The sequence below is a fragment of the Centropristis striata genome, chromosome 16 (genome assembly GCF_030273125.1).
Source record: "Centropristis striata isolate RG_2023a ecotype Rhode Island chromosome 16, C.striata_1.0, whole genome shotgun sequence".
NCBI classification, from domain to species: domain Eukaryota; kingdom Metazoa; phylum Chordata; class Actinopteri; order Perciformes; family Serranidae; genus Centropristis; species Centropristis striata.
In genome coordinates, this window is record NC_081532.1 from 27,515,779 (window position 1) to 27,659,957 (window position 144,179).

General features: G+C 39.6%; 3 protein-coding genes across 6 annotated transcripts; 2 read left to right on the plus strand and 1 right to left on the minus strand.

The window, feature by feature from the left end:
* Nucleotides 1–29,793: 29,793 nt before the first annotated feature.
* cmpk2 (cytidine monophosphate (UMP-CMP) kinase 2, mitochondrial) lies at nt 29,794–36,640 on the minus strand. Its single transcript, XM_059352555.1, has 5 exons — nt 36,029–36,640; nt 35,108–35,222; nt 33,519–33,720; nt 33,082–33,315; nt 29,794–30,519 (listed from the first exon to the last, which is right to left on the minus strand). Exons 1-5 carry the CDS (start codon nt 36,617–36,619, stop codon nt 30,399–30,401), a joined length of 1,263 nt encoding a protein of 420 aa, XP_059208538.1. The 5' UTR covers nt 36,620–36,640; the 3' UTR covers nt 29,794–30,398.
* A 1,805-nt stretch (nt 36,641–38,445) lies between these two features.
* On the plus strand, nt 38,446–44,857 carry rsad2 (radical S-adenosyl methionine domain containing 2). The gene is made up of 6 exons (XM_059353459.1): nt 38,446–38,776; nt 38,865–39,026; nt 40,265–40,494; nt 40,871–41,020; nt 43,196–43,228; nt 43,938–44,857. The coding sequence occupies exons 1-6, from the start codon at nt 38,452–38,454 to the stop codon at nt 44,100–44,102; spliced, it is 1,065 nt and encodes a 354-aa protein (XP_059209442.1). The 5' UTR covers nt 38,446–38,451; the 3' UTR covers nt 44,103–44,857.
* Nucleotides 44,858–47,276: 2,419 nt separating this feature from the next.
* On the plus strand, nt 47,277–92,527 carry rnf144aa (ring finger protein 144aa). Of its 4 annotated transcripts, none has more exons than XM_059352797.1 (9): nt 47,277–47,366; nt 47,631–47,887; nt 73,197–73,347; nt 75,969–76,073; nt 76,996–77,056; nt 79,111–79,327; nt 81,774–81,921; nt 84,058–84,147; nt 87,722–92,527. In XM_059352797.1, exons 3-9 carry the CDS (start codon nt 73,213–73,215, stop codon nt 87,851–87,853), a joined length of 888 nt encoding a protein of 295 aa, XP_059208780.1. In that variant the 5' UTR covers nt 47,277–47,366; nt 47,631–47,887; nt 73,197–73,212; the 3' UTR covers nt 87,854–92,527. The 4 variants fall into 4 exon arrangements, with proteins under 4 accessions (XP_059208780.1, XP_059208779.1, XP_059208781.1 ...); XM_059352796.1 differs by adding an exon at nt 63,309–63,441 and having other exon boundaries at nt 47,307–47,887; XM_059352798.1 differs by lacking the exons at nt 47,277–47,366; nt 47,631–47,887 and adding an exon at nt 66,585–66,680.
* Nucleotides 92,528–144,179: the final 51,652 nt, after the last annotated feature.

Sequence of the window (144,179 nt, forward strand, 5' to 3'; positions counted from 1 at the left end):
AGGGAATAAAAGGAGTAAGATAAAAGATAAAGAACAAATGATATTCCATGTTTAAACATTTGAATATGTGCACTCTATAAGTGAGTTTTTGCACCTGGTCATGCAAAATGGCCTGATATTCATTGGCATTTATCACATATATATTTTTTGGCCTCATCAACTGAAATAATGAGGCTTTCTTTACCAGTTGGCATGAAACACTGTAGATTATAGCTTGTGCACCTGCAGTTTTGGACCCAAACTGGAAAGTCTGGAACATAGCTAGTTGTTTATGCTGCTTTGGAGTTTAATAAAAGTGGTTTATACAGTATCAGAGCTCTTTGAAGACAGAGTTAAACTGTGCACTGGTGAAAACTAATGCATTTTTCTCATATTGCTATGCTTGTATCTGTATTATAGTTGAAAATATGTGAAACTACTTAAGTAAACTTGATAATGATGTCCCAGAATATGTCAAGGAACTAAATTCAGTCCACTATTACACATTGCATATATAATTTGGGTTATCTAATAATGAACATAATAGCTTACAGCTCTGTCTTCCACATTTTTCTCTCTTTTTTATGGCTACAGACAATCTGACCATTAGGTTTAAGTTTTGAATGTTAACATTTGGCAGTTTTGTGGTGTAACTTTGTCTCACACACTGAAATCTCATTCCAGAGAGTTTGATTTGTTTTCCAGATGATTTGTAAAAGCTGCAGCACATTCATTTCAAGCCACTTAAACATTAAAGGCTATAAAATGCCGCACACATTTGGAACATCATTTGAAGAATTTGGAGCGGCAGAGAATTTTGTAATTGGCAAGATTAATAATATTTACAGCGTTGAGATGCAAATCTCCCTTCGCCGGGGCCCCATGAATAATTGAGTGCGAACAATCACTCTGAATAATTCATTTCTAAATATTCTTCAGTGTGTTTTTTATGACCAGAGGGCAAGCTGAGTTTTGTGACAGCAGCAATGTGCGGCGGTAATTACGCTGAGCGTCTGCGGCCCCTCTTAATTGCTGGGAGAAGTTCCTTCGCGCCAGCAGGCTTCTTCACAGAGGAGGAGAGATAGAGGGAAAAAAGACGGTAACACAGAGACAGAGAATAGGGAGAGAGTAAACAATCCTTCTCTCCTTCTTTCTATCTATCTTCCCACTCATATCCCCTTTACTGTGCTTTCCATCACTGAGATTTCCTGTAGCAGCTCTTCGTGCCTGTGTTTGCTGCTCATGAGTAGAATATTGATGCTAATGGAATTAATTACTTGCGGTGTGTTGTATTTTTTTCCAATATGTACATCCTAACAGCTAGGTCTGTTGGGGTAAGGGAGGAGGGGGGAGAGGACGGAGGTGAGCGCTGGGAGAGCGGAGCAGACTTTGAAGGAGGTGGGAAATTAGAAAGGGAGCTTTAAGGAAGAGATAAGTTGATGTGTGCAGTGAGGCCTCCAGACCTCCAGGACCTACTAGGAATACCGAGCTCCTGATTAAAATCACAGCTATCATTAAAGCAGCGCCCAACTCGCCGTTTTTAATTGAGGGGTTTTAAAGAGACACTGTGACTTGACTACAAAATGCAGGAAGCAGAGGCTGAACCCAAAGGCGTTCTCTCTGTGCTTCCAGCTGCTCAGGCCACTGGTGTTAACGATGGATCCTCCTGCTGTTAAGGCCACTGGTGTTAATCATAAATACACCAATTAATTTTTCAAAAAGAAAATGCATGACAAACACCCTGTGAGTTTTATGCACAAACATCTCATCAAAGTTCTTTTATTTACTCCGTGATGCTTTTTTTTCTGCAGGTGTTGCTCCCAGAGTGCAAATGTTCTGATTTATCATTGTTGCATTGTTGTTTTTGCCTCTTATTTTACATCATATGAATGCAATCACTGCACAACCCAAATCCCCCGTAATAACTCAAGCCTGTTTTTCCTCACTCGGATCCCCTGAGATGTTGCCAGAGAGACATACGAGATGGTCTCTTTCATTGGCCGTGGCGTAAACTGAAACAGAATGTCAGGAGTATTGCAGACAAGAAAGCACTTTGTAAAATTTTATTACGCCTTGATAGATGATTTGCACCTGTTCTGATTACAACCATAAAACACAGTTCCAAGCTTCATCATCCATCTCTTGAAGCGGAATATGCTTGGCGCTTAACTCAAATCCCCTATTGTGAGATAATAACACAACAAAAGATTTTGTGCTTTGGAGCTTTAGCAGGATTTAAAGTTTTTTTTGTTGGCGAGGTATTACCTGTTTTCTGCTGTCTTCTCTTGTTAATTACCTCTAACTACAGCACGCTTGTACTCTGTCAGACACCCAAAGCCATACTAACACCCTGTGGCCTCTCTCTCATCATGCTGTCTCGTCCCTCCTCTCCTTTACTCTCCTCTCTTATACTTTTGCAGTGTAGCCAGAAACTTAACCAGAGGCCTCGCTGCCCAGCTATCGATCTGCGTGTCGTAATGATGGCTGAGAGATTGCCTGCACCGGGGAGTGATCTGGGAGCTAGTGCAGGATTAAGGAAGGCATGGATTGCTATCGATTTCTATCTGATACAATCATTTCATTTGGGCTCAAATCTCCTTCCTGGTGCATTGTGAGCCAATCCACGGCAGAGATCTTTTAATTCAGCCCCCCCCTCCTGCTCCCTTCAGAGGATCCTAATGCTATAACATGCCACTCTACTAACAGGGTTAACACCTCCTGTTGTTCTCGCCATTACTACAAAACTTATTAATTAAGGCCAACCCAAGAACTAAGACCTCAGGGCCCCACCCCCCCATGAGAGACCTGAGATGGAATGAGGTTTCAGGGAAGATCTGGTCTTGACCAGCCGATCTGGCCGGTGGTTAATACAGCAATGCTCTGCTGTGACAGATTTGTGAAAAGCAGGGTCATTTACTTTGATTGATTGTTTTGTGTTGAGAATGCCCCATTTTCCCCCTGAAAATAAGGCCAATTTATTGAACAGCAGTGTCTCATGGGTGAGTGTTTTTAATTTGTTGTCTGTGCTGATGAGATGTATCACTGTCACTGGATTTATGTCTGCAGCTCAGCATGCAAGAAGCCCTTTTAACACGCACACGCTTTGTACGGTATGAAAACATAGATCATTGATGCTGCGATGTGATAGATAAATGAAGGGGAGCACTTGATACATGGTGCCATGAAACATATCCTCAGAAAATAAAATGTGAGCTAAACCAAGTGGTATTGATGCTGCAGCGGGCCCACGCTTATCATCTAAATGAGTGTGGACAGATGTTATCAGCTGAAACGCGAGCTAATATTGTGTTTATCCCTTCTACTTTTCTTTCCAGGCTTATGGAGGCTTATTTTCTCAGCCTCTGCCCTTCTGGGTTGATGAATTTCACATACAAGTATCATGCCGACACAGACATGCTTTGTAAGGGCCTTGTTTCCTTGCATGCTCTTTAATTAGTCCAATTTATGAAGCAAGGCCCGGATTCACCTTCAAAGCAGGGGAGCAAACAGCCAGGCGTCTATTGATTTGGCCCTGCTTTTCCTCTCGGCCATTGATTAAATCTCCGGCATTATTTGCTGTACAGGCCAGGGGGATGGCGTTATTGCTCTGCTCTGCCGTTACCTGTCAGTTTCCAGCCCTGCCAGACGGAGAAATAAGGCCACCAGAGGTAAAAGAGAGATGGAAAACAAGAGCATCCCCCTCTTTTCTCTTCTCTTCTTTTTTTTTTAACTACAGGAACAGATTTGTCCCCTAATGAAGGTCTCACCGCGGAAATAAGAGTGGTCGAGGGGGTCACAGGGGTTCCTGGAAACGCCCTCTTATCCCAGGCCGGATTACCCCCACAGCCACTGGAGATGACAGTGCCCCAGTCCAAGTGTTTGACCCCTCAGATTGATTCATCGTAATCAACTGTGGACCAGGAAGAATCCGGAGGATGCCTGTGTAGTGGGGAAAGGCACCTTGGGACCATACAGACAATCACTAGACCCTCCATCAATTTAAACATGACAGCAAGCAAAGACAGAGAGACAGAGAGCTGCCGCTGGTGAGGGTGAGAGAGGAGGGGGGGGGGGGGCAAGGTGGGGATGGATAGATGAATGTGTATATATGTGTGTGGGTGTGTGTGGATAGGTGATAGTGGGATATAGGACGGAAGAGTGTCCCTAAGGCCAAGACAGTTAATTAGCTTTGTGAGAAAACAATCACACTAACAAGCCAAACAAACTTATTAGACTACTCCCATTATCCTTCCTTCTCTCTCAGGGCCACCACCAAAGTGGCAGTTTGAGAGACAGCTTTTCTTCAGCCGCTTTTGTAGATTTGCACCTTTGCATGCTGATTCTGGTCGTGCACAAAGTCTTACTTGCGTGGCGTGATCCTCATTCATTCTCGTTCTTTCACAAAACATTTTTAATCACCTCTGAAATGTAGCCTCTGTATTTGTTTTGGCAGGAAATGAGAGCGGTTCAATTATGTGTGAGATACAAAGGGAAATGATTCCACAAGCACCCCTTCTCACTTTCTTCAGGCATGACTGCACCACTGGCTTTATGTCACTGGTGTATAGTACAAGCCGGTGATAAAAATGAGCCTGGCGCATAAAGCAGCATCTGCCCACGCAATCTGCACCGCACTGAGTGGCTGGTCTTCAGCAGCCACTGGAAGCACAAACACACTCCCCTCTCCTACGAGCGCTTCAACAGATTAAATAATGCTCGACATAAATTCTAAAAGGAAGGGAGGGGATCACCAAATTTGGACTGAACTCTCAGCAGACGGGGTGATTTGAGCATTTATATGTTGACCCATAAATTGCAAAAAGGTGGCCTCTGCACATCGCCCATGTCCATCTATCACAAAAAGCATCATAAAACCCTGATGCACACAATCAGAGATGTATTTATCTAAGTTAATCACCAAAGTGGAGCGCCGTTGTCTTGTGTTAAAGCACATGTAGTCTGGTACCACTGGCATATGGGTGCATGGGACGATATGTCATGCTGAACATAAAGGGGCCACGGTGCAGAGTGAGAGCAGATGCAGTCCTCCAGGGGTGTGGCTGGCACCGGGCTGCTTTCCTTGGCCACTGTCCATGCTCTCCCACTGGTGCAGGACTGTAGGAGATGCCTTTAATATGGCTTTAAGTCCCATTGAACAGTGGGGAACCCAGGGATCCAATTTAATACCGGCCAGCTGCCCAACTCGCCAGCTCACAGTCTGCCATATGTAGTGCGAGTGAGTGTGAGCAAGTTGTGTGACTGTGTGCTTGTTTTAATGATGCGTGTGTATGTGTGTGTGTGTGTGTGTGTGTGTGTGTGTGTGTGTGTGTGTGTGTGTGTGTAATCAATGTTAATGTGCACACAAGTGTCTGGATTTGTTCTTAGCCCGGAGGTTTACAATGTGAAACTTTCACAAATGAGCAAAACATTGTGTAATGGTGAGAAATGTGATTATGTAATGTTTGAATATCATGCAAACACATCTGGCAGCTTGATGAGACTTTTCAAAACTAAAAATCAGGTCATTTCAAAACACAATCTGGACTAAGAACTAAAAAAGTAATACATGCTGTGAACTTTTTTTAATTAAAGATTGAGATTTGGGAAAATGAAGTCATTTATTGCTCAGTTAAGCACTTAATATGATTAATTATTGAGGAGGAAAAAAAGTGTTTTGCCCAAACAACTTTTTTAGAAGATTATAGATTGAATATTTCACTGAATATTTTCTGATTCCCAGCGGCAGGTAGGCTAGGGTTGGATGGGGAGAGCTTGTTTGAAGTCATGTAGTTTAGGTTGTCTTTTAGCCACATGCTAAACAAGCACATTTTCAGAAACTACAAGATACGGCCTTTCAACTAACAGAACACCTTTTACGCATTTTGGCATTACAGGTCTTCTGTTAGTTTTGACTACAAAAAGGCTTACCCCAACCCTTACTGGGCAGTTGGTTTCTAAGAGGTTAATGAATAATAGTTTTTGTTATTTTTTGGTTACGTGTGTGTGTGTATATAAATTTGAGTTGGTACTCTTACATCGGAACTTGCGATGGTCAATGATATAATAAGCCGTGCCTAGAGTAAATGTTAAAGTGCATATTTTTCTCTGCTGAACGGTGATAAGAGAGTGTAATATGTTTACGTTTTTCTATTGGACACCGCTGTGAGAAAATAACTGGATTGGAGGCAACAAGAATTCCACCCAAGAAATGCCAGATTGGGCTGTTTTTAGGGTGGATTATGTCAGTAAACATTTGCTTGGTTGTGTTGACATAATTTTTCTTATCTTTCTTAATTTTTAAAAATATTAATATTCTCTTCAGAGCTGCACGGTGGAGTAGTGGTTAGCACTCTCATCTCACAGCAAGAGCATCACATTATCAAATCTGGATTGCAGCTCTTTTGTGTGGAGTTTGCATGTTCTCCCCGTATCAGTGTGAGTTCTCTTCAGGTACTCACAGTCCAAAACCATGCACTTAGGTTTAATTGGTGACTCTAAAGCAGGCGGCAACCTCCGGGTCTGAGCAAGGAGGCAAACCAGGAAGTGCCTTAAGCCATTCTACCGAAATTACCAGCAGAGGGCACTAAGTTAAAAATCTGTCGATTCATTTCAATGCAAAATTTGAAAACTTCTCACTTGATTTATTACCTCAGAAATTTTTTTTAGGACAACACTATGGTCTCAATCGCTAATAAAAAATCTCCTTAAAGACAATTTAATGTTAATAGTTCTAATAATGGCCCCATTTAGAAGAAAATAGAAGATAAAGAATCATATGATTTGGGGCGTGGCTACCTTTGATTGACAGGTCACTAACAAGGCGAGCCGTCATCAGGAGGGAAGCAGAGCAATGCGTATCCACGGCAACTTGTCAATAATGTTATATATAACGTTATATAGATATAAAAAATTACGTTTACCGATTTGGTCTCATAACTTTGACCCTTTCACTGTATTTTCACTTAATGACAGTTTATTTGAACGTTTTGTTCATTAAAAATGTCTTGTTCAGCGTTTGGTTGGACTAACAGACACTCCAAGGAGTCGCTGCTCCGTTTTCTTTGGTAAGTAATATACATTTAGTTTTTGGTTTTTTTGCTAGCCAAAACTAACATCCCAGTTTCGCTCCAGTTAATGCTAACATGAATTAGCAGCGGCTTCTCTCAGTCAGGTTGAGGTGTAGAGAGGCTGTAGTCAGTGATCAGATCCCTCTCCTCCTCCACAGTCCAGATATGGTCTGCTCCCCGTATCGGAAACAAGATGGCGACAAGTGTAATGCTGAACTCGATGCTTCCAACAGGCAGTCCACAAACCAACGGGTGGCGTCACGCTGACTACGTCCATTATTTATACACAGTCTATGCTCTAAAGGAGCCCATAGGAGTGAATGAAAGCGTGAATGTTTGTCTCGTCCAATATCAGCTGGAATCAGCTCTAGCCGCCGCGACCTGAGACCAGATAAGCAGTTAACGATAAAGAATGAATAAATATTCTTTTCTGGCTCATGTTTTTTTTAACCAACCTGGCAACACTACAGTAGCTTGAAGGCTACTTGACCAGGCTCGCCAGCTTCTATTTGATCTGACCATCTAGTAGCAGCTGCAGATGTTAAGATTGTGAGAATGTGTTTAATATCTATCTTTTCATGAATTCTGGTGAGGGCATGATAACAACATCCAAAACACAAGATTAACTCTCAATTTCTGTGACATGAGAAACAGTTTAAAAAGTTAAAAAATACAGTGGCCAAAATACACAGAGAACCCTATAGGACCGTAGCCCCACCTAGTGGAAAAGTCCTGCCATGCCACTGGGAAAAACTAGAATGCAATAATCCTAAAATAACTATGACTTTCCTGATTTGCACTTTTTGCACTGTAAAAGATAACAAGGAGGCCAGCAATGGGTACCAGCCATGGGAAAAAAAGGATGAACTCACACTCAAACTATGCTCATTTAATCTAACGCAGTTCTGTTTCTCTCTGTTCTGCTGAGTGCGGTGTGCAGAGCGGCTAAAAAAAACGTGGCATTCCAAGAACGGAAGGGCCCCTCAGTGCTCTCTCTCCTTGGGCGATAAGCCAAATCCCACCACCCAGCTCCTCCTCTGAGAGCAGCGCGAGGGTGTGAGAGCTGAGGTTTGACACTGGGCCACTGGAGACCAGCTACCCCAACCTCAACCCTGACCCTCAAACCACTGCAGGACTCCTGAGGCCGCCCCTGCCCGGAACACGTGGACGACATTTATTGTGCAGCAGAATTCACTGCTCTCTCAGTGATCGCATACGTTGCCTGGACAAACGGTTGTGTGTGTGTAGTTTCAGGTCACCGTTTTTTACAGAGGGGAGCCAGCTTTTGCTACACGCTTCATTACTGAAAGAGAAGTCTGCCTTACAAAGGCCCTTTTGAACCGAGCTGTGCCATCGTTAAAGTTTGCTGACTTTCACTAGTTCCACTGTCTGTGCGGCTGATTCTCCCTGATTAATAAATAAATAAATAGTGTGTGGTGAGGTGATGAAAGGAAATGAACAATTGCAGATGAAGGGTTTTGGGTTGTTTGTGCATGTGTGTGTGTATGTGTGTGTGTGTGTGCAGAGTAATGATGCGCTGTACCTGACCGGAGAGTCACATTCTAATGATGGATGGTCGATTATAGAGAGATCTTGGTGCTCGTCCCCGGCCCAATGTGCTCTGTTATTAGCATGCAGATAAATGGATCATACCCAGCAGCCTCTTCACTCTCACTCACTAACATCATTAGAAATGCAGCCCTGTCTCTCCATCAATAAGGCAGAGTCATACTGGGAATTAATGTGTGTGTGTGTATGTGACAGACAATTCACTTCAAGCCTTTAGGTCCTTATACTAACATCTTTCTGCCCAGATCAGATAGGGGTGGGCGATATGGCCCTAAAAGAATATCACAACATTTCAGGGTATTTATAGAATAACGAGTCTTAAAATACATAGAAAATATGATTTTTTAAAGTTATTTCGGAGTCTGTATGAATAAAAATCTTACAATAAAATAAAAATCAACCATAAGTTTAAATTGTAGAGTAAAGTGCAAATCTAAAAAGTTGCCAAATACAATAAATTTACCCTTGATAAAATAAAAATACTGCAAATGTCAGTGGTAGAATGTAACTAAGTACATTTACTTAAGTACTGTACTTAAGTCCAAGTTTTGAGGCACATCTACTTAACTTGCGTATTTCCATCTATATAACTTTTTACTTCTACTCTAGTACATTTTAAAGGCAAATATTGGATTTTTACTCCACTACATTTAGCAACCAGTTTTATTTACTTTTCACATCAAGATTCAACATCAAAAATGCGATTAAACATTTTATAAATTAAACCACCAAAGCATATTTAGTAGTTAAAATGAGCGGTTACCATGACGACAGTAAAATGCTGCTTACATAAGTACGTCAATAATAATTACCCAGCAATATATATAACAATCTAAGTGGGGTCATTCTGCATAACGAGTACTTTTACTTTACGATGGGTAGCCAAAACTTTGACACCTTTTTTTGTCAAGTACTGGAAATAGGACGTACCGATTTGGAAATGAAGTAGGGACATTCCCACTTTAGCCACTTCAGCCAATCATGCAGCAGCAACTCAATGCATTAAGGCATATAGACATGTTCAGACATGTTGGTTAAGGTTAGGAAAAGAACATGGTTGAGCTTAAAATAAAAGTTTGTTCGGTAAGTTAAGTTGTCAACATAAACAAGTCGTAAATACCTCAACATTGACACATGGGACATGAACAGCAGTCTCCTGGCTGTAGTAGTTTGTTAGATCTATCAGGTGTTTGTTAGACCTATCCGAACACCCCGTTCTCCTCCATTTGCGGTCTTTGTCGCCTGTTATACTAAGTCACCTGACTTTGCAAGCAGTTGCTAAGAGATATTACAGTGGGTGGGTTGGCAGTACAGGTTGTTGCTAATACTTTTGTACTTTTATTTTTCGAATAAAATGATTTGACGTCACTGCGTAGGAAGCAGGAATGTTGCCATTATCCTGATTTTTTTAAACGGTACTGTTGTGAACGATACAATATGGCACACCCCCGACTATCAGAAACCACAAGGGCTGCGTTCCCTGCGTGTGTGAGAGAGAGTGTGAGGAATGAGTGTTTTTCCAGACTGAGATTATAAACCTTTTTTGTGACATAATAGCTCTTTAAAAAGAGTGAAACCTTGTGTTGTTAAAAGACTGATTTCTGGTTTCTTTAACATTTGTTTGTATGTGTTTTAGTGTGTGTGCATATTGGCAATAGTGCAGCTCAATTTTGTGACTAAACATAGTGGTAAGCATGCAATACAGCGTGTGTGTGAGTGTGTGTATGGGTAGAGGGTACACTCTTTGCCAAAAGGCATTTCCTAATTTACTACCTGGCAATCCTCAGTGTGGAGGAAGCACGCCATCCAGGGATACATAAATCTTTGCAACATACAGGTTATTGCTCTTTTTATGTTGAAATTCTGCTTGCCATCGAATGTTACAAACAGTGTTTGCTTTAACAACACAATCTGTTCTACACAACCGCCATTTGTTTTATGGACTATATAAGTTTCCGAGTTACACTCACGAGCAACAGACAGACAGCAGGAGATATAGCGGAGCATAATGAACTGCCTCCCTCCCCAATAATCTACAAAGTGACATCAGCACCATATTTAAGGGGGAAAAAGTGAATTATGTAAAATGTCTGGCAGTATTTCCCACCTCATATTGCCGTGGTAAATCATTAGAGAGCATCATTGAGATTGCTGCTACAAACAAGAATGTTTCATAAATCTGTGTTTCTGTAATTGTGTGTGTGTGTTATGCCAGTGTGTGTGTGTGTGTGTGTGTGCTCGTATCATTAAACTAAACTCAAGTCTCAGGAACCTTCCTTAATTATGCTGACGTTTCTCCCTTTTGGGGTCACTGTTTGCCAATTTGGGACGAGTAACACACAATTCTACTAACAAAAGTGTTTATGAAATCATTAGCTCGTGCCTGTGACCTTTTGTGTGTCGCACAAGAGCAGCCAGCCATTTCTTTCTGTTAGCTTCGATTGAGGCATTTCACAATAACTTTTTCTTCCTACTGTGTGAAAGCGTTACCCAGAATGCTCTGTAGAAATAATTGGAGAAAAAATAAAACAAGGCAGTGGATGAAGCACAAAGGAATAACTGAACTGAAGCGCTTGACAACATTTGAACTTTCCTTTTACCTTGGTGTCTTTCATTACTATATATATATATATATATATATATATATATATATATATATATATACTGACACTTCTTAACTGTGAGTGAACCACCCACAACAGGTTGCCAAAACTTTGACAAGACTTTGACTTTGACTTCTGTCAAATATGGGGAAATAAGACAAACCGTTTTGGAAATTTAGTTGGGACATCTGCTAAATGACATTGTAGAGTAGGGACATACCCTCACTGGCCACTTTACACCTGCTAAACTGCTTGTTAATGCAAATCAGCCAATCATGTGGCAGCAACTCAATGCATTTAGGCATATAGACATGTTCAAGAAGAGCTGCTGAAGTTCAAAGTGAGCATGAGAATAGGGAAGAAAGGTGATTTAAGTGACTTTGAATGTGGCTGATTACATCTACTGGGATTTTCACTCACAACCATCCGAAAAAGAGGTCAGAAAAAAAGAAAATATTAAGGGAGCGGTGTTTCTGAAGCCTCAAATGCATTGTTGATAGCAGAGGTCAGAGAAAGGCCAGACTGGATTGAACTGATATACAGGTAACAGTAACTCAAACAACCTCTTGTTACAACCAAGGTGTGCAGAAGAGCATCTCAAGATGCACAACATGTCGAACCTTGAAGCAGATGGGCTACAGCTGACTCATTCTCACTCCCAACTCATCACATAGCGATCCTTGGTCAGGACCCCTGGGCATCACTATTAAATGCACTGGGTAGCCGTACCTTTCAAACTATGACGCTCCACTACAGTCACAGCTGAAATTGTGGATTAAAACACAACTATTATGTTATGTTTAGGAAACAAAACTACATGGTTGAGGTTAGGAAAAGAACATGGTTGAGCTTAAGATAAAAGCTTTTGTTCGGTAAGTTAAGTTGTCCACATAAATAAGTCGTAAACACCTCAAGTAGACACATGAGACAAGAACAGCGTGTTTGTTAGACCTATCCGAACACCCCGCCCCCCTTCTTTTGCGGTCTTTGTCGCTTGTTATACTAAGTCACCTGACTTTGCAAGCTGAGCAGAGATGTTACAGTGGGTGGGTTGACATGTGCTTCTCACACCGTTGTGTGTCGGTGTCAGACTTTGTGGCCCCACGAGGGCCGTAACAAAGCGTCTCATAAAGTGGCCAGTGAGGGAAAAGTAAGCTTTAGTCCTCTTTGGTTTACAGCCACCAACAGCAGCAGGGAAGGCCCTCAGATTGCCATGCATGTCAAGTTAAATATGTGCTCTGCCTCCTGACACAACCCAACAGTTTGTGAGTGTGTGTGTGTGTGTGTGTGTGTGTGTGTGTGTTCATGTGGCACGGCAACTGCTGTTAGGGCAGATTTCTCACTGCATGTGTGTATGTTGGGGTGGTAGGACAGAGAGAGAGGACGTTGGAGAAGAGAAGGGTAAGGGGTGAATAGGAAGGTAAAGGGAGGGTGAAGGGCAGTAATGGGGTCAGCCTCAAAGGTGATGGCTATAATCCATCAGTAACCTTTCCTCCCACATGCGCAGCACACAGCCATGTGCAGAGTATGCATCTGTACACATAAGTGCACATAAACACACTCACTTTGACGTACACATTCTCATGTAACCCCGGCATCAAACCCCCTAGCCCAGCGTCTGTTGTTTGATGAAAACCAGAATGCCCCACCAGATCACACAAATCCCCCTTTACCTTTCCAACAACTTTAGTATTATAGGCCGAACTGTGTCTGTGTTGACAATATTTAATACCCGGGGATTATCCTCAGAGTTCAACAAAGAATTTAGACGGCTGCCGTCTCACTGTGGGTTTACACAATCTTTTGATGGATACCTCTGAATCTATTAACCAGCTGTGTACTGTAGGTGTAGCTGTACCCTCTGGAGTGCTGCATCACTCTTTAGTGCTCTGCAGTTTCGTGTTAATTGTTCCAGATTCCCTCTAGGAGCCAGCTGGAAAGGATGGAATATCCCGAGCTGTCATCAGCAGCTTGTTCTTAAGCCCCCAAAACCCAGAATGTTCATATTCAGTCTGCACTTAATTATTGAGCTGAAAATGCTAAAAATGTTTGCTTCTCTTTACTTCAGTCACCAAATGAGATGTTCAACAAGTACGCCCGACTGAGATCTTTAAAGTAGCGCTGCCAGAAACAGTGGAAAACCTCAAAAACCACAAGCTTTTACGGTTTAAATTTAATTTTTAACACAGAAACTGAAATGATCCTCTCTTTTCCTTTTAACAGCAAACTAAAGAGAATAACCCAAGATTGTACGATGCTGTTGGAATTATTCATTTTTTGTGGTTGCCACATTGCTTAGAGGGTGCATACACACTGAAACTTGGCTGGCCTTACAAGTGAGAGGAATGAGAGCTTTAAACCTCCGGCCAGGTTCTGCCTGGAACAAGGCAATCTCCTTCGCTCACAGAGCCTGCATTTTTAATGAGAACATCTGCTCCGGTGGCCCTCTGGTGGAACCAAGGCTTGCTTAATCACACAGTCGAGCCCCTCAAGTCCCTCGCAGTGGGATCTGCTCAGCCCAGTGATCAGACAGAGCTGGCCACTTCGCACTACAGCAGAGTACTGGCTGTGGGGAGAGAGGGCAGAGTGGATGTATTATATTTGATGCAAAAAAAATCATCCGTATCTCGTGGAAGTTAAAACGAGACAGTGAAAGAATCTGCCTGAAAAGAGACAAAAAGAGTAGTGGAGGCACAGACAGGGGTCTATTAGTGCAATATGTGCTCTAGCTGCAGCTTATTTCTCTCATTTGAGCCTCTATCCACACTTTCTGGCCCTTAAAACTGCTTTACAAAAGCACACATGAAAGTGGTTCCATTTGAAAAAGTTGGGGTATTGTTATTGCACCGACTGGGGAAATGAAGCTTCTCTAAAATACAGTCATTTAACTATTAGCTTACACAAAGTGTTCATTGCCTTTTTTTGGCATAACGGCAACAGTTAGGAACCTGTTTTTATTGCATCCAGCTCTCCTCTCATAACTTTCTCTCTGTGTTGTTATATGATTGCATAAGCACAACTGAGCAATTAAGGAATGGCTGGGTTTTTTGTTTTTGTTTTGTTTTTTCACGTTGTCATCTTGGGTTTTGGCTGTCACCATCTTGTTTTTGCTTCTTTTTTTAGCCAGAAGTGACGGGTAAGTCAGTGGTGGGAAGTAACAAGTGCTCTACTTAAGAACAGTTTTGAGGTACTTGTACTTAACTTGAGTATTTCTATTTAATATAACTTTATACTTCTACTTCACTACATTTTGAGGTAAATATTATACTGTTTACTCCATTAGATTTAGCTGACAGCTTTAGTGACTTTTCAGGTCGAGATTTAACATAAAAAACATGATAGTAAAGTGATAAAATTACATTTGTTTAAATTAAACCTCATTCATTTAAATTTTCACCAATATGTTAAGAATATAATGCTTTTATATTTACATAATGCATCAATAATAATAATACAATAATATAGAATGTATAAAACAATCTGAGTGGGTGCCATCTGCATAACAAGTACTTTTACTTTTGATACTTTAAGTATATTTTGATGCTGATACTTTTGTACTTTTACTTCAGTAAGTTTTGAACGCAGGACTTTCACTTGTAGTGGAGTAATTTCCCAGCGTGGTATTAGTACTTTTACTTGAATAATGCTAGCTATACACCAGAAGACTTTGAAAAGATTTGGAAAGACTCCTGGAAGACTATCAGCTCACACCTGCTCACATCTAAAGATGATCTAAGAGAGTTTTTTGTCCCAGCCTAGTCTCACACTGAGATATTTGACAGACTGTGAATCTTTCAGGTCACTATTTACAAGACTACAACTAGATTCTTTTAGCATTTTTTACCTACCATGCAATTTTTTTCCTCATCATGCTCTAAGTAAAAACTTAGAAAAACGGGAGCGCACTGTGATTCCAGTAAAACTCCTAGATTTACTAAAGACTTTTTAGCCTGGGACTGAAAATCATTTGGTATAAGCCCAGCATTAGGGATCTAAATACTTCTTCCACCACTGGTTACCACCTAACACTAGTGGTATTTACCTTATTTACCAAGGTGCATCCGTAAGTCACGTAATTGTGACGTTAAAAAAGGACACTAATTATGATTTGCAAAGACCACAAAATGTACCAGAGACTAAATTTATTCACACAATGTCAAGTTAGTAAGTCAATTCAAATACCTAAGTAGTAGCAATAGTAGTTATTTCAGCCACGGTTGAGAAATAGGGTCATCTTCTCATACTTGAAGTCGTACCAGTGCAGTTGCCCCCTGCTGGCCATTGGAAAGAATGCAGGTTTGAGGCACTTCCACACTAGCTACACATCTCAGACCTGGAGGTTGGTGCTTATTCACAACAAGGACTGTCATGTGCAGTCGTGGAAGAAGAGGAGACTTAGGAGTGAAACAGTTTGTTCACTCTTCAAGTTAAATGTGTTTTAAATGTATCTCCATTGTGTTAGAAAGGCCAGAAGATCCAAACTACCCGTGACTAGAGCTGTAACAACACAAGGTCTGTTAAGCAAAGAAGGGCAACATCAGGTCATAATAACCCTGTGACCTCAGTCAGTGCTTTTATGAATGCAATATAATAAACTTGAAATTATTGTAATGAACAGTTATAAAACTGTGCTGTTTTTCTCGTTGGGTGATAATGGAATATTGTGTTCCTCTCTATTTTTAGCTGCATAATATAATTGAAAAAGTCTAAGACAGAGAAAGCATTGTGTGCTGAAATTATACATCATTGAGCTCACTTATTCAAAATCAAGTCTCTGCTCTACCTTGTTGTTCTGCTTTTGCTCCAAACCTGCATACTGAGATGTTTTTTTCAACTATTGAGAGCAGTTTATTATCCTTTACATTTCTAGCTAAAAACTAAGTGCAGTAGAGAATTTCAACAGACAAGCTCAATTAGGTAAGTAAAGGGGTTAACGTATCAATTACAACAGACTGAAATGCAAAACATATTCAATATTCCATAATTTGAAAATCCTATTGTCTCAATTAGCTGTGTTAGTCCTGTCATGTTTTGCTGAGGATGGGACTTTTAAACTCTAAGAACACAAATTTAATTCTGTTAACTAAGAAAGAAACACAATTAAAAACAGATTGACTCACTCATCTTCTTAATGAAGAAAAGCACTTTACATTAAATCACTGAAGGGCTTACAGAGGAAGGAATTTGGAAGTGTGTGTGTGTGTGTGTGTGTGTGTGTGTGTGTGTGTGTGTGTGTGTGTGTGTGTGTGTGTGTGTGTGTGTGTGTGTGTGTGTGTGTGTGTAAGAAGTATTCCGATACTACGTTAAAACAAAAGTACTTACTCCACACTATGAAAATACTCTAAATAAAACCTGCATTCGTCGGAAAAAGGATGTAAAAATTGTAAACTAAATGATTTTGTGTATCAAAAGTAATAAGAGGCCCAACTTTTATACAGTAGGTCAGTGTTTGACTATCATACATGTTATTTTTGGAATAATATTACTACTGCTTTGACATTTTACGGCTGAGGTTGTTTAAGGTGTGCTAAACTCTTTTATATACAGTCATGGAAAAATTGTTAGACCAACCTTTTTTTTCATTTTCTTGTTCATTTTAATGCCTGGTTCAACTAAAGGTACATTTGTTTGGACAAATATAATGATAACAACAAAAATAGCTCACAAGAGTTTAATTTAAGAGCTTAGATTTTGTTGTTGTTTTCTTGGGTTTAATGAACAACAATGCATCATATTCTATGAGACCACTGTATGTTAGTGTATGTTATTAGTGTTGCTGTCCTGTGAGAACCATATATCTCTAAAAAGTGAACTTTTCTGGAGCTGTTGCAAAAATGCCTTTTTGTCTCAGGTTTTTTTAATTCTGATAATTGTTTATTTATAGCTTAAGAATGTTCTTAACCCTGAAGGAAACACTTAAGTTTAAGTAGATGGTTTTCTCTGGACAAAAAAGTTGTGAATAATTGTAATTTGAAAAGCTACTAAAGCTGTTGTACAAATTAAATGGAGAACACAGCACAAAATTCCCATCTGTGATGTAGAGTATAAAGTATTACATTTAACTACAATAGCTCCAGATTTGTACTTAAGTAGTACTTGAGTAAATTCACTAGTATACATTGGCAGCGTTCAGATGTGTGATTTGGCACATTTTTACTACCTCTATAGGAGTGTGAATTTTTTCACGATTGTGTGAAATTGTAGTCTCCCTGTATATCCATTATACTGTTAACTCTTACTTGTAAATATACATGTGTGCAGGTATATTCACTCAAATGCATGTAGGTGTGCACAAATTTGTGTGTGTGTGTGTGTGTGTGTGTGTGTGTGTGTGTGTGTGTGTGTGTGTGTGTAAATAATAGCGACAGACGGACTGACCCTCTTAGCACACTGAGCGCAGTGAAATACGAGCTGCTGGGATGCTAGCCTCTGGTTGAACCTCCAATGAGGCCCACCTCTGCCTCCACCACCACCAATTAGATCGCACCCATAATGCAACCTGAAAGATGCACTGAGCCTGGTAGCTTTATAAACATCCTCCCTGTCTGCGACTAGCGCTCGCAGCCTCGTCTTCTCCAGCTCAACTTTGTGTGTGGGTGTGTGTTTAAGTGTGTGCATCAGGGCGTGACTGTGTATGTGAGTTGGAGTGTTGAGAGTGATAGATTGTCCCTCCCAGGGATGCACTACCATCCTGACAATGAGTGTTATAGTCATTGCTCTCTCTCTTTCTTTCTCTCTCTCTCTCTCTCCTGACTACATTATCTTATCTGATTACTCTCTCAGCCGGGATGCTCAGACATACTGGAGACTGCAGTGTAATATAACATGCCTATATGACTTGTGGTTGCTACATGAGATATGCCACCACACACATCATACCACCGGTAACATCAGACCTGTCTGCTTGCCTCTGAGACCTGACAGCTTCATTGTTATTAACCATACACAAGAACCGAGGCACAGACAGCCGGGCATATCAATGCTGCAGCAAAACTCTGTAATTACGCCGTAAATCAAAGCAATCTCCGGCCAAGCTCCGACCAATTTATCTGCAGACGTAGATTTAATGTGCACAGGGAGGTTGTCTTGCCCCGTGACTTGTGTACACCTCAGAACAGAATAAGGAACTGGCTCCGGCGTGCAAAGCACACTGTACTGCAATGAATGATGCCTCCTCTTCATGCTTTCCCCATCTTTTCAGCTGAAAGATAGCTTTCCCAGCTTTGGATCATAAAGTGGCAGTGAAACTGTAGCCTGCCATCAGTATACAGCACTATTAAATAATCCACAGTGTTTTCAGTGGCCTGTGGGGACGACGCAGAGGATGGTATAAACATTAGAGTCGGGAACAGCCCTCCAGTAAGCCTTTTTATGCTATGTGAACAGGTGTGAACTCTGCCTCTCTGCTTTCAAACAATTGTTAGAAGTAATAAGAGACATCAAGCTTTGGATTCTGCTACAGGCTGCAACAACACATTCTCCTTGAAGTATATCCAAATGATGGTCTTCTTAATGCTGTATAATAACAGCTTGTGAATATCGTCCTATAAATTCTGTCTGAATTTTAAATAAACTTCAACAGCTTTGAGTCATGTTGTATGCATGTATGTAGCTGACACACTTGCACACTGCAAGGCGTAGCGCTTTATTGCATCAGACATGCTGCAAAGTAGGAGACTTAACTTTAAATGGGCCACCGTGTTGCACCGATCCATCATTCTCTGGGAAGTCTGACTAGTTTGAGGTCAGGGGAAAGGATCAGGCGTTTAGGGGGGCAGAAAATCGAGGTCAGAGGGAAAGAGGAGAGGGAGTGTGGGAGGATAGGAGTGAAAGTGATAGAAAGACACGTACCGAACACTCACATATACACACACAGCTTCGGTGGTCTTCATTGTAGATGCCGGGTACACCTTCTCCTGACTCTGTAGATCAGTGCAGGTGCCTGTCATTGACTGTTTTAAACCTCAGTGCTTTGGTGATAGTGAGATGAAGTAGTTTCAGGGTTTTGATACATCAGAGTTAACTGAAGATGAGTTTAAAGTGGGGTTTCTGACATCAGATTTTAATGAAGACTACTTTGCATTGGAATCAAGCACAAAATGTGCACACAAGATTTTGTGATATTAGTTTCCTAAGCCAACAGTTTTGGTCTGAGGTAGTACCTCCACCTGCCTGTCAGGTGGACTCACTGATCCCATCATCACTTCCCAATGTATCTTAAATGTATGCACCATTTATCGTATAAATATGGATTTTGCTATGTTTTTAATATAGTTAAACTGTCAAAATTTATGTTTGTTCAGTCAGGTATTGCACTTTTACTTTTACTTCACTATTTGAACTGTTTATCGGGGGATGTTACATTTAGCTTCCTATTTCGACCATTTACTTTTAGCTAACTAATAACCTAGTTTACCCATTTATCCCTTCTTTTGTCATTTAGGTATTACTTTTAGCTCACTATTTCAGCTATTTTACAATTTAAATTGTTCATCCATTACTTTTAGCTCAGTATTTTAACCATTAATCAAGTAAAATTACTTTTAGCTACCTGTTTAATTTTTTTATTTTTAGCTAACTAACTAGTCACCTATAGTTTAAACATTTATTCATTACTTTTAGCTATTTTTATTATTTATCTTTTACTTTTAGCTACCCTGTTTAACCATTTATCCATGCTTTTATCATTTAGCTATTCATTTTTAGCTAACTTTTTCAACTATTTTCCCATATCAGTTGTTCATCCATTACTTTAAGCTAAGTATTTTATCCATTTATCATGTAGTTACTATTAGCTACCTGTTTAACTGTTTACTTTGAACTAACGAACTAGTCACCTAGTTTAACCATTTATTCATTACTTTCAGCTATTTTTGTTATTTATCTTTTTCTTTTAGCTAACTTGTTCAACCATTTATCCACTACTTTAAGCTTTTTCAACTGTTCATCCATTACCTTAAGCTAATTTTTTCCAACCGGTTATCCACTACGTTAAGCTAAGCTAACTACTTTAACCCTTTCTCCATTTCTTTAATCTAATCATTTGAACTGTTTAGTCCATATTAGCTCGCCATTTCATTCACTTTAATTTCAAGCCAAGTATTTAAACTGTTTATCCATTACTTTTATAAAACTATTTTAACCCTTTCTCCATGATGTTAGGCAAATTATTTGAATGGTATTGTCAGTGTTTTTAGTAAACTACTAGAATATTAACATAGTTTTAACTAATTCAGCTGTGTTTAGTCATACCTTTAACTATTGATTTCTATCATTTATTTATTACTTTTCCCTGCTAAACTTCTGTGCTCGCTGTGTTGCTAACGAGTTTTCACACAATCTTACATAACTGCAACATAGTGTTCAGGTGTTATGTTTGACTTAATGTTAATATGTGAATTTAATCTTTAAATCAAATCATAATACATACAATTCATAATTCATGAAATCATGATGCAATTTTAATTTTTAATTTTTAATTGAGCTACTCTACAGTTTTTCCACATACCCCTGGTGGAAGCAGGGGAACCCAGGATACAACATTAGCTAGTGACGTTACTGAAATACGTCTAAAGCCTGAAACAGAACATTTTCTTTTGTAGAACATAGATAATTTCCAATCTTTTTAACCATCTGATCTCACCTCTCTCAATCTCTACTTCTCTCTGCCTCTATCTCCCAAAGCATGCAGTAAATCTATTATCTACATTTGGCTGCTTCTCCCTGCTGATACTTTCATGAGCTGTAAATAAGGAAAGATGAGACAGCGTGCAGACAGAGAGAGGTTTTTAGAAACAACTAGAGATTAAAGAAAAGCATGTGAAGAGACAGAGGGACAGACAAGAGAGTGTTTTTTGGCAAAATAGCACGGTGTCAGATTCTCTTGGAGAGCAGTGTGGGTGTCTCTGAGCTGACATGGCTGTAACAGAGAAATCCAATGGACCAGTGACTTTTCAAATTAAAATGTTTCACTGTGCATATTAATCACACCAAGATAGAGGACGATTACACCCTGAGGGTGTTTCGGTTACTTGCTATTGGCGAGTCTCTATAAACTACCTCAGTGTGGGAGTGTTGATCTAGAATTGGTTTTGCTTACATATTAAAATCAGTTTGATGGTCAGTGGTCTTACACTGTTTATTACTCCTTTATGTTATTCTGTTTTCCATCTCCATTACTTCAGAATGGGATTGTTGTCAGAGGCATTTCCTCCCCCGTTATGAATGAATGTGTGTGTGTGTGTGTGTGTGTGTGTGTGTGTGTGTGCATCTGTAAGATAGGCCTAACCTTGTAATAGTACACTTCTCTCAGGGTAACCCAGAGGTCAGTCTCTGTCATGTGTTTTTGAGATTTACCAGTTACATTTGCTTTAAACCTATTTGTGAAAGATGACTCAATTGCTTTTGAACCAATACCTTTCTTTATAATGCTGGGCCACTGTGATAAAATACAACACATAGTTTAATTTTCTCTCCAAGTAAACTTTAAAGCTGTTTTTAAAACTATCAGAACTGTTGCCACGCTGTAGGTGTTGAATACAAACAAAATTCTAGACCAAACAGAAGTTACTTCCTTGCTAAACAGCAAAACTAAGAATGTAGTAATTACAGTACAAATGCCTCTGAGATACTGGAATTTGGAAAAGAAAACCCAGCTCTCTTACCTAAATATTTCACTCCCGTAAGTGCTTCCTATATGTGCAAATGGGGTACGATACGCTGAAAAAATGCATAGTACATGCAAATATATAAGATTCATGTCCTCGGGCAAGATCTACACTATTTTAAATTAGCTGACTCCTCCACAGATCCCCTGAAAACATTTCAGAAAATGATTTTTTAAAGACAACAACAAGTCATTAAAATGAAAGATCATTTTAAATTCACTGTTTATTCTTCTCCATTGCTTTGCTTTGAGAGCACTTTAAATTAGGTGGAGAAGTGAATACCTTCAGGGGCACTACTGTGTGTGTGTGTGTGTGTGTGTGTGTGTGTGTGTGTGTGTGTGTGTGTGTGTGTCTGTGTGTGATTGTGTGTGTGTGTGATTGTGTGTGTGTGTGTGTGTGTGTGTGTGTGTGTGTTACGACTGTCTGTCCCTCTCTCAAATTAGCGTTAATGATGCATCAGTCAAAACTCCTACACAACTTGACAGCATCGTGAATTTTTAATAAGTGTATACTGTTGTCACCATATATATTCCATTAATACTAATGACTGTACAGCATATAAGCAATATAGGATTAATATGAAATTAAGTGCATGCACAAACTTAAAGGAATACTGTGCTTCACCTGCTGAATGCCCATTTGTATATCAGTTACTTATCCTGTGATAGCTTGAATTCCTGGAAACTTCTTTGATTTTGTCTGTTTTCAGATTCTTTGTTCGATGTGGAAGCATGCAAAGTTTTCTACATGAATTCAAGGTAACATGAGGTGAGTATTTGACATACAAATGTTCATTTTAAGGGTCAAGTTTTCCTTTAAAATTGAAAAATCTTTCAGGAGAAAAGGCTTTTATAGTTTCTGTAGTATAATGTGTTTTTGTGGGATTTTGTGTGCTTTTTTAGGTTTTTTAGGTTCCTTGTTCATTTTAATGCCCGATACAACTAAATGTCTAGATATCAGCTCGTACATTAAACTCTTATGAGCTATTTTTGTTGTTATCATTATATTTGTCCAAACAAATGTACCTTTAATTGTACCAGGCATTAAAATGAACAAGAAATTGGAGAAAACAAGTATGGTCTAATATTTTTTTCCATGACTGTATGTGCTTAAGCTCGAATGTTCCTTTTTGGCAGTAAGCGACAGTTGTTTCCACCATACAGTATTTCTAACGAGACAACTTTTTGCAGTAACAAAACCTACCTCAGTGTGATAAAAACAGTCTACCCTAACTCAAACATGATAGTGCATCCAATAGGCAGGATTAATCATCTCCCTGCTTCAGTACAGAGCTATAGCGAGCTGCTCCATCTTGGCCCGGAGGAGACATCAAACGTACTCTCCCTGCCCGCCTGCCTACTGTTTCCCCTGGAGAGACAGAGATGGGTTAGAGAGTGGAGACTGGCCTCTGGTAGTGCAACTCTCTGTGGAGTCCATATTGATTACACCTGCCACTGGCGGCTAGCTGGAGCTGTGTACTCTGACAGCTGGCAGCACAGGGCGAGATGGATAACTGCTCCAGCCAGGCTGTAGCCAGCTACATCATCACTTGGCTTTGTAGAGGGTGTTTGGAAGGCAAGGTGTTTTTTTCTTTTCTTTTTTTTGTCACTAGTGCAGTTTCAGTTTACCTTTTTATAAAGAGGTTTACCAGTGTGGAAGTGTTCTCAAGTCTTTTTCTCAAAGTGAGACTTCTGTCGCAACAGTTATCTTGTATGTTTCAATGGCTGCAAATCTAGATGTCCCAAACACTGAAAGGGCAGATAGTGGCACATTAAAATAATACTAAGTGCCAAAGTGAAACCAAGTGGAAATGCCTTAAACCTGCCGTCTTGCTAATGGCCAGCAGGGGGCGACTCCACTGGTTGCAAAACGAAGTCAATGAGGAAATGTCCCTAATTCTGACTTGATTTATTACCTCAGTTGGTTTCAATAATGAGTTTAAGTCTTCGTCAGTACAGCCTGAAGTTTTTTGTATTTTTGTTCCCATTTAGAACAAAATAAACATTAAAAAGCTTTAATGTGACTAACAGGTTACTACCATAACACTCTGTGTACATGTAAAGGTACAAGGTAAAAGTACTAATTCTACACTGTGAAATTACTCCACTACAAGTAAAAGTCCTGCATTCAAAACTAACTTACGTAAAAATACAAAAGTAACAGCATCAAAATGTACTTAAAGTATCAAAAGTAAAAGTACTCATTATGCATAATATAATATAAACACGCTAAATATAATATTTCATATTTGTATTGATGCTTTTATGTACGCAATGTTTTAATTTTGTAAAGTTATACGATTTAATTCACTTTAAATTGATCATATATTTTATGTTAAATCTCGACCTGTAAAGTAACTACAGCTGGCAGCTAAATGTAGTGGAGTAAAAAGTATAATCTTTGCCTAAAAATGTAGTGAAGTAGAAGTATAAAGTTACATAAAATGGGGGAAAAAAACTCAAGTTAAGTACAAGTACCTCAAAATTGTACTTAAGTACAGTACTTGAGTAAACCACTGGTTTTCAGATCATGAAAGTTCATTATAACAGCCTAAAAATGCCACTATAAGGAGTTGGCTGTTCATTTTGAATGACATTGTCAGGCTACCGTTAGCTGATGATTTAGCATCCTTCTCCCAAGTTCAACTATTTCACCCAAATATTGTTACTTCTGATTCTGGGGAAAAAAAAGCAGACAGCCAAAATGTCAAAGTTGAGACTCCAAAATCATATTCCACAAACAAATGGGTGATGTCACTGGCAATACCCACTTCTCTTATACCGGTTGTGAATAATATCCTTTCTCCATATCGTATTCTACACATGGCCGGCCACAGGCTTGAAGTTTTCTTATCAGAAATGGACAGCATCGGTAGTGCTTCAAAGTATGAGACTTGTGGAAACATTTCTCCTCTTATATCAGCCCCCGAGGACTGCTTCGCTAAACTCTGTTTAGAAAGCAAGAGGAGTGACTTGTGGGAAGAGTTGGTTTGGTAAAGCCAGTGTGAATCCTTCTCCCCTGTCAGATCACGGTCCCTCCTGTAGGCTGTCGGGTATATGGTGTTGATTATGGAGATGAGCGGCTATAAACTCAATATTTTCCGAGGTGCAGTGAGAAGACTGTAAAGTAGGCAAATGCCTCGTCTCTCTCACAGGAGAGCCATAGAGTGAGCAAGCTAAATGGGTGTAGAGGGATTCAGATGGCTTAGTCAGGATAAGGAATTGGGATCTAGCGGTATGTTTCTCTCATTTGTGTCTCTCTGCCTCTCTTCTCTCTCCCTCTCTATCACTATCTGTTTTCACACCCCAAAGGCCTTATTTACAATCCTTTACTTCTCACACAGCACTCCTTGACAACGACAGTGGGTAACAGAAACTGAAATGTAAGCCTCACCAAATCCCTGGTCATCTGGTTTTAGAGAATGCACGCATGAATTTGCAATACGCACTCAACTTAAGCAAGCATTTGGTACACTGAGTTTACAGCAATGTAATTAAAAAGTAATTTGATATATGACAGTATGTGGTGCACTTTTTACAGAGTTGTCCCACTGAAGTTGAGCAAACATTTGCTCTGCTTAATGATTCATATTCCTCAGTTTTACTCTCACTTTCTTTGTCAGTCTGTGCATTGTAATTTCTTCTTTCCCTGCAAGCGCAGCTTCCCCCAACTGCTCTGCATCTGTCTTTAGTAGTGTTCATCAAAGACCAGTGGCTCCCCTGACACCGTTACAAGAATCCAGGATCAAGTTGCTCTACTTTTATTTATGTGTAGTGCTGTGTGTTTAAATATCTTCTCGCGATCTGAGAGCTTAGTCTGTTTTGACCCAGCCATTATTTCTGTGGTAGGGACCACAAAAAAACAGACCTCTGCGTCTCATGAGAGATTAAATCAAACAGTCCAGAGATGGAGAGAGAGAGTCAGTCAGTTAAGGTATTTTGAGAGTCAGTCAGCCACTTGCCTGTCAAACAAGCAGCTTCTCAGCTGTCTACTGATGCCAGATGAAGTAGGAGACATGCCTAAGCATTAATGGAACTGAAACAAAAATAAACCATTTTCAAGTATAAAAAGAGATGCACATAGCCTACACAGCTGCATAGAACTTGGCAGTGTTGCCTTTGATTTATTCCTCTGGGGGGAGAAGGACGGTATTTGTGTGTTTGGAGGAGGAGAAAAAAAAAACATGGCACACAAGGAACATTCCAAGTTCGCCACAGGAAATCAATTTATTTGAGAGGGCAGCCAGGCTAAAAATAGGGAAGCCCCAAACAATAGAGTTGGAATTAATTGCCCAGATTTTGTGAGAAGGCAAGAAGACTCCAGAGAGCCAAAGTTTGTTCTCAGTCTTGTTTTCATATGTGTGTTATGGAAATATTAGTCTGGTCTAGCTGTCATGTTGTTTTGTTTTTGGCATATTTCTGTGTGTTTGCAGCTGTCAAAACAGAACTGAATTCTCAATCATTTTCTTCCCTGATATGACGACTTACCACTTGTCAACACAACTGCCAGCTGCCTTATTTGACAGGATATGATGATTTATCACAAGTTCTCCACAGTAAATAGACAATAACTGTTTTGTCACACTCCACCGAGTTCTAACTGGGTTTTCGGGGAGTGTGTGAGGGAGTGCTGTAGGGGCCTTATGGGGGCTGATGTGCCGTTTTTAATGAGATCTCACAGCAGTGTTTAAATATTTAACCGTTCCTGGTGAAGCCTCCCCAACAGCCGCCAGGCAAAACTGGTGAGGTTTCATGCAATCATCACAAACTATACAGCACCTATCCCCTGAAAACATCAGAAAATAAGCACAACCTGAATATATAATGGCATCCTGAATACACAGCCTGCTGCGCCTAATACCAGCACCTATCGACAGGGATGCTGTCTTTGCCCCCGTAAATAAGTATTCACACACCATGACAAAGGGTGAGCATGATGATGAAAAGCTGTTGAATTATACATCTGCTTTTTGATGGGATATTTTCAAAACTTTTCTTTTTTTTGTACTCCAAACAAAGTAATTCCCGCATCTCCTCTGCCTCGCTTTTGCCTTTTCCACCTCATTTTGAGATCTTTTTTTTATTTTTTTTTACAAACATTTCAGCTCCTATCAGTTCAACTCCTACAATCCTCCGTGTTTTTACATCCCACCACCCGTCATTCTCACAGAGTGGGGCTGGGGTGTCTGCTACCACCTGCTGTGTTCAGAGGGAGGCGGTGGTGCTGTGTATGCATGTGATGTGTTTATGTGTGTGTGTGTGTGTGTGAGGAGGATGGATAGAAAGTGTGGGTCAAGAAAAGGCTGAAAATTTGTTATTGTGATATACTTTCAACATACTCTACTCAATTGCTCAATCTCAATGATATAACATGATTATTTTCTCAATCTTTATAATATGAGGTTCCTTTAATTTTTAATCTTGGGTTTTAAATGCCCTCCTTAACATATTTTGTTATTGTAATCAGATTTTTCTAATCCAATTTGGTGTAATGCCTTTACACACCAACCTTGTCACTTGTTTAGGATGTTAAGGAGATTGGTGAATATTTAGGAAAGACCTTGGATGGTTTGTGAAGCTGCTCTGGGAATGCTACACACTGTATTCGTGTGTGAGGATAGTGTTTGGGAAATACGCCGTACCTGCCAGCTGGAGGAATCTGGAGGGACTTGAGCCCACAGATGACAGCATCCGCAGCATCTCCCTCCACTCTCCCCCCGCCCCCCCCTCCATCCACCATTCTCTCCTCCTTCCCCAGTCATCCCCTCGGCTCCTCTTCCCTCTTTTATCCCCCCCTCTCGCTCTCCATCCCCCAACGCAGACAGCCCATCCCTGCCTGTCTCGCTAACTCAGCTCTCCCAAAATCCACCATCATATCCAGTCACAGCTCTGAGGGCCCCGCTGATTGAAAGCAGCATTATTAGCCTCTGCTAACCTGCTCATTCACTGTGTAAAATGTTGTTTATTTGACAAGGGATGTATATAGACATTGCTGTAGGGTCTTTAGACTTTGGCAGACACTTGGTGCCAAATCATATGCATGACTCCTCTTGCCATGCCGCTTCATGTGGCTGCCAAGTGGGGCCCACTAGGGTCTTTGCCAGGGGACCCAGACTACTATTCACCCACCCCCAACCCGACCACACTCCTTACGCACACACACACACACACACACACATACATAAAAACACCTTGTGCTTCCCCCGATGCCCTCTCTCCTCCCCCAACCTGTACCAGCCCTATGCCCTCCCATTCCCCTCCCACCCTTACCCCCCCAGTCTCCATACCACACTCATTATTAATGATCTGAGGGACAGCTTTCATTTGATCTATTACTTAGGATGGGACGGCGGCTGCTGTGCTGCTGCATCCCTGCTGGATCTTTAATTATTTCATGGAGGGCTTTCCTCCTCTCTGCTGCTCCTTCTCTGTTGTGCAGATGAAATATTGAAGTTGAGGAGTGTAGTGCAAAGTGGCCCCATACAGGGTGAGGTGTGTGTGTGTGTAGTGTACTGTATATATGTGTGTGTCAGGCTGCTGGAGGATCTTAGTTTTTCCATAAAATGTGGTTTGGACTTTTATCTTGCAACTTCAGTAGTGAGGTCACAGATTGGAAGCAGATTGCATTACTTATTAACTTTTTTTCCTCAAACCACAAAACACAAATACTCACCGTGCGAGTTGCCGCGACTGTATATTGTGTGTGCTGTTATTGTTAAGACCTCTGAGTGTATCCTGGCTATCTGACAAAAACAACTTAATGTTTCAACATGGAAAAGCCCTATTAACAAATGTAAAGAGAATTATTTCAGTGCATGTGTAATGTACTGTGATTATGGGCCATTAATGTCATATTACAGTGGTGTTGAGGGGCAGTAATGGCATGATATCACCACTCACTTTTTGTTGCCAAGAATAACAAAGCATAACATCTGACATGGAAATATGGCTGACACCACAGGCACACACCACACAGCTTTACATTCAGGTATGATGTATAGCGCGAGGCCTAATTGCTTTGCTCTCCTACTTCATAAATTTTGGACTCTCTTGAGACAGAGGCTACTGTGTTAATGGCAATCAAAATTCCACACAGCTCATGTGCTACATTCATTTTGTGTCATCCACAGCGTCACCATGCAGCCGAGGGCCTACGGATTCAATAAACCTTTCTGAGATACTTACCTCATGTTGGAATCCATACTCCATAAACATAATGACACCTTATTTTAGTTTATGTGATTACATGTGATGGTATGATTTGCATCCACAGCACCTCTCCACTCAGTAAAACATTGGATTGCCGTAATTGGTAGTAGGAGTAATCCATGCGCTTATGTGGGGGAGCACAGGAATGACATTGATATACAGCGCTCCATTAATTGCCATATGAATAGGGTCTGCAGTGGTTGGCGCTCTGCTGATGCATCACAGTAAAAGAGATGGGTCACTCTGTCTTCTCCAGCCCGAAGCTTTGCCAAGCTCATAATTACTAAAACCTCCAATTAATCTTCCCATCACATAGGCCAAATATACACTTCCTCCATATATATTTATATTTATATGAGTTACAGTATATGATCTGAGTAAATGTGCAGCTTGTCCATGTGTGTGTGTTTACCCAAGTAGCTGTCCATATGTGTGCACACTTGCGAGCCCGAGCCCATGAGAACATCAAGTACAAACAGCACTGTATGTTCTCAGTGTACTCTATAGCTCCACAGTGAGACACACAGGTTATCAATACAAGTGGCATCAGTTGTGTCAATATCACACAGTTGAACTAAAGGGGATTGCCAGCTGCTAAAAAGGCTCTTATTTTGAAAACATTGTGTCACAGAAAGTTCACATGGACTTATATAAACATATAGAGTTTGTATAACTTCTCTGGGAGGCTTATGTAAGACAAAAAACACACAAAACAGATGTTTACTGTCATTTTATTTTAATTTGAAACAACTTTTTTATATAAATTAAAAGTATTTCACCTGACTTTAAATTAGATCCTGTTTCAATGTTTTAATTCTTGCAGCTCTTTTATATATTTTTATATGTTGCTGTTGGTGTGCACAGATGAAACCTATCTGACTGGTGCTTATATAAATGTTTCTATCCATATTCTCTGTGTCGGTACAAATACAAGTGGTAGTCAATAAGTGCAGCTACACTGTGTCTGAAGGCTACCCTGTGTCTGATTTCTGAGAGGTCACAACAGCAGTTAAGTGCACACTTCTTCCTGACAATACTTGTGTGTGTGTGTCAGAATCTGTGCATGCATGTGTGTGTGTCTACGTGTCTGCATGAATATGTATTTCTGATTGTAGCATGCAGTTCTGGCCCCTGGCCATTCAACCTTTACTCATTCTGAAAAGAATCTCTTCTCCACACTCCAATCTAACCATCATTCCTCCTACTAACTAGGTGCATTCACAACACCTTACTGGCACCCAGTGGTGGCGGGAGGTACTGCATCCACTTGATGCTTGGCCGACAGCAGGGGAGATGGGAAACTGTTTACAAGTGGCATTTGCCCCTAATTAAAAGCAGCACTTGTTGGAGCACTTGGTCTGCAGAAGGACTTGCATCCACGGTGACGCATGCTGGTCCAATGATCCTCTGGTAAGCCTTCTCCACTCTGCAGACACACAAACACATCGGTCAACAAGTGAAGACAATAAGCATATAAACAGCAAATGGCACTTTATATCACTCTGAATAATCAGTTTTCAGGACAATTTTGAGTAATTTGACTGCACTGTTTCGGTGAATAGCAAAGAGAGTAGGGTTGTCACGATACTAAAATTTTCAACTCGATACCGATACTCAAGAAAATATTTGATACTCGATACCATTTTCGATACCACAAGGACAAAAACAAAGACCCCAAAATTTAACAGAAATATTTTTATCAACAAGAAAAATGCAACATGTAAAAATTAACAGAACCACAGGTTAAATATTTATAATGAAAAAAAGTTGTGCAAAAAGAAACTGCAACTATGATAACAAGCTTCAGATACTCGATACTTTTTGAAAATGAGTATTGTATCCGGATACAACGTTTTAGTATCGATACTTTTTTGAGTATCGATACTTTTGACAACCCTAAAAGAGAGTGATTAAATGCACAACATGTGGGAAATTTAGTATGAGAAACAACACAGATGGCTCAGAGCGCAGCCATTTCCTGAGACAAATGAAGAATAGACCCTGTGATAGTGATTGACCAAGTCTGCGGAATCTCTCACTCTCTCAGCGGCAGACAGTCAGCTCCCTCCTCTTTCTAATTCTGCAGCTCCAACATCTGGCTGTCCCGTGTGGAAAGGCCATTATGTCAGGATAGAGGATGAATGAAAGTAGCCATCGACCTGTCTGCGTAGCGACTATCTGGGCAGCCAGTGCCTTGCGAGTTTTGACCAGCTTAATGGAGCACAACAGCTCAGCAACTAATCACCTGTTCTTTCTCATCAGCTGCTTCCCCCACGGGACAGTAATTGATTGTTAAGTGTTTGATGGATCAGACTAAGACGGAGCTGACCTGACTCAGTGGAACGTGCAGTACAGTTTGTAGCCCATCTGTGGTTTCATGTTTTCACACTCGCAGAGAACTTTTTTTCATCACAGACTGGGGAACATTTGTCCACACATGTCACATTTCTAAGTGTGTCTACTGTGTTTTTTATTTCAGTCTTTCTGTCATTGTAACGTACAGCAGTGCTGTCCAGCTGGACCAGATTAATGGAGAGTGGATATAATGCAAATAAACTTACATGCCTTTCTTAGTTTGCCCATTAAGCATTTTAATAATATTTTTAAAAATCAGTTTATGTGGTTTAGGGATTTCCAATCTTTAAACTTGATGTTTTTTTAGAACAGGTCGAAATTTTTGGTTCAATATTTTTTTCCAGTGCAATTTAACTTGTTTTCACTAGAAATCTTCTAATGAGGCAGATAACCCTGGTGGTACGATCGTTACTGTTTTATGGATCCCTTGAAACAAGTTTATTTGCACTTGAAACAATTTCTCCTTTTCAGATTCTTTCACTTGCTTTTGGAAAGGAAATCTAGCTACATTGTTGCTCATAAAGTTGGAATAAAATATTTTTTTACCTCTTTCCATGAAATGATTGTGACAATGTGATTTATTCTTGACAGATAGAGTGTATATCTTCTTAAAACGTTTTTTTTATTAATAAATCTCTTCAAAACGTATCACAATGAAAATGAAACGAAAATTAACAGAGGAATGTGCCTGAAAGCAAAATGATTCCTACTTTATGGGCAACAGTGTATTTTTGCTGAAATGATAAAGTTGGTTAATCAAATATTGGATTGCCAGAAAATGAATAAGAAAACAGTTTTGATAATAAGACATAAAGCAAAACCTGATTTGGACGAAAGCAAAACTGTCACAATATTAGTTTTTCACTGTGTGATTCCTGTGGCCAAAATAATCCACAATAACGGTATTATCACGATATCTAAAGAAATTTTAAAAATATATTTTATAATTATGCTGTCAAATCAGTCAAACTCATTATGATTTTATTTATTGCGTGTTTTATCTCTTTTCTGGCAAATTAATTTCCCTCAAATAACGATTGTAGTGAGTTGGAGATAGAGTCTCTAATCATAACTACACAACAAAGTGAAAATGGAAATATAATTAATACAAGAGATGCTGGATTATTTACACAATATCATCATATATGTATTATAAGCATGATATAAACATGACATTTATTTTAGTATCACAGTTATTGTCAATACCAGTACTATTTTGGACATTTGGGTGTAAATCTGAAGCCATTTAAAGACATGCACCAAACAATGAATTAAAAGATCAAATAAGAAATCAGCGATTAACCGATAATGAAAATAATTAAAAATACTCACTGTTTTAACCAATTGAAGCCTGGAAAGCGAACACGTCGTATTGTAGTATTTGTATAAGCTCTCAAATACTTTTTGAATTTCATTTTTATTTGCTACATAGGCTGAAAAATCTATTATTTAGTAGAAGCATTGACACTTCTGTTGAATTTTCAGAAAAACTTCAGGTTTTAGGGGCTTATTTTAAAATTGCCCAGAGGTTTTACAGGCGTTTCAGGCCTCAATGGGTTAAACGCTTGATCATCAACCCAAACACATGTGTATCCTCCATCTATATTCCGTGCATGTGATGCAGATATCTTACTTGAGTCTGAAAAGCTGGTTGTGGTCCAGCTCTTGCTCCTCTTCAGTCGTTCCTAGACCTCGACCCCTCAGCCTCCTCTTCCTCTCCTCGGGGTCCACGGTGAGCTGGACCACCAGGCTGGGCTGCAGCAGGTCGCTGGGCCAGCGGTAAACCTCTGAACCCTCTGCTGGAAGGTTGCACACTGGACCGCTGACTGCTGTGGCGATGGCGTACGCTGCTGTGCTGTGCCAGAACCTGGGGACAGATAGTGGATGGTGGATTGAAAGGTGAATGATGGATGGATGGATTATCAGGGAACTCACAGGTGCAGCAGGAAATGTTAAACCCTGAATTGTAGGTCTAAATCTCTGCGGAATGTATCTATTGTCCCCTCTATCACAAAACAGGTCAGAGAGAGGCAAACGTCACAACACCTGCGACACCTCAGCTGTCTCTACCTGTCAACGATGACAGCTGTCTTCCTGCCTTCCTGCCCTATTTGTTCTGCTGTGATGTAGTTCCCCAGAGCGTAGAAGGCTCTGCGGATGAGGGGCGGCTCCCGATCAAATCGGGCCCTCATGGGGGACAGGCACTGGGGAGGGGACCGCAGAAGAGAGGCCCCTAGAGTCTCCCTCAGAGACTCAGTCAGAGTGGTCTTACCTGTGATGGGGAGAGGGAGGAAGTTAAGAATCACCTCACATGCAAAGAAAAAACTCAAACCTGGGAAAGTTTTCAGAGACCAAAAGGTAGAATTCATCAGTATTTTCTTTTTGATATGCAATAAGCATGGGCCGATCATAAGACCAATGATCCACCTCTCCTTTATAGGAGCAAGACACACACACTTTATAGCTTTTTAAAAATGTGTTGCTCTTTTGTGTCTCTTTGTAAAAATGTTTTATCTCTTTGTAGTTTTGTGTCTCTTTTTCTGGTAATTGTGTGTCTAATTGTAGATGTTTTTTTGTCCTTGTTGTCTGTTGTGATTTTGTATTTTTATGTCTCTTTTTGGTAATTTTATGTCTCTTTCTAATTGTTTAGTATCACTATAATTATTTGGGGCTCTGTCTCTGGTTGTCTGTGCCCTCTTTTGTAGTCATTATGTTTCTATTTGTTTTGTGTCTCCTTGTTGTCGTTTTGTGTCTTTTTGGAGTTGTTGTATTTCACTTTGTAGTTTTTTTTTTTTTTACCTCTAAGTAGTTGTTTTGTAACACTTTGTAATCATTTTTTGTAATATTTTTTGTCTGTTGTGTGTCTTTTTAGTTGTTTTGTGTCTCTGTCGTCATTTTCTGTGTCTATGCATCGCTGTGAGGTCATTCTGTGTCTATGTAGTAATTTTGCATCTGTCTGTAGTTTCTTTTTTTTCTTTTTCTTTTTTTATTAAAGTATTTATTTAATTTTTCAATTTTTCAACATATAATACAAACACTTACAAACAACCGAGACGGACACCAAAAACAGACAGGAAAAAAATAAAAAAAATAAATGAATTAAATAAAATTAAATTAAATTAAATTGTCTGTAGTTTCTTTGTGTCTTACTTGTTTTACCTCTTTTCATAGTCGCTGTGAGTCTGTGTCTCTTTGCAGCTTTTCTGCATCTCTTTGTAGTCATCATATATGTATATATGTATATATATATGGTCATTTTGAGTCTCTTCCTGCTTGTTGTGTGTCTCTCAGAGTAAAATCTTGTAGGTGAAGGCCAGGTGGGCCCTGTACACTTTAGGCCCTTGCCTCTGTGCCTGTTGGGTCCGTTCAGTAATCCATTTATGGTAATAAGGGACTGAAGGGACTCTTGAAAAGTTCCCATCCTACCTACATGGTTGAGCTTTCATGAGGTTTGCAAAGCGTATTAGATGAGCGAGCTCTTCAATAAACCATTTTCACAGTGATGTAACTTTCCTGAGGTCATGATACATGATATTCCATTAGGCCAAGCTCGCTGGCAGATAATGGCTTTAGCAGGGAACAACTGGCCATCACTTTAGCCAGACATCTATACATCAAACTGATATACTCATATTTATTTATGAGGTAATGGCATTAACCTGTGGCATCCAGGCCCTCGATGACAATAACAGGGAAGTCTGGTTTACTTCTGGCCTCCGCTCTGCTGGGCAGCAGCTCCAGCACAGACGTCGCCTCTGGGATGATGTCACCGCACTGCAGAACAGACAGAATCAGTTTGCTGCTGTGAGAGGAGGCAGGAGGGAGTCATAGACTGCGGTGCGCATGAACACACACTGCTGTGGGCCACCTGGCACTGACAGATAAATGGAAGCATTAAGGCACAAGCTGCTATACCTTCCCCTACCACAAGAGGGTGCACATCTGCCATATATTACACATGAAGCAATATATCCACACTAGTTGTTAAGGTCAGTGGTTCTCAATGGGGGTATGTGAGATTTTTACATAGATCTTTACTATGATGCCAAAAGAGGACACTTTATGTTGGTAATTATTTTTATGTGCACAAATCTTTATTTATAATTAAGTTATTTATTTATTTATTTTTTTTTATTTCTAAATAGTTCAAGAGAGACCACTACAAATGACTAAATGAGCAGTGTTCTGCACATTTATGGAGTTTTAAATGGTTCATTTTATAGTTTTAAATGGTTATATGGTCACTGTTTGTACTACATTAGTTTGAAACACTATATTTTAGTGATAAAGCAATAAGTTTAGTCATGGATTACTAACATTTAAAATGTTTGAAATAGGTTTTTTTTCAAATGTTTGAATTTTGTATGTTTATCAGTTTCAAAGTTTAATAAATCAGACACTGATGGCACAGCGCTCTGTTTTTAAGACTTTTTTTTTCAACCTAAAATGCTTTGCTTACTAGGGGGTACTAGGCTGAAAAATTATTTCACAGGGGGTACATCACTGAAAAAAGGTTGAGAACCACTGGTTTAGGTTATTGTAATACAAGTGTGTGCATAACATAATGAGACTTAAATAACCTTTTTTAGAACGTCATAGGCCTCCTCAAAGCTGTAGAAAACATCAGAGTTGATGATGTTGAGAGTAGATGGGTGATATTCTGGAGCTTCTGAAGGCACCACATAGAAATCCTTTGACTTCTCCATCGTCTGACTGTCTGCTGGAGACCACAGGTGCTGAGTCCACAGATGACCATGCTCACCTCTCAGGTATGAACACACAAGCACCGGATCGCGCTGCGTTAAATCTTTCAAAAGTCGCTCTGTTGGGGAAGAACTCTCAGAATTATCTTTTAAAAAGTACCCCTTTAGGAGAGAGTCCCTGACATTTGGCAGGAATGAGCACATGGGAGACAAATGGCACTCTGGAGGCAAATCTCTCAGCAATTTCTCTTTCAAATCGCCGTAAAACTTGGCACGTCTGATTGTGTCGCTGCTGCAGACGAGGAGGGAGTAGCACCGTGTATCGGGTTGTGTTTCTCTGAACACATTGGGCACTTCTTCTCCCCGGTGCGCCTCCTGAGTCGAAAAGTAGAAAGGTGCTCCATTCAGCTCCACTGAAAACACGCGAGAGGACCGCTGAGGGAGAAGAGACATCATGCGTCGTGCCATCTGCTCCACCACCCTATTGACCAGTTTCCTCTGGTTTAATGAAGCTGGCTGAGGCGTTACATAAGCTGGCTGCTGTTGCTGCAGGGAAAACGAAAGTTACTGGAGAAACGAAACTTAACCCCTTTATCGGACACAGAGTGATGATTCAGGGAAATGCTCAGAAATGGCTCTAAGTTATGTTTAGAGAGAAGAGAAGTCAGCAAACTGGTTTGGTCACAGCAGGGTGATATATCGCTGACATTATCTTGGCAGGTGCTCACTTCCTCAGGTGGGGCAGGGTGTGGTTTATTATAAATGTAGACAGAATAGATTCGGGTAAATGACTTATTATTAAGGAGGCAGAGATGAAGAAAAACAGAATTCCTCTGCATAGCTCTGAGACCTGCAGTGATCTTTTACTGAGTTTGGCAGTAATTAAAATCAACAAAAAGCACAACTTGCAATTTAAAAAAAATATTTAAACTGTACCTGCCTCTCTTGCAACCGTATATTTACATAAATGTATATTTGTCTTTGTATATTTGCACATTTATTTATTTTTAATTCTATTTCTCTTACAGGGGTTCCCCAGGGCTCAGTGCTGGGCCCCTGCTATTCGCTATCTACACCACCTATCTGGGTCAGGTTATCCGCTCACATGGCTTTTCCTATCACTGATATGCAGATGACACTCAGCTCTATGTGTCATTTCCTCCTGACTACCCATCAGTCTCTGCACGGGTCTCTGACTGCCTCTCAGACATAGCCACTTGGATGAAGGCACATCACCTCCAGCTGAACCTCTCAAAAACTGAACTGCTGGTCCTCCCTGCTAAACCTACAATACACCACAACATCGACATCAAAATTGACTCCCTGTGTCTTACCCCCACCAGGGTGGTGAGAAACTTAGGGCTGATGATTGATGACCAACTCACCATTTCCAGTCATGTCGCCTCAGTTACCCGGTCATGCTGCTTTGCACTTTACAACATCAGAAAAATCAGACCTCACCTAACTCAACATGCCACTCAACTCTTGACACAAGCTGTTTTCATCTCAAAACTTGACTACTGCAACACCCTCCTGACGGGCCGTCCAGCCTGCATAGTAAAACCCCTTCAGATGATCCAGAACGCGGGGGCGCGCCTGGTCTACAACCAGCCAAAAAGGTCACATGTCACACCGCTGCTCATCCAGCTCCACTGGCTACCTGTTGCAGCCCGCATCAAATTCAAATCTCTGATTTGAATTTGATGCGGGCTGATGGCTCTTATCGCACTATACCTTGATTGACCTTTTTTCCTGTAAGTCGCTTTGGATAAAAGCGTCTAAATGACTAAATGTAAATGTACTATCTTCTCTGGCATTTGCCAGACAGCAAAGTACGAGTTTCATTGTGCAATGAAACGTGTTTCTATTGTGTTTATGACAATAAAATTAAATTTAATTGGGAAAAAAGAGCAAAGAATGCACACTCATGCACGAAATAACAGAAATACCCCTTTACAAGCATGCATTTAAATTATTTTTGCGTTTGTGTAAGTTGATAAATATATAACTGTTATGATGAATTTATTATATTTAATGACCTGTCTTAATCTCTATGCCAAATAAAACTCCCATAAAGTTTCTTATTTGTTTCATTTTTGCATCTGCAGATGACTATAATAATAAATAATGCAAAGTCGCGTTTTCAGTGCCCGTCACCTGCACCCAGCTGGGTTTCGTTTTCGATGTTTGTAAACAGAAACTCAGCTGATCTACTTTCCTTCTTAGCTGATTCATGCCTAGCAGCTCTATATAAGATGCGTCAACACCCGCAGCGCCAACACTGACTGGCTGGTGTGAAGATGCTGCTCTCCTCTGTGCTCGCGTCTCCCGTGCAGCTGCTGCAGCTCTGCATCACAACTCTGCACTCCTTTTTGGCGAGCGTCTTTTCAAAAGTTTGTAACTGGACCCCCCTTGCCTGCAGGGAAATAACACCATCTGTTCCACCTGTTGGCACAAAAGTGGACCAAAGCAAAGTGGAAAATGCGACGATTCCAACAAGCGTCAACTATCATTTTACGCGCAAGTGTAACTACAAATGTGGATTTTGCTTCCACACTGCAAAAACATCCTTCGTCCTGCCTCTGGATGAAGCCAAGAGAGGGCTCAAACTCCTAAAGGAAGCAGGTAAGGTTGACAGATCAGTATTTTTTTTTTTTACTTGGGTTGTGTCAAACCTTTTGCATAGAGTTAAATTCTTTGCTGTTTTTCTTAGGGATGGAAAAGATCAACTTCTCTGGAGGAGAGCCTTTCCTGCACGAGAAAGGAGATTTTCTGGGGAAATTAGTTCAGTTCTGCAAACAGGACCTGAAGCTCCCCAGTGTCAGCATCGTCAGCAATGGCAGCATGATCAAAGAAAAATGGTTCCAGAAATATGGTAAGCCTTAAAATTAGTGTCAGCATTGTAGGACAAACTGAACACTACACTGTAAAAAATGTCTGTAGATTTTACAGTGAAAAACTGCTAAACCATGACAGTAAAAGACCGTAAAATGATAAATGGGTTAATTCAGTTTCAGTAACAATGAAATACCGTCAGCCAAAAAAACAGTGTTTTATACATTTTTGGGGGCGAAAAATACATTACTCCACTGTAAAAAGTAGCAAAAATATACTGTATACAATATACATCATTGTAATTTTTACATTTATTTTTTGTAAAAATACTTTTTCTCTCTGTTAAATGTACTAAACACCATATCTCTTACAAAAATGTACTGTAATATTTACAATATACACATATTCACAAATTTACAATTTTCTTTAATTTATGCGGCATTTATAAAGTATTTTCTTGTCAATCATATGACAGAACAGCGTTTCTTTTGATGGAAAAACGTTTTAATTTTTTCATGGTAGAATATAATCTTTAAAAAAAAAAATCTTAAATGTGAAACCAAAAGTGCTAATATCATTGTACCATTATATTAGAAAAAGTTGCACTGTATTTATTACAGTAAAGTTCTGGCAACCACAGCTGCCGGTTTTCTGAAAACAACAGGGTTTTTTTTACAGTGTAGTCAGGAGCCAGTGGCGGTTCTACACAGGGGCCGACAGGGGCCACTGCCCCTGTGAAGAAGCCCTTAGCCCCTGCTGTGGCCCCTGTGTCAAATTAATAATGAAATGATCAATTTAAAACGATGAATGACGGAACAATTCTTACCTATTTTTTCTTCAAACAACATTGCATTGTACACAAAAGGAACCCAAAATTGTGTACATTGTGTAGTTAAATAAAAGCAATAAAAGCTTGTGTATATTTAAAAAAAGATCATTCTGACTGTACTGCACTTTCAAAAAAAAAAAAGGAATTGTGCACAAAGATGAGAAATATCATTGTCGTACAAAAATAACTGTTCTTGTTGGTAAGTCTCAATCAATGTATTTGTATCTTCCAAATATACTTAAATTATATTTTTAAATAAGGTAAAATAAAGCTTTTGAATGCTTAAATATCATCTTTGCAGTTTTTAAATATGCCCCTCTGATAAAACACTGGCCCCTCCTTGGCCCCCACAGTAAAACTGGTCTAGAACCGCCACTGTCAGGAGCATAAAAATGCTTTTATTTGGCACTAGTGCAGAATTTCAAAATGATGTTCTCTCTTTCCTCCAGGTGACGATCTGGACATCCTGGCCGTCTCCTGTGACAGTTTTGATGAAGACACCAACCAGCTGATCGGCAGAGCTCAGGGCAGGAAGAGCCACATCGACAACCTTCACAAGATCTGCAGCTGGTGCCAGCAGTACAAAGTGGCTTTCAAAATCAACTCGGTCATCAACACCTTCAACGTGGACGAAGACATGACGGAGAACATACAGCAGCTCAACCCAGTCCGCTGGAAGGTAACGACAGGAAGGAAGTGTGTGAGAAACCGAAGTTTTAATTATCGGTACTGAAGCACAGAGAGAGAAACTAACCTTGAAACTCCAAACACTGAATTTTATCCCTTCTCAACAAGTTTAAAACCTTGGAGATTGTGATCTTAGCTTTGAGCCCCATATGGGCGGAGGGTGTTTGTTTCTATGTTTTGTTATCTTTTTATTATCATTATTTTATTTTCTCCTTTCTTTTTTGATGTAAAGCGATTTGTGTTGCATCTCGCTTGTATGAAAAGTGCTATACAAATAAAGTCTGATTGATTGATTGATTGAGTGTTTTGGTGAGAATCACATCCTCACACACTGGGTCACCCTCTGTGCTTGTGCTTCCTGTGTTCAGGTGTTCCAGTGTCTGCTGATTGATGGGGAGAACGCAGGAGAGGCAGCTCTGAGAGAGGCCGAGAGGTTCGTCATCAGCGAGCAGCAGTTCCTGGACTTTTTGGACAGACACAGCAGCGTCTCCTGCCTTGTTCCGGAGTCCAATGAGAAGGTATGAGATGAGATTCTTATCACTGGCAACAAATACGACTACACTGTAAATCAGGGATGGGCAACTTAAATGCTGGAGGGGCCACAATTTGTCATCAACACTACCACAGGGCCACATATAGGACCGTGCACTTCACCAGATATGATGAAACTGCAATTTTAAATATGCTTACAGTGCAGTAACTTAACATATTTCATGTTCAAATGCATGTATGACAGTATAAATAGGAATACAAAAGGTTTGATCAATTAATTGCAAGAAGTAACTGTGCATTTTTACACTGCACTTTAAAGATTTCATGCTCAAATGCATGTAGTTGTACTGAGGGCCACTTCAAGTGAGGGTGCGGGCAGTATGTGGCCCCCGGGCCTCCAGTTGCCCATCCCTGCTGTAAATAATCGCTCTGAAATCTACAGTCATTTTCTGTATGATTCACAGTTCATCACTGTGTTTGTTTTTTTACAGTATAGTGCTGTATAATTTACAATAAAAATCGGTCCTTGTGACAAAATCACAGTAGTCAAAGCATTACTGTGGAAAAAACACAGTAGACAGTATGAAAAGTAAAGTAGACTACTGTATTTTATCAATTTTTATCATTTTTTTTATCAGAATCAGTCCTATACAAATGCTGTTTAAATAATTAACTTAAAGTAATGTTTTCCATACAAAACACAGTATGGAAGTCAATTGTAAAACAGTAAATGTATTAATATTATTCTTTTCTTCAGTGTATAGAGTATTTACTTGCAATTACTAGTTATTTCTATAAAAAGTAATGATGAAATTATTATCAAATTAACAGCATTGTTTACCATATTGACATATAGAGTACCATTAAGAATCACAATGTTTAACAATGTTTTTATTCTTACAGTAAACAAATCAGAACTGTAAATAAAACTAAAATCACAGTGTTTCATTGTTTTTTTATTTTACAGTATAAAACAGTACTGTAAATAAAAATACAGTAGTTCTACTGTAAATAATAATTACAGTAAGTTACTTGTTAATTGCTACCAGTAAGTTACTGTAAAAATCACAGTGAATTATTTACAGTGTAGATATGTTTTACATGCTCAAAAACTTATGGCCATACACCCAGAAACATCTTATTTTGGGTAGGCAAAATTATAGCGAGTTAAACATGAAGAACCAAAACCAGGGTATAAATGAGGAATAAACAATACTGCTTCTTTCTAAATGTATTTGAAGTGAATCATCACATTTTATATAGTTTGCACAGAGAGTGGAATATTAAAGTAAATGGAAGAGGAAAAATATGTGTCATAATACCATTATGAATTCAGTATTTTGTTGCTGCATCGATGTCCCTGCCTCAAAATGTAATATGGCGGACTTATGAAACTGTTTTTGTTTACTTCAGATCCTCACACAATCACTTTATAATCATTTTCAAGATATTTTTCAATGAAAATGAGAATAACGATGCAGAATTGATCATTCCCTCGAATGTCATAATCATATTGCAATTTAAAGTAAAAATATTTATTTCCAAAAATATTTAAGATATTAGTGGCTTTGTAGATAATCCATATTACTTTTAAGATATTATAAGAAAATATAAACCAACAAATAAATTATCATAGTTTATTATTATTATTATTATTATTACTATTATTATTTATCCAATGTCAACATCATATTGCAATTTACAGTATCAGTCAAAATATATTTATTTCAAAAATATTTAAGCTATTAGTTGCTTTGTAGATAATCAATATTACTTTTTTAGATATTATTAGAAAATATAAACCATCAAATACATGTTTATATTTTATAATAAATAATACTATTATTATTATTATTATTATTATTATTATTATTATTAATAATAATAATAATAATAATAATAAATTAAATTATTAAATTTGCCCCACAAAGCCACAAAGAATAGTGAATCACTAATTAATGCATGTTCTTCTACTTCAAGAATTTCTGAAATTGAAACTTTTCAAAATATTCAACATTTTCCAGTTATTTATTTATTCGTATATATTCTGCAACAGGTGATTTAAAAAAAATCAAATTTTATATTTTCTATAACTTTTCCAATGTGTGCAGCACTAGTGCAAATGTAGCTGATTGTATAATCATAAATGTCAGCCATGATCACTGCACTGGGCTAATTAACTGAAGTCTGTCTCTTTCCAGATGAGGAATTCCTACCTGATCCTGGATGAATATGTAAGTACTGTATGTTGTTTATAGACTAAACACACTTTAACCCATAAGAACCCAGACCCAGTAATCCTTAAAAAGGAAAATTATGGGGGATATACCACAGACCAAGTGGACCTTATCATATTTCTTATTTTTAAATGAATAAACTAGACACCTTTTCTGCTTACAGAAACACAAATTTGCCTTTTTCTTTGCATCTCCACAACATTTATCAAAATTGTGACATTAATAGCGCTGTTTAACGATAAATTATTTTTTAGATTTGTTTTTAACTAACAAAATAATATTAAATCAATAATAAATAAAAACAAATAACCATGAATCATCTGCCTTTTTTGTTTTCATCTCCATAACATATATCAAAATTGTGACATTAATAGTGCTGTTAGACAACAAATTCCATTTCAGATTTGTTTTTAAGTAACAAAATAATAAGAAATCGATAAGAAATAAATATAAATAACACTGCCTTATTGGACGGCTTCTCAACAAGCTACTATAGCTGTAGAACACTAAAAAACACACTTATGTGTATGTTAAACATACATGAACATTACTAGAACATTTAAAATGTTTGTGACACCCGTGTCACCGTGGGTTCTTATGGGTTAAGATCCATTATTTTCCCTTTAACTGTTCCTTTTCCAGATAACTAAGCACATTTGGGCAGCATTTAAATGTGTAGCTAATTGACTCTTTCTTCATCTTTCAGATGCGTTTCCTGGACTGCAGAGAGGGACGGAAGGACCCGTCCAAGTCTGTGCTTGATGTGGGCGTGAAGGAGGCCATCCGGTTTAGCGGCTTTGATGAAAAAATGTTTCTAAAGAGAGGAGGGAAATACGTGTGGAGCAAAGCCGACATGAAGCTGGAGTGGTAGAAACCTGCTCCTGGATTTTTATTTTCCATTTACCTTTGATGAGTGATAAGTGCACAGATTATTGGATTTCACAGTTTTTATCTGTATTTATGTGCTGCTTTTAATAACTTACTGCACTGCTTAATGTTGTTAAAAAATATATAATTGTTAAAATAAAAAGCTTGTTTTTTTTAATAAATAGATAAGTCATATATTTTTTTACTTGCTTTGCAGACGCTTGTGAGCAAATTGAATTTAATAAAAAAATATATTTTTCATTTAAAAGAGTGTTTTATTTCATTTCAGCATTTTCCATTTTTAAAAATGGGGAAAGTAAGTGCTCTACTCACATATAATATTGAGTTACTTTATTTATTATTTTATGCTGCTTAATACTTTTACTTCACTGCATTTATTTCATAGCTTTGGCTATTAGTTACTTTTCAGATATTAGATATTATTAGAAAATAGAAACAAACTAAGAAATTGTGATATTCTATTATTATGATTATGATTATTATTATTAAATTGATTAAAATTAACATTAATGAATCACTAATGCATGTTCTTCTACTTCCAAGAATTATTTATTTTATTGGGCAAATAGATAACTATAAAAATATCCACCAGGAGGCGCTCACAGCCCAACTGTTGTCATACCATTTTCTCCTCTTCATTTTTCATGTGTTTAGTCTGTTACTTCCAATGTATCTATAAAACCACGAAAACTACATTTCAGAATAAATACATTTTGTCTTACAGGCAAATATATTTATTTTGCCATCCTCAAATCTCATGATTTAAGTGTGGAAAATGCAAGAAGAAAAATTAGGAATATAGGAGGAACCAAACACTTACAAAAGAGATTTGGGATATCAAGATATACACACACACACACACATATATATATGTATATATATCATATATATATATATATATATATATATATATATATATATATATATATATCATACATCATATATATATATATATATATATCATACATCATAAATATATATATATATATATATATGATGTATGACATATATATATATATATGTATATATAATCCACATTTAATCTATTGCATTTATGTCATTTATTAAGTAAGTTGAAAAGTAAGACACCATTGTCACACATAAACAGTGTAGGGGAGCAGTGACCTAAATGTAACTGAACTAGTAGTTTAACTACATTTTTCAGTAGCTTGCTTTGGGGGGAAATATATTTTATACAGTCTATGGGAAATACACACAAAGAAATGACAATTTCTTCAGCAAAACTCAGTTTTAAGTTTAAAAACGTTGTGAACTTGTAAACTGACATTTAAAATGCATTATGTGCTTTTGGGTATATGTAAATTGTCAATTTAATCTTTAAAAGTAGTTTAAAAAAAAGAATAAGTAGTCTTTAGTCGCCCAAACTATTCTCCCTAAGGTAGCTAGAGAGAAATCTTCTTCTAGTGTGTTGCCCTTCAAGCATCATGTTATTAATGTTCAACCTTTATTTTGAAGAGACTCTTATTTAAACGTTTGTTGTCTCGCTTAAGAATGTAACTGTTACGTTACTTCCTGTTTGATATGTGAGGACAGAATACAGTCATGGATTATTAATTATTAGACCACACTTGTTTTCTTCAGTTTCTTGTTCATTTTAACACAGGCAGACATCCTCTTCAGGTCCGGGAACACCAAAGTCCTTCCTTGTTTATTCCCCCGACACACTTATGTTATTAAGAACATAGAACATATTTAATAGAGGCAACAATGTTGCACTCTTACTGTATTATTTTCATCCATAATACTACAAATCTGTCAGGGGCTTTGTTTTGCAGTTTAAAGATTGCTTAAAGGGATAGTTCAGATTTATTGAACTCAATGAGATAAAGTTATGGAAAAAATATTAGTCCATTGTCTCTTCAATTTCTTGTTCAATTTAAAGCCTGGTACAACTAAAGGCACTTTTGTTTGGACAAATATAATAACAGCAACTAGCTCATAAGAGTTTAATTTAAGAGCTGATATCTAGCCATGTTTCATGTTTTTTTTTGGTTATTATCAAGAAAACCATGGAAAATGTCTAGATATCAGCTCTTAAATTAAACTCTTATGACCTATTTTTGTTATCGTTATATTTGTCCAAACAATTGCACCTTTAGTTGTTCCAGGAATTAAAATGAAAGAGAAATTGAAGAAAAAGGGTGGTCTAATATTTTTTCCATGACTGTATCTAGTGTGAAGTAACTGGTAGCTCAATACTGCTCATAAATAAAAACAAAACCTTTTTTTTTCCTCAGATCTTTATTTAACAATGAAATAAATACAGGCAAATGAAGAATAAAGATATAAAAAGCAAAATGTCAGTTACAGTAAATTAAATACAGTATATAAAAAAATTAACATAATAAAGCTTTATATTATTCTGGGGTTTCTGAAAATAAGTTTTTAAAGTGTATGAGAGTGCATTCACATTATTTTATTTGACATCAACTTTAAAGTTTCGATATAACATTTTAATTCTCTTATGAAAACGTTAAAGTTAGGGAGGGATTTGGAAAACTTCACCTTGTGGATGTGAAACTTTCCCATCAGAAGCATAAGATTTGTTATAAAGCATACTGTTTTGTCATTAGATTTAAAGTTTGAGATAATATCTTTAGGTTCAAAAATGATGGTCTGTCCAGCCTTAGCCAGGATCTTTTGAAGTTTTTAAATCCTCCTTGAAAACACACTTTTTCTCCCTGGCTTTTAATCAAGTTTAAGTGGACATCTTGCAAAAACAAAATTTTATTTAAATTTTTAATTTATTTTATAAAATTTTTAATTTATTTCATTCTATTGTTGCACTATGTTTATGTTTTTTAGGTTTTTTACCGTATTTCCTGCAACTGTGATATCTGTACAGCACTTTGGTCAACCCCGGTTGTTTTAAATATGCTCTATAAATAAAGTTTGACTTGACTTGACTTATCAAGTATGAAATTTTCCATATCCCTCCAAAAGATAGATGACAATGGGCAAGTATAAAATAAATATAAAGTTGTCTCTGGCTCATATAAAAACAAAACCTAAAGTCCAGTTCACACAGTGTAATGACAGGATCAGCCTAAATAATGCGATTATGAGTGTTTGGGCAGCAGGGGGCGCTGTCGTTAATGAAAAGCTGATGGGTGCTGAGCTCTCCTTAAAGCAGCAGCAGACGGGAAGCCTCTCACCAACAAATGGCGTCCCTCCAGTGCGGAGCAGCTGATTTCCTACCGAGCACGGCAGCACAAACGGTGCAGAGGTAAACACGCCGCCCCCGGATTTCTCTTTGCAACCAGATAGCCTCTTTGCTTTTCGCAGGATCAGTGTAGCAGTGACGCCCGAACATTGCGCACTGCTCAGTAATCGAGATTAGACCGCTGTTCCGGTGTACAAACAATCCTACTGTCAAGCAAAACAGATAGCAGAGAGTCAGCTGCAGCCTGTGATTCCCTCTGCTTCGCTTATTTATCTACGCTGCTTTTTTCTTGCTTTTTTTCGCCGATGGTTGTTGGTGTTTCACCAGGGCCTGATCTCAGGCGCTGTAGGCGACAGTAGCAGGTCAAATGTTTCCACCCCGACGTTGGAGGGACACATAATGAACATGGGCATCACCCCTTCAGAGATATCCTCCTCCTCCTCCTCCTGCTCCTGCTCCACCACCTCCTCCTCCTCCTCCGCCTGACTGGTTGGCCACCTCTTCGTTAATCCAATTCAGGAGATCATCTTTCCAACCTTTTGCTGAGGTTACACCATCAAGACGGCGCTATCTCAGAAAGCCAGGTAAGATTTCAATTGGATTTCCTCAATTGTAAAAAAAAAACTACTGTCGCATTTTTATTTTTCGCGCATTTCCTCGTTTTTACAGCAAGATACGCTGCACTGTGGCTCACAGCCAGCCAGGCGACTGTTCCTCAGTGTGACTGTCAACTCTTTTGTTGGCTTGTTGTGGAGTAAACAGCTGTAGTGGATGAATGACAAAGCAGTGGCTGCAGCTTCAAAATGACATCAGCGAGGGGTTCTGTCAGTGTGTGTGTGTGTGTGTGTGTGTGTGTGTGTGTGTGTGTGTGAGAGAGAGAGTGTGTGTGTGTTCGTTCTTGTACTTCAAACATAGTGAGGACTGGGACACGACTGTAACCAACAGAGTGAGGACATTTTTGAGAAGTGAGGACATTTCGGCCGGTCCTCACTAAAAGGCTTGTTTGAGAGTTCAGACTTTGTTTTAGGGTTAAAGTTACAGTCAGGTTTATGTTAGGGTTAGAGTTGGGCATTTAGTTGTGATGGGGATGGTTAGGGTAAGGGTTAGGGTAAGGGGCTAGGGAATTCACTATTCCAACGAGGGCCCTCACAAAGATAGAAGTACAAGGGTGTGTGTGTGTGTGTGTGTGTGTGTGTGTTCTTGTACTTCATACATATTGAGGACTGGGACACGTTTGGAACCTACTGAGTGAGGACATTTCGGCTGGTCCTCACTTCGTTAAAGGCTTGTTTGAGAGTTCAGACTTTATTTTAGGGTTAAAGTCACAGTTAAGTTTATGTTAGGGTTAGGGTTGGGCATTTAGTTGTCATGGTGAAGGTTAGGTTTACGGTTAGGGGCTCTGGAATTCACTATTCCAATGAGGGCCCTCACAAAGATAGAAGTACATGTGTGTGTTTGTGTGTGTGTGTCCGCTGCTCAAAGTTGCTGTTATTGTTCATACAGCAGCTGCAGAGTGTTGCATCTGAAGCATAACATGCTCAGAGTAGATGGCCCCACTAGAGCTCTGAAAGGTCACTCAGTGTCCTGCTATTTCCATTTTAAGCAGCAGGTCCCCTCCTCCTCAGGGTACAGTCAGATTATAGGCAAAGCTATGAAACCAGGCTGCTAGACAAACACAGCTTTCCTGCAGTTGCTGCTGGCCTTAGGCTGTGAGGTGTGTGTGTGTGTGTGTGTGTGTGTGTGCTACATAAAAATGTGTGTCCTACCTGTACATCATGTTCTCCTATGTCTTATTTTCTCCTCTCAGGTATGTTTCTGTTAGCCTTCTGTAAAGACAGTATGTCTGATTGATGTGAGTTCAGTAAGGGTGTAAGAACATATATATACACTTGAATATTGCAATATATTTTGTGATACTGTAACCAATTTTAGTAATTATTTGCAAAATTCATAGCAGACAAAGTAGTTCTATGGATGGTATAGAGACAGTGATAAATGCAGAAAGTCTGAAAAGTAACATTTTTTACTGTTATTTTTATCGTTATGTTATGACAGTTTTTCTATAATAAGATCTTTTTAAAAGCGCGATATACTGCCTTGTAGGGCTGGGCAATATGGACCAAAAGTCATATCCCGATATATTTAGGCTGAATATCGATATACGATATATATCCCGATATTTTTATCCCAAACTGAGAGCAAATGTTCAGTCAAATATGACATGTCACAAGTAGTTTCATTGAAACCGTTTATTTAAGTGAACAAAAATACTGTATAACAACAGTAGTACCTTTTTTTTTTTAAAAAGTCAAAGCTCCATAGAGTGCACATTTAAATAAAAAAATATCTTTAATAAAAATAGGCTACAAAATAAAATAGGCAAATCTTTTTTCTGAAATAAATATATTTATATAAGAAAAGAATAGCAAACATTACAAAAGAACTAAATATGACAAACCCCAGTAAGGGCATCATTTAAATATTTTAAAAAAATTGAACTATATCGATATATGTGATATGGAATTAGACCTCATTCCATATCGCATTTAAAAATATACGTCAATATATTTTTTATATCGATATAACGCCCAGCCCTACTGCCTTGTTTTCAGAATCGTGATATTCCGCCATATATTGAGTCGTAACCCTGGTATCATGATGTATCGTATCGTGATATGTATCGTATGAATTCTTGCCCAAACACAGCCCTCGTGACAAACAACTGCTTCACTTCCACATGTTGTGTTGAAGCGTCTTGTTTTGTCTCTGTGCCAGCTTAACAAACACACAACACATGAGGTCCACCCTGTTATAAACCTTGGCTTTTGAGATCCCTCTCATTGTGTGCTATTGATTCTCTCTCCAGTTTCATGCTTCCTGCTATAGCTCAGCAGCTACACCCACTTTCTCACACACACACACATCTGAACACACTTTTATAGGGAATTGTTCTATGTTCCACGTGGAATTTGACTGACAGGCCGGCTATGTTGTGATGCACTTTTTCCCCACTCTCCTCAGAAGCGTCTTGTCCCGTTGGGGGAATAAATGCATCAGGCCACGACTTTGCTGCGGCTGCAGATTTGTTGAAAACAAGAGAAAGATGGTGTTGTACAAAACAGTAACACATTCCTCAGAGTGACCAGCAGCAGTCAGTGTGTTCCCAGAGGAAAGGGGAGATGAGTTTACTTAAGATTGAGAAAGAATGAGGTTATGATGCCCAGAACTCAGCGTGCCATACCAGTCCAGAGGGAGTACAAGTCAAAAATACACACACATGAATGTACATGGAGAGACATACAGGCGAGTACATATGATGGGCACTTATATAGACTGGGAGGGGATCAGATTGGTTTGGTGTGCCTCACACAGCACAGGCTCTCTCTCAGTAAACACCTAATGTTTGTCTAAGCTTTTCATGGGGCTGCCTGACCTTGGCATTGCCATGTAGTGAAAAAAAAAAAATGACTGCCGCGTTTTGAAAAGGATCCCTGCTGAATATGTTGGTGATGATAAGGCACTTTGGTATATCTAACAGATATCCTGATTCTAGGAAAGTCTGAAACTGGATTTGTTTTACATTGACTCAGCTTTGGGTTGGGCCTTTTTAAAGGGAGAGTCTGGATTTATTGAAGTGGGATGGTATGAGGTGCGTATAAATAGTGAGTGTATTGCGTATTGATCTCTTCTCTGTACCACTGAGGACAAGAGCAGCGTATTCAAGCTACCTAAAAAATAGGCTCACCTAAAAAAACTCTAAATCAATTTAAACGTTCATTATATTTGGAAGTTTTTCACCTTTAGACAGCCCTGTTTAAGTTTATACAGGGGGGACTGAAGCCATTCTATCACCACCAGACTCCATTGCCTATATTTTCTATCCACTAATAAAAATAATAACTTTATTTATATCGAACTTTTTATAAACAGCAGCTTACAAAGTTCTACGACAGAAAGCAGTTAATTACAGTGAGAATGATGCCATAAGGCTAAAAATCTATTCTTACATTAAAAGAAAAACAATGAGACAAAGCAGGAACAATCACAAGACATTCTCAGATACACAGAAATAAAAGGTCAAAGGAGTAAAACAGTAAAAAGTGAAGAAGTAAAAAGGATTGGTGAGATAGACAGCATTACATAAAAGCAAGTCTATAAAAGTGGGTTTTAAGACGTGATTTAAAAGAAGTTACTGATTCTGCACGTCTTATCTCCTCGGCATCTCATTCCAGAGTCGGGGCGCTCTGGTGGAGAAAGACCGTTCATCTGTGGTTTTCAGTTTTGACTTTGGAACGGCCAGAAGGACCCTGAGGATCTCAGGACGCGGGTCGGCTCGTATGGAGTTAATAATTCTGTTAAATAGCTAAGAGCCAGACCTAAAAGAGCTTTAAAGAGTGATCACTAAAATCGTCTGTTAAAACCAGTATCTAGGCAACTGTAAAGCAGTAACTCCTATGTTTTCCAAGGTATTATTACTGTTTTTGTCAATGGAGTCTGGTGGCTCTTGGCGAGAACACAGAACTGCTTCACTTCGCCTCATTTAAACTTCAACTTCCTTGCTGGTGTTTCAGTCTGCTTCTCCAAACTGGAAGCATGCCGGTTGCCATCTACAGGAGGTAATAGACTGACTATAATAAATCTGAATTATCCCTTGAAGCAATCTTTGAACTGCGTTCTGCTAAACAAAGCCCTTGACAGATTTGTAGTATTATGGATGAAAATAATACAGCAAGAGTAGTAACTATTGATCTCTTCTCTGTACCACGCAGGACAAGGACAGTGTATTCAAGCTACCTAAAAAAATAGACCCACCTGAAAAAAATCTTTGTCAATTTAAGGGTACGTTATATTTGGAAGATTTTCACCTTTAGACAGCCCTGTTTATGTTTATGCAGGGGGGACTGTAAAGCAGAAAGTCCAAAGTTTTGCAAGGTAAAATTACTTCCCCTTGTTTAAAAAATAAAAACTATAAAACTATAAAAAATAATTCAGATTTATTGAACTGGGTTTGAATGACATACAGTCATGGAAAAAAAAACATGGTTTTCTTGATAATAACCAAAATCATTATCAAGAAAACCATGGAAACTGGCCAGATATCAGCTCTTAAATTAAACTCTTTTTTTTTTTTTTTAAACTCGCTGTTTTTGTTGTTACCATTTTATTTGTCCAAACAAATGTACCTTTAGTTGTACCAGACATTAAAATGAACAAGAAATTGTAGAAAAAAAACTACGGACTAATACTTAAAACTGCAAAACAAAGCCCCTGACAGATTTGTAGCATTATGGATGGAAATAATACAGTAAGAGTGCAACATTGTTGCCTCTATTAAATATGTTCTGGTGCTTTTATTTGTAGGATGTCATTTTGTATTTTGTTGCAATCACACAAGTGTGTTGGGGGAATAAACAAGGAATGTCTTTGGTGTTCCCGGACCTGAAGAGGATGTCTGCCTGTGGAAGAGTTATAACTCTACTGTAGATCACAGCAGCACCTAATGTTAAGGAGATTAGTCAGCCCGAGACGGGGTTGATCTAGAAAAGTGACACCAATATTCCTTAAATACACTTAACGAGTAATTAAAACTGAATTAGTGTCAGTTCCTTGTTACCTAAGACTTCTTATAAGAGTAGCTTCACAGGAACGGGGAGGGTCTGTGAGGGCAGGACAACACTGAGTGTAAGTCTTCCGTGGTTAGGTAACTGGCATTTCTAAATGCACTTGGCTGTCTCAGATACTCAGTACATTACTGCAGTGTACACTTGTTGAATCACTCCTTTTATTCTAGTAACATTTACACGTCTAGAGAAGTCATTTTGGCGTAATCTGACTCCAGGGGTTGTAGTGTGCCTTTGTGCAGTCGGGTTGCCAAGGATTATGCAACATCTTAGTGCCATTTCAGCAGGGTTTTTTGTAAGTGAGTGTTCAGGGTTGTGGCGGTTTCCAGGTGTACCGTTCATGGATGTGTGTGTGTTAGTGTTTGTGGGAGGGTAGTGTACAAACCAGACAGTCAACAATGCATTCATTTGTGTTCTAAATAGCTCCTGAAAATGATGTTCATTGCTCAGAGAGCTCTTTATAGCACAGTGTGTTATGGCTTGTATCCAGCCAGTTAGGATGAGATAGGGGTTGTTATGAGAGCATTATGTGATGCTCGTGTGTGCCGTGCTTCTTCCAGGCGGCTGCTTGGCATTTTGAACTGCTCTTGCGGGCTCCATTTTCACAGACAGGTAGGGCTCGTAAAGTGAGACACCGTTACGTAATAAGTGCAGCACAGATTCTGCTGACCGTCTGACACTTTCCAAGATTTAGCATTTGAGAAGTGTGTAAATTGCAGGAGGCCCCTGGGACTGAGTGAGTAGCAGACAAACAAGCAGTGAGAGTCAAGTCACTTTAGACAAGATCTTTTTGATTTGAAGGTCCAGGTTTTGCTCATGAACTAGGGATGGAATAATTAATAGATGTTTAATTAATGGTCTTTAAGAATTCGGTCGATCACGTGGAACTTTTCATCGATCTGTTTATATTTTGATTTTAATTTTATCTCTGAAGGCTGAGCGTTCAGTTCTGTGGCTGTACGTCAATAAGCCAACGAGCTGAGAATTAAGTTGGATAAAGCTACAGTTTGCAAACTGAAAGTTGCAATAACAATTATAAAACAAACAGAAATACAAGATTATTAATTTGAGCAAAACAAGCTTATTTTATCAAACCTTGCTAGCATGAATTACTAGGTTTAATTTGATACAAAACGTATTTAAACACAAAAAAATGTAAATATGTAGATTACTGGGGGCTAAAACATTGAACTCCTTGACGTTATTTTTACAGTATTACCTCACTTGAGTTAGTTTTATGATAGAAAAGAAGTATATATATATATATATATATATATATAAAAAGTTGTCAAAAGTATCGATACTCAAAAAAGTATCGATACTAAAACGTTGTATCAATACTCATTTTCAAAAGTATCGAGTATCTGAAGCTTGTTATCATAGTTGCAATTTATTTTGCACAACTGTTTTTTATTATAAATATTTAACCTGTGGTTGTGTTCATTTTTACATGTTGCATTTTTATAAAAATGCAATAAAAATATTTCTGTTAAATTTTGGGGTCTTTGTTTTTATCCTTGTGGTATCGAAAATGGTATCAAGTATCAAATATTTTCCTGAGTATCGGTATCGAGTTGAAAATTTTAGTATTGTGACAACCCTAAAATATATATGTGTTTGTGTGTGTGTGTATATGTATGTATGTATGTATATGTGTGTGTGTATATGTATGTATGTATGTATGTATTTATATATATATATATATATAATTTTGCCCATTTATGCCTGTTTTATACATACTGGAGTATGTATAAAAACATCGCAATGAATCGATTAATTGATCGTTAACGTTATAGATGCTCCAGTTGGCAGATGTCTTCCAAACACCCATCCCTACCATGAACTCACAACTATTTGTTTATCTTCTTCACTGAAACAAAAAGGCATTTTCCACGGATGGAGGCAACACATACATCATAGTGACTGTGGAGTGACTTTAAGCCGTGATACTTTAGCACCATCCATCCATCCATACTGACTGACTGCTTAATGAGACCCATAGTCAACATGTTTTTAGAAACAGATGTCACTGCAGCTTCGGATACATTTTTATTTGGTGGCAGATTTTACTGACTCCTGCAGAAAAATGGCCTGAAAATAGATAATGCAACATCATTATGTCAAGATAGTTCCAGTGCAGCTATAATGGAGTTTTACAGGCGGAGAAAAACAACTCAGAAAAGCTTTCTAAAACATTTGCAGCTCCAATTTTGGCGTCCGTCCCACGCACTCACACTGCTCGGGATTCTTTCTAAAGTTACTAATTTGGAAAAAAGTCAGGAAGAAATACTTTGTTGGAGCAGAGAGTAGTTTTTCCACCCACGGCCGCCTCAATAGACTATTGGCCAACAACAAATGATGTTTCATGTTCATTAAAGGGGTACAACTCACTCCAGCTCAACTGGGAATAAGCCAATCCTTTGCTCTTACTATGTCTGTCTCTATCACTGATGCTCCCCACCTACACATAAAAACAGCAGAATAAACACGTTCAGGCTCGTACTCTGTGCAAAGTCATTCTGTGAAATGTTGGAAATCACTAACTGAGGTAGAAGTAGATGAGTCAGGATGTAGGCTGGGATCTGGGAGTGCCAGTGGTGAGCCAAAAACTGGTGCAGCCTGGCATAAAGCGTGAGCTAATGCCACAGGGGAGGAAAACAGATGAGCGGCACAGTGACTATGTAAGGTATACATGTTCAGGAGAGATGTGATTACGTTAAAGCTTGGCATGCTGTCAGTCTTTGGCCATATACTCCTAAAATCCAATCCTCTTGTTCTGTCTCCCTGTGGAAGGGCCTGACTAATACTTGGAACTCAGTAAGGGTCTAAGCACTGGAAATTCTTTTTTTTTTGCATTCTGTCAAGACTTGTTCACTTCAACTAAACAAAAGATTTTAGTTGTAATCCTTGAGATTTTGGGCCTAGTTGAATTGGCAACATCAGTGGTTACTGTGGTAACGGCGAGTGCGGTTTAACAGCAAACACTTCTGCTGCAGCTACTTTGACAGAAATACAATAGAGGACAGGAGCTGCTCGTGTTGCTGTTTTTTAGCCAGCAGGCAAACAAACTCTGAAGAAGTCAGTCAAGAATATTTGTAACCTGATCAATGCTGCGTGTAGTTTTCCACTCCATAGCAGGACACAGTTGACTTAGTTGCAGAGGAGTGAGTTGGAGGTGTGCAATCACTCTTTCTTAGCAATGATTTGCAGACCGAAAAAAGAGAAAAACGAGAGCTGTCTCTTTTTTGTGACACTTTTTTGATAATCAGATGCAGTTGGTGCTAATCATGGTGACAAACACGTTGTGTTTTCTCCATCTGTTCTTCAGTAATAGCAGTAGGACATATTCTGTTTGCATTCACAGCAGGGCTGGGCGATATAAAAGATATATCGATATATTTTTAAATGTGATATGGAATTAGACCATATTGCATGTATTGATATAGTTCAAAAATGTTTTTATTTCTTTATATATAAATGGTGCCCTTACTAGGGTTTGTCATATTTCGTTTTTTTGTAATGTCCGTTATTATTTTCTCATAGAAATGAGAAAATAATAACGGTGCATATCGCCCAGCCCTAATTCACAGTAACTTGAAGGTTGTTATGAGTAATGAATCATTTTCCTTTGAATCCCTCCTGCTTGGACTGGTTGACTAACCCACCACAAATAGAAACTGCTGTATTGAGAAATAAATTCTGATTGTACAGACATTGAAAGGATATTGCAAAACATGTGCCCTCATCATGGCTAGTATTTAACAATGTCATGGCCCTTGGAAGTATAATGAGACTTCAGATCTGTCAGGTTATCTAAAAATGATAGTTTAATCAGTAATTTTGATATCAATTTCCTCCCGTGTCTGATATCCCTGTAGTATAATCCATTATGTCCCAACCCTGACAGTTAGTGGCTCACTTACTCTCACTCTGGCTGGAGATCTTGAACCTCATGTCTGAATATACAGTGTGTGCACTGTGACTTCATCAGTAGAAAGGATGAGTACTTGAATGCAAGTGCAGCTCATGGCACTCCCTTGAAATGTGCCACAATGGTGTTGTAATTTCTCTTTTTCCTCACTCTTTTGATATGTAAAGCTGAACGGAGACATCTGCCATGTGGAGTGTTTCCTCTCTTCACTTTTAGTGGGTTTGCAGCCTTTGTGTATCTGCAACAAACCCAACAACAGGATGCCAGCGCATTTCCTAAGGTAGTTTTTTGGCTTCCTCCCTCCCATTCTCCTGCAATGGGACTCGGAGACTGGGTTTGTATTACACGGCAACAAACGGCAAAGAGGACAGAACAATGAGTTCGACACCAAATGTGCTGCTGTGGTGAGATATGTAAGATGTGAGAGAGCCCTGTGTGGAAGATGTTGGAGTGTCCATGGAGACAGAAGGAAGGTAACAAAAGATGCCTGACATCCTGCGATGACATGCAGTGTACATTTTTGAGTGTGTTCCGCTTTTGTTTTGTCCACATCGCCCCAATTCAGCGATTACTGAAATTGCTTGTGGATTGTTTTGCCCAGTGCTGGTGAGAGTGTCACCGTACCCTGCAGATTAGGCTCTGAGTGGCTCTCTGTTGGAGTGGCTCTCTCCTCCTGTGACCATGAAAACTCTATTGTCCAGTGGAGTGACGGCAGTCCTCACCGTGCAGCACTCACCCTCCATAGTTTAGTACCAGCTATGTTGTGATCTCATTAAAGTCATTTCAGTAAGAGGACAAAACTGTTGATATGTGTGATATGACTCCATTTAAGTGTCTCAATCATCATGCAATCACTTTTGAAGTGAGGTGAAATGTCGCTTATTGTTCTTAGTTCTAATCCGGCGAGTGTTCACATACACTCTATAATTGTCTTTATAAGAGCATGTTTGTCTGCTTTTCACATCACTCACAGTAAGACCAGTTGTCTGATGATTAAAGGATAATGCTGCTATTTTTTTAAACTCTCAACAAGTGAATTTATCAGAAGAATTAATCCCACTAAAGACTATTGTCTGTGGAGCCAGAGTTTGGTTTAACTTTTGTCTCCATTGTCATGAAAAAATAACAACACATGGAAGAGTTTTACTGTTGTCATAAGATAAGATAAGACTTTATTTATCCGGCAGTGGGGAAATTCAGTCATCACAGTAGCTCAAGATACAAACGGGTTACAATGATATAAAATAAGAAATAAAAGGTAAGACATGTACACACATGAAATACATACATTATATGCACAATATATACATGAATATTTAAAGGGTTTTTTTTTCCTGAAAGTATTTTGTATTGCACAGATGTTGCACATTAGAGAAAAATAGATTGTGGCATGTCATATGTAGTAATATAAGCAATACATTAAAAAATATATATGTATATATGGTATAGTATAAAGAGCATGAAAAACTATATATATATATATATATGTATATATATATATATAAATATATATATCTTCTGTATGCTGTACAGTTAATATGTTTAAGTAGACAGTGTGCTATTGAGTATGATTATTTTATATTAGTATTACAATATAACTAGTGCAGTGCCCGTAGAAAGTATGTATTCGTTAGCATGCTAATCTTGAGATAGCACATTACGCAGTATGCTGTACTAAAAGTATGTAAGTATGTAAGTAAGTATCTCATATCAAATGATTAAGCAACATGAATGTCATCCCTGAATTACATAGTAATACAATATAAGAAGTGAATAAAGCTAAATCTCCGTTAGCATGCTAATCACGAATAACAGAATTTGCACATTACATGCAGACCACTACAACGTCTGCAACTCCATAAAACACTTACTTTTCATAAGGTACCACACCATCCAGCACATACACATTGAACATTGATATTTGCTGGAAACTATTTGAATATTACTGGAAAATCGAACCTTGTAGTGCACTTTAGAACTCCGAAAGACATGTATTAATAATACTGTTATTTATATAGCACCTTTAAAAACAGTGTTCACAAAGTGCTTTGGCATAGCAAGCATGGATAAAACTCCGGCAAAAATAAGAAACCAATAATGAAGAAGAAATAAAAATAAAATATAGGTATAGGTATATAGGTAGGCTAAATAGACTTACAGATGAGATGAGTCAGGGTGGAAATCCAGAGTGAATTTTGTTACTGACCAGGTGTAGGCCTATCACACAATGGGGCGGAGCTCCCCTAAAAGGGGGCGGGGCTCCCCTATAAGGCGTCCGATCGGAAACAGTGCAATGCTGCAACACGTCCTACGTAAATAATGATATTTTGAAAAATGAACTAAAAAATCTTCAAAATTGAGGATGTACACCTTCGTGCCATGCGCAAGCCACATATGAAATCTTAGGTCAGTCTGACTAACGGTCAGCGAGATATGAACTACACACAAACACACACACACACACACAGATGCTTCTTGCTTTTGTAGATAGATGTAATTGTTTAAAGATACAGAATAATAATAAATAATATACTTTCTGTTTTTGGATGTAAACACAGATATTGTGAAGTGACTTGGTGATATGATCAGTAGCTGCTCTTAACAGTCTGACTGCAGTATAAACGAGCTGTGGAAGCGTTCTTCCTTACATAGCAGCTGCTGCAGTCTGCTACTGCAGGAGCTGCTCAGAGCTCCTGAAGTGTCATGGAGAGGGTGAGAGGTGTTGTCCATGATGGATTTCACCTTGTCTAACATCCTCCTCTACCCCGTCTCACAAATGGAGTCCAGTGGGGTGTCCAGGACAGAGCTGGCTCTCCCCACCTCACTGTTGAGCCTCTTTATGTCCCTGTCTGGTGTCAATCTGGAGCTGATTCATTCCCAGTTCATTCCCCTTCGATACTTGTTTCAATGATGGCGTATGATCGGAGAACTTCTGGAGGTGGCAGCTGTCTGTTTTGTGTCTGAAATCTGAAGTGTAGAGGGAGAAGTCTCATACTGCAAACTACCACATCTGAGACATACTTGTGAAACCTCACATACTATGCTTGTTGGTGAGGTAGTTGATGATCCATGCAATCAGGTGGTTGTCCAACTCCTGCTCCCTGCACCTTCCCCCTCAACAGTGATGGCTGTAAGGTCTTGGAGAAGTCAAAGAAAGAGTTCTCCAGGTGAGGGAGGGGTCTGTGCACCAGGTAGATGACGGCATCCTCTTCACCAAGCCCTGCTCTGTAGGCAACTGCTAGGGGTCCACTGATCTTTTACATCGTCTTCATCAGATCAGACATCAAGGCTACCGGTCTAAAGTGGTTCGCCTCCTTAGGGTGCATAGTGTTTCCACAGGCACCCTCTCCAGACTGAGGCTCAGGTTGAAGATGTGCCTGATGATGTTGTTAGTTGTTACAGTGGAGAAAGAAGTGGACCTTGCCTCTGGGCCTAAAAAAGTGAAGCCAGTGCAGAAGTGCCATATAAATTGCTGTGAACTTGTTTTTGATTTTCCTCGAATCATGGAAGCTAACTTTGTTAGCAGAGTAGCCTGGAGGCATGTGCAGTCAGTTTTGCCGGACCATATTATCCTCGGGTTCTTCCTCCAAATATGGTTACTTTTGGTTTGAAAGTTTTGGATTAGATTGTTGCTACGTGCAAATAGAAGCAGGGCATGTTGTGGTTGAAATACATATTACAATGGTTCAAATTCAGCAAATAACCTATTTATCCTCTGTATAGGGGCTTATAATAGGCTGTCTATGGGCTGTCACACGTTTCTTGGCTTACAGCCACAGGGCCTCTTTTTTTTCTTGCTCAAACGCTGGCAGCAGTGTGCTAAAGTGCCCGCCAGTTACGTCACTGTCAGACAGTGTGAATACAGCCCTTATTTGTTGGTCTTCAGCCATGGCCCTCAGTGGGTGTGCCCTTGTGTTGGTTTGCTGCGTTGGTGAAAATTGAGATTCCTTTGGAGAAAAGAACTGTCAATTTAGTAAATCTGTTCAGCTCCCATTAAAAGACAACCACGTCGGTTTGTTGGGTTTGTTTTTTTCCGTATGTTGTTTTGGATGGGGTTTCACAAAGAATTCTAATGAGGCTTACTTCAAAGATGAAGGAAAATAATTTAAAAAACAACCTATTAAAAAAGCCTCTGTGAAATAATCAAAATAAAGCCAACAACATTAACCAACAAAATTGAGGGAGTTTCGAAACAGTAAGTTTTGCCAGTTTAATTTTGTTGGGTTCCGTTTTGGATGGAAGTACAAAGGGAATCCTTTATGGAGTGATATAACTGTCTTTTAATGACAAACTGAAAACCTCCCATGATAACACAAATAAAAGAGCAGTTGAGTCCAAACATGTTTTATAGCCTGCTGAGCTGAGCATTTTTTATGACGTTCGAATAAATGTCTGGAGTGTGTTTGGACCAAAGACTGTTTCTATAAATACAGTACAGGTAAAAGATCGTCACGACTTCTGAATTTAATCAGATTATTCATTGTAATCTGGTTATAGTGTGTATGTTAAGACAATGACTGCAACTGTAGAGCAGTGAGTGACAACAGATTGCCAGCAAAGTCGACCCTTTGCTCGGGCTCTCTGCATCTGTCAATAGAAATAGGCTCAATGTGGCACGCCTGTCGTCTTCACTTAGCTTCTGAGACATTAATGTGAGCCTCGATGGCTTTTTGGAGGGGAGAGCAAGCCTATTGTCATAGCTTAAAGCCTTGTTTTAAGCACATGTGGCCTCGGCAATATATGACTGTCTCAAATAAGGACGTTATTCTTGCTGTTTTATCTTTGTTTTTATGTTCTTTGTGAGCCTTTGTGTTGTGGAGAACTGTATGTTGTCACCCTTGTTCAGTAAAGTCTGGCATTGACGCCCCAAAACAATAAGACTTTGTGGGAAAGAATAGCCTCATGCCTCAGCATGTTGCTCGCAAATATGTCATCAAGTCTTTTTTCTTTCATGTGAAATCACAACGGCAGGGTGGGGTTTTCTCTGTCTGCTCCAGGTACTGACGAGTTATCTACTGACTCATTCAAGTGAGGAAAAAAGTATTCCAAATCTTAATTGGAAGACGCGCTTAAGGGACTTAAAAGTCATTGAGTGCCGCCCAACAAGGGGTCCAGTTAGACAAGCATTGAATATTCCTCCATTGTAGACTCTTAAAAAGTTAAAGGACCAAACGGAACATTTCAAATACTATTGAATCTCATGAATATTAACTGTCATTCCCTAAATTCTGCTGTAGCTCCAGCTCGTTAGCAGTCCACTTAGGAGGGAACAAGAGCGTAAAAAATTGCCCTTTTTTATTACACGTTCACATTATTTCTTGCGTCTGTTTTTCCTTTTATCTTTTTCTGCCCCATTTCAATCACTTTTGCATGATCACATTCTTTTCCCAATCTTCCTTCCTTCCTCTTTCTTTTTAAACCAAACTCACTCGTCTGTTTTTGTTCTGCTTTGTGTCTGTCTTTTGTCCAAGGACAACTTTGTTGTTTCTACGTCTGGGTGGCATTAAGGCTGTGAGAATCTTATCTCTGCTGACAGACGATGTTTTCTGGTAAATGTGGTGTAGATTTGCTGTGTTCACCGAGGTCACGGTACCTTCCTTCACCTGTTGACACAGTTGTGAAAATAATAACCATTGAGTCTATGTACCTTCTGGATTGCAGATTTCCTGTTTTTGCCATTTATGGTCATTTTTATCCCTCTGTGGAGGAGTACTGCCCTTGTTATACAGATCCTCCATGCTCAGCGCTGATTAGAGCATGAACTGACCCTTGAGGCCGCCCTTTACTTCTCTGTTTTAGTGTTTTAGTTGCAATCTCAGAACCTCTCGGCTATTTGTCTGACGATGATTTAGCATCTGTGGGCAATCTCCAAGATTTCTGGGCTTCTGGTGTAGACAGCAGATATCTGGATATCCAGATGTTAGGACATTGGGATAACGGACTTGGACGGCCAAGACTTCCTCTTCCCTTCACTGCTCATTGTTCACAGTCCGATGAGCAACCGTATTGATAGTTTTTGTAGGTGTTTTGGGTCTAGACCATGGGTCTCAAACTCGCGGCCCACCGGCCAATTCCTGCCCTTGTGACGATATTTTGTGGCCCTCGCCTTGAAATGAAAGTTTAATGTGAGTTTTATATGAATGCAACTTTACCGTGTTGTGTGTGGAAGGTCCCTTTAATTACTTTTTTTAAAAATAATTTTGTGTCTTTTTTCAATAATGTTGTGTCTTTTTTGGTCATTTTGTGTCTTTTTAAATAATTTTGTGTCTTTTTTTTAATAATGTTGTGTCTTTTTTGGTCATTTTGTGTCTTTTTGGTCATTTTGTGTCTTTTTTTGGTCATTTTAATACTGCCTCCAGTGGCCCCCAGGTAATGTGAGTTTGAGACCCCTGGTCTAGATGGACTGAGATCACATTTTGACCGATGTGTTTCACCTAATTTTTTTCTCCACAGGGACAATTTACCTTCATTCAACCAAAGCACGCTCAAATGTGATTGGCCAATACCACTCGGACTACAAACCAAAGCCTGTTTGAATACCAAAAACTGGTCCATTGCCTAAAGAAGAAGAGATGTGTCAGTGATTGTGAGTAAAAGGCAGAGACCATATTTTGCTAGATCAGAAGAAACACATTTACTAAGAAAAAAAGATGAGTTAGTCATTCTTTCACCTCTTAAGTAAATAAAACCCCACTCAGGCAGACCAATCACAGCCCTTGCAGTAACTGTATACTCTGCTTAGAGAGAAGATATTTAGTTTGCATTGCAGCAGAAAAAATGGCAAGGGACCAAGTAGGCATGAAACCACGGGCCCTACATGCCCAGGCATGACCACTGTCAGTGTCTGTCTGGCCCAAACTGCAAAACGGACTTTGACTTGCTTGACACCACCACACAAACACACGCACAACCACACATACACACACATACACAGCTTCTCCACTCCTCTCATAATGCCAAAATACATCTGGGTGATTGTATAACTCCTCAGGGCATGGAAAAACTAGGCCTATCACCACTCTGAGCTAGCCTCTTAGTGCTCCCCCTCCATGTCAAGGACAGACGGAGACTGTCCCCAACCGCCGTCCCTCCACCAAGGCATGTCACCTTTCACTTTCAGTGATTGAGCTGTCCAAAAATAAAGTCCCCGTGTCTGTGCTTTGGGGTACAAATGTGGGTTAGTGGATGGAGTCATGTGTTTGTAACGTATTGCATGATCTACATGAACCTATGGCCCATATACTCCCACGACCTACATTCTGCCTACGATAAACACGCTCGAAATAGATGCTGGCATGATTTATCAATGGTATTTTTCCATCAGCAGATGTCCTTACTGTGTATTGTGACATGTTTCACATGAAGGAGATGGACTATGTAAATATATTGAGAGTTGTAAACTTGCCGACAGATAACTCTTTTTATTATTTATTGTGGTTCGATTGTTGGCTGAAAGGTACTTCTTGGTTTTTGCATTTGCATGACTGTTTCAGAGGAATCATTTATTATTACTGTATGAATAATTCAGAAGATGTCGATGACGATCCAGGCAAGGGCAGAATCTGTGCCTCAGATTACTGTTGTGTATCTGACCACAGGCGATTTGCTGGAACATCTTATGATTGCATAGTGTATGAGCGGGGAGATCTGTTCTCCACACATATGTTTATGTCTCTGGTTAGGTGGGACCCAAAGTTGATTGGCATTAGTTACTCTCCAGGTGGCCATCAAAAGTAAACCATTGCTTATTATGTGTCTTCTTTCAAGACTGAGCATTAGCAGCTGAGCTACTCCAGGTCCACTGTAGTGAGATGCGGAGGATTTAATGATAGTAGTGTTGTAAAGGAGTTGGTGTCTGTTGTAGGTGTAATTTGTACTCTAAGTTGGTCACATTGTGTACTTACCAACTATGCTTTCACCCTGTCACCAGGACAACAGCATGTAGAATATAATGTAACAGAAAAACTCTGCTATAATAATAATGCACTTGCCTGGTTTACAAAGTATATCCAGCTGACACAATAATAGGAATAATAGGAACACCATTAATGCAATGTACTATAGCACTGTAGTGTATTGCTTAAAAAAACTCTCAAACATAACAACAGTTGGACATGCTCGATTAATATCAGAGCAATGCATCATATTTCAGAAGAATAATGGTTATGGGAAATCTTTTGAATGTATTTAATTTGCTGAAGAATGGGCAGAGATGACAAAGAGATCTAAATCCTCACAATCATGATTCAATTATTCTGATTATTCTACTTGTTAATTTGAGTCGGACTGAAATAATGGTCAGTGTAATTTTCAAAGCTTTTACAGAGGAAGAATCTGAATTTTCAAGCTTTTGAGGAGTCATTGACTGTTGATCACATGACAGAGAATAAGTGAAATGCATTACTAATGGTGACTGTATGCTCCTCCCATTTATTTTAATTTTAATCAATTAATCTGCCAATTATTTGCTTGCTTCATCAGTTGGTTTATAAAATATCAGTAAATGTTAAAACATGTGTCCATCCCACTTTCTCAGAGTCCAGGATGGTGTGTAAATGTCTTGTTTTGTCAGTGCAAACCCCCAATATTCAGTTATAGTTATCAAACAAAAAAGCAGAGCATTACTCTATTTGAGAGGCTGAAAACAGAAGTTACTTTTAACGATTAATTGATTTTAAAAAAATATGGCATTTCTTTCTGTTAATCAGCTCATCGATTAGACCAGCAAATCTCAACCTTGGGGTCCCGACCCCAATTTGATTTCTGGGGGTCGCCAAATCATTTTGGAAGTCAGCTCTGTCTCCACTGTGTTAAAGTGTTCATGTGTTAATGTGTTTTAGTCTTTTTGGTCATTTAATGTCTTTTTTTTTTTGTCATTTTGTGTCTTTTTTTTGTCATTTTATGTCTTTCTTGGTCATTTTGTGTTTTTTTTTTTTTAGTAATTTTGTCTTTTTTTGGTAATTTTGTGTCTCTTTTAGTCATTTTGTGTCTTTTTTTATCATTTTGTGGTCAGTTTGTGTCTCTTTTAGTCATTTTGTGTCTTTTGTTGGTCATTTTTTGGTCAATTTGTGTCTTTTTTTGATCATTTTGTTGTCAATTTGATTCTTTTTTGGTTAATTTTGTGTCTTTTCTGACAAATGCCAAAGTAGCAAGTTATTACTTTACAAGGAGTCTCTGGCTTGAAGCTGACTGTTTTTAGTTGTTGTCTGCTTCATTATTTGTCCAAAATACGTCGTATCAACTGAGTTTGTATGATCTGAACTGTGCGTGGAGCTTGTGTTCAGTGAGCGGGGGTCGCAGACAACATGCATGTTAAATTGGGGGTCGCGACTCAAAAAGGTTGCGAACTACTGAATTAGACTGCAGCTCAGCTACACACAGAAGAGCCATGTTTGTCTGCATGCACGTGCTTGACTGTGCAGGCATGTGCTTTATCTGGGGTTTGTTCTGCCTGTTTGTTTGGTTACCCAGTGGGAGCTTTAACAACAAGGTGACAAGAAGTAATCGCAGGCAGTAAAGGTGAGCCCAGGGAGTCTGGAAAATGGACAAAATTGTCACATTGCCACTGCCCCCCTCTCTTTCTCTTTCCTTTTTCTCCGTCTCTCTCCTTTTCTCTGCAGCAGTGGACACAGAGAGGATATGACATAAGTGAAACTTAAAGGCCTTACTAATTGGCCATGTGGAGCAGGGCTGAACTGTTGGGGGAGGAATGGCAGGAAGGAACGGGGACGGGGAGGGGAGAGCAGACGGCAGGATCACTAAGTGCTCATTACAGACCCTGAGCTCCCTCAGAACAAATTGCTGGTCATTGTGCCGTGATTTCAGGTGATTCAAATGATGTGGATTTCGAGGTGAATGAAATCACATGCTTTGCATATGTGTTTGTGGGATGCAATTACTGCTGCACATCCAGGGAGACTGTAGCAAATGATTGTTTGCCAGACAGAAATGTTGACAAGAGTAAGGTAAGGTTTCGCTGATAAGCCAGTCGGAGCAAAGTTTGTTGGAGTCAGCTGCTATCATATCATGCTTCTCACTACATTAATTCTGCTGCAGCAAATAATGACACAATTGAACATCTACTGCCTCGGCTAGTGCCCAGACTTCAGGTAGAATATTATCTGCATGGTCTCAGTCTTTCTCTCTAGCTTGCATTCAGTTTCCACCCTCTCCGACTCGTCTAATTGGTTGACAGCACATTCTTGTGCATCAGCTGAAGGAAAGCTTTGTGCATGTGCTGAAAGAATGTTCATCTGTGTATTATGTGAGTGAGAAAAAGTGCGTGGGCTGCTCCCACTCCCAGATCAGCTAACAGTTGTTAGCAGCTTTCTTTCACATCAGCCATAGGTGAAGTATATAAATAGAGTCTTATGTAATGCTTTGATGTGACATTATATAATTACACATGGTGAAAGCTGTCAGACCAGGTGAAAATGGAGAGCTGGCAGATTGTTTGCCCCTTATTTTTCTCTTTCTCACATTGTTTTTTTCAGTGTTCTCTCTCCTCTGTGACTGCAGATTGTACACACTGGTGCATTGAGAGTACTTAGTTGAGTTTTGTTCTTCATGGATGTAAAGCCTGTGTGAGGCCTCAGGTTGTCCCTGTCTGAGGCTACTCAGGTGGGAATTAGAATTTTGTAATTTTACGATGAAGCAGCTTTTTTTTTAATGCAGAGCAGGGCTGGTATCTGGTGTTGACACTAACCAAATAACAGATTAAGGGTGTGGTAGCAAATATCAGTCTAGTATCAGTCTCTATTGACATTTAAATATAATATTAAAATTTCATTTGTTTTATAATTTTAAAAAAATGATTATCGGGCATTTTCCACATCGTATTTCTTGGAGCTTGCGCTGTTATATCTTGTTTTTCAGTCCACAACAAAAGTCAATGTACAATTATATGAAGAAGGTTAATCAAAAGTTTTTGTTTATCAGCTAACCGGAGAATTGATGAGTCATTCAGTACTAACAAAGATTGCAAACATTACTTTATTTTTGCTGTGATGATACATCAGGGCAGTGTTGCTGGCTTGAACAAACATCAAGAAATGAACTTTCAGCATTTTGCAATATCTGCACTTTACCCAGCAAAGGCATGTGTTGACAGGTCGTGTTTGGAAGCAGCATTTTATCCATAAATTTAATCAGACCTACTGTAGAAATAGAAAATAAGTTTATATGGGAGCCACAATATACAGTCCTTCATTTTCTACCACACTGGATTTACAATTACCATTTTTCTTTCCCTTAAAAACAAACAACAGAAGACAAAATAATTATTCAAAAAGGAGTTGTTTATGATGTGAAAATGATAAACATAAAATTGAGATTGATAAAGTGAAGGCCTTCACTTTGTTATTATAAATAACAGTATTGAACTATGGGAGCTCAGTGGCAGTTCTGTACCGTAATTACCCAAGCTAAAGTGAAAATCAATTTTCATTTTTTAACATCAACCTAAACCATAAATTCAAAGTAAGCGATAAAATCAATTCATGTCCAAGCTTCATATACTGTATATTTGTTAGTCTTTGTCTTGTATTGTGGCTCTTGTAAGCATTTAAAAGCACTGGAGGGAGGACATTTAATGATGTGAGTTTTAGCCAGTTTGCTTTTAAGATTAGAATTGGCCGAGGATTTGTAGAAATATCTATGCTTTGAGTTCTTGGTGATCTTTATTTTACACAATATACAGTATAATTCATCTACAGAAGGCAAGTGAGAACCGGGCAGAACTTTTTATTTCATCTTTCAACTTTTTTGATGGATAGATTTTAAAAAAGTCAAGAGAAAACAATTTAGAAAATGGATCACTATGATGTTTTCTCTCACTTGCCTCTCAGGGCTTCTGTGTGTAGCTGTAGATAAAAAAAGAGAAAGCTTTAATGGATGGTATCAAGTATACTGCAGCAAGCTCCCTGGAGAAGTTTTCCTCAATTGCTCCTCCATGACCATTCCCACCCCTGTTATGCAATGGATTCTTAATGTGTGTGTGTGTGTGTGTGTGTGTGTGTGTGTGTGTGTGTGTGTGTGTGTGTGTGTGTGTGTGTGTGTGTGTGTGTGTGTGTGTGTGTGTGTGTGTGTGTGTGTGTGTGTGTGTGTGTGTGTGTGTTTATGTATTTGTCTCTTGGTTACTAAGTCATTAATGGAGAAGTGCTGCTGCAGCCAGTGAAGCAATGAGTGGAGCGCCTTCAGACTGATGACTGACACATGGTGACCACTTCTCAGAATGGATGTTTGACTTCTGACTCATTTCTGACTCCTGCTTTATTGATCTTTAGCTTTCTAACCTGACCTTTTCAGAGCATATATTTCTGGAGAGGCTATATTTGAAATGAACTCAGACAGCGTATGCGAGGCCTGCATGCATATAATGTATATATATGTGTTTGTGTGTGTGCTTCTCGGCGATAATGGACCATGTAGTTAATAATGCAGCAGAGGGATAGCACTGCACCACCTTTTCTCATGAAAACTCATTTTCCCCTCTTTCTCCCTCCCTCTCCTCTCCTCAGGCCATCCTTACAAAACTATTTCATTTGTCCCCATCGACCCAGTCTGTCAGTATTAGCTCAGCCAATATAAAACCTGGGAGGAGAGAAACAAATTTGAATGTAAAAGCGCACACAGTATTAGAAAGTCCTGCTCTGTATAGTGCAAATTGCTTTTTACCGGCAGTCTTTTTTTCTTTTTTTTTGCCACAGGGCTAATAGAGTTCAGGCGCTTAGACATGGAGACAGATAAAGACTCATTTCAGTCCTTGTGGAACTGCTGTCAGTATTGAGACTCTACTACAGAGGTGTTGATAGCGTTCCCCTGGCAATCATTTTTAGTGATAAGCACATGTCGTCCAAAATGTCTGTCACAATCCGAAAGAGTGAACTTCTTCTCGGTGTGTGACTACTTTTTACTTTAGTTCCTGCCATGTGTTTAGCTGTGTTAGCTGTTGGCTATGTTAGCTCTCTCAGCTCCATTAGCTGTAAACTGTATTGGCTCTGTTAGCTCATTAAGCTTTTAGCTCTGTTAACTGTTAGCTCTGTTAGATGTGAGCTCTCTTCACTGTTAGCTCTGTTAGCTGCGAGCTCTGTCAACTGTTAGCTCTGTTAATTGTTAACTCTGTTAGCTGTGAGCTCTGTTAACTATTAGCTTTGTTAGCTGTGAGCTCTATTAGCTGTTAGCTCTGTGAACTGTTAGCCCTGTTGGCTGTGAGCTCCATTAACTGAAGCTCTGTTAACCGCGAGCTCTGTTAGCTGTGAGCTCTGTTAGGTGTGAGCTCTGTTAACTGTCAGTTCTGTTAACTGTTAGCTGTGAGCTCTGTTAGCTCGGTTAGCTGTTAGCTATGTTAACTGTTAGCTCGGTTAGCTGTGAGCTCTGTTAGCTGTGAGCTCTGTTAACTGTGAGCTCTGTTAGCTGTGAGCTCTGTTAACTGTTAGCTCTGTTAGCTGTGAGCTCTGTTAACTGTTAGCTCTTTTAGCTGTAGCAGAACCATAGCAGGACTTTGCCTCCTACTGCCTTCTAATAGCTTACAGCTTACTCAATCTTCTCCCAGAGATCTTGATTCTCTCTTGATTCAGTTTTATTTACTAAACAGTAATTATACATGGGCCACATCCAAAAATCCCTTTTGTCCTGGGGGTATTCCGGGAAATATCTGTTTGTCCTAAACACATTTTCCATTAGGATGCCTCGCCCTGACGTACAAAAAAATAAAATAAAATAAAAACAAAAAAACACCATACAACCCAGTCACAGGTCATCAACAACAACGACTTTTCTGCATCCAGACATAATCTTCCAAGAGAGTTGCAATGAATCTAGAATAATTTTCCCCACACCTACAGAGACCTGCTTTATAGCTCACACACACTGCTCATTTGTAACTATAAATATGGCTCATTTTCAGTTATGTGATTTAATTACTAGGAAAGTTCTCTTCCATGTATTATTTCGGACTACCAAAGCACACGCCTTCCCACACACTCCCAAGAGGGTCATGTTTGTAAGTCCTTGGCTCCATCCTGATAACAAATTGCCATTTAAGTTTTTGTATACGAGCTGAGCACCCACATAATAGAGCTTCCTCATCACTCAGTGCATTCTGGTCAGCGTGATGGATGGTGGATAGATGGGTGAATGCCAGGTGATTTTGAGTGAGTCAGACATGAGGTGCACCTCATATTTCCTCCTCAGTCCTCCTACTTGAAATGATGAAAAGATGCGAAGGAAGGAGAATTGAGGATTCAGATTTTATCAAATGAGACATTTTTCCTCTTGAAGCGTGATCTGAATGGATAATTTACTGGGAGCAGCTACGGGCCCAATGGGCTAGTCTGTACTGCCGTGTTTTAGAGTTTTTAATTCATGTTATCAGTGTAATAAAAATATTTTGCATATTGTCATTTAAATAGACTGTTTGACAGGCAGTTTCCTTTCTGTTAATTGGCTTTTTCAAATTTGCATCTGGAGTTATTCGTGCACACTTAGTTTTTCCTCTTGTAGATTCATTACTGAAAAAAAGTATGATGAGGCTGGTCTCATTATGTGTTAAAATAGTCTATTAATCTTTTTAGTAATAAAATGAAATGTGCCCAATGTGATTATCTCGTTTGGTTACTCTACTGTGACTAAATGGGAAACTACACTTGCAGACAATCAAAATGTGTGTTTTGCTAAAAAGCAAAGACACAAGACAGCTAAAGGTTTTTAAAATAAAATAATATGCTTGTCCAATGGACTATATTTATCCCCTTGACTGTGCCAAGATGCATGTTAAAGTAGGGAAAATAAGATGCCATCTGCCTTCTAAAACCCTCACTGATCATCTTTCCAATAAACTTGTCCAAATTATGATCAAAAAACCTCCTCCTACACCTACATTACTGCTTCCATATCTTCTGTCTCTGCTTGTAGTTTTACAGTGTAGCAATGCACTTCGCCTCGTCAGCTGCAGTATCCAATCACTCACAGATTTTCAATGAGTGTCTGTCTAATAATAGACTTCCACATAGGATGTACTCATGTATCCTCACTTAAGTGTCCATTGGGAATATTCCTCTCTTCTCTCTCCTTGAACAGCAGTAACCTTACTCGTGGCTGACCCAATAGTTGTCTGTATTACATGGGAACAAAGGGATAGCAAGTTATGAAATGAAAAAAAATTAGATTAAGATGTTCTTCACTCTACCTTGCACCAAAGGCAACAGCCCAGCACACGACTCCCTGGATTTACCTCATTATCACAATAGATTGGTCTCTGGCTCAGTTTTATTTATCATCTGTAGGTTCTGTCACCCTAATGAAGTTACCCTATGGTGGATGCAGTTTTTCCTCCTTCTTAAAAGAAGAGTTAAGAATGGTGGTGTGAAGTGATATCATATCTCTGCTAAACCAGAACATACTGCCTCTCTTTTTCTCTCCACCCCCCTCTCTGGGTCGCACACGTACACAGCACAAGAGTCCATAAAGTTGTTATGTGAACGCTATATGTATTTAGCCACTCTCATCCCACTGGCTGTGCTTTTCCTGTATGTCTGTGAATGGGCAGCTGCAGACTGTATGCCCAATGAAAGCAAAACGTCATCTCTCCATGTCTCTTCTCCTCTGCCATGCTTTTCTCCCTCCCATCCATTGCCCCCTCCACCTTTGAAATCCTTCTTCAGCCGGTTGCTAAGCAGCGAAGGGAGAGCTTGACAGTGTTGACGTCGTGTACACGGTACCACTTCCTGTAAACAGCCGAGTGGGTGCTCTTCGCTCTCATATGCAGAGGGAAAGAGAGAGTGAGACGAGACGGCCTAAAATAACCCTTTCTGACTCTCACAAAAGAGATGCGGTGACGCGCAGTTAAGGGGAAAAAAAGTGTTATTTCATCCCAAGTGGAAATTTCACAAGGAGCTGAGATAGCTGATAGCTACAGGAGTTTCAGTGGCTTTTGAACTGTTTTTTCTTAACAAGAAAGCATGAGGCCTGGAATAAAAATGAACGGCTGACAAGGGCCATTTAGGCAGAGCGCTGCATACAGCAGGCCTGTCTGTGTGTGTGTGTGTGTGTGTGTGTCTGTGTGTGTGTGTCTGCGCGCACTGGACACAATGCATTTTCAGTCTGTTCTCATACAGTCGTGCTGCTTGTGTCCCAACAAATAAAGCACAGCTTGGACTCTGGATTTATTATGTAGACACAAACAAAACTGAGCCACATAAATTCGCACTTTAAGGATTTTCTTTGTCATCAGCAGGATTATGAGCATTACCCATTCCACTTTGTTCACTTTATTTCAGGATGCATTTGGCTTCATTGACCGCAGCTCTCTGTCTTTTTCTCCCTCTTTCTTTTGTGTTTCAGCTCGGTGGCGGTGAAGATGACCACCGCACGGTACCGTCCCACCTGGGAGCTGGCCGTGGACCCCCTGGTCTCGTGTAAGCTGTGCCTTGGAGAGTTCCCTCTGGAGCAGATGACCACCATCACACAGTGCCAATGTGTCTTCTGTACACTGGTGAGCAGCAGCTCTATGAACAACACATTTTCCTCCAGAATTATGACTTTAATCAATATATTATAAGCAGATATAGAAAAAAAGTTACTTTACAGTACACTTCAAAGAACAGAAGTCACCAAACTGACTGCTGTGTAGTATTTTCAGAAGTAAATTAATGTTGTGTATATGGCAAGAAATGGTGGTGGCTAACAGTGCTAGTCATGCTAACCATGCTGACAGGGCTAACAACAGCAGCATAGAGACAGACACACGTCATACTCTAAAGACCACGGCCTCTTGTGGTGAGGCGGACAAATCCCGCAATACCCAACAATGGGCTGAAACGTGAACAAAATGTGTATTTCTAGCTAGTACTATGAGATTAAGCGTATAATATGATTATTTTAGTAAAAAGTTAGAAAAGTTGACTGTTAACAAGCTAATGTTAGCCATGTGTTAGCAAGCTCAGGCATTTAATACTGCAGAGCTTTCAGAATTATCCACATTCTACTACAACACAAGTAACGTAGACTAACATAGAGCTTTAGCATAAAACTGACTTTGGATGTATGACTTAGTGACAACATGTACTGAATACGTAAATTATGCTGGTGTCTCAAATCTGTATACGTCTGTATCCACTTTTGTCCTCTTAAAAGTTCCTTTTTTCGGTTCTTCAGATTTTAAAAACTTAGTTCTGGGTTAGTTTGTCTATTGGTAATGCATTTCAACAGACAGCAGCTTTAAGACATTTTTCTGTAATTTCCTAATAGACAAAATGACAAGAAAGCTCCTTCATTCAATACAAAGTCAATGGAGAGAGATGGATTGTTTACCCCTCTGGTGGGGGCGGGGCTTAAGTGTGCTCTGTGTCTATTGCTGTTAGAGCTAATGGGGGTTAGCTAACACTCACTGGGGGCAACCTGGGGGAGAACCTGAGAGTGCTCCTTACACACCTGGCCCTTCAGTGGCATTAGGGCTGTTTCCACTACCGCCCAAACCTCCTGTAGCAGTCTCTCCCAGCTGCAGAGCCTGAGGGGATGTTAACCCCTTAGCGCCCAATCTGCAAATTGCTAATAGGCTAACAGTTAGCTCTGTAGCAGTACAGTGTGTATGTGCTGCTCCTACAGGAGGTGTTCACTTAGTGATCTCTGTTTGTTTACAACAAGCACCGGACACTCTGTTAGCAATGTCGGTTAATTCACAATCACTATGTTTATGATCAGAGGAGACGCTGTGCATAATTAGCCATGCTGCTTTGTTTATGATCAGCTGCTGACATTGTGCACAGTACGTGGCTTATCCGTCGCTTATGTGATCAACATGTATGTGAAAACCATACGTCACCTCCAGAGACTCTAAATCCCTCAGGAGGCTAACTTGTAGTGGAGACACACAGAGTGAGCGTACTTTTGAGAGGGTGTGGCCTGGACTTTCCCAGTGGCCACTTTTCCCCATAGTGGAAACAAGGCTGTTGCTCTCCTGTGCACACCTGGCTTGGGTAATGCTCATCACTCTGCAGTTGCTATTAGCCAGCCAACAAAAGGGAGGGCACATATATGCTAACAAGCACATGCTACACGCTACCAAAACAAAGACTAGTGAAGCTTGGATTACAAAACATAAAGAGGGAGCGTGACTTTCACTCTACTATATTTTTACATAACAAAATTTTGTTTGCTGCTATGTAAATGTTCTAAATGTCATAAGAGCCACACAAGATGTCCACTGTATTAAAATGAGTAATGACCTCAGGATCCATTGCAAATGTCACATCTATCTTGTGTAACACTGTTCCCGTGTGAAAAATCTTGGACAGAGGAATAGACACACCCACTGGCTGTCAGTGCTGAACCATTCTCGTCCAGAGATGAGGAAACAATGTTCACGAATGACCACTATAAATAGACTCTACTTCCTAGAACACAGTCTGGGCGGTGACTGTAATTACCAAAAGTTCTGTTAGCAGTTTATTCCACAGCAGGACACCACAATATAAACACAAAGACTGCCTGATATATTTTATCACCATGATATTTGATATATGCTAATAAGCTAATTAAATGCTAGAGCGGGTCTTGTCTTTTAAATGGAAATTGTATTTAATATAACACAATCTGTTAGATTTAGTTATTTAAAGGATCAGTTGTTTTCATAAATGTAATTTGCAACAGTGGCTTCCCCCAAAAGAGCTAATACTAGAAGTTATATTCTTCAAAAGCTACTTTTATGTAAATCAGCATTGAATAATGTTTTGGGAGGCTACCTGAATGCAGCAGAACCTGGAATCACAACACTGATATTATATCACCTTGTAAAGTTGGATGTTCGCAAACAATTGTGTATATAAACTTCCAGCAGACACACAGGAACATAAGCATAAATTTGGACTCTTGTTTCCTCTGTTTTGGTTTCATCTTCATCAATTCCTGAGGGAAATATCACGCTCTTTAGCTGTTAAATGCTCTTTTTTTCTTCACCAGTTCGCTAGCTTCTTCTGAGGCGGCAGACAGAGATAGTGTTCAAAAGCGACTGTTAGGCCAGGGTTTGTTTACCAACTTTTGTTTTCGTCTGACTGACTGTCTGAATATTGAACTGGGTCAATGTTGTATTTGTCTGTCTGTCTGTTTTCTCCTCAGTGCCTGAAGCAGTATGTGGAGCTCCTGATTAAAGAAGGCCTTGAAACTGCAATTAGCTGTCCAGACTCTGCCTGCCCCAAAAGAGGACACTTGCAGGAAAATGAGGTATTGATAAGAAGTTAAAGGCAGATTTTCACTCGTATTGTCATTAGATTAACTACTGATCACTGCAGTAATATCCAGAAACCACTTTTTATTTTCACACCTACAAGCTACGTTATGTACATGCAAATGTAGCACATGCAGACCTGGCTGAATACATGTGCTTTAAATAAGCAAAACAACAGCAGCATATCTCTACAGGTTGTTTTTTTCCCACCACAAACCTTCTGTCATGCTGCTCTTTTTCCTCCCACATAATAAAGTACAAGTTGACAAAATTAACGGTTAGTTTAACACCTCTACGCTCCCTCAAAGCATCCAGCTTTACTCAATATGACCACTGCGCTCCACCTGCCAGAGTGTTTATTTCATTATAATGAGCAGCTGAGGTCGATCCGAGGGCATAGCGTTTCTTATCCTCCAGGCAGTTTGGTTGATGGACTCACTGACTCTCTCACTTGGTCTCGGAGGCCCGTAGGCACAGCATGGTTCAGCACACCACGGACTTATGTTTCTAATCAATCAGTGTCACTGGCCCTTAATGGAACCCCGGCTTCTCCTGCCACTCAGGCAAAGCATGCCTCATCCCTGTCTGCACTGACAGCCATGCCCTCACCTTGTAATTGACTGCTCTTTTACAAAGCCTGAATGCTCATTTCATTGCCCAATAAATGAGAGCATTTAACCTTGAGTGGGCCCGCGTATGCACTTTGAATACATTCTGGTGTTTTTTTTGTGTGAGAATGGAAGAAAGGGCCTCATTGGTGTAATCAAGTTCTGAACTTGTAGAAATTAGAATTTGGCATTGTTCTGAAAATGATATCCACATACTGGATGTATAATTGCCTCTTGCAGCTTCTGTCTATAAATATGCACAATGACCTGCTTATTTCCCTCCCACTTCTCGTCTCCTCGCTCCCTGTAGATCGAGTGCATGGTGGCCACGGAGATGATGCAGAGATACAAGAAGCTTCAGTTTGAAAGGGGTGAGTCAGCCGCAGTACGTCGGTGTTAGCTACAGCACTCCTCAGTGGGTGGTGCGTGGGCAACAGCTGTCAATCGCACACTCACGTGGACCCTCCCGTCCTCCAAGGATACTGTATTTTATTGTGACACACAAAAGGATGACGCCAATCCCGTCTTGCAAGTGCGGCCCAACTGCTGCTCCCCGGCATCAATCATTCACCCCCTGTGGATGTTTCAGCTCTTGAATGAAGCCATGGGATAGCTGAAAGCTAATAGAACAGATTTGATTTGTTTGCACAGGAGATTTCATACTAGCCAGTCTCGGCACTGAACACCGGTCCGAAATTAAGTGTTTGACTTCTGACACCTGACAATTATGGATCCAGTTCCATTCATGAATCACAAATAATCACGCAGGCAAGGCAAATTCTTGACAGGTACTCAGGCCGAACATTTGTCTGGTTTGTACTGTAGTATTCTGACTCAACCCTGTCATCCTCATCAAAGTGTAACACCAGCTCCCATCAAATATACATGAAAGGGAAAGCCTCCCAGACTTTGTTTAAAGAGATTCTAATTGGATTGGTTCGGCTCTAGACGCGTAAACTGTCTGACTGACTCTGATGCATGCAGGTCTCTTAGCATAGCAAGATATTTTAGTTAAATCCTTTTATCTCTGCTTCAGCTATGTATTCAATGTCTGCGCTTTACACAGTTTGTAGAACAAATGTTAACCGACTGGTAAAAGGCTCGGATATCATTGCGGGAAAGATAATGACAAGTCTGTGTGGCTCCATGCAGTCAATGTAGACATGCTAATCAGTGATATTAGAGTTCCCACGACGCCACAGACGTGCTATCTCTCTTTGATGGTACTCGCCCTGCAGGTTCTCCACCTACACACCGGCACAAATTGTACAGAGAACATGCACTTAAACAAAAACAAGCATGGACACAAGGACAAAAACATACATAGGAACACAGAGGGGGGTCCAGTGGATGAATACAAAATCCTCAGAAAGCCTCCAAAATAGCTGTTGATGCTGCCTGGATAAAGGCAGTCAGCCGTCTCATCAATGTCCCAGTCCAGTCAGGCAGAACAGTTGCTGTAACCGTTCCATATTTCTCAGGCTGAGCCAAGAGTGCATGTGGAATGTGTGCTCCGAGTTCTTGGCAGAGAGGCAAGGGGAAGGAAGGAGAGGATAGAAGGGCAAGTGCATCACGATACCAACTTAGAACAGAACTGGCAAAACAAAACAAAAACTGGTCTCTTTCACGCTTATTCAAAAGAGTTCACAGACGTCATGGAAACGAGTTGGACGATCGCAAATGCTAAAAATCATATGAAAGTTTTTTTTTTCAACACAAGCAAAATAAACCTTGAAAATTATACATTATATAAAATGTAAGTGAGCAGAATGCCTTGTATCAAGTTATAAATCTTCTATGCCTTCCTTAAAATGTCTGTTCGTCCAAATCACAAAAAGATGGGTGACAAATCTGGTGTCTGTAGAGCTGTATTGGAGGGATGAGCACCATTCCCCTTATTTTATCAGTTAATCTAATTAAGATCAAGAGGGACTTGACTATAGCAGACAGAAAGATGGCCAGACGTAGCAAAGGACAAACAGAATCAGGGAGAATCACAGACATTGGACTAATAAGATCATTTGGTCTAATTGGGATAGTGGTGGAGAGCATAGTCTCAGTCTTGTTTGTCTAAAATCTTGCATAGCTGTTTAACTGGGTTGAGATCTGCTGACTGTAAAGGCCCTAGCATTTTATTCACATAATTTTCATACTCACTAAACCATTCAGTGAGCCCTGATGCAGAAAAGCATCTGCATTTGAAGTATTCCTCCAGTCTTTTTTTAAATCTTTTCCTTTCATTTGTCCTCGGCTGCCACCACAACAATGGAGCTGTCTTGCCCCCCCAAAAAAGCTAAAACATTTGATTTTATAACAACTTAACAGCTACCTTCTACTAGGAAAAATATTGCAATAATAAAAAGTCTTAACTAACCCTTTAGAGAGCTGCTGTCCGCTGACGCTGGCACTTGTTTTGTTCCATTAGAGGTGCTGCTGGACCCATGCCGGACGTGGTGCCCTTCCTCGACCTGCCAGGCTGTGTGCCAACTAAAGGAAGCAGATTCTCCTGCGCTGCCCCAGCTGGTCCAGTGCGCTGTCTGTGCCCTCGAGTTCTGCTCAGCCTGCAAGGCCAACTGGCACCCCGGACAGGCCTGCCAAGAGAACAACCTGCCCATTACCTCCTTCCTACCAGGAGAAAACAGGTACCGCATTTTATCCACATAGCATCCAATGTACTGCTGCATTTGAAACTTTCTCTATAATTAATTATGGTCATTTACAGTGTTTTTTCATCTAAAATGCCCCAAATTTCCTAATTTTAGCTTCCTAAATTTGGTGTGGGTTTGGACTCAGTCGAACAAATCAAACAATCTAAATATGTATACTTGGTCTTTGAGAAACTGTGATGGCCATTTTTTTTTACATTTGTCTAACATTTCATGGACAAGGAAACTAGAACATTTCTGAAGAAAGATGCTAGTCCATCACGGAAGAAACGGAATAATAATAATAAGAAAAATAAGCCCGGTGTATAACATATAGTGTTCTTTTGCAAGCACACTCAATAATTGTTTGTTGCAGCCAGTGGTGGGAAGTAACTAAGTACATTTACTCAAGTACTGTACTTAATTTTGAGGTACTTGTACTTTACTTTCGAGACTTTATGTAACTTTTTACTTCAACTGCACTACATTTTGTAGCAAATATTGTACTTTTTACTCCACTACATTTATCTGACAGCTTTAGTTACTTTTCATTTCGAGAATTAACATAAAAACATGATCTATTTAAAGTGATTAGACATTTTTTAAATTAAACCACAAGAAAGTAAATTAAGTTTTTAAAATGAGCTCTATCTTAAAACACGGAATGCATCAATAATAATAATAATAATCCAGTAATATATTTAGAATATATAAAACAATCTGAGTGGGAGTATATTTTGATGCTGATACTTTTGTACTTTTACTTCAGTAAGTTTTGAATGCAGGACTTTTACTTGTAATGGAGTCATTTCACAGTGTGGTATTAGTACTTTTACTTAAGCAAGAGATCTGTATACATCTTCCACTACTGGTTGCAGCCATAATATTAACTACTGGATGATAAAACGTCATCATATTTCTCATATTAACATTCCAGATATCTGTGTTCAATGCCTGAATGAGAAAGGAGCTTTGTTTCACTGCTTATGAGAGTGCCAATGAAAGAGATATTTTGGGAAAATGCTGTTAAATGTTTATCACAAATAAGTGAGAGCAACATTCCATTGAGGTCATAATGCTGTGTAGCTGGAATGTACCCAAAGGACTCTGGAAGAACAACAAAGTAAACAAAAATGAAGAGGATTAAGTTGTCGTAGACCCACCACTTTGGAGCTGTTGTTGTACATTTGTGTGACTTGTGTAATGCCTGTGATTACGTTTGTATGCTTCTTTTGTATTATGATTGAAATCTTGTGAAACTGTTTAAAAAAGCCTTGAAATAAGTCAAGAATGTTATGTAGATACAAATTTATAATATTCAAAGTTTTCATACATCATCGTTTGAAAGTGTTGTACTGAATTGAATGTCAATTCCAGGAATGATTTGTCTACATTATCCGAATGTTTTTACTACCTCTTCAACCTTCAGAAAGATATGAATCTCTCCTGTTGGGTCATGTTGTGACAGTATCGGCTGCTATAAAGCTTCTGCACTCCCTGGAAATGATATTCATTTTCTTAGAACCGGAGCAGCAATCCATACGTCATGTTCAGCTCAACTGAATGGAGCTCTGAACCACCTTGTCAATATGCAGCAGGATTCACTCCGTGCATCCTTTAAATATAGACTGACAGCTTGCCTGGCTGGCTGTTTTGCAGCAACTGTTCAGTTGAGCATCAGCCAGGGCTCAGGCACAAATGAATAGGCAGATATAAAACAATCGGCTGAAATCTAAACTGCGGTAAAGCGGTCTGGGATGGGCTTATTACTAAGGATACAGGATCCGTCTGTGAGGTCAGAAGAGGGCTGCCCGGAGACATATGCGGCTGACCCGTTTCTTTGTGATATCCTCTTACTCTGGAAGCGTCATTAGCTCTGCAGAGCTTTCCTCTATCTGCACAGGTTCAGGACCAAGCTCAGAGGCCACAGTGGAGGGAGAGAGGATTAGCAGGTCTGCTCTTAGTTGTTAAGAGCCTCGCTGTTTGAACTACACTTGTTCAATGTGAGGATGTCTCTAAAAGCAGGTTTCTTTTTTTTTTTTTTTACCCCTCCACTAGAAATGAATAGACTTCTTAGACGTCCTGGGACAATGCCCAGAATGATAGCTACCTGCTCGCCTCCAGATTTCTGGAGTCAGCACTTTATCCACATTGGATACAGACAAACTGACATGATGGAAGAACAAGAGTGTTGGAGCGAGTTCAATGCCATTTAGTGACTTGTGTTTTTTTTTTTTTTTTTAAGAGTTGACAGCTCCTAAACTAAAGCTATCCACGGTTTCACACAATCCTGTTACACTGAAGATTGTAAATATTGATTGCTGCATTAAAGCAATCTCATCCCCAGCACTTCTCGTAAAGTGAATGTTGAGTGATTTTGGATATTATGTCGTGTTTGGAATGAAAATCCCATCAGGCTCGTGTCTCTCTCTCTTCCTCCCAGCTCTTTCTATAAGAACGAAGAGGATGACGCACCGATCAAGCGATGTCCCAAATGTAAAGTTTACATCGAGAGGGATGAGGGCTGTGCACAGATGATGTGCAAGAACTGCAAACATGCCTTCTGCTGGTACTGTCTGGAGTCCCTGGATGTGAGTTGGTTCTTCATCATTTCTTTATTCTTAAATGTTAACTGGAATAGACAGCGAGATGCATTTTTTTCTAACTTTCAAAAGTAAGGGTGCCCTGATGAGAATTTTTTGAGGTTGATCACCGAACACTGGAAGTAGTTTCAGTAAATCAGAGGGTCTTTTTGAAGCCTTCTATTTCTTCAAGTAGCATAACTTTTTTTTGGGGGGGGGGCTCCATTTTTTTTTTTTTATTAGACAGGGACAATGCACAGCTTCTTAGCTGTTCTTGAGTTAGCTTTAATGCTCTTTTTCATCTTGAGTCCCTGGGCAGGAAACAAAGAATAACAAAAAAATTACAATATTATTAAAAGCACAGGTAGTATAAAAGGCCATCATCCAAAAATATTGCCATTTATTCAAAAACTGTACAGGGAAATCATACAACATCTGTATGGTCAAAGCCAGGGTCATGAAGAACAGCTGATAAGGAAAATGTTTTTATGATGGGTGAAAGATGATTATTTGATGACTTTGGACCCTTTTTTAGCTAAAAAAATCAGTACACAAAAACAAAAAAAGCAGTACAGTAAAAAATAAGTTAGAATGTTATTGAAATTGGAAAGTATATAATGATCAATATGTTGTTTGGTATGTTACTTGGTTTATCATATTTGGGGAAATGATTTCTAAAAAAAACTTTTCTGGCTGCTCCAAGCACCAGTACCGTAACACAATGAATAGATGAGCATGACAATCTAAGCTGAGGGAAGCTAACGTCTGCTCACTTGGCTGCATTAAGTGTTAGCCTGTGGCGAGTGGCTGCTGTCACAAAGCTGCTGAGCCTCTCAGTTAGCCAAGTGATCTAGTTTCATGTCAACTTTTAAAGCTCACACAGTTGAGACGACTCCCTCGACTGGCTAGCGGCAGCTACCTGGTGATGCAGCTACATTAGGGTGCAGCTACCTGGTGGTGCAGCTACATGAGGGTGCAGCTACATTAGGGTGCAGCTACATGGTGATGCAGCTACATTAGGGTGCAGCTACCTGGTATGCAGCTACCTGGTGGTGCAGCTAAATTAGGGTGCAGCTACCTGGTGGTGCAGCTACATTAGGGTGCAGCTACATGGTGATGCAGCTACATTAGGGTGCAGCTACCTGGTGGAGCAGCTACATGAGGGTGCAGCTACTAGTGATGCAGCTACATTAGGGTGCAGCTACCTGGTGGTGCAGCTACATGAGGGTGCAGCTACATGAGGGTGCATTTACATGAGGGTGCAGCTACCTGGTGGTGCAGCTTGCTGCCACCCTCTGTACTCACACTCATTGTCTCTCAGTTAGCTCTGATCCCTTTCCAGTTATCCATGTTTGTAGTAATCTAATCTCAAAATGTATTTTGGGGTCAACCAGTATGATTCAGTGAACACTAATGTTATTGTGACTGAATCCCACAGCTGCTAACACCAGCTAGCTAAAAGTTGCCAGAGAAGTTGACCACAGTAGATTTATTTAGACGCTGCATTTCGTCTTGTTTATGACTTGTTTAGAGCTACATTTCCCTTCCACTTATCCCAGACAATTAATCAAACCTGACAAACAGCTGAAACAAATAGAAGCACATGGCTACTTATGATGAAGAATCACATCATCGGGGCAGACATTAAATCTAACAACCTTCCTTTTCAGCACATATTCCGGAATGCAGATGTATTGTTTGACGCCATCTGTTGAACTCTTTTGTTGGCCTTTAAAGACACCACCATTCAAACTATTTACAACAAATATAGTCCAGTAACAATCAATGGCTGATGACTAAAAAATCTCCACAGTTTAATATTGCTACACTGTGTTTGCACACTGATTATCATGGATGTAGACATCATTTGTCTTCCTGTGACAGTGAGAGCTTTCATTATCAGGAAATTGTAGCTTAACCTTGGTCTTGATAGGAAAGGGATGAGATGGTTCTTGTTTTTTTTCGGATAAGGATGACTTATGAGCTGTGATGCCTTATGTAATCCTAATTGTGCGAGCAAAGACAAGCGAACCACACAGGTCATTTAAAAAGCAATTTTCTCAGCTGAACAGCTGCCTGTGTCTTTCACACTGCTAATGGTCAATCTTTATCTGAACTGTGTGCATGTGTGTGCTTGTGTGACAGGACGACTTTCTCCTGATCCACTATGACAAAGGGCCCTGTCGGAACAAACTGGGCCACTCCAGGGCGTCTGTTATCTGGCACAGAACACAGGTGAGAAACCCACTCCCCCTCCCCTTAAACCACACTGCAGCATGTGCCCTTACACGTGCTCCCTGGTTCTGCCTCTTTCTCTCTTCCTGGCTCACATTCACTGATGGACTAGCATTATCTTGACAGCACAATAGGAAAAGGACAGCTTGATCCGCGTGCAGTGACAAGTGCCTGCTGGTCAGTGTCCTGCTGTTTTCAACTAAGCCTATTATGTACACCTTTCACAAAAAAAAAGGGGTTTACATAACCAAGGTCCTCTTTACTGAAATGCTTATGAAATCTGATGGCTTACACATAAAGGTCCGGATGTAGCATGTCATTTCCCACATGGGACATAGTGGATTACACATGATCAGGATTAGATATGACATGTAATTTAACTCTCTGACAGAGGCTTTTTTTTCTCTCTTCAGAATCTCTCCTTAGCCAAATAATCTATTCATGGGATGGCACATGCCTTTGTCCAACATACTTGTTATTTTGTCAACATTAGCATACACACTGGCATCTGTTGCCCAGTGGGGCAGACTGAGTCATATGATTACAGTTCAGCTGGTGGAAGCCAGCTATAGCTTCACTGCTCTGTGTGTCTCTGTCTCTTTGTCTCCTCATTTCACCCTCCCTCACTCCTTCACATCTAAAAAGCCTCCCTCATAAATACAACATGCACCAAGGCAAACCTATCCTGCAAAAAACAACAACTACATCTTCTCTGTGTCTGTGGCTAAAGACGTGGGGGTCTGTGTCTGCATCATCAGGACGGTCATGTCCCTAATATTTAAGCATCATCAGGGTCTGTTAAGCGGAGCACATTAGGCGCAGTACACTGTGGTTTCCTCTACAGCACGGTCTGGATACTAGCTGTAAGAAGGACAGTTAGTCCTGTAAATAACAGGCGGAAATCTGTTTGCAATTGATTCCACAGAAGGCTGTTTTTTTTCGCCTTTATAATAGGAGAAAAAGCAATGCGCTATTATAAGTCATTGTTGCATGTGACTGCATGTTATGTATTCCATTTTGAGGCTCCAAACTTGCTGTTGTCTGGCTCCCCCATGTGGTCACTTTACTGACTTGCTATGCAAAATATCAGTTTAACAGTGAGAAAATAACATGTCATATATTTACTATATAAATAATATAATAATAAAACAAACAGTTCACAAGAAAAACATCATTTCAACACTTTTTAAACTACACAAATTCAAATGAATCAAAAATAAAACCAAAAAAACTTGCAAAATAAGCATTCTGATACAGAAGACATCAGGAGAGTCTAACACTGTAATGCAATCCTCTGACTGTGAAAAAGTCTGAAGTGCTCAAACAACAAAGAACTCAATGTAGGACACTGTAATAATAATAATAACAACCATAATATACATAAACCATAACACTGAAATCCATATAAACCAAGACTAACTAAACCCAATCAGTTCATGATTAACAGTAACAGTCAAAGTTAAGCTGATAATTTGGCATTGCTCTGAATTTGTGAGGATATTAACTTTTCTTTTTAGTTTCTATACTTTGCAGTGGTTTTGTTAAGATGCTCCTTCATTACACTAGATCAGGGGTGGGCAACCTGCGGCTCCAGAGCCACATGAGGCTCTTCAGGCCGTCTAAGTGGCTCCATGTGGCTGTGACAAAAAATGTATAAGAAATGAAATGTTTTTTTCTTTAACTTTCATTTATCATCGGTGTAGGCCCAAAGCAATTTGTATTCTTCAGTTGTAAAATGTGTAGCTTTACAGCATTAAAAAAATGTTTTTACATTTTAGTCGACTAAAATGTGCATTTTAGCTTGTGAAACTCTATGTTCTGGCACCTTAACATCTAAATTTTGCCAACTTCAAGTCTAGTTTTGAGTTTCTCTAGCAAGGCTAGCTTTCGATATTTCTTTAGATTTTCGTTTTCACCTGGGTCCTCGCTGCATTCTGACAAAACCATTGATAAATGCTCATTAAGACCTATCAGTAATGCTGGTAGGCTGCATTCTTCTCCATCATAAGGCTCAAAATAAGGTTTGCGGCTCAATTCAAACATTTTTTCTCTTTTTCTGTCCAACAGTGGCTCTTCTGTTAGTAAAGGCTGCCGACCCCTGCACTAGATTAACTGGGTTTGTCTTATCAATTACCATATTTTTGTGTAGTTTTTTTCTTACAAAATGGGTATTACCTCTACATACAGTTTGACTGACTGAGAGGAAGTCAGCAAAAAGAGGAAACCTTATTTATTTTCTGTTAACTTAAATACCACTTTGCATTTTGGTTACAGGGAAAGGGAAAGTCTGATGCATTTTAAAGCCACTGTGCTGAATGAGTTTTGTTGTTTTGAGGCTTTGAGTGCCACCTGCAGGCCAATTTGTACTGTTGCATGCATTTCATTGGAAGGATTCAAGGCTTCTCAAAAAAAGATCACCCTATCATCTTTAAAAGTTAAACATTAGGAAGTTTTTAAAGAAGAACTTGTTGAAAATGTGTAAGTAATCTACCTATACTGCCCTTAAAAACCTAACTGCAGTAACTTTTTTGGTCAGTGTAGCCTTGTATTTCTTCATTGTGTTGAATAATAGAAATTATAAGTTTATTTGATAGGGAAATTGTTATCTAGATAGTGATTAAGTTAAAAAAAAAGTGAGATAAAATTATATTAAGACTAAAATATAACAATACTTTATAATATTTCGTCTAAAATACACAAATCTTTGAATATAGCTGTAAAACACTTAAGTAAAATATAACAAAATCAATTTAAAAACGTTTATTCACTGGAAACAAAATATAAAACTGAAAAAAGACAACAACATTGTACTTACTGCACTCTGTTTTTGCATTACTATTGGAGCCTTTTACAGCAGTGCAAAACAGTGCAGTAACTACATTTTTGGGGTCAAAGGTCAATTAAATCATCATGATTTCTTGGCATCAAAATTACAACATCAGTACATGTAGAAAAAAGTGTCATATGACTTATCTACTTGTAACCCATTTGGCTGGCCAGTTTAAAAAAACGTTAAAGGAGTTTTTCTTAGTTTTGCCCTTTACTGCAGTTAGGCTTTGTAGAACAGTACAGGTGCATCTCAATAAATTAGAATATCATAGAAAAGTTTATTTATGTCAGTAATTCAATTCAAAAAGTGGAAATAACACATTATATAGGTCCATGACACACCAAATGAGACATTTCATGTCTTCATTTATTTAATTTCTTATAATTATAATGATTATGGCTTACATTTAATGAAGACCTCAAATTCAGTTTCTAAAAAAAAAAATAAAAAAAATTACAAAAGACCAATTTTAAAAAATATGTTTAATATGGAAATGTTGGCCTCTGAAAAGTATGTCCATCTATATGACTAAATACTTGGTTGGGACTATTTTACTTGAACTACTGGAAATGGACTTTTCCATCATATTCTAATGTATTGAGATGCACCTATATACATTCCTTATATTCTGAATGTATTAAAATGTTTTTTGGCATGCTGAAGTTAGACACTGATTTATTTTGGTCCAATAAATTTTTCTTGTAAAATTATGTTTTAAAATTTAAAATTATTTGCTCCGTGCAGGTTGTGGGGATCTTCGCTGGCTTCGGCCTGCTCCTGCTGGTTGCCTCCCCGTTCCTCCTCCTGGCCACTCCCATCGTCCTCTGCTGCAAGTGCAAGTGCAGCAAAGGCGATGACGACCCATTGCCAACCTAAACACGCCATCGGATCTGGAGCGGAGAGCCGCTTCATGGATGGGCCATGTTTTATTTCCTTTTCACCCCCTTTCTGTTCTTCTCCTCCCACCAGCTTTGAGTGCTTCATTTTTTTCCGGGCTGAGCCTGCAGCAGCCCCCGGCCGCTTTCAGGATCCATCGCTCTGCATGAGAGAGGCATGGTAGAAAAGCGACCCTGCATCTCGGCCTGAAGAGAGGTGCAGGGTCAAAGGTCAGAGGAGGTCAGACTTGTCTAAGGACCACTGTGTTCTTGTTGGTGGTTTGGGGACGTGGAGGAAGTCTGGGCCACTTCGGGTGGTCCTGGTTACTGTGGTGTGGTATGTCGGTGGGTGACTATAAACAAAAGGAAAAGTCAAGGTTAAGAATGCTTTTTCTCTTGTATGGACAATATAATGCAGGAGCCACCTTCGAAAGAACTTTTACTTTATCGCTCTGTTTTTGTCGGTTTGTCGTACGCAACAAAAGCTTTCCCCCCACCACCACAGTCCATGTAGCTCTACAGATCAGTCAGTAGCATTAGGTGTTCACTCATGTTTGGTGTTCACTCGATTTGCACACAGAACATGATTCCCACGTCATGTTCACGACTGAGGTAGAGATGGGAGGCTGTCGTCACTCTCAACTCAATGTACAGCACGTCCTCTTGATGATGTCAATGTTTTATAACCTGTTGCTTTTAATAGAACTGTGCTCAGAGTAGTGTCTATGTGTTGTACTTTTGAGTGTTTTCCGAACTGTAAGGTACACTTATTAAAGGGGATTGCCACTCACATTTAAAATACACACTTACTTTCTGTGATTAAAGTGACAAAGACTTGTTTTTTTCAACTCTCAGCTTTAGTTTTTTAACTCATCCCGCCAGATTCATACTCTTATACATCTTTGTAAGAGAGAGAGTGAGATTTTTATCATCTTGGATCCATAAATTTCCCGAAATTGAGTGGTGCTCCCCTTTAAGTTCAACATTATTTTAAAGTCCATAAGAGGACTTTGTATGCACATGTTGTGGAACCATTTTAATACTACACTAAAAGAGATGTCACTCCTTAAAATTCTCAGTCCCCAGGTGGTGGTTTAGCCAAATAGAAATGAATAGCCTTAAATTGAGAATAGCCAAAATCAGGCATTTCCCCCTGTGCTTTAAAAAGAGTTAGAGTCCAAATAATCCCAGGGAAAGCATGTTTAACAGCATTTTAACGCAGACAGTCAGTGAAGCCCTTTATATTCAGATGATTCTATGATGTCATCCATATGCCACACTGTTAATAGCCATCCTGTAAAAACAAAAAACAAGTGGAAGAAGAAAATCCAATTGTCCTAACCTGATGTTTTGTGTGAACTTGGGCCTGTATTTCCTAAGCCTTTTCAGCAGGACCGCTGCATCATCACAGACGATCTCAACTCTCAAGTCAGGTCCGATCTCCCACTCTCTGAGGCTTAATAAATACCTGCCCAAATTGCAAACTTGCATATGTTAGTGGTCCGAGTGTCGTTGTTTTGTTTTGTTGGTAGTTAGACCTCCAACAACAAGCAGCTATTCCCTGCAAAAGGCGTCTGAAAAGCCTATAGAGTAAAGAATGTTCCATTTTGGGGCACACAATTATGAAGCTGCTCTATACTATATCACTTTATCTATGCAAGTTTGTACATTACCATTCTGAAAAAGGCTATCGATTGGTCATGAGTTGGTTTATATAGTGAGAGCTGCAGAATGTCACCATATATGTGCATATCATGGCTTTTATTTAATCAGGGAGAAACTATCCATTTTAATTTCACCTTCGGTGTGCTGTTGTCTTTTTTTTGTTTTGTTATTTTTAAGGTGTATGAGCTTGAAAACCAGGACAGAGTTCGGCCATTTTTTATTTGTTATTGTCTTCATTTTTGGGCGTGAATCTCAGCTTCACGTTATGTTAAGTAAGTAAAGGAACAAATGTGAAACTCTTTACCTATAAACAAATTTCAGCAAGTTTACCTATGTTCTGTCAAATCTCTTTTTTTTTTTAACTTGCATAGCCATTTTAATGTTTCGAATAAGCCATTTACTACTGCTTACTTTCCCCTTCCTTCTGGTTGAACTAACCAGTCTTTATGTAGCATTTCATAAGAAGTGTGGCTACAGTTACCAAAAAAAAAGATCAATAGTAAAAGTTATACTGTGCAGGATTCTCCCAAAAAAAACAATGTATAGACCTATACAAAAATTACACTGATGACCCACTAGAATTGTTTTGCAGAGACTCCTATCTGCCGAAAAAACACAAATATATGGTAACACTAGATTAGGAAACCCATATTCAACATTAATTAGTTGATTATTAGCATGCAAATAAGTAACTCTATATTGGCTCTTAATTAGTCATTATTAAGTAGTTATGAATGCCTTATTCTGCATGTCTTTATTATACAACCAGTAAGCCATTAACTAAGAGTTTTCCCTCAATAACCTCAGAATTATTGCTTATTATTAGTAGTAAGTAAGGAAGTTGTTGTATATGATTTATGATCTTAATATGCTTTACTTTGTATGGACTTTATAAGTCTCTACATAGCGGTGAACGAAACCATGGAAACGGCAAATAGCCACCTTCTCCAGACCTTTGACGTGATTAATCAATTAATCAATTCGTCAACCATTACTCTACAAAGCACTACACTTTGTTCCAATGTTAGTCTACCAGTGACTCACTTTGTAGAGTAATGATTGATATTACAATCTACCAATCCTCATCCAAAAGGAGCCACCAGACACGTCAAAGGTCTGGAGCAGGTGGGTAGTTTATAACTACTTAATAATGACTAATTAAGAGCCAATATGTTACTTATTTGCATGCTTATAAGCAACTAATTAATGTTGAACCAAATATATATAGCGAGGCAAAATGCCAAGCAGATAAAGCTTGTTGCTTTCACTTTTTGTGAGCCGGTAAGGAGGGGCCAAGTTTGAATGTTGTTTACAAACAGTAAGCAGCAGTTCCTGCATAGTATGCCTTTAACAACAGTAGCTAAACAGTAGCTAATCTGCAACTCATTCCAGTCTTCACAAATTTAGCTCCAACATTCAGTTCAAGAATCCTAATTATTAGTAGCCTTACATTTTGAGTACTTTACATGTAGCCTGTGTTGCTTTCACTGACCTCACCAATGTATAAAATTGATAATTTGGTATCAAAGTCAGTCCAATTTTCTACTTTTGAAGTTTGGTGCTTTCCCCCAAAAATAGGTTAAATTCCTCAAGCTTTTGTTGATTTTATGACAATCGTGCCAAGCAGATTTCCTGGAAGGGATAAGGAAACAGAGCTGTCTACTGTATGTGCATTTTGACCATGTATTTGTAATGTAATAACCGTTTTTACAGGGTGGAAAAATATTTTAATGCTTCTTTATGTAAACGCTGCACTGTATATGGGTTTCATTGTTTTCCTTCTTGATATGATCTGTGATGTGTGTGGTATGGTGCCTGCTGTGTTCAACAGAGGAGTTTAGCAGCCGAAATCAATGTCTATTCAATAGAAAAAGTCAATACAAACATATATGAGAGATTGCAACTGTACTTTATAAGAGGTTTCACAATGTAATTCTATCAGGGCTCTGATATCACCAGGATGAAGATTAATTTCAAATAGTGTAAAATATTCATTTGAACACAAAACTATCACCGTCATCAAAGTCTTGAGCAGGCAGCAGTCGAACAAAATCATGGCCACTTCCATTTTTTTACACAACATTCTCCTTATGTTTGCTGCCACCACTGAACAGGTAGATACTGAATTATGCAACAAACATAAAAGGGCCAAACAGCAAACATTACAATCAAAATGACAATGTTTCATTGCATAGTGTTTTCTAAACTAGAGGCTTGTCAGGGCTCCAGTTTAAGGCCTGTAAAACCACTTTAAGCAGATAAAACATCAGCACAGGTGTTGGAATGGGACAGTTAAGGGCTTGCTTCTAAGATATGACCATTAATTGGGAAGCAAGGTCAAGTTTATTTTACAAAAGCTCAAGATCTACTTTGCAACTATACTAAGATCAAGTTTGGTTACGAGCAGCGATTTATATTTTATAACCGGTTGTGTCAAGAGATGAAGCTGCATGATTTTTCTCTGACTTCTATATGTTAAATATTACAATATTGTAGCCTTTAAAGATCTTTGGAATGGTAGCGTTGTCACTCTGTCACTCTGGTTTTTATTTTAGTTTGGAAAAATCTGTTTTTGTGTTCAGCCATATGATATACAGATTGGTCAGCCTTCCTCAGTTTGGCAGGTTGGCTTCATGTGTCTGTTTCTTTCTTGTTAATTTTTTTATACGCCTGTTTTACATCATAGTTTGTTGTATTTGCATTATCTGTTTTAATAGGTGAAATTTTCAGGCCTGATTGGTCAATTAAATTTCAATCAGTCACCTCACTAAGTGGGGTCTCGTCAGAGGAAATGCTGTCTGCATGCCAGACTTCTGTATTTAGAGATGATAAACAATTTCTCTAGTTTATTCAGTAATTGAAAGTTAATTGACCTGGGTGATACAAAGATATCAGCATTGTAAAATTACATATTTGGATCAGTTCTGTACAACTTAGACTCGACATCTCAGTATATCTACAGTTCCACTAACACTGTGACACCAGGTATTAAAGGTTGTTGTTTTTTGTGCTTCTGCTGTCGTTATTCATTCACACCAATGTTCACCAATGTAGGGTCCATTTGGTTGGGAAATGTCTCCATCTGCTGTTCAAAGTGTATACTTCTCATAGATCAAGAGGCTTAAAGCAGTGGAAATATGGAGATCCTGAAGTTAAATGGAAAATAATATTTTTAAAGATGGAATATATAATATATATATATATATATATATATATATATATATATATATAAATCAAAATACAATAGTTTGACTATTTTTAGGGGGTCATTATTAAACATCTAGAAATATGTTTTTTTTCTGTAATTTATGGACATAAATATGAATCAACAGACAATAATTGACCCTTTTTAGGCATTTTAAAATTTCACCATTTTTTACAAAAATGGACATGCTATAGTATGACTTTTATTTGAGGAGGCCACTTTTGGACATCCAAAAATATGGTGTTTTTCTCTCATTACTGGACATATTATGCTCTAGTATGTATCAACAGACTAGGATTGACCCTTTTAAAGCTTTTTTAGGCATTTTAAAATTTCACCATTTTTGACAAAAATCGACATGACTCTTATTTGAGGAGGCCACTTTTGGACATCCCAAAATATGGTGTTTTACTGTCATTACTGGACATATTATGCTCTAATATGTATCAACAGACTAGGATTGACCCTTTTTAAGCTTTTTTAGGCATTTTAAAATTTCACCATTTTTGACAAAAATCGACATGCTATAGTATGACTTTTATTTGAGGAGGCCACTTTTGGACATCCCAAAATATGGTGTTTTTCTCTCATTACTGGACATATTATGCTCTTAATATGTATCAACACACTAGGATTGACCCTTTATAAGCTTTTTTTTCTCGGCATTTTAAAATTTCACCATTTTTGAAAAAAAATCGACATGCCATAGTATGACTTATTAGAGGAGGTAATTTCTGGGCATCCCAAAATATGGTGTTTTAATAGTGGACATATTATGCTCTAATATGTATGAGGAGAACATAATTTACACATTTTAAGACATTTTTGGCATTTTAAAATTTCACCATTTTTGACAAAAACTGACATAACTTTTTTTTTTTGGGGGGGGGGGGCAATTGCCATGCCATAGTATGACTTTTTTTGAGGGGTTCATTTTCCTTTTTGTTTTTTTGCCACCAGTCTGCGCTCGCAGCAATGATGTTGACTCCAATTTGGTCTGTAGTACGTCAAAAAATGGTCACTGTGTAGTTTGTACAAAAATGCCTAAAACCTTTTAAAAATATAAACGTAACCATGATAACAATATAGTGTCCAAAAATATCAAAAGAACACCATATTATAGTATTTCTAAAATAAAAACATACACTATAGTATGTTGAAAAATAATGCCACAGTGTAGTTTTGTCCAAAAATGTGTTTACTAGTAAGTTAATCATGATAATAGTATAGTAGTTCAAAAAGCCATACCATAGTACTGTATGTCGATAAGTGTCAAAAAACGCTCAAACCATGATTGTTGTAATATTTTAAAATGTGTCAATTGCCAATGTAATATGCCTTAGACCTTTGATTTAAAATACAATAGTACAGAAAACCTTGAAAAAAAAAACTAATCAAAAACTGGCATTGCACAGTTTATCATAAAAACAGTGTCATCGTATGGTATGCCATGAAAAATGTATTGATGTCACAGTAAAGTATGTCATAATACTGTGACTAGATAAAGTATTCCATACAGAAAAGGTTATACTATAGTATTTATTGAAATTCCATATAAATGTTTTTAAAAAGATAATAGTACAGCATACAATTAAAAAAAAAATCAGTAATGTCATGAAAATGGTACAAAAATATCCAACACTCGTATGCCAAAAAAGTCAATAAAAAAGTTTAACTATAGTATTCGATAAGACATAATAACAGGGTCACAGTATAGTATGCCAAAGAACAACATCATACTACAGCATGCCATAAGAATATCACGCAAATGTTACAGTGTCAATGTCATAAAAAAAGTTTCAATCAAAATTCATACTATAGTACAAAGGCGTATTAGGGCCAAATAAGAAAAAAGAAACATGGATCCGGGGGAGGGGGGTAAGTAAGGGATGAGGTGCAGGATCTATTGGATCCCTACCAGTTTGCATATAGATATGGTAGAGGAACGGACACTACAAACCATCTTGTTTTAAAACATTTGGAAAATAACACACAGTTACGCAAGGCTTCTGTTTATGGATTTTACTTCTGCATTTAATACAATTCTCCATGTTAAGAAAGCTCAAAGAATTTAATGTGAATACTTACTCGATCAGAAGGTACTATGCATTCCTCACCAAGAGACAGCAAAGGGTGATACACTGGAGATAAGTACAGGTATATGGTACCAAACTGCAAATGCTGTTAAATAGATACAAACTGTCCTGTATACCTATCTCCATTAAATTATGAAATAGTGCGAGATAGTGTGTGTGTGTGAGTGTATGTATGTGAGTGAGATATTCATAAAGAGATTGTGCAATAAAAACGATGGTATAGGGAAGTGCAATAGAATAATCAGTGTAAAAGAATTAATGATGTTGTATGGGTATATGTACAATAAGAAGAGTGTGTGCAATAGTGTAAATGAAGAGTGTGCTGATATGAATTTATGCAATATGTAAACAGACTTCCTTTTGTGTGTTTGTGGTTTGTGTTTTTGTGATGTGCTATACGTGAACATGTGACATTCTCTTGAGTCCAAAACAAAGAAAACAACTTACTAACTAACTAACTAACTTTTTTTCTCATAAATCTGCAACTTTTTCCTAACATTGCCACTTTTAATCTCGTAAATCTGCAATTTTTTTCTCTTTAAAAATGCCCCGGGATGGTATGCAATAAATATGCTATAAAATGTCATAGTATAGTATGCCATCAAAATAAAAAAAAATAAAAAAATCATAGTATGGTATGCAATAAAATTGTAATTAAAAATATAATTTTATAAAATGCTGTAGCATTTCATGGGGGAAAAAAAGTATGCCATAAGAATAGTCATTAATGCTTTCCTTCCATTATGCTGTAAAGATGACAAAAAAAATATTTGTAACTTTTTTAAATGCTATTTCTGATTCTCTGGAGGTGTTTATCATGTGACGTTTCTTAAAAATGTTTACATCTTCTCATCTACTTATAGCTTTATTTTCGTCAAGCATCTTGCCTTCATATTCGCGGCATCTCTGTCTGCTTTACTGCCGGTGTGTGTGTACATCAGACATGTGTCAGCCTTTTGTTAAGGTCTGCCAAAGAACAGGTTGTTCTCTCCCTCTCTCTGCCTTTGTGTCTATTTCCTGCCAGATGCTGGATTGGGAGCATTAACAAGACAACCCTGAAAATGAAAGTGCAAACGCTCGGTGATATATCATCCCTCACCAGCTGTTCTCTGTTTGGAAGTCTCTCCACCAATCACCGGGCAGGACCACAGGAAGTTGCCATCTGTGGGCATCATGGTGACAGAGTTTGTGGATGGGCGTTGAAGCTGATGTGTTATCTGGAGCAAATGAAGTATGATACAGGGTGAGAAAGGAGGGGTGGGAGGGGGGCAGGAGGTGTGGGGACGGAAATGGAGAGATGGACAGAGAGACGGGGAGGAGTGCATCGCCTGGAAGACAAAGAGCCAAGCTGGGAGAGGGATGGATGAAAAGAGAAGAGACAAGGCCTTTGCACCTGCTCTGTATAGAACACAAGGTTCTGCTATCACACGTGTGCTGGCTGCAGGCCGATCAGGCCGGTCGGCTCTGGCTTTACCTTCCAACACCTTGCTGCCAAATCCTCCTCCTGCTCCCCATCAGCATCCTCTCCTCTGCTGCTCCGCACGTACCCACCAACAAACCCAAACTCTTATTAGCACTTATTAACCTTTATATTATGGCATCAATGCAGGAGAGTATGGGCAATCTTATTATAGTCAGAGGTCATGAGGCTTTTTTTGTTTTACTAAATTGAACTTGTATAGTAAAACTGAATCTCATATGTGTTATGAAATGCAGTTGGGATATTTTCTGGATATATTCTATCATGGACTCTCTGAACTGTTATCAGTTCGAGGCTGTTCCTTATTAGACTGAATTTTTTTTGTACATTTCTTTCAGGTGCAAGGATGTGAGAAATCAAACAACTCCCTTACTATATGCTAAACCCCCTTTTGATTATTTTTTTAATTAATGGTTTTAACATTCATTTAGAAATACAAACAATTGTACTTAGTATTCAACTCTTTAGATATTCACTGCAAAAAAGGTGTGTCTAAAAACAAGATAAAAACACTAAATCTGAGGGAAATGATCTTGCTGCATGGACAGATCATTTCACTTGACAAGATTCCTTAAATTAAGTTTATTAAATCTAGAAATAAGCATGTTGAACACTTAAAATAAGAAATGAACTCTTAAAACAAGATAAATTATCATACGTTTTTTTTATCTTGGTAACAAACAAATCATTTGCAGTGTTCGTTTTCTTAAAGACGTGCTGTAATCAAAGCCATAACCTGTCAGTTTGACTCCTTTGTTGAGGCCATCTTGTGGTGGTGCTTAAAGAGGTAGCACGCCTCAACTACAGGTCCTTTATATGGTGTATGAGTGGACTGGTTCCCATATTTGATTGGTCAAATGATGTATGATGAAAATGACATCTAATTAAGATAAATACTGAAGGATGCACAAATGATTTGCTGACATTGAATGTGTAGTATTTAGTATGGTATATTGAAAAATGAACTGAGGCTTTTTTGGTAGGAACAAGTCAATGAATCACATATTTATTGTTAATCTTGTCAACTTGCCACTCCAGTTTGAACTAGCAAAGCAGGTTCTCATGGTACATACTGCATGCTCTCAGCTGTTGTAGAGAGCTGTGTAGGGATCGCAGTGTTCTTGCAAAGTTGTTCTTCTGTTACATTTTGTTTTTCTTTTCATTTTGGAGAATGAAAATAAAAGTCGGCCTTTTTTTTCAGCATAACTCCCTGCCTGTGTGATGGTCTTTGTCCTCCTGGAGTCTCACCATGCTTCCCTGCACCACACTTTGCAACAAAAGAGATCCAAAATCCAATATTTCACAATTAATTAGCTCGGATTATAGAAAAGTCTAAAAAAAAATTTAAAAAACCCAACAACAATAACATCATGCATAATTTAGATTGTTATTTTTGTTTTGTTATTATTATTATCACCTGTCATCTTAAAACCCTTTAAATTGAGCTCATGGCCCCTTTTAGGGGTCACAATCCCTAGGTTGGAAACCACTGGTCTTGTCCGTGAAAGACTGAAAAAGAAATTGACAGAAAAACAAAACCATTACCTGCTAGAAGCCATTCAGCACTCTGGACAGGAAGACACATTTAAGAACACTAAGAGTTAGAAAAAACAAGTATCCCTTAGTAAGTGGTGCTATTTTTTCCTGTTGAAGATGACAATGGACTAAGATTTCCCCCAGTTACCTGCAACATGTATTCTAAGAATGTCCCTGGATAAATGTCTCTGCTTCATCTTCTTTAACAAACCTTGAAAGTACGAGCAGGTACCTTTCTGATCATTTATCTTAACACCCACAGGAATTCTCACTCTCATGAGCATTATGGTATATACAGCAGAAGGTCATTAAGTAGTTGTGTTGTAATAATGTTATGATTTACTTGATGTTAATGTTAAATCTGCTTGCCAGAAGAGGGAACTAGAGAGCTGTAAAAAAAACGCAGCGCAGCCTGTTTGTCAATAATAATACATGCGCTGACTTTTGATGCATCAAATGCTGAGAGGTGAAATCTCGTCAGTGTCACAAAAATTTCAAAGCAGCTCGGGTCAAAGAGAGCAGGGATTCATTCTGAACGGTTCAGCACTCTTATTTGTTCGCTCATGTGTCACTGAGGGCAGTATACAGCAACACACTGTTTTCTGTTCCACTGAGCATTCAGGCTCATTCTAGAGGGTCTTTCCTCCGTCATGACATGTCACGCTGACGGGCAGCGACTGCCCCTGCCGAGGAATGATTCAAGTAAACACACATTGACATTAAAGCTAAGAGCTCCCTGCTAACTCTCGATGGGGGGTTAAGGGTTAATAATAGGCATGTGCGTTTGCTCATACTTGCATACACGGCACACAGGACCCTAATTGTGACCAGGGGCCATTGTACATCAGCCAGTGACTGACATAAGATGACAAGGTCCCGCCTCTGATCTATTTTATCCCAGCATGTAGTGGTGCTGCTCATTGTCCCTGAAGCCGACGGACACCCATTAGCTCTCATTAGCTCCCTGTGGTTCAGTGAGACAAGGCTCTGGCCTGTCAAGTCAACAACAGAGGGTGTACAGGATTAGTTGATGTTGTTCTGTCAATTAATTGCTTAGATTGTGACTCGGAAAAAAAGTTAATTTCTAGCAAACAGCACTGACAAGGAGCACATCAATGGGATTTATCAAACTAGAAGAGCAAGATTTTATTTGATTTAAGAAATTGTTGGGCATTTTGACAAACATATGAGCTTGCTTTCTCAGAGTTAGACAAGATTATTGTTACTATTCTTGTGTGTTTCAAAATATATGACAACAGGCAGGTGACCGTTAGCTTAGTTTAGCATAAACTGGAGTCAGGTGGGTACAGCTAGCCTGGCTCTGTCCAAAAGTAGAAGAAAAAAAACAATTGGTAAACAGGTATCTTTTTTGTTTAACCGTACAAAAAGGTGTCTTCCTGAAGCCCTGTGAGCTTTCCAGGCAAGAAGCCTGGCCAAGAAATGGTTTGTTCCATAACTCCGTAAAATACCTTGAACTTAGTACCATAGACTGTATAAAACATGGATGTAGTCTTTGTGATGTCATCCATATGCTCCAGCTGTCACCATCTTGACAGTGCCAGACCCCTTGTAACCTAGCCTGGGGATACTCATGCTGCCTTGCGCGCTTGATTTAGTTTCGAACTGCAAGGCGGCATGGTGTCCATGGCCGATTCTTAGCCCTGCTTTTGGTATCCAATCAGAGAACGGGGAGGGACGGCAAGGCGATGACGTACACTATCGGCTTGTAGTTTGCTTACGGATCCAACATGGCTGCAGGAGATGCGAAGCTCTTCTTCGATCTAGCTGTAGACAGTGTTCTAGATAGTTTAGAGCCAAAGTTTATTTTAAAAGAAGAATGTTTAGGCTTTTGCCGAATCCTGTTGGAGTGGCTAAGCTAATGGGGTTTAGCGAGACGATTGGCTAAGAGTTACGTACAGACGCTTACGATAGACATTTGTAGCGCCCAATAAACGTCTCTGGACGATCGTAAACCACGCCTCCTCCATGGAAAAATGAATAGGTGGTCTCCAGACTATATCTCATTTGTGATATAGTCTGGTGTTAGCCCTGGCTGATCCAAAAAAAACAGTCAAAGAGGTGAAGCATGGGTGGAGTCTGCCTGTCATTCAAAGTTGACATTTCCTTAAATTTGCATAACTATAAGCCTTAGTTTAATTTCAGTGTGTGAGTTATATAAAAAATCAGGCCTGTACAGTTGTCATGACGGGGGAAATTAGCTAAAGAGACCAAAAAAGTTTTTTGTACCTGGCTATAAACATGTTTATTTTTGCATTTTGGCACTGAGGTTAAATAGGGATTGACTCTCTTTTAGAGCCAGCCTCAAGTGGCCATTTGAGGAACTGCAGTTTTAGCACTTCAACCCCAGAGGTTGAAGTCTACTTGTTTAGTACAGATAAATAACCAGATATAGTGTGTTAAAGGAACAATTTGATATTTAGGGGTGCTCGTAGTCTACACAGGGAGAACAACAAACCTGTTCCACCTCCCTGAGGCCTCCAAAGGGAAAAAGGTTAACAATTGTGACTTTTTTTTAACAAAGCCAGTCTTGATATTTTCTCCTGCGTTCACTCTTAGCTGCTGGTTGTAGCTTCATATGAAATGCAGACACATGGTCAAGATTCACAATTCAAAAAACCATTTATGTCCTTGAGGTGCAACTTGCATTATAGAAAATGAACAAAAAAGACACAAAACAGTCATGAAAAGGTTTTCAAAAATGGACAAAAAGTGATCTGTTTCATTCTGAAGAGTCAGTTTTTTCAAAACCAACATGGCTCAGTTCAAAATTTTGTTTCAAAACAAAACTTCTCATCTCTTCTCTGACAACACAAATACATACAATACATGTTTTGTACACATGATGAAGATCCATCTCTCGAACACTGCCACCATGAATCATGAAGAATACACTATGACATTATATTCATCAAAAAGAATAAATAAATAAATAAATAAAGATCAAATTCAGCAAGAAAGGGAACCAGTGTTTTCCCAAATTGCATTAAAGTAATGCTCATATTTAACTAAAACAAAAAAAATATATATAACTGATGTATATATATATATAACTGATATATAACTGATGTTCACAATCAGCACTCTGCTATCCATTACAGGCTCAGTCCAATATGTCAGAATGTTATATGCACTGTTTACACAAAGCTCCTGCATTAAGAACCTGTCAGTTCTTCTCCTCTCTTCATGTGTCATCACATACCTCCTCTCTCTTTACCTTCAGTTTAGCTTGACTTAGCCTCTTGCCACACTTAAGAAAACTCATCTACATCATCCCACTTCTTGCTTTACAACCCCCTGCGTTTGCTTTGCTGCTCCACTTACCTCCTGTCTCACTCCCCACTCTCACTCCTTCCTGCCGATTGTATCTGGGAGAAGTTTGCCTGGGGTCCTTCACCTGAGCCTCCTCACCTGGCCTCTGACAGGCCTGTTGGGACGGCAGGCCTGCCTGGTGAGGATAACGGTTGTCGAGGGCCGCGGGGGAAAGTAACAAACTCTGTTTTCTGTCATGATGACATACCTGAGAACAGCCAAGACCTTAGGGATCCAGCTTGCAGTGAGCACATAGTCAAAGACAAACAGGCTGGAGTTGATTGCGATATTGCCAGGTGGAATGAGAACTGTAGGGAAATCACTCAAAAAATGTTTTCAAAGTTCTATTTATATTTGGTTTAGCAAAAAAGAAAAATCTTTTTATACAGCTAACAAATTGATTTTTTTAAATACCGGAGGCTACAATTGAAATAAAAAGTATTTCTGTCTGTGGATTTAATATGAAGTTTGTGCAATGAATCTGGATCAATTTCCAGCCCGTTGCTCTTTATGTAACGTCAGTCATGTGTCTTTCAGTCTCTGGCAGTTGATGTGTGTTTGATTAGTGGGACTGGAACCGTCAGCGATCTGAGATGACGTACAGTACTGTACTGAGCCCCTACTGCTCCTTCCACCACCACAGCTTCCAGCCATGCACCTGTTCCCTCAGCCTGCTGTATCTCTCACTCTCACACACACATACACACATATACACACGTCTGTGCCTGTGGTTTCAACTTGGCTTTTTCTCATTAAAGACTCAGTGAAATTTGACAGGTTTTGACAGCGAAGGTTTCCACATAGATCCTGCCATCGTGACAGATATCCGACAGCTTGATGATAACTGCTGCCTTATGGCAGAAACACAGGTGTCCCTCATGGCTGACGACAATAGGCAGCTCTGAGTGATGGACGGGTTTGATGAAAAGTTACAGAGCTGGAACAAGTGGAAAGTGTGCATGCTGGGACAAAAACAAGATAGCTAGTGTGAGCCTGTGTGAGGTCACTGTGAAACGGACTGACTACTGAGAATACTTCAATCCGGTTTAAATGTTTGGATGCAAGTTTTCATTATGACTCCCACTGATTTAAGGTTATTAATGAGTGAACCAAACCTCACCAATTCCCCCTCCCTATTTTTTGCACCTTCTCCTTGCCCCCCGCCCTGCTCCTTCTATTCTTCCTCCACCTTCTGCTTGTAAATCAGCTCCTTAGCGCTGCTTTTAATATTGCTTGAGTGTGCAGTCTTTTTAACGTGCTCTGGCGTTCACTCCTCTCGCGTGCCCTCTGTCAACAGTAAACTTTCTGAAAAGCGAGCTTAACAGGCCGTGAAAGGGCGGCACAGATGGCTACATCCTAGGTGGTAATTATCAACCACTACCTCCCAACACACAAAAAAAAGAAACAAGCCAAGGTGTTGCCGTCAGGTCAACTGATGCCGCTGACACGTTCGTAAGCTCTCTGGCAGTGAGCTCAAACCGACGTACAGGAAAGGGCCTTCTGGAGCCCAGACAGCACGTTGACAGTGTCACAGGTCAAGCACAGCCATAAGAGGATGATTTTTGGCTTCAGTGCACATCAGCCAGACGGAGATCTATATTAAAACACAACTCTAGTTGGCAAGAAAAAATAACAGTTTTTCCAGTATACTATACTGCAGGCGTTCATTTAGCTTAATGTCACATCTTGTTACCTGAAGTTCTTGAGAAGTATTTTAATTGCATTCTAATGGGTTAGTTTCGATGTTGTGTAATGTACAGTAGACAGGCAATAAAAGCCAATTAGTCTCAAAGTGTTTCATTCTGCAGAAGGTGTTGGTAATGGCTGAGTTTATGAACACTCTCAACAAGCAAAAGGCTGCTTTTTGAAGAACTTAACCACTTATTTCACTGTAGATCTATTAAAATTGAAGGTGACAGCTAATTTGAATCCTCTTTAATTTGGCGGAAATTTAATACACTACAAGGTGATAGGCGAGGCTCCCCCTACCTCCGTACAAGCCGCCCGCCGCATGCAAAAATATGTAAATGCTGCTCGTATTAGAATCTTTGTCTGGTTGTCATTCTCACATGGGGCACATCAAAGCCATATGACCTGATTTTGCACCTGCTGTTTAATTAAATTTACAAGACAGACACAGTCTCCACTCCCGGTGATATACAAATCTGGCTTTATTACCCCGGCACTGTAATTTACAAGGCAATTTACTGCTGGGCGGTAATGGTGCCTGCCAAAGTGCTCCCTCTGAAAAGATACACAAACATGCACAACAACAAGTTATCCCATTTCCCTTCCTGAAGATGGGACCAAGAATGCCAAAACCACTCTATAAAATGTAACTACCTGACTAGTGATTGTGCAGTCAAGGCCCACAAGGCATCTTCTGTATGTTCGAGGTACTTGCCTCACTCTTCTCCTGACAGGAAAGTCCATGTAAATTAATTAAACAGATTAAAAAAACACCATGAACATCTCATAAAATGTTTTATTTGTGTTCTATAAAAATCTCAGTGACACCACAGGGTGAGCGCACCACAAAGTGCAGGTGAACTACATTGACTTAGTTCTAAACCAAGAAGTGACAATTTCTTACAGTGAAGACATATTCATGGTGATTCATATTTGGTCTTGTCACTACACACCGGCATACGCTAAGCTCAGGGTTTTGGAAGCAACCTAATACTAATGGCTTGTTGGTGGCCTACCTTTCTGAAGACTCACTGTTTGGCTATCACCATTTGTTTTTGTGAAGAGACCAAATTTGGACAAGGGAGGAACACTAAGCTAAATGCTAAGTTACCAGCTAACGCAACCTAGCTAGCTTGATTAGCACGATGCATCTGTAATTCACATTGAATCATGTGTTTTCACTAGAAAGCTGATTTTGGCCAGCATAAAACAGACTGTACTGGAAAAAATGTGCTGAATAAGACATTATTAAGTGACTTTCATGAACTGATAACACCAAAATTCTAAGACAAAAAAAACGGACAACACCCAAAAATACATTTACAGCTAAGTATTTAAATGTACACAGTGCCATGGATATGTATTGCTAAACCTCGATCCTGATTGACACATTGCCATGGTAGCGACTTGTCAATCACAAGGTAGCCCCACCCTCGTATTTTACTCTAAATGGGATCCTAATTTACAAAATGAACATCATTCTGTATTGACGAAAACTTAAAACTAGCAATAGATTATAAACTTATTAGGAAATGTCTACTGAGGTTATAAATCAAACAAGATGTACGGTCATTTTCTCATAGACTATACTATTGATTCTTCTTCTTCTGATAAATTCTGGCACCTTCACAGCCTACAGGTAGACTCTTGGTTTGGAGCAGGGCTCATGAAATGCGATATACAGTATGGAGCTATAATAAGCTCAGCACAGCACAAAACCAGCTGCAGCAGCCGCTGCAAGAGCAAGCCTCTGCAAATAAGCACAGCAGCAGCAGCATACAGCTGAGTGAAAGAGGGAGTAGAGCATAGGCAGCTTACATGTAACAAAAGGTGCATAGCAGAATATAAAAAGTTGATATTTGACATTTAGCCTCTGGCTTCATCACTCACCACAAGCAAACACCAATCCCAGCACAGCATAAAGCTACATTAGATACTTAGCCTGACAACAGCTGTTACATAGAGTCTACTATACGTGGACTGGGCTCCAGCTGCCATGTGGCCATTCCCTGCTAGGCACCTCTGCCCATGAAGTGAAATTATGCTTTTTCATGAGCAACTTCAATATGAGGGCTGGGCATCAGCTGCCATTCCCCAACAAAGCACCTCCAACCATAGCAGAAATACTAAATAAAGAGAATTTGAATGGACAGGAAGTAAACCCAGATATTCAGCAGGAGACTAAAACACATTAGCTATATAACAAATAACTGCACAAATGAACAAACCTTAAAGAAGCAAATGTGATAAGCCGCAGAAAAGATGACTGGCAGTGCATGGGTATAAGATATAAGATATTAGATTTTTTTTTTTTTTACTAAAATTAAAATAATGATACAGTGAAAAAAAACAGACATGAGTAAATATTTTGAATGAATTATTATGAATTTTTTTTTACTGGATAATAATTAGTGATGCAATAATGTGTAAATATCACTAATGTTACAGCTAGTAGAACAATGTGGTGGAGTGGAAAGTATATTTGCTACCAAAATGCAGCTGAATTCAAATATATACACACCATACAATGCAAATACTCTGAAAACTGTACTTTAGTATAGTCGAGTAAATGTCCACCACTGTAGCAGGTAAGAGCAGCATTAACTTTAGAACAGCTGTTTATGTCTAATTATGATGTAAAGAATAGTAAAACAGGCTGTCAAATAAAATTAAAGCTTTAAGCTAAAAATTAACAACCATAAGACATCATGACTTGGCACACCAGCAACATCTGTGGACATTTAAGGCGTGTCTGCTATTGACATTCGCCTAATGTCTCTTTTTAAGTTTCAACTGTATGTTTCCCCATGTGCTCTCATTTGGTTTGCTGTCATTATAGTGCAAAACTGCAAGTTTAGGTCTTTTGTTTCATCAGTGAGTAGTCAACTTATAACTGTTTTCTTGGTTCTCCAACAGTGTTTTTCTTTTTCTTTGTATGGATTGGTCCTTTCTGCTGTTTGGTTGCACTTCACACAGAGATTGGTTGTTGTGTTTCTGGACACATGTATTCTGCACTGCAGTTGCCTAATGCATTCATTCATTTTTAATTCAAGGCCCTGTTTGCAGAATCAAAAAATGTCCGACTTTGGCGACTCCCAGTGGTAGTGTTGAAAAAGACACTGTAAATAGTAATGCATGCCACAAATATTCAAGCCATATGAATGTAATAAATTATGAGCACATAAATGCTCATGATGTGTTTTGCTACTAGATAATTAATAGGTTTGGCTCTTGAACTGAAGTTTCTGCTTTTCAGCAACTTTAATATTATTATGAACATCCTGTCACACATCATGCACGTGTCAATGTAACAATAAATGTTCATTTTGTTGCTCTAGGTCCTGGTTCTATCAGGTTAGGGGTTGTATGTATATAAGATGTGTACATGAGCATGCATATGTGTGTGCACGCAGATTTGTGATTGCATGTGAATCTGAGACATGCCCCTGGTTGCAGTAGAGTGTGCATCTCAGGCAATCCATAATAGATGATGAAATTTGGCAAGCCGTCCAGCCTTATGGTCCTTTCCTCCTCCTGCAGCTGCTTGTTTTCCCAGAACTCATCTGTGCTGCTGACCAAGAGTTGTGTGCGTATGTGAGAGAGAGAGAGAGAGAGAGAGAGAGAGAGAGAGAGAAAGAGAGAAAAAGTGTCCGTATGTCACTGTCTTTGCCCACAAGCACTCCACGAGCATCTTTCCATTCCTCAATATGTCAGACTTGAATATGAAAACGGGCAACTTTTTCATCACTCAACCACCATGTGCACATATGGCCACAAAGCTGATGGTGAATGTCAAAGTTGAGTGGAAAGGCCAAGGAGCAGTGACAAAGCGACAAAGCACAGCAGACTATAAATCCGAGCCACGCTGTTGTGACAGATACAGATCACAGTCCAGTTTCAGAGTTATCACACCAAAGTTGAATGTGATCATTTTACAGATGTAATTTCACCAAAACTGTACCAAAAGTACTGTGTCAAAATGCAGAATCTGTGCAAAAAAATACAAATTAATAACAACTTGTTTTTTTTTATTTTCATGGTTTTGCTATTATTACTTTTGGACAACAAATAGGATGACTCACTCATTTACTGCTTCCATTAACCCTCTAGATGCAGTCGGACATATTAGCTTAGGTAATATTAATAATTTACAATAACTTTTACTTACATGAGCCAAGTTATCTGAAATATCTACAATTCTACAATGTCATTTAGCAGGCGCTTTTATCCAAAGAGACGTACATTTGAGAGTTAGTACAACACAAGCAAAGCTCAAGTTAAAAGACAACATGTGAGCAAGTGCCATATGTTAAGTTTGAGTGCATTGGGACATAAGCGCTATTAGGTTTTTTAGTAATTATTGTCTGTGTAGATTATGTGTATTGGTGTCTTTAGTCTCTTCTTAAGACTGAGAGGGACTCAGCAGATTGTATGGAGTTTGGTTTAGTTTGAGATGTAGGGCCCTAAAGCGGCTTTATCTAATGTAACACACCAATTAACAGTAACAACACAGGGCTGATGATGAAAAGTGGTGTAATGAAAACCAGGGAGCTATGCTTTTAAAAAAAAAAGTCCCATTCTGATGGATGTTGCACTTAACACTGGTTATGCCTATTATACAGTAATAGGAAATGGGTGTTCTATATTGTCATACACAATAAGTTGACCAAACACCACAACGAACACAAAAACAGAACTTCAACATTTGCTAGTTTGCTAACTAAACAGTGAGGTCTTAATCATTAACATCTTCTTACAGGTTTTTAAACAGAGGACAGCACATTACTCCGATTTTAGCTTCTCTTCATTGTCGCCCTGTTCGTTTTAGAATTGATTTTAAGATTTTACTGATCACTTTTAAAGCTCGTCAGGGGCTGGCTCCAAGTTACATGTCAGAGATATTGACACCTTATGAGCCAGCCCGCAGCCTGAGGTCCTCGGGCTGGACCTTCTGGCTGTTCATAAGTCAAGGCTCAGAACTAAAGGTGATAGGGTGTTTGCCATCAGGGCCCCTCGACTTTGGAACGGCCTGCCTGTGGACCTGAGGCTCGCTGAATCATTCTGAAAAAAACGCTGAATTCTTTTAAATCACTTCTCAAAACACATTTTTACAGACTTGCATTCACGTGATATTGGTCTTTCTAACATATGTGGTAGTTATATATATTTTTTAAAATGTATTCTTCATTGTTGGTTTCTCTTTTTTTGCATGCTTGTTCTGTCAAAGCACTTTGTGAATGCTGTTTTTAAAGGTACTATATAAATAAAGGTATTATTATTATAATTATTATTATTATTATTATCATCTGAATTAAATGCATTGTTTTTCCCGGAGCTGATGATGGAAGTAGCTAATGAGTGAGTCATCTTGCTTCATTATTTTTGCAAAATGTCAAACTTTTCTTTAATACCTGAGATCTACGGATGCAGTTTTTTACGAGAGGGAACGGGATTATTCAGGTGTACTTTCAAAATGAGACCAAAAGTAAGTTGCAACAAACCGGAGTTGTCCTTTAAGTGATATTAATGTTCTGGCCCATGGGCTCGGAGAGTGGGTAAAGCTTCGCCTGCTCCCGAGTGGGCAACTTTGATCAAGAGTTGTTGAGGAGGGTCAGTGATGTATTGTTGTAATTTATGAAACATTATCAGTCAGTACCTCAGGCATTCTGGATAAATTGTTTCAAAGTCATTGACCCACAAAGTTCTAAGTTTCTCCCTGTCTAGCGCACTTGCATCCATACAAACAGTGGTGAGTAGTGCGCCATGATTGATGGGATAGGCTGGGCTGTTAAGGTGGGATGCCTGTGCGCAGGCTGTACAGCAGCTGTTTTCTCCAAGCTCGAGAAGAGCAGAGACAGAGAAAGAGTGTGTGAAAGTGAGAGAGAAAGAGAGAGAAAGAAAGAGAGAGAGGTCGAATAGAAAGCAAAGGGAGGGCAGAAGGAGGGCGAAGAGAAAAAGCAAGTCTACCTTCCTCTTGCCCTTCAGGCAGACCAGGTGTCTGTAGCTCCACGCTGAGTCGTACCACAGAACCTGGCACGGCTGCTCTCAAACAAGTCCTCCTCATCGTTCTCTCCTTCCCTAAGGATGGCCGCAATTAACACACACACACACACAGAGTGCACGGTGTATAGAAAACATGCTGAAAATGACAACGCCCCAAGCCACAGCACATGAAGAGAGAGAAAAAGAGAGAGAGAGAGAGAGAGAAAGAGAGAGATAAAGAGGGAGAAAGAGAGAAATGAGGGAAACAAAAAGAGAGCCAGAGAGGCACACCGGAGAGCGTGTTTTATAAAGGTGCAGGTGCAGGATTTGAGTGACTGCCAGGTTGCACTCTCCTTTTGGTTCCATATTAACGTTGTCAGCTTTTTACCTCCCCTCTCCTCACCTGCGCTGCTCCATTCCTCACCATGTTCTGCTGTTCGCTCATTTTCAAGTGCTCCCCTCTCACCCAGACTCTACAGGAAACGCAGCGGTAGAAGAAAGTTTGGCAGAAACTTTCAGCCTTGCAGCGATGCTTTTTTTCAATTTAAGAAATATTTCTGAAGCTCGAGATGAAAACAACTAACAAGCTACCATCAAATCACAGCTCACAGCAACACAGATTTCAGTACACCGCTGCTAGTAAAGGTCAGGGATTCACGCACTTTTTGACATGATGTCACTCATTTCTGGTGAGCCAGCTGAAGGGGGTGCTGTGAGATTGTGAATAATTACACACCTGTGTAATAAAACATCTGTAGAGAGAACGTTTGGAGTCAGAGGTTGCATCTCCTGGCGATGATATGACAGACAGGATCCCATCATCATAGCAGGTAGCTATGATAACTGCAGTGATGGTCTTTGAAGGGGTAATCCATTGATTTAGGAGTGCGACTCCATTGAGATAGGGACTATATTTACCAGATATCTCATTCATACGTATGTATGCTGGAAATGTTGGATACTCCATATCCCATAATCTGCATCGTTTTGTTTGACTCTGAAAACGGCTTCTACTATACATATGTAGATCAAAAGCACAAGCTGATTTTCACAGACAAGACAAAGCTTATCTGGAGCCACAGAAGAAATCATTTTTTCATTATTTCACAAGCTGAGTAGGACTCCAGATGACTAGTAAACTGACCTTTATGTGTAAAATCAGTGGGATGTTTTCTTAAGGCCCAGACAGACCAAACTGATTCTGAAAGAAGAACACATAGTCACTGTGATGTCACCCGTTTGTTTATGGACAAAGGTTTTGAAGTTTTGAGTTGAAATTTTTTGCAGTTGCTCTGTTGCTTTTTTTGGACCATATTTGGACAAGAGGGTGGAACTGCCAGGGAAGTTATCAGCTATCACCAGCACTAGGTAGCTAGCTTGGTTAGCAAGGCGAAGCGTAATTCAAAATGAAAAACAGCCGACTCCTAAGCATTTTTTTAGTACAACCGATCATTGAACAAGTCATTATTAAGCGACAAAATTGTTACAATTAACTTCAAAGATCTAAAAACATGAAAACATGCACTTGGCAGCGACCTGTCAATCACAAGATCACCACGCCCTAAAGCCCTTTATCATCTTTTTTACTCAAAATGGGAACATAATTTACAAAATGAGCTTCATGCATATTGAGGAATACTTGAAAGAGGCAAGTCAGACCAAAAACTCACGAGGATAATGTATACTGAGGTAATAAATCAAGTAAGAAGTAGGGTACTTTTCTCATAGACTTATAATTCGACTTCTTTTTGCAGCTCGAAGAGTCACCCTCTGCTGGCCATTAGAAAGAATGCAGGTTTAAGGCACTGGCTTCACTTTTGCTGCTCTTTGTTGTAAATATAAAAATATTTTTTTGATTTCCACTTTAACATCACTTAATATTGCATACTTTCTTTATCGACTGATCAATTTAACTGTTCCAATGCAAAAATGCATGGTGGTCAAGCGAAAGCCAAGGCTATTTATAGAAAAAACAAATTATATACACAGCACCTGTTTGCACCCTCGCTGAAGAATCGCTGGCAGTACAGAAACACCTAACCATGGGCCCTTTGAAAATATCACTGCACTGGCCAAATCACACTGAATAGGCCTGTGTGTGTGTCTGCATGTGTGTGTGTGTGTGTGTGTTATATCTCAAATCCCCAGATTCTACACCTCTTCACAAGCTGCTATTAGAACTTCAATACTTATCTGTGTAATTAAGCTTTCATGTCATCATTTTATCACATCATTTATTTATTCTTGTCCCTACAGATGTTTGCCTTCAAACTGAGAGCTATTTTTAATCAGTGAGACAGATGTCTCCCGCGACAAAAGCAAACTTTAGTATTCACTGAAAGGCATCCACATACAGTACATGCACACTTGCAGACATTTGTCATAATTCATTGCATTATTTTTGCAGATTATTTTCGTGTACTATTGGATTTTTAAATGAATGTTAATGTGACTATCACAACCATCAATTTATAATTTTTCATTTTTGATCTCATTCACCATGCATCACATCTCTACTCAGATCTACATAGATGTTAGAGGTAGAAATAGCTTTTTGTCAATGATGTTCAGTTTTCTAATTTTCCGTACTGATGAAAGGTATTCCTCTCCTCTATGAGCTATGAGGCCATGCTTGACAGAAGCTGGGCTTGCAGAGAAAAAAGTTTCACAAATGGCCAAATGTCACTAATTAGTTTGAACTCTGCATTTTTGATGAAGCCAGTTGGTGTGGTGGGGTGGTGGTGTTGGCAGGGGGCAGCGGGAAGAGGGGGAATTGATGGGCTGTGCCTCAAAATGTAAATTAAACAAAAGGCGGGAGTTCACATGACAGCTTTGGAGGGGCAGGGCTGGAGCCTTCTGATTTTCTGTGTGAGAAGGAGAACAAGTGGAGCACAGTGCACCAAACATTGGCACATGGCAAACAGCTCGGAGGCAGCGGAAGCAAAATAACTTCTGTTCTAGGGAACAACAAAGGAGGAACAAACAGCGTGGCCCACAACTTTTTTGGTCCTTATTATTCTGTGATTTCGTAATCAAGAGGATGGGATCTGATCTACAAACCATGGACAGCTGGTTCATTTCCACCGCCGGGCCTTGTGGGAGATGTAGTTTCTTCTCTCAACGACATATGCAAATCCCAACTGTCCCTCCCCTCTCTCTCCATAATTGCCGACTTTTCAGTAACAGAAGGAGGCCCATTTGTGTGTGTGCATGTGTGTGTGTGGGAGAGACAGTGTGTCTGTGTGCGCAGCCTATGCTCTCGTCAGGGTCCAGCCTTATTTCAAGGGATAAATAAAAGATGCAGAGTTCTTCTAAAAGGAGCCCGGCAGAAGGTAGACACAGACAAGCAGGATACGGAGGGATTCTTCAGAGAATCTGGGCCGTGCAAGGCGCTGCATCGATTCTCCATTCGGGTTTCACAAGGTTCAAACACACTGCATTGTGGGCCGCAGATTGTGTTGCCTGGGCGTCCCTCATGTGACATGTAAAAAGCCGGCCCCCCATCTGCCTGACAGATTTGTGCGGGCAGCCCCTGAAAGCTTTGGCAGAGAGAGACAGGTGGGGATGGACAGACAGACAGACTGAAGGACGAGTGCCACTCAGCACCCCTCAGCTGTCACCAGACGAGAGGAAGGGAAGCTAACTTTCCTGGTGACAAGCTGTGGCAGACAACAAACAAAACTTCACCAAACTAAGCATCTGAACCTGCGCAGAGCTTCACACAGTGACTGTGGAGTGCTACACCTGTCTATAAGCTCCTGGAAGCTCCACGGGGCAGGGAACAGACCTGCTGATGATACACCCTGACAGCCTGCATCAGGGTAAATTATGGTAATGGCATGCAGTCATCTGCCTGGTGCCATTTGACTCGACAAAAACACTTAAACACTCCATCTATTTCTCTAAGTGGGAAGCAGAGAGGCCATCTTGGATGGGTGGGCCTGTGGGTTTTTTGACAGGAACAGAGGAGAAGAAAACCTAGTGACGCTACAGTGACATCCCACAGTCTGTTCATCACAGAGGCAGGCGGACATGCCTCCACAAAAACCTGCCAGCATGGATGGATGTGTTGCCATATATTTAATATGAGGCAACTGACATGAAAGAATGTTTACTCGGAGCATGACTGAAGGCCTTTAAACTCTGGGGGCGTTTTTTTCCCTGTGCGATTAATGTACATGTCAATGTCGGTTCGTTTTTTCTAACTGTTGTTTTTGTCATGAGTCTACACTGATGTCATGTAGTGAAAAAAGTGACATAATTTTTATGAACAAGGTTGTTTTTTGTGGGCAATTCCATAAAAAATAAAGGCATCAACCAATTATATAAATATTCATATTGAGGGTTGCATCACTCCTTTTATTCTTACCTTTCACAATAAAAGCCCAATCTACACACTGCCTAACTGTTTACCAGAGGGAACCTATAGCACTCAGATCATTTCATAAAAAGGAAACTTGTGTAGCTTAGGCTAAACAACAACTTAAGCAGACATAATGCTGGAAGCTGCTCTGGATCAACAGCAGTTGGTCTTCGGTCTGCAAAACTATTCAAACCTTTAATTATTTTAAGAGTTGCATCTCTCACAACTTTGCATTGCTGCTGAATAGCATAGAATTTTGATGCCAAAATGTTCAGGCTAGTATTTAGCATTTTTGTGCCTTTTTATGTCCTGATCAGGTGTATAAATGCCTTGAAATTGAAAATAGAGCCTTTTTAAATATAACTTGTGGATTATTGTAGATTTTTTTTTTTCAGTTTAAGCTAACAGTGTCTGTTACAAATGTGTTTTATGTTTTGGTGCGAAAAGGTCATTCGATATTTTTGGCTGATACTTGACTGTTGATATTTGAGATGCGGTGATCTAGGCCTAAAGATAAGCGAAACAATACCAGCTCAAAAGCTCAGTCGTAGTGGGTACTGGTAGTTTAAAGGAGTAGTTTGGCATTTAGGAAATTAACTTATTCACCTCTCTCACATCTGTGGGTTAATGGAGGTAAACTCACTGGCCACTTTATTAGGTACACCTGTTCAGTTGCTTGTTAACACAAACATCTGATCAACCAATCACATGGCAGCAACTCAATGCATTTAGGCCTGTAGACATGGTGAAGACGAGCTGCTGAAGTTCAAAGCAGCATCACCAATGGAGAAGAAAGGAGATTTAAGTGAATTTGAATATGCCATGGTTGTTGTTCTGAGTATTTCACAAACTGCTGATCTTACAACCATCTCTAGGGTTTACAGAGAATAGTCCAAAAAAGAGAAAATATCCAGTGAGCCAAAATGCCAAGTTGATGGGGTATGCAGAAAAACCATCTCTAAACACACATACGTCCAACATTGAAAAAGAAGACCACACCGCCACTTAATTAGGTAAACCTTGCTAGCTAATAAAGTGGCCGCGAGTGTGGAGCTGAAAGGCAATTAATTTAGTTTAAAGACCGGAATAAGTGGTCATTTATGAGCTTATGGTAAAACACAACAAACAGGGGCAAGTATTCATTGGTTGATTTGTATAAAATAAGTTTGTAGGAAAAAAAACAGAAGCCAAACTAGCGTTTTCCCTCTGCTTCCAGTATTCATGCTAAGCTAAGCTAAGCTAAGCTGAGCTAACCACCTCTTTGCTTTAATGCCATTCTTAATGCAAAGACATGAGCGAGGTATCGGTCTTCTCATAACTCTCAGCAAGAATGATTTTTCAACATAGACATTCAAAAACCCCTTCCCTGGGTAAATAACATTAGACATGCTTTTAGTCTGATCATATTAGGGTTGTTAAGGGCCACGGTGTAATGACTGTTCAATCAAATCAATGCTCCCATTCAAACTTGGAATCAATAGCAATATGTTCTCATTATGAAATGTATCTTCTTGCACTGCTGAGCAGCTGCTCTCCCTCTGGGAGCTCTCTCTTCTCTCTATATATTTGTCCCTCCATCTCATTCTCTCTATCTCTGATGAAACTCTAGAAAGGGCTATCTGAATGTCAGACGGAGAGAATCGATACAAAACATGTCAGTGGCAGGTCTCTATTCTCTGAGTGTGTTGTCAGACTCTATATAAAGAATCTGATTCAGTGGAATGACGGGCAGAGTCTGCTATATCTCAATTCCTGGACTCCACAAGATACAATATGTTACAAGAATCATTTATTATTATGTTCCAGGACATTTACCTAAGTTAGGAATTCAAATAACAGTAAAAAGTGTAATTTTCCATCACTGTGATAACCACACTAGTACTTACAACTGAAACTTTCATCAAACACTAATCAAAAGACTCATAGCCAGGTTCATTAAATGATTTCTGGCGTTTACAAGATGTTGTCAGTGATAATTCCAAGTTTTGAACAAAAAGTCTAATCTCTCCCAGTTGATGCGGTGTGCTGGTGGTGTTGGCAGTGCCCACCGTCCCGAGGAACCTCTGGCCATTTCTCATTATTGAAAATGAGTCTCATTAACACTGAATTTTCACATCCAACAGTGATGTCACGGTGTACAGACACTTGGGAGTACACATCTACATCACTGCAACAAGGTGAGATGCTAAATCAGAGAAAAAATTAATACATTTTCAGATGCTTACTTAATTTGCATGCTCAGATATATATTAATTTATTTAGGCTATTTGCTAATATTGACCTGACAACCATTTTTTATTGTTTGACAGAATAAATAAAAATCAAGAGCCCAACTCACCATGCTACAAATGTCCCCAATGCTTTTGGTAAAAAACAACAACAAAAAAAGCCTACATACAGCTTGCCTTTAAATAGCAGTGTGTAGGATTTAGGGTTTGTATATACTTGCTTTTAACTATGCATACGCAAACACATGGCATCAGCCTTACATATCCTGCAGTGGTTTGGAGCGTTGGCTGCATGTCCTCAGAAATTAAAGCTATGTGCCCACAAGATGCAATATACATATAAACACTAGGAGCAGTGTAGGGTTGTACCATGATGAGACCGGATATGACAACATCTTCCTTTCCGTTTCTATTTGTTGCACAGGCAAAATAATATTTGGTTTTGGGGTCTTGCGTACAATTAACAATGGATCGCCTTCCACTTTTTACGCCACCATGATCTTAGAATTAACATTAAATTATCCTCCTCCAGTGTCGCCATGTTTGTTTAGATTACGCCATGCACATACAGAAGCTCTACTTCTGTGTTTTATTTAATCTCTTATGCGGTTGGATTTATGTGGTGCTCCCTCTAGAGGAATCCTCCAATAACATGCGTTTTACATAGGAAATTATGTGAACATTAATGTTATGACGCAGCCGGTTGTCTATGCATAGGTGTGGTTCAAAAACAAGTATATTTGAGTTGTTTTTTTGACCAACACAAATCTAATTATTTTCCTGGGCTGGTGCTGGTTCAACTTGCAAACCATCTCAGAACCTGTTTGCTTTTCCACAGGCTTCAGAGCCACGTCATTACGTCACTGTATATGTCTGCATACGTCTCCACTCTTCACAAGCATAATAACAACAGTGGCGGACTACATTGTCTCTCTACAAATGTTTTGCTAGCCCACATTGGCATGCAAAAACGACTGGTACAAAACACTTGTTCTACTCGCCTTGAATGCTACGGACAGCGATTACCTTCAGTGTTAAATAGGAATATTTAACACTGAAGGTAAGATGTTAATGTTAGCCTTTGTTCTAAGCTAACACTAGACCTTTAATGCTATCCCGCTAACGCTAACGCTAGCACGTATCAATCACATTGCAGTTAAACAAATCAAATAAATTAATGATACACGTTTAAGTTGGTCTTGTTGGTCATGATAATCCTGGGGAGCTCATGATGTAACCGGTTCGTGGTTCGAGACCAGCAAAGACTTGGCACCGCTGTGGAACCATGTTTTCCTGCAGAGAGCCGGTTCTTAGGCAGTCGAAAAGTGAAAAACTAGTTCAAGATTAGGCACCGGCTCCAAATCGGCCCTGGAACTGCCTTGGTAAAGTGGTATTAGTGGCATCTAGTGGTAAGGTTGCAGGTTACAACCAACTGAACACCACTCCTTTTCCAAGCGTGTCCGAGAACAGTAGCAGCAGCCTTCAGGTTACATTAAAAAAACAATAATTAAAAAGATATAGATTTAAAATGCTCATTCAAAGTCAATGAGAACACAGCCGATTCTTTGTTTCAGATGCTATAAACATATTTATGAATACGACATTACTTGTATGCCAATAGATGTGCCTAAATCCTACACACTGCTCCTTTAAAGGACCCTGTAATACATACAAATGCCATGATATGTGATGTTTTTCAGTCTGAAAGTCATATTTACCCTCAACAACATATCTGGTAGACATTAAAATTATAACAAATATGACAGAATTTCTGTACTGTAAACCATATTTATATGTACCATATTTCAGTAAAAACAGCAGCGTCTCATTTGGTAACTGACATTTGTTTAGAACAAACGGACTCAAAGCATATATTCGTTTTAAAGAAGACAGATGGATAGGGCAAACAGCATTCAGCAACCAGAAGCAACATGACAGAATTACATTTTACTTTGCTTTCCATTTCATACATATATATTTGTGCGTTTCCCTCTTCATTATGCTGAATACTGAGAGGAGAAAACGAGCCACCGGGCCTAATTAAAGACCCTATCTTTCTTGGACAGGAGGACTGGTTTAGGTCTACAGAAGGTATGTATTGACTACTTACATGCACACACACATGCACAACAGTTATTAAAAAGGGATGAAGGTAGAAAAAGTCTATGGAAGGTAATAGAGACAAAATTGGAGGGAGAAAGAGCAGGAGGGGGAGACAGAGAGAGTACATCAGGCCATGGCTGGGTCTGAGGCTCAATGTGGAGATAAATGTCACTTCTAACCCTCCGTTGGCCTATACAGCACAAATGGAGCGACCGCTCTCCTCTTATCATCGGCTGCACACACATACACACTGCTCGCTCCCTCTCGCTCTAGAACAATTAGCTTTATGGTGGCTCAGAGCCTGTGAAATGTCATTCTGCCAGGTAAACTAGCTATTATATCACAAAGGCTGCAGCTGAGTCAATTATACAGCATAGGGAAGAGGGGTAAAGAGCAGGAGAGGAAGAGGAGGGCCCGAGAACCAGGGCAATGAATTCATGAGTTCATCAAAGGAGAGGGCAGAGAGGTCAGTGGGGAGAGAGGCCGAGAGGAAGCGGGAGAAAGAGGAACTGAGATGGAGAGCTTGTCAATGGTATGCTAATTTGACATTTACATCAGAGGAGACTACATCACCAAATCAAATAAGACGCAAATTTGGTTAAAAGGCTCCATATGAGTGTTTGCCTCTTGATTCAGTATCTGTTTGTTAAAATTTACTGGCTAAAGTTTAAGTTGTGTAAGTTTAATTTACACTGAAGAAAATACATGCAAACAAACAGCAATGGTTTATTTTACGAATATTTGAATTTTTGTAATTTTTGTAATACTACTATTATAACCTCTGTCCATCCCAGAGAATGCAGCCCTCTGTTGTTGTTATGTTTTTAAATGTTTTACTTTCATGCTTTTGTGGAGATTGTTCTTATCCAAGAATAAGGGTGTCCCTTTGAGACATATTTGTGTGTTTGGGCTGTATAAATAAACCATGAATTATATCTTATAGCTTCCCTAAATATTCTTTCTTTTACACCTTACTGACAAAGTGCAAGTATTTAAACGACTAAGCAGTGTTTTAATGTTGCAGGTGGTATACACTGGTGGATAGCTTGATCTAAAACAAACCAAAATAATAAAAACATCATGTTTTATTTTTTAAAACTTACAGCTACAGTTCGTAACTCTTACCAACCATAGCTGTCAAAAATAGTATGTAAATATATATTTATATAAATATAAACGTAGAGTAAAGGTATGAAGCAGTAATACTCAAATAAAGGCCAAGTACCTCAACAGTGTATATAACATACCATCTTTGCAAACAAGTATGTCAAAATAAGTTTCACTTGGGTAATTTTTTCCCAGCGACTGCAGATGGAAATTAGCTTTTAGCTATAATCTGGTACAAGCCATCTTTTTACTCCACATAATTCATGAACCTTATACATGGTCCCTGTTTTAAATAAACCAATAAACTAAACTAAACTTTTGCAGAACATCGGAGTGACAAAATGAGAGAGGGGTGGACAGAGAGAACCCTAAAACTATGAGAAGACTGTTTTCTAAAATCAGGCTTGTCACAGACACTGTCCTCTCTGCAGAGTGACCAGATGGAGCTTGATGCTTAGGGCACACAAAGGTGGCCCCCGGGGGCCTCCCATCCTCACCCCTTCACCCCTCCTCACCCCTAAACTGGAACTCTGGATGGGCAAAGGGGCCGGTTCTCTGCCTCCTGCCTGCTGTGGAGGCCACTTTCCCCCCTCCTGTCTACCCCTTCCCTCCTGCAGCGGACAGTGCCCAAATGCCAGCACGTCCCACCTGGGCTTAGCCAAGCCTGTCCCTACTGTCGGGGGGCAGGCGTGACACGCAGCGCCCAGAGCACTCACCCCTGACGGGAACACAATGGCCCAAGGACTGGCTGGCTGACTGGGCTAGGTACAGATAATACTGTTAATCGTGCAGAGTGGCAAACAGCTTCCCAGAACAATGAGAAACCGGCAGAGCGGTGATTGGAAAATATCTCCCACCACTACCATCCACGCACCCACACAGACATACATGAGCACATACACTCACACAGATGTGTACAAGAACATGCCCACGCTTGCATGCGCACACACTTTAACATGGAAAATTTCATTTGAGCTTGTAGCTACCTCTGAGCGCCTATCAGCCCAAGGTGTTCCAGCCTGATAGAGATGAGAAGAAAAGGAGATTCCTACGTTTAATTCACACAGAGGAGAGTAAATCACCAAATCCTCCAGCTCTTTCTTTCTTATAATCTAAGTTGGGGAACAATAAACGCACATTTCTCTAAAATCCTGAATTTGTTTTCTTTGCTTTTTTTCTTTTTCTTTTACACTGGCTGTTGAAAGATATTATACACAAATATGTTGCAAACTTCTTCCATGTTCCCATATCAAACCAAAATGAATATGCAATGGGTGCTCCACTGAAGAAATGTAGCACATCCTGCTATGTTTACTATGCTACACCAGCAGGAACAAACAAAACTGCTCTGGGAGCTTTCACAACCCAAAGTTTAGTCCGTTTCAATCGAACTCTGGTGTGGTTAAATCCTTGTTGCGGTTTATTTGGTCGCTTGTGAACGATCCAATCTTACTCTGGTGCAGACCAAAACAACCAGTCTGAGACCACTTGCGAAGGGGGTCTCAGTCTGTTTCCAAACAAATCCTAGTGCGCTTTGATTGCACTGTGAACGTAACCGACCCAGTTACAGGAAATGAACCAGAACGTGGGATTGTGGGCTACCTGCGCGGCCATGTTGTGAGATGTACACAGAGCAACAGATGCAACATGACTGGGAGAGGACTGACTTGGACTTCTGCTGAAGTCCAATGTTTGCTTTATATCTGGGCAACAGAAGTCTAGAGTAAAGTCTGCAAAAACAATAATAATAACTTTTGCGCACGATAATTCAGTGCAGAGTCAATGTAAAAAAAACTTTGACAGCAATGTTTCATGGTGTGTAGTATTTCCACCTCTACATGCTCTATGGCAACATTTTAGACCAGATGTTGCTGTCAGAGACTGTAGAGCCCAGAAGAAGGTCAAAAAAGTCAGGTCATGGTATTATAAAGCGACAAAGTCCGCATGGGTGGATGGTTAAACAAAACATACGAATACAACTATATGTCTTCTTTTAGCATTGAGGCCCTTTGGACATTTTTCAAAATAAAAGGCTTTTCTTGTCTCTATCATGCAAGCTGTCATATCTGCAGGAAAACATGTTGTCGTGCACTGTCACAATACAAAGCATTACATGTCTGATGAGCCAATCAGCACCATAGAAAGAATGAATACTGAGATCACTGGCCAGTAACAACCAAGTTAGTTGAACTAGTGCTTACGATATAGGCTTCGCTGTAGATGGCGCTGTTGCTACTGTTGCCACTACAAAAAGGAGGATAAATTTAAGCCAAGTTAGCTAACTTAGCTGGCGGAAGTTTCAGCCTATTCTTCCCTCAAAAACGTCAGTACAGGTTGTGTGTACAGGCAGCAAAAACTAACTTTAGGGCGGACTTTCACCCAGGAGAGCAGGGTTTGAGTCCTGTGTGAAAACAAAAGTTAATGAATCTTAACTTAAGTCACGTGAATCATGTTTTTGAACGTAACTTTTTAATGTAACTTGCCGTAGTCACGTGGTATTGTGGTAGTGACACACGACATCTTCTGTCATTTAGTTTGGAGAACTTGCTGAAAGTTTTTGGTGATAAGTTCTGATAAAAACTTTCCCCCTCCCCAAATGATAACAGTTAAAGTGAAGGCAAGTCAAACAGTACGAGTTTATAATTCTGTCTGATATCAGGAAAATAACTTACCATATTTTTATAATGTAGGAAGTTTGGACACTTTAACTCAGAGTTCATACTGTATTTGCCATTATGCAGCATTCAAATAGGACAAACTACTTTACTTGAATTATATTTATTAATTGTTTGTAGTGTACAGTAAATGTTGTATACTGTGTCATATGTATATTTTGAGATTTGCCTTCTAATGGGCCCTTCACAAAAAGGCTCAGGGAGTGATTATACCAAGAGGTCATGATCCCAGATTGGCCTGTACCCAAGTGGGTTTTTGCTGGTTAGTTGAAATATATTTTTTGCCCTTATTTCTGCATGACGAAGTCTATTAAAAAAACAATAATGATCTCTAAAAGAGAGCTTGTGCCCTTTGTTCTCTAGCCTAAATTCCCCCAGTTCTTCCAAGATCTAAAAGTAATGCAGAAGCCTTTAGAGAAACAAGATTCATATTCAAGTATCTGTAATGTGATAAAACTGAACTGGAGCTGTTTATCTCTTGTCTTACCAAGCAGTTTCTAGTTTAGTTTTATATGTGAAATGCAGTTAAACTGCATTTCACATATAAAAAGGTGATACACAGTAATTGTTTGTCATCTCTTTCTGTATTTCTAAAGTTTTCTATGAGACTCGTTTACATACAGTCAGGCTGTGGGAGCCAATTACTGCTGCTAGCTGCTCAGATGTCGTCAAATTGAGTGGCAGCCTCCCCAGCTCGCCTACATCTGGGGTGTGAGGGGTATGTGTCACAAACAGTCACACGTCCCAGAAATCCACTCTGTTTATCACCTGCTGACATTCATATTCATGTCACTATGCCTCTCTGGCCTGAGACAGGATTCAGCTAGTTCACTGACCAGCGGGGCTTTATTCTGCCTAAAAGCTGCTGAAAGCATCCGACAGCTTTCACCAGAAAGGTCCTTAAAGTGATCTTCATCTTCTGAGTGGCTCTAATCAAAATGCTTCAAGAGACTTTTGCACTGGAGAGGCATTAACATATCCAACGCCAGGGTGGAGGTGCATCAGAGAAGATGTTTCTTTTCATGAATATGAAAACAAACCAGAATTTTACATTAAACAAGAACAAAATGTTCTTATAAAAATGGAAAGCCAGCATTTGATTTAACTCGGAATATGTGCAATGTAGTGATCACAGGCAGGATAGGAAAATGCTCAACATTTACAAAATATTATGCAGTGTACTGCATGTGAGAAAACCTTATAATTGTCCTCAATTTCCTATTTTTTAAAATCTATTTTATGATATAAAACAACTTATTCAGCTTTCTTTTCCATGCAAGTTAACCTTCCTGATGGGATTTGGCCCAATGTCTGTGTATGTGTTCATTCATGTGTCTGTGCGTTGGTGTATGTGTGTGTCTCTTCCCTGTTTGGCTCAGATTTTGGCAGCGCTGCGTACTCTGCCATGCATACGGAAACATGCAGGAGTGGGCCTGGAATCAAGGTCAGGCCTGGAAAACAATGTAGCAACACTCCTAAGACCTGACTTTCTGCTGAGTTTGGCATTGTGCTGCCTGTCCCCTGAGGCCACAGCCAGGAGTCACCCATCATGCTTATCCAAACCAACCTGTAATGAGCTGCTGGAAGACAGTCCTACTTAGGGATGGCGTTTGGAGGCTCTTGGCATGCCGGTCTTGTTGAAGAGACTACATGGTCTTTTGGCACAAACGAAAGGCCTACTTCAACCTCCCATAGATTGAATGTTACTTCGCAGGAGCCTCCAGTCTCAAAAGAACTCACAGAAATCCTCCACACACACACAGTCGGTCAAAAAACTAAGTTTCTTCTAGAAAAAAAAAAGAAATATGCAGTGAAATAAAAAATAATTTGGATGTGAAATAAAATGCAGCCCTGCAACATCACAATCATCCAATCCACATTCAAAAAAATCACACTTTACTTCCTCAAAATGTCAAGAGGCAAGATGGCACAGGCTGAAAGTACAAAGAGATGGAGATCAGAGAGCCCCATACCACTTTTGTGCTGACCTTAAAAGGAGCGGCGCACTGTGCAAACATCTGGTCCATCAGCTGGATCCTATGCATCAGCGGGCACAGGGACACACTGGGACAGGTTGGCGGCTGCCTTTGACAGCAACAGTTAATTTCCAACATAATCAATTTATGTGCAGCTCCATAATAACCATCTGTGTTCTGCACGAGGAGGACAGTCCTGAGGAACAGAACAGCGCTGGCTGCTCCTCCTCTCCATGAGCGTCGCCAGGAGCAAAAGGGAGGAGAAGGGAGTGGAGGAGGCGGAAGAAGAGAAGTTAAGGAGATGGATGAGGAGGGAAGGGAGGAGGAAGGTGTGAGGGGGTGATGATGGGAGGAAGAGGAGAAGGGCAGCAGTAGTGATGATCCAGAGGAGTAAAAAGTAAGTGGACAGTAGGGCTGGGCGATATGGACCAAAAGTCATATCCCGATATATTTAGGCTGAATATCTATATATGATATATATCCTGATATTTTTATCCCAAAGTGAGAGCAAATGTTCAGTCAAAGTCAAATATGACATGTCACAAGTAGTTTTATTGAAACCGTTTATTTAAATGAACATAAATACTGTATAACAACAGGAGTACCTTTTTTTTTTCAAATTAAACCTCCATAAAGTGCACATTTAAAAAAAAAAATCTTAAATAAATATAGGCTATGAAATAAAATAGTATTTTTCTGCAATAAATATATTTATATGAGAAGAGAATAACAATCATTACAAAATAATTAAACATGACAAACTCTAATAAGGGCAGCATTTATATATATAAAGAAAGAAAATCAATTTGAACTATATGGCCTAATTCCATATCACATTTAGAAATATACAGATATATCTTTTATATTGCTATATCGCCCAGCCCTAGTTTCAACGTGTTGATTCTGAAACTTTTGATTCAAATTCAAATTCAAATTCATTCAAAGCCAAATATAACATGTGACAAGTAGTTTTATTGAAACCGTTTATTTAAGTGAACATAAATACTGTATAACAACAGGAGGCCCTTTTAAAAAAAAAAAAAAAAGCTTCATAAAGTGCACATTTAAATGAAAAAAATATCTTAAATAAAAGCAGCAGCTTGCCTCGAGCAAGGATCCCAGCGCAAATTTGAACTTTATCGATATATGCGATATGATGTAATTCCATGTCACATTTAAAAATATATCGATATATCTTTTATATCGATATATTGCCCAGCCCTAGTGGAGAGTGAGGAGAGAGGAGGTCGAAAAGGAGGTGAATAGGGCAGATGATGAAATTACAAGTAGTTGAAAACATAGTCAAGAACAAGGACAATTTGCTGAAGTCAATAAGGTTAAGAAAGAAAGTGTCTCTATCCATTGTACTGTTCGTTTTATGATGCAAATGCACTGAATGAAGTGGGTCTCCTCCACACTTCCCTGCTTTAAATTTGGTTTTCCTACAAGGTTAGCTCCCTTGGCACTTGAAGCCCACGGCATCCTCATCCACCTCCAATGTCAAAATTTGCCAGGGAAGGTGTCACTCAGGCGATTACTGAATCACCTTAGTGAGCCAATTACACTGCGCGCTGTCAAGGCCAATAGCAAACACTGCCTCACACACAGACACCCACAGCTTGGCTAGTGTGAAACAAAACATGAAAACGGAATTAAGCTCTGGTGACCCCTCACCCCACTACATGCAATTTTCATAAGAGTAATCAGCATAATGTGCTAGCTTCTGCAGATAACTTCTGAGTTGCTTTGACCTTAAAATGATTTTTATTTTTTTTGCTGCAAAGGGGAAACTTACTACTGCCAGACGATTTGGGTATGCAAACATGCAACAGTAGGATAAAGATTTATTACAGTTATCATCACCCTGATGTTAAAATGAAAGTTTTTTTGCATGGAGTCTGGTTGGTAATATGTCTTTCGTGTTTGGCGAAATTTAATAAGGATGAAAATTATTTTTCTACAGAGTGAAGATCTTTTATCACCCAGTATCCTGCTGCAGACTGAACACTAAACCATGGAAATTGTTGGGTTCAGGTGAGAATGGAAATGAGGGTAGATTCTGGGGAATTAATGGCTGTCACAACAATTTCACTTCCTCTTTTTTTCAGGCAACCTCCCTCAACAGCAACACAGAAGAAGCTTCATATACAGCACACACTCACATAAAAATACAAGCGCATACATACACACAAATGGTGTTCAGACATCACAAGCCAACTGACATCAAATCCACCTGCCAGCCAGAACCTCAGGTGTGTGATCCTGCCTGAAATATATATTTTTTATACACTACTACTGCTGGGTCCAATCTACTGGTAGACCTCAATACAGTCTATCCAACCTGTCATGCATTATACATGTGCTGTGTGAATGTCCATGTGTCCCTGTACATCCTCTGCCGTCCTAATTGACATGCAGCGGGCCCTAGCAGCTGTGAAGCTTTCTGTGCATGCGTGTGTGTGTGTGTGTGTGTGTGTGTGTGTGTGTGTGTGTGTGTGTGCTGTGCATAGCTCTCAGTAAAGCCCCTGCATCCTCTAGGCCACCTGGACATAATGGCCTTCAGCTGCCACCATCACCACCAATACAAGCAGCAGCAAGAGCTGAGTTAGAGATCCATCCCTAACACATGCACCCCTTTTCTTTTTACATGCACAGACCTACACCATTGTGCAAGATGCAAAATAGACAATGCATGCAAGCACAAAAAATGCACACTCTAGGCGCACACACATGCATAATATCTATAAGAAGAAGAATATTCTGTGTAGAAAAAGGATCCAACACTCTTAGAGATACTGTGTATTATCTACATTAAAGGTTAGCTGTTTGATGCTAACACTGTGCAGGGTTACATGTCACTGTAAGTTTCATGTGAAAGCCTCTGTGGCAAAGAGATAGATTTCTTTGCAACTTCATACATGTCTTTTGTTCACAGTATATATGTGATCTAGTGTGTGCATGTGTGTGTTGGGGGGCTTCTTTTTTCCCCGATCTTCCTTCTTCCTCATCCCCAAGTCTTGATTCTATATTTTTTCTTCCTTTCCTATATCAGAAGCCTTTGATTCTGTCCTGCTTCTCAATTCTTCATGGAACTCCAGCATTTCAAAGAGTTCTTCTTCTCTCCCCTCCTCCTTCCCAGGCGGAGTGCTGGCCAAGTCTGGGAGAGGGACTGCCCATCAGAGGTTGGCTGCTATCAGCAGGGGGCCGCATGTCTCCAATTCAGGTCAGCCTTGGCTACAGACGGGGACTTTAAAGCAAGCCACAACGCGTCCTGTGATCCCAGTAAGCACGCTTGTTAGTGGAATTGATAACGGACCCATACACCTGGGTCCTCTGAAGTTGGCATGGCATTTTAAAGGGGAAGACAGGGAGCCAGGGCAGCCAGATACCGCATGCAAACGTGTCGAACCGAGGAAGGGAGGGTTGGGGGGAAAAAGGTCTTTTTGGCATGTGACGAAACAGAATATGTTTGGGGGAGCGACCTAGAACATTGTGGAATTATGTACAAATACAGGGCATATGGCATGGAATCATTTTGAGAATCCTAAATATGTTTTGGCTCTATCATGTTACCCCTTGTCATTTTTTCTGCACAAAGTTTGAGTAGTATGTAAATAAATAAGTTCTATATGTTGCATTTTTACACTGTGAGTCTCTATGTGTGTGTGTTAGAGAGGCAGCGGTGCAGCTCATTCAGTATGTCCCAGCATTTCCCTTCCAAACATAAGCGCATGCTCAGATGCCACATTTATGATAATCAGAGTATAATTCATTTATTGGGTCTACCTTTGCCATGTGTTGACCCCACGGCCATGTTGCCAGCTCACATCTGGCTGCGTGGTGCGGCGCTCAGTCCTGGATGGGATTTGCCCCTGGTGATGGGGCATCTGGGAGGCCAGATGAAGCTGAGGCTTGATGAGTGCTTTGTCTATTATGGATATGGGGCTTTATGGAGACATTGACAGCTGCACATTGACAGTCTCCTGAGCAGGAGGCCTACTTCAGCAGTTGTGCTCTTTCTGTTGTCTAGAACAGAGAACAAACACAGAGCTGTGAATATTAGCCTGTTTTTTCTGTCAGCTACTACACTTTTGAAGTAAAACCTTGATTTGAAAGGTTAAGAGGTGTTCTTTTTTTGTTGAAAAAAAAATCATAAACCTTTTAACACAATCTGCAGTCAGGAGAAGCCTCCAGACCACACATAGGAAAAAAAAATATTTTCAGTAATTGCAACCTACCTAACATCAGGCATTAATGCATAAATTTAGTGCTGCTCCCCAAAGTCTGCATGAAAAAAAAACGCACCCACCAGTATGAATACATGTTTCTAAAAATTATACCAACAGTCAAAACGATGCTGAGCTGAATGAACCTATCAGCACAGCGACTGTATGCCCCGACACTCGTTAAGTGATAGGTTGTGGGTCGGAGCGGTGGATGGAGAGAGCTCGACGATGAACGCGAATGAAAGATCATCTACCGACAAGAGACATGTAGCTACAGACCAGGCAAGCCGAGCTGACGTTCTCCAACCTTCCCTCCTGCCCGCCATTTGTGAAGGATTTGGGGATTTCATAATTTCCTGTTCTTTCTGAAAGGGGGATGGCAGCACCTGGTCCACACAGCTGTACTTCATTTAGAGAGCAATTTGAAAAGAGCGAGGGGGAGAGGAGAGGAGCGGAGCAGCCTTGTCATTAAGGGCTCCAGAATGGCCTCCGTTTGTTAGACACATGGCACAGAGTTAATGCTGCTGAATGGGGAATAGGCGCTGTTGATGCTGTCACAAATTTCTCATAAGTGCTACGACATCTGAAAAAGCCACTCCAAGTGTAGGGAGGGGGGGAAATTCAAATTTTTCTTATCAAAGAGGGGTTTTTTTGTAGGTAATTGACAGCTGCGGCTAGGATGTAAGCATGTGTTTCTGTCTGCTAAGATGGATATTCTATTTGTGTACCATTTCATCTTTTACACACCTTGAAGTTTGTTGTGTTGTTGTGTGCAGGTGACGGCAGTGCTGGAGTTTATATCAATGAGTTGACAATGAGAGTAATAACCAGATTGTTGGTAAACTAAGGTGATGCAAAGGTTTGTTGTGCGGATGCGCAGCTGCCTCGCCTCTTCAGAGTTGATCTAATTGATTTTGACGTGCACATGTGCAGGGGAGAAAAAAATAGTGAGGCGGGATCAAAGGCAAACGCTTTATTGCCACATCACAGGCCCCTGCTGCATTTTGAATTCTACCAATCTGTCCAAACAGTCAGATAAAATCCTGCGATGAAGAGATGCGCCTCTCTCTCTCTCTCTCTCTCTCTCTCTCGCCCCCTCCTTTCCTCCCCCCCCCCCCCCCCCTCTCTCTCTCTCTCATGCTCTCTCACTCTCTACCTCTCCATCTCTCCTGCCTCGTTTGCTCTTTCACTACTTTAGAGTAAATCTCAAGTGGTAATAAGCGATGCAAGAGGCACCAGGGCAGTATGAAAACAGCGATCCACAAAGGTAAAAACAACTTCCACAACAACTTGTCAGCGACTTGACAGATGTGAAAGAACTAAAACAGGAGGAGGTAAAATTATATTTAGCGAGTTTTACAAAAACTGCCACAGAAACACAGCTTTACTCCGCCTAAAGGAAATGGGCCTCTTTAAGCCTTAATGTCAAGAATGAGTTTGTAACCAATATTTGTATGTTTGATTTGAATATGATTAGTGAATGATTAGTAATGTGATTAGTAACACCAGAAAGAGTAAAACTCATTTATATGCCATGAAATAGGTGATACTGTTTGATATGGCTAGTTATAAAAATGAATGGCAAAATATCTCAGATACGGGCGCTGCCACCATGTGCTTGTGATGTCATTTGGAGCCAGAGTCTGTGGAGTCATCGGCTGGTAGCGATGCACTATCGAGGTCCCGCCCATGCACCAGCCTGACCAATCGCAAGTCAATCACAACTGTCAGTCATGACATTATATCCCCATTTTATAGCATCAACATTAAACATTAAACATTAAAACCAAACTTCAGCATGAAAAAAACTCCTCAAATAACAGAAACATGTAATTTGACATGTACTGATTTCTTAGTTTGGCCCATGTCCCACCCGCTTACATGGAGGGGGCGGGGTTTTAATCTATACTGCAGCCAGCCACCAGGGGGCATCCGAGACGTTTCGGCTTCACTTGTGGTGCATCATCATGCTGTATATACAGTATATGGTGCAACACTGCTGATATGATAGCTTCCTCCACTTTGGCCTCTAGTTTGTGCAAAAACGCAGCACATATTAACTCACAATAAATCCAATTATCACAGGGATTTCTTGGAAATTAGTTGATTTTTGGTTGAAAAATGTGTCTGTTATCAACACTTGTGTGACTGCACCCTAAACTTGAAACAGCCATTATAGATCTGTATCAGTAAAGTCGCTTTAAATTAACCACATTGCTGTAGAACAGGAATAGCACACACACACAACAGAAACACTTTTGGTTTCACACCTACACAAACACACACTAATGCACACAGCTGTCTTTTTCGGTGGTTAGCCATCTTGACTGCTCAGTGAGCAGCGAGCCTGCGTTTTGTTCTCATTGTTAATGGGATGTTAGTGTGTGGCTTTCAAAGTGTGCGTCTATGTCTGTGGGCAGAGTGTAATAACAGAACCACAGTTGGACTAACCATGCTGAGCACAAAATGAGAGCTACAATGAGGAGACGAGGACAACATACACACAGGAAAAAGCACACTCACACATTCTCTCTCTCACACACACCTGCCAGGTGTGTGAGGAGGCTGTGTGATGTGGTACCGGGCTCCCACAACCAACCAGTCTAAGAGAGCTGTGCTTCACAAATGAGTCAGAAGCAAATCCTGGTAACAAGCACACCAGTCGAGAATATCTCCACTGAGCCCAGCCATCTACTGCCAAAAATGCATATTGTATAATATTTGTACACTCAATCTCACCTCACGCTGTATGCCTGTTCCAACAGCCACTGACACTGACATAACAATGATGGATTCCTCAGCAAGAACTGGAACTGAGAAGCATCTTTTACAAACCAACCAACAACTTGATGAGATCTGTATGGAAACTTGTGAGTGGGCTCTGCTGTTTGTCAAGTGTGCCTTTGGCAGGGCAGTGGTGGTAGTGATGGCGGTGGGTGGTGGTGGGGGTGGAGGGGGTCAGGGGGGCTCTTGGCTGCTCTCCTCCCTCCTGTCAGCCCCCTCTCTCGGCCAGGCAGGCAGGCTGTGTTGGGCGGCCCGGCTCCTCGGTAGCAGATGCGAGCCCTCATGTCAGAGGCAGGCAGTGGCCCGACGGAGTGCCGCTCGTGCTCATACCTCATTGAGCCATCTCCCCTAGCAGATGGCGCGCTGCTGCGGGCGCTCCTCTCCCCGATAATTACCAGGCCTCGCCACAGATGGAAATGTCAGTCAGCCTCACAGGTCCTGGTTCCTGCCACTGCCTCCGTCCGCGGCCCCTCTACCTAGGCCGGGCGCTGCCAACACTCACCATGTGTTCTGTGACTGCTGACTAGGCAGGCAACAAAAGAGAAATCCGCCCACATGAATATTCATGCAGGGATGTTAGATGGCTAGCAGTAGACCAGACTGGGCACCAGCAAAGAGTTGGCCAGGTGCAGGTTGTGACACCGATTTCCAACCTCTTTTTGTCTCCACTTCTATACTGTGTCACTGTTCACATTTCATGACACGGTGTAGCGAAGTGTGCCTTGATCAATCTTGTGCACACTGGAGAAGGAAAGGTGAAAATATACCTACTGCTTTGTACAGTTGTGGAATGACATATTTAGGAGATTAGGATAACTGTGTTTGCAAAATGGATTAATTCTAGCAGATGCCAGGACTAACCCCCACTTATCTGTGATAAGGTGACCAGATGTCTCAGCTTGGCAAAGGCAACACTCTCCGAGTTTTATTACTCGGCGCCAAAGCATCCCCCGAGAAATTTCTCCGTGCATTCACAGATAATCTACCTTCGCAGAGAACAAGGCGACAGGGTTTTGCCTCTTTGTGTATTTGTCCATGTAAGAATTTATGTGGACGTGTTGCCTGGTTGTAGAAAGCTCAAGAAGATTAAACTAAAGTAAATACCTTTGTGCCTAAGTGCCAGCAAGGCAAAGGCAAAAAGACAGAGAAAGCAAGTAGAGGCTTACTGGAAATATCACTTTGGCGTACATGTCTTATAAAGATGTTTCCCAATAGAAAACAGTGAAGAAATCATTTTCAGACATCTAAAATGAGCTTTGGTCTGGTTGTTTCACAAAAGGAATAATTTCCTCTTATTTTGCATGAGTGTATGTGACACTGAGAGACACAAAGTGTGTATTCATTTACTGTGAATAAAAACATGGGGCCTCTTATAGATCATCAACTCTAACATTATATGAAGATATACTGTATAATTGTCAAAAGTAATAACATGCAGCTCTTGTTGGCTCTCGTATTTCTGCTGGGAGCACTTAAAAGCCACAATCACTGATTACAGGTGATGACTATAATTGTATGTCATTCTCAAACAATAACATTTTATCGCCCATATGTCGTTTTACGCACTGTAATGTGTGTCTCTCAATAGTACTTCTACCGCTCTTCAATCTAGGGTTCACTGTCTCACCACAATGCTGTTTGCAGGTCACAGAAGGAGGAAAAACTGGCGGTGGTTAACTGCAGAAGAGAAATGACTCATAGCGAGGATGCCTTTAAGTTGATGCGGGCAGTGATGTCTTGCTATTTGCAGTGCACCACCGCTGACAGTTGGGAGTCCCAGCCACAGAGCCCACTGTGCAGGTGGTGAGGAGGCCATGCTGCTGCAGAGCAAGATGCTTAACAGCTTCAGACACGGATAAAGAAAGTTAGCTCAAGCTTGCACAGCTGTCCTGTGGTTTTTGTTATTGATTAGGATACAGGAGTGAAGACAACTTGGTGGCCAAGAGAACAGGGACAGTGACTGCATTCTGGCTAGCTTTAACTAGCCACAGTGCAGACACAGACAACCATAGTTAAAACCAATATACCACCTCTTTCTGACATGATCATGTAATTTAAAGACACTTTAATGCTCCAACGTCTTAGTAGTTGAGTTTGTTAGGCAGTAGCTAAATGTAATTTAATGAGAAAAAAGGGCTAACTAGCTAACTAGCCTTGCTAGGAAATATCTGATTAAAAGGGGAAATTTTATGCTCACTTTTAGGTTCACACTTGTATTTTAGGTTTCTATTAGAAAATGTTGCATGCATGCCAGTTTGTTTACACTAGAGTATAGACTACAAATTTCCAAACAAAAACAACTGACCACATATCTAAAGGGTTAATTTCTCCCTTGAAAATATTAAAACTTAATAAAGTGACCTATTAACTGTGTTTAGCCTGGTTTATCCAGACTAGTTCTATAAGTTAGTGAATACAGGCTGTGTGCATTTCTCTTGATAATCAGAGATGACGTGGAAATCTTACTTTTTACGGTATTAGACCTTAATCAGGCTTTGCAACTTAAGTAGCCTTAAACTTTGAATAATTCCTTCTCAACTTTACTGTTACAGCACTTCCTGCTGTCTGCAGAGCTTCTGATAGACTGCTAAAAATGGTCTTGAGCGCCAACCAGATCCTGGGGCACTGTTGTGTGGCTGAACCCGGTTTGACCTCAACAGTGAATGAATTGGCTGACACATAACCATACCAGCAGCTGTGGTGCATGCATACACAGTTTGGTCAATTGCAGTAACACAGTAGATAAAGTTTAGATAGTTGAGTGGTGCAGATGCATCAATTTCATCATGGGGATTAATTCCAGCCCAACTGCCAAGTCCTCACTCAGTGATCTCTTGTTAGGCAGACTGAGAGATGAAACTTGAAAACATGTGATGCAATATGAGTGCAACGCAGTCAGCATAAAATAACCACAAGAACCCAGCCCCTCGACAAGACTGAGAGCTGTCGGCATCTCATTAACTCATACTCTGTGTCAAACGGTAGCCTGAAAAGTAAAAAAAGCTGCTTTTGTAATTAAAAAACGGTCTTAATCCTATTAGCAGCTAACAAAAGAGGGATGTATAGACAGGCGCACGCTTGCGTCATCTGTCCGCATGTTGTTTGATTCTCCACAGTTTAGCAGCCACTCATAAGGCCTTTTGTCCAACCATGAGTGGCAGTGCTCAATATAACCTCTGATCATAATTAAAAGTGGTCAAATGAGACTCAAGATATCACACCTTTGTGTTTGTACAGATGCAGTTCAACAGAATGGCATCAGTCTGCCTTCCCTTTTTTCTTTCTTCTTTTTGTCTTGGGCTGACAAAGCTGGCCCCTCATTTCCATTCTGCCCATTATGTAAATGAGAACGGATCACATATTGGTTCAGATGAGTAAAGCAAGTGCAGAGGCCAGGTCTCCTTTAGGACCAAGTGGAAATTTGCACTTAAAAGCTATTTTGTGTGATAAAACAATGGCCCAGGTGCTGTGCCCTTGACCAAGGGCTTTATCGTCTCCTGTGAGGCAGAAAGTTGGTGTCACACCTGTTTCAGTCCCTTTCTGTCAGCTCCTGGCCCAGCTCATTCAGTCTGGCTGACAATTGAGTACAGATGATGCTGTCAAAATGAATTAAAGGTTTCACTGCTTTCTAACCTCTCCACTCTAAGGACTGATGGCAAATTTGCTCCTTGTGAGAAGTGAGTGTTCTGCGTACGTATTTGGGATCGCTGTTTAAACTCATGTGTCGCTAAATATTCTACATTTTCATTAACTGTTCATTGTTGTCAAGGGGGCACTGTGTTTGATAGATTAACAACAGAGGCCATATGTTATTTGTTGCCTGGAAAGATTTTCTCTCCTCATACAACCCTGTTGTTAGTCCACGGACAAAGCTAGATCAGAGAGATTAGCAGCCATCACCTAATGCATTCAATCAGCAAATTACCTCAAACCCTATCAAACAATACTGACATCTGGCACACAACCAAAGAAGAAATCACTCCTCTGAGGATTTCCTCAAATAATCTGGTGGGAAGCTGATGATTTTAGCATAAACAACAGATCCTCTGTATTCACAGCTTTAAATGCAAACTCTCTGAATGTCACATTATTGTGGCCAATTAGCTTGTTCATATTTCCACTTCAGAATATCACTGTGTACTGGCAATAAACTCTGCAAACATGCTCACATTTCATGTTAAATATTCTTCATTATTAATAATAATTCTTTATAAAATACAATCTAATTTGAGATGTCTAAACTTTGCTGTGGTATAGGTTAACTGCAAACCTCACAGGTCAGAGGAAGTCACTGGCCAAGAAATAGTCCCACACATACTGTCACTATATTGTAATTTTTGTACTGATTAAACAAATAAGATATGAGATATAAATTATTGATCTTTAGACAGTGCCAAGCTAGCTGCTTCTCCCTGCTTCCAATCCTGATACTAGCTAACCAGACATTCACTCCAGCTTCATATTGATCTGACAGAAATGAGAATAATATCTTCTCATCTAAGTCTCAAGTCTCATTAAATAACCTAAAAACTTTTTTATTTATAAGGAAATATGTATACTGTGACTTATAGCCCTCGTGATACTTTACAATGTGGCCGATTTCAAGCCACAAGTCAATATAAAAAAGTAAAAAAATATAATTTGAATAAAGTGGAAACCTTAACTATGAAGTCAATAGGGCTGTTTCCACTACCGGGCAATACCCGAAATGACTCTCACTCGCCAAAACGCCCCTGATTTGAATATGAGTCATCCTTTTGTCGGGACTTTTTTAGTCCCTGTTGAAGAGCAGGGTCTTTTTTCTCCCCTGAAAACAGCCTGGTTACTGATTGGATATAACGCTAAGCAGGATGTGACGTAGTACTCTACACGACAAAAACACACGGCATTTGTAAAAGCCGACGAAGCAGTGTTCCCAATTTAGCGACTTTGTTGCTGAATTTAGCGACTTTTCCGTCCCCTTAGCGACTAATTTTCAAGAAAGCGACTAGAGACAAATCCAGTGACTCCTTCTTACTCTTCTTAACGTTAAGAAGAGCCGCCGTTAGCGCCAGTTAGCTACAATTAGCTACAGTTAGCTCTGTAGCAGTACATTGTGTATGTGCTGCTGCTGCAGGAGGTGTTCACTTAGCGATCTCTGTTTGTTTACAACAAGCACCGGACACTCTGTGCATAGTGAGTGATGCCGTTAATTCATGTTTATGATAAGCGGAGACTCTGTGCATAAATAGCCATGCTACTTTCAGCTGCTGATGTTGTGTGCAGTTAGCGATGGTGAAAACCATACGTCAGCCCCAGAGTCTCTAAATCCCTCTGGGGGCTAACTTGTAATGGAGACACGCAAAGTGAGTGGACTTTTGAGACGGTGTGGCCTGAGACTTTCCCGGTGGACACTTTTCCCCCTAGCTAATGCTTTAGTATCATAAACCTGCATTCTTTGTAATGGCCAGCAGGGTGCGACTCTGCTGGTTTGCAAAATAAAGTCACCTGATTTATTACCTCAGTAAACATTTTTCCTACAGCTTGATGTTCATTTAGTGAATTATGGTCCCATTAAAAGCAAAAAAGACAATAATGCGGGATATATTTCAGGATGTGGCTATCTTATGATTGACACGTTGTAAATGTGTCACTCTGTGTGTTTTTGTCTTAGAACATTAACCATTTCACCGTGTGTTTTTAGTTCATTAATGTTGTAATTTTGGTCGTCCAACAATGTCTTGTCCAGTGTACAGTTGGATGAAAAGACACTTAAGGAGTTCAGTTCCCAGTTCAGCTATCTCTTCCACATATGGTCACTTGATTTTGGCTCTTAAAAAAATAAGATACTGATGGCAAAAGTATCAAACTCTAGGCTCCAAACTGGTAGTCCAAAAATCAGTGGTTGATAACATTCACTTCTTTTGTACAGTCTTTTCAGACACTCCCATCAGGTCTAAGTCTTTAAATAGAAGTTAAAAATGTCTGCTCTGTAGTGAATACACAGTTCCCCTTCGGGCTTTGTCCATAATTATAATTTTGTACTAGTTTGAAAAGATAAGGAGAAACAATGGTTGAAGAAAATGTAAAAAAAAAAAATTAGTTCTCAACTCATTGGAGCCAATTCTTTTCTTATGATGAAAGTGTCCCTTTATCAACAGGGATCAAACTATGCAATTAACATTGGGCACAGATAACGAATAAACAGTCTCTACAGTTTGAAAATGAAAAGCTGTTCTGTGGTGCTATGTGCATTGGCATCGCACTCACATAAAATTCATTTCAGTCCAAATATCACATGCATATTTTTTTTTGCAATCTGCACTGCACTCAGGGCCTGCTGCTTTCACAACCTGTCCTAAAGAGAGAGCGAGTGAGAGGAGCTGTGTGTGAAGGAGGGAGAGAGAGCGGAACAGGAAAAGAAGTACAGAGTAGTTCAGAGTGGGTGTGCGTGAGTGAGCGAGAGAAAGTAAGAGTTGGGTGACCTTGTTACCAGTTGGGTTGAGTTGGACAGGCTGGTAGGAGGTTGCTGTCTACGGGGAGGGACAGACAGATGCTCGCTCTTCTCCCTGGGCAAAACATCTCGCCTGGTGCAGGCAGCACACAATCTGGCCCGGGCAGCTGTAACCCTAATGATCACTGGTGGCGCTGCACCTGACCGACCGACCAGCTCAACACTCACTCAGCCCTCCCCTTCACTCCCCTCCACTCCCCGGCCCCTCCGTCTCCTCTTTGACCTCCAACGCTTTCCCAACTCTGAGTGGAAACTAGTTGTGTTCGCAAAGCATAGAGAAGGGGGGAAGAGGGGCTCAAATAAGAAGGTGGTTGAAAACAGATGAGAGTCTGGGCGGGGGAAGAGGTTGATATAAAAAAGTAGGGCCGGGACTTGATTAAAAAAATTAATCTAATTAATTAGAGGCTTTGTAATTAATTAATCGAAATTAATCGCATTTTAATCGCATATAAATATTTGACCTGAGAACAGTGAGAAGTAATTTTTTTCACATGGATTTTTAGTATACCATTGAATAATGACTGAATACATAAGCTTAAGCAACAAAAATATTGTTTCTTTTTGTTCAAGTCCAACAGACCAGTGCAATTTTTGACATTAAGTGTAGCAATAGCATATTAAGAAATATAGTACATTTCATAAATTCAGGTAGCCTATAGGTAGGTAGACCTTCTGTAAACTAGAATACTTTGGTTTTTTAAGTAAAACACAATCCACGCTAGCTACCACACTAGCCGCTAGCTGCTATATGTTTTGCATTGAGGTGATACTTGAGGCTGGATGTGCTGCGGTGATATGTGAATTCCTTGTTGCATAGCAACACAACCATGCTCTTATCGACGCTTCTATCCGTTGGTTTTTAGTAACTAAATGTCCCATCATCCACGGGGCCAACCAAAGCGTCTCATCAGCTTCTTCCTTCATGTTCACTGTGGTTTGTTGTTGTCTGAACTCATGAACGCTAGTTGGTGCTCCAGTATAATCGGTTCGCCTGAAACTCATCCAGTGAGAAACGTTCCGCGGTGAAAAAATTAGTGTGACTAAAATGTGTCAATTTTTTTAACGCATTCATTTTTGTGTAATTAATTAATCTTAAGTAACGCATTAAAGTCCCGGCCCTAATAAAAAGTGAAGGGGAAGACAAAAGAGGTGGAGGAAGCACAGAGGAAGATATTGCATGTTGCAAAAGCAAAGTATGAGTAATCAAGGCAAAAAAAGCATGAGAAATATACAGTAAATCATAAAAGAATTAGATGAAGGAGTAGGGGTATGAGCACATGTAAAGGGCGAAGGAATGGAGGATAGTGATGAAGGGGGGTGTAAGGAGCTCCCATACTCCCCTCCTGCTACCACTGATCCAGTCTGAGCTGCTTATCGGGCCTCTCCCACACCGCTCTCTGGTGTAAGAGCTCTAACTCCTGGGGCTCGGACTAACTGCCTGGAAATGTGTCTGGCTCAATGTACAGTATGTATCTCTGGATGTATGGACGGAGATGAATGACTAGATGGATGTATATGTGTATTGTGATGGCGAAACAATGACTGGCATGTTCTATCAGTATGTGTGAGGCTGGGAGAATCAGCAAAAGGGGTCCAATAGCAACTGATCAGCTGCTATTTCTGGGTTGGTTTAGGGACAACACCACAATATATTTGCAAAATAATACAACATGTCAGAGATAGAACAATAAACTCCCCAGGCCATATGCATAAATGTCTATGTAAATTCATGACTAAAACCATGTGTATGCACTAAGACAGAAATATGCATATGCATTCTGTATTTCAGATCCTATTTTATAAATCCCAGTCATTGTGGAATCAGGCACACATGCACTCACCATAAACTAAGAAAAGAACGCCTCAAGACTCATAGTGTCCATGCATATCAACACAGTCTCACGGCAGAATGTGAAATAGTCACATAATTGTCCGGAATTTAATCTATTAAATCGTGTACATGGACAAGAAATTCCACTTTTTTTCATGTCACTCAGAATGACTTTTAAAACCAATGTATTTCAATGAAAAAAAGTAGAAATTCATGTCCATGTGCACGATTCAATCGATTACATTTCGGACAATTTTGTGTGTATTTCACATTCTGCCTTGATACTGGGTTGTGCATATAGACACTTCTAAACACTCATTAGACCTGTCAATGAGAAATACAGCAAAGAAAGTTAATTTTCACAAACTGTGTTGGCCAAGGTTCTCCAACAGAGACAGAGCGGCTGTGGGTGTTTGTAGTGTCTGTACGACTAAAAAATAAAATCTTAATCATCATTATTACACCTCAGATAGATGATCAATGATTCATTCATAGAGCTCTTGTTGAAGGGGACTTTAGGATCAACTTAAATGATCATTAACTGGCAGATTATGCCTCAAATAAAAAGAATGATAAATTATAAATGGTTTAAAATGATGTTTGTATCTTTGATTGATATTTTACCAAATCCTATTCAGGTTGCAAAAATAATAACATCATCAGTAAATATTGCAAACAACCTGAAAATAATTATTAATTTTAAGGTTATATCTCTGACCTTATATTTCATGTTCACCTTCATATAATTAGCAGCTATCTCATCTAAAATAATGTGTAGAAAATGCACAGCTTCACACATTATTACAGCACAATCTTCCTTTAAAAATATCACCTAAAGTGTGAGTTTTTGTATGTACACGCTGTGTATCCATCATTGTCTCTGGTGTTTACACAGTCCACAAACTTTTATCGAGACAATAATTGAATGTCTGACACTAAAATACAATAGACAACAAGGCTAAATAATAAGAAAACTACATTGTATAAACAAATAATGGATAAAAATATAATTAAAATGTAATCGAATTGTGAAATTCAATCATAAAAGACAGATTGAAACAGTTTGAGTTATCACATATCTAATATGTCTGCGTGGAGATTAAGGAGAAAAATGGCTGCATTAAACCCTTTAATGAGTTGCACTTACTTTCTAAAAGTGCAGTTTTAATCACACAGTATGGCTCAGGGCGACTTTAGTGGGCAGCTTTAATACTGACTCCTCTGCATAGAGGATTAACTAACAAACTTTTCAGGAAGCTGATTATATTTCATTAATTCACGGGAAGCACTTTATGTGATATTAGGTGATAATTGTAAAAATTGTGCCCTATTTCAGCAAAAACAATGCGAAAAACACACATTTAGAGGGTGATTTTTTTTTCTTTAGTGTTTTTTCACATTTGAGAGGAATTATGGTTTTACCAAACATGTTTTTTGTTCAGTGTGTGAATTAGGAGTTGTAAGACTCCTAATCCATATTAATCAAAGCTGAGCTGTTGTTTTCCCTAGCATGCACCACATACACACATTGTACATAAAAGGTCATCCAAAACAACCTCCTGTGGTAAACATTTTAATCCCAATTAATCGCTAATTCACTTCATCACTCCATCCGTTCATTTCAGAGAGACAGTCCAATCTAGATTTGCGCGGGTGACGAAAAGCTCATCTGCTTCATGAGGCTCAAGCATGATTTAAAAAGAATGATGGAGGATTTTTTTTTTTTTTCTGGTCAAGTGTGCACTTTCAAAAGGGGGTGCTAGTTATCTGCATTTGGCTCCTCTGCCTGCACTACACTGAACACTTAGACTGAATTACAGAGGACAGAGTATAACAATGGAGGAGAGGATTTAAAGCAAAAGACAAGGATTTTGCTGTTGTTGTTTTTTTACTTTTAAAAAATATGTTTTTTAATAATCCTCTTTTTTAACGAAAGCAAGTGTTTCTGGATTATATTGGAACATTCAGTGATCCTTAAAAAATGAAATGTTGAGGATCTTGAAATCTTAAAATTTCCAGGAAAAAAAGACACGTGAAAGTGTGTGTGTGTGTGTGTGTGTTTGTTGACAGAGGCAGAAGGAGCAAGAGAGCTGTAGATGCCAGAGAGAAAGAGACAGAGAGCATCTGTGAGCGACGGAGAGGAAGCAGAGTGAAAGCTTGAAAGTGCGAGAAGGGGGATCGTGGTAGCGAGCGTGTTTGGAGATCGGCCTGGGCCAAGAATGTGTCCGTGACTGCTGCTCTGTGTATCTGCCTTGCCTGGGTGACACCAGTGACACAGACATTTCCCAGCAGCCTCCTTGCAGTCCTGAGCCACTGCCGCTCTTCCGGGAGCCAATCTACATACACACACACACACACACAGCCACCACCACACACTATCTCTCTGTCTTTCCCCTCTCTAGGCCAGGCAACAGGCTCTGTGTTAGCCTAAGCAGACCAGGACTGTCAGAACCATATGACCCCGACAGGGCTTCTCAAACTGTGCTGCTGCTCCGTAATCAGCCTCCGCCGGCCAAGACTGCTCATGTTCACAGTATGTTTCCAGTACAGCAGTTCCTCCGCTAGGGATTGTTGTCCATCCATCAGCCTGGTTCGGTGGTTTGTGGGGCTCTATATGCTGGCCCTTGTGTGGCAGACATGTCAATCAGCTACATGCTGGTGTTGGCAGAGTGCAAACGGGATGACATGTAATGAGTTAATTTAAAAAATGTATGATAAATGTTGAGAAAACATGTCAAATGCATCTGCCAAAATATTCAAAATACACTCCGACTTGAGATACTGATCATCAATTTTCCACCAATATGACTCTGCAAAGGTACTCAGAAGGCTTCTTTATTAAACAAATCATTAAAGACTATTTTACATTATTATACATTATATAAATACATTGTATTACATTTTCAACTAATTCTAGTATAAAAATAAAGAATACAAACCTGATTCCAAAAAAAGTTGGGATGCTGTTTAAAACATAAATAAAAACAGAATACAGAAAATTTAGATTTGCAGCGTTTACTATATTTACAAAAACCCCAGAGAGTGTCAGTTTGAACATGAACTGATACTTTACTCCTTACTGAACTTTACTCCTTAGAAGCTTTATTATATATATTTTATATATATTGTTATATTTATATTTGTATGATATATTGTTATTGTTACCTATTTCATTCATTTCTTATATTATCCTATATTGTAATTGTTTTTGTAACTTTGGAGCAATCTGGAACCAGAATTTCCTTCGGGATTAATAAAGTTCCATCTTATATTATCTTATCTTGTCTTATGAAATATATTACCTTGGTCAAAAAGGATTAGCAAATAATCACATTGTGTTTTATTTTAGACAGCATCCTTTCCCCTTTCTATTAAATGAATTAGGGTTGTACATACAAAATAGTATAGCTAAAAAAAAAAAATTGCATGTTAATTTAAATAAAGAATATATCAAATTAAAAGCCAACAACATTTCTGAACCACCTCAAGCATCATTTTCTGCATTATAAGTTCTGTTAAAATAGAGGTGCATATTGGACAACATATATACCGAAACCTATAGATACTGATGTCTGTGATCTGTTGGGCAATGAGGATATTTTTTTTATTTTTGAATGACTTTATAGATAGATCAACACGCAGACAGTGGACAGATGACTGGACAGACAGACAGGCAGGCTCAGGACACTTAAAATCCTCCAGCAAGGATCTGGAGAGAGTTCACATCCTCCTCCAGCAGCCCAGCTGTCTATCTGCCATGTTTTCTTTATCAGCCCCTCGTCATCCGGCAGCCCTGCACATGACCAAATTAGTCCCAGTATCAGCCGTTATCTGGCCGCGGATGGCCTGCCTGCCTGCCTGCCTGACCAGAATCACTCTCTTCCCAGCCCTCTGCTACACTGGCTGCTCCGGACTGAGGAAACCCAGGCTACGGATCCTGGGTTTGAGCATCAACAGACTCTGCAGAGCTCCGGCAGAAGGAAAAAGGCCTCGCTTCCTTTTAAGGTGGCTGGCCTTTCTTTGGTTTATAAATATATGAGATATAAATTATATATTTATATACCAAGTGAGGGTCAGTCGGTTCCCTGAGGTAAAATGAAAAGCGCTGGGAAGGTGGAGGAAAAATAATAAATGAGATTGTTGGGGTATAGACCTGGGGATATTTGCTTACTTTAGGTTCTGCCGGCAGCAGATGTACACCGACCTTGTAACTTTGAATTTCTGGAATGGCTGTGCTCAGTGGACGCCCTGGCAGAGTGCTCTCTCCTGCATAAGCAGAGCTGAGGGAAGATTAGAATTTGCACTTGGCTGGCATTACTACATGAGTCACTCATGCCCTGCATGTGACGTCTTAAGTAAGTTTCAAGTAGCAAAGTCTCAAAGTAGAAGATTAGCCAGTGGCATATGTATTCATCTTAATTCATGTAGTATTTTTCTTCTTAGAACTTTAAGCGTCGCAGTCCCATGACCTTAGGTGCACTGGAGATTAGTTTCAATTTCAAAACCACTTTCAGAAGAATTTCTCATGTTTAATTAAAGCAGCTAGTAGTCCTTTCTGAAAAAGTACAGATAAAAGTGTGTATGAAAAAATGATATAAAGCATTGCTGCTGCCTGTCTCTTTTATGTGATTCAGCGTAAAATAAAATAAAATCTTAACTGCAGTTCAAAGAACGCATAAACAGGAGCACACAGCGCATGCATCGCTCCAAACACATGCAAATGCATACGTACACACACATACACAAGACGCTACAGAGGCCCAATAGAGATGGGGAGAGTGTATGTCGGGGGGACAGGAGGGATGCAAAGAGGTGCCAAAGACCACAGCACACTGTCTGTGCCAAGCAGAACTGAGCGCCCGCTGCCATCCAAACATAAATAAAGTGCTTTTGGCTCCCTGCAGCCACCAGTGTGTGCCGTGCATCCGCCAAGCATGTTTTTTCTAACAAAGTTAAAAACAGGACAAATTTGATGCAATCACTTGCTGGAAATAAATATGTGCCACGTCTTGGACAGATAGGGTGTGAATCAGATGGTCGGTCAGTTATTAAGTTTCGTAACATAACTTCAGGATAGATTTCCTTTTCAGACTTTTACAGCCTTGGAGGGAAAAGACTCAAATTGGGCACGCTGCACAACTCTCTCCTTATTTACTCCTTTACAGCTACGACAGGTTGCCAACAGGAGCTGCACATATTGAACCATATAAGCAACGTAGTGATCCTTTTCACAAGGGAAATGAGGCTTAAATGTTAACGCACTGAGCTACTATTGCCGGGACCTACTCTTCAAATTCCCTTTCTCGTAACAACGCTAATCACGCCAGACCCAAATCACTAACTTCTGCTTAGTTTTTATCTAATTTGTCCGTGCAACAGATGCTGTGTTTGTAAGGATGTGTGGGTGTGTACGCATGTGTGTGTACTGATGTTCCTGTTCCAAATAGCCCCAGGCTCTATTCCCACTCTTCACCCTTGTATCAGTGGTGACTGATTAAGGCCCTGATCCCCACTGCTTCTTGAACAACGCTCACACTGCTGATGGCGCCCTGGCCCCA

What these genes read in the sequence shown, in the direction of transcription:
- cmpk2 (XM_059352555.1), bottom strand. Translation starts at nt 36,619, where the DNA reads ATGGCACGACGCATGATGTCTCTTCTCCCTCAGCGGTCCTCTCGCGTG. An exon ending in CCTATGACGTTCTAAAAAAG is followed by an intron (nt 35,223 to 36,028) that starts GTTATTTAAGTC and finishes TCTGTTCTGCAG; the next exon opens with TGCGGTGACATCATCCCAGA. An exon ending in ACAGCTGTCATCGTTGACAG is followed by an intron (nt 33,316 to 33,518) that starts GTAGAGACAGCT and finishes ATCTGTCCCCAG; the next exon opens with GTTCTGGCACAGCACAGCAG.
- rsad2 (XM_059353459.1), top strand. Translation starts at nt 38,452, where the DNA reads ATGCTGCTCTCCTCTGTGCTCGCGTCTCCCGTGCAGCTGCTGCAGCTC. An exon ending in TTCCGGAGTCCAATGAGAAG is followed by an intron (nt 41,021 to 43,195) that starts GTATGAGATGAG and finishes GTCTCTTTCCAG; the next exon opens with ATGAGGAATTCCTACCTGAT. An exon ending in ACCTGATCCTGGATGAATAT is followed by an intron (nt 43,229 to 43,937) that starts GTAAGTACTGTA and finishes TTCATCTTTCAG; the next exon opens with ATGCGTTTCCTGGACTGCAG.
- rnf144aa (XM_059352795.1), top strand. Translation starts at nt 66,783, where the DNA reads ATGATTGTTTGCCAGACAGAAATGTTGACAAGAGTAAG. An exon ending in AATGTGTCTTCTGTACACTG is followed by an intron (nt 73,348 to 75,968) that starts GTGAGCAGCAGC and finishes TTTTCTCCTCAG; the next exon opens with TGCCTGAAGCAGTATGTGGA. An exon ending in TTCCTACCAGGAGAAAACAG is followed by an intron (nt 79,328 to 81,773) that starts GTACCGCATTTT and finishes TCTTCCTCCCAG; the next exon opens with CTCTTTCTATAAGAACGAAG.